This window comes from Apodemus sylvaticus, chromosome 17 (assembly GCF_947179515.1).
Source record: "Apodemus sylvaticus chromosome 17, mApoSyl1.1, whole genome shotgun sequence".
In the NCBI taxonomy this organism is placed as follows: Eukaryota; Metazoa; Chordata; class Mammalia; order Rodentia; family Muridae; genus Apodemus; species Apodemus sylvaticus.
Window position 1 is genome coordinate 50096781 of NC_067488.1, and position 143610 is coordinate 50240390.

General features: G+C 42.8%; 4 protein-coding genes and 2 pseudogenes across 7 annotated transcripts; 3 read left to right on the forward strand and 3 right to left on the reverse strand.

Annotated features, from left to right (window-relative positions):
• Positions 1-3915: 3915 nt before the first annotated feature.
• Positions 3916-34468, reverse strand: St13 (ST13 Hsp70 interacting protein). The gene is made up of 12 exons (XM_052161261.1): positions 34181-34468; positions 27001-27058; positions 25956-26028; positions 24825-24895; positions 19121-19187; positions 16178-16262; positions 15929-16039; positions 13308-13410; positions 11671-11787; positions 9461-9509; positions 6114-6247; positions 3916-4678 (listed from the first exon to the last, which is right to left on the reverse strand). The coding sequence occupies exons 1-12, from the start codon at positions 34288-34290 to the stop codon at positions 4550-4552; spliced, it is 1107 nt and encodes a 368-aa protein (XP_052017221.1). The 5' UTR covers positions 34291-34468; the 3' UTR covers positions 3916-4549.
• A 385-nt stretch (positions 34469-34853) lies between these two features.
• Xpnpep3 (X-prolyl aminopeptidase 3) lies at positions 34854-89396 on the forward strand. 3 transcript variants are annotated; one of them, XM_052161256.1, is made up of 10 exons: positions 34854-34992; positions 49836-49952; positions 62436-62843; positions 65829-66031; positions 72828-72890; positions 74344-74457; positions 78423-78508; positions 81885-82062; positions 84089-84209; positions 86281-89396. In XM_052161256.1, exons 1-10 carry the CDS (start codon positions 34929-34931, stop codon positions 86445-86447), a joined length of 1521 nt encoding a protein of 506 aa, XP_052017216.1. In that variant the 5' UTR covers positions 34854-34928; the 3' UTR covers positions 86448-89396. The 3 variants fall into 3 exon arrangements, with proteins under 3 accessions (XP_052017216.1, XP_052017218.1, XP_052017217.1); XM_052161257.1 differs by lacking the exon at positions 34854-34992 and adding an exon at positions 50922-51069 and having other exon boundaries at positions 49855-49952; XM_052161258.1 differs by lacking the exons at positions 81885-82062; positions 86281-89396 and having other exon boundaries at positions 84089-84194.
• Dnajb7 (DnaJ heat shock protein family (Hsp40) member B7) lies at positions 42598-43570 on the reverse strand. Of its 2 annotated transcripts, XM_052161268.1 has the most exons (2): positions 42892-43570; positions 42598-42714 (listed from the first exon to the last, which is right to left on the reverse strand). In XM_052161268.1, the coding sequence occupies exons 1-2, from the start codon at positions 43568-43570 to the stop codon at positions 42635-42637; spliced, it is 759 nt and encodes a 252-aa protein (XP_052017228.1). In that variant the 3' UTR covers positions 42598-42634. The 2 variants fall into 2 exon arrangements, with proteins under 2 accessions (XP_052017228.1, XP_052017226.1); XM_052161266.1 differs by having other exon boundaries at positions 42598-43570.
• Positions 89397-104769: 15373 nt separating the features above from the next.
• Positions 104770-115478, forward strand: Rbx1 (ring-box 1). The gene is made up of 5 exons (XM_052161270.1): positions 104770-104900; positions 106609-106687; positions 109558-109628; positions 113145-113230; positions 114230-115478. The coding sequence occupies exons 1-5, from the start codon at positions 104823-104825 to the stop codon at positions 114240-114242; spliced, it is 327 nt and encodes a 108-aa protein (XP_052017230.1). The 5' UTR covers positions 104770-104822; the 3' UTR covers positions 114243-115478.
• A 2820-nt stretch (positions 115479-118298) lies between these two features.
• LOC127667889 (host cell factor C1 regulator 1-like) lies at positions 118299-118515 on the forward strand (annotated as a pseudogene).
• Positions 118516-127767: 9252 nt separating this feature from the next.
• On the reverse strand, positions 127768-130445 carry LOC127667356 (40S ribosomal protein S12-like; annotated as a pseudogene).
• Positions 130446-143610: the final 13165 nt, after the last annotated feature.

Below are 143610 nucleotides of genomic sequence, written 5' to 3' on the forward strand. Positions count from 1 at the left end.
TATTTTGTTTAAAGAATCATTAGCTCAGAGCCACCCCCAGCTACATGGAGAGCTTGAGATTACCCTGGGCTGAGACCCGTATCAAAACAAAAACCAAAACAAATGACTGCCTGCCTAAACCCTAAAACATAGCCTGTAATCCCAGTACCATGGATACTGAGAAGTGGAGTTGGCTAGCAGAACTACAGAAACCGCGTCAAAAGCAACCCTCCAGGATAAGCTGATGGCCACAGATAAGGGGGTGGGTATCTCTGGCCTACCTTTCTCCATTCAGCCATCCCGACACCCCACCCCAGGCCCGTCTTGAGATACAGAATCAAGGCACTGAGGCCCGGAAGTCAAAACATGGTTTGTTGGGTTTGGTTTGTTTAAACACAATTTGGGGGTTGGAGAGATGGCTCAGTGGGTAAGAGCACCGACTGCTCTTCTGAAGGTCATGTTCAAATCCGAGCAACCACATGGTTGCTCACACCCATCGGTAAAGAGATCTGACGCCCTCTTCTGGTGTCTGAAGACAGCTACAGTGTACTTACAAAATCTAAAAAAAAAACAAAAAAACAAAAAACAAAAAACCACAATTTGGGGCCTTATAGATGGCTCAGCAGCTAAGAACGCCCGCTCCTCTTGCAGAGGATGTGTTCAGTTGCTATCACACAACCCTCTATGTTCCAGGGGACAGACCCCACAGCTGTCCTCTGGGGGAATTGAGGACTGCTTACATAAATGCAATGCACATAAAAATCTAAAAGCAAAGTCAGTATTTTACCCTTCGACTGTGATACACAGTCTTAGTCGGGGTTTCTATTCCTGCACAAACATCATGACCAAGAAGCAAGTTGGGGAGAAGGGGTTTATTCCGCTTACACTTCCACACTGCTGTTCATCACCAAAGCAAGTCAGGACTGGAACTCAAGCAGGTCAGGAAGCAGGAGCTGATGCAGAGGCAGGCCATGGAGGGATGTTCCTTACTGGCTTGCTTCCCCTGGCTTGCTCAGCTTGCTTGCTTACAGAACCCAAGACTACCAGCCCAGGGATGGCACCACCCACAAGGTGCCCTCCCACACTTGATCACTAATTGAGAAGATACAACAGCTGGCTATCATGGCAGTATTTCCTCAATGGAAGCTTTCTCTATGTCAAGTTGATACACAAAACCAGCCAGTAGTTTCACAGAAATGTTCAAACTTTCACAACTTGATAATGCTGTATTTGCTTAACTCTTCAATCCACAAGCTACATTCTTATTTTTAAAAGTATGTGTAGCCAGGTGGTAGAGGCACACACTTTAATCCCAGCACTTGGTAGGCAAAGGCAGGCAGATTTCTGAGTTCCAGGCCAGCCTGGTCCAGAGTTCCAAGACAGCCAGAGCTACACAGAGAAACTGTTTCAAAAAAAGCAAAGTAAAACAAAACAAAGTATGTGTCTATGCAAGTTAGTGACTGCTTTCAGAAGCTGAGAGAGCTACAACCATCTAGAGCTGGAATTACATACAGTTGTTGTCTGGCAAACATGGGTGAGTGCTTGAGGACTACAGGTCCTTGGCCACACGTGCTCTCAACACTGAACCATGGCTCAGCCCCAGCCATAGTTTTATTAGTTGCATTATCCACTCGCTGAATTACCTTAAATTGAGTGGTCAACCGTCAACCAGGCTGTCCTTCGCTTCTCTGACAAAGGCATGGATATTCCTGCACACACACCTGATGTTCTTTAACCACTATCATAAAAATGTGCACTTTGGCTTTCAATTTCTTACAGCAGCAGCCTGGCTATCTGATACAACTATAGTCTAATACTAGTTAGTAGTTGAACTACTGAAGGAGAAAGATGGGGATTTAAGCCAGCCTCTGTGACATAGCAAATTCCAAGTCAACAAAACCTTAACAAAAAACCCAGCAACCTTAAGTTTCTGTTAAAGCGGGCATGATGATGCATGCCTTTGATCCCAGCACCTGAGAAAGCAGTCTTTGTGGACAATAAATTTGTTTCAAGCCAGTCAGCTAACAGTTAACTCCTGTCTTCTCCACCCAACAAAAAAGAGGGCACACACAAAGCTTCTGCAATCGAGATTAGGGGATTTACAAAAGGCTGGAGTCACACGCCTGCGTCTATAAAATCCTAGCTCTACAAAGGTTAACACAGAGCAACTACCGAAGTGCTTCAGTTTCTTCATCTATAAGATGGCAAAGCAATAAAGGTACTCAAGTTGTGGTATTTAGAGTTCAGAGATTACTGGAGAAACTAATGACAACAGTGCCTGGAACCATACCTAGTTGATGTGTTCGACTCGGGGTCCATTAAAGACAGAAACCATCCCCTTTTCTTATCCACTAGTTCATCCATATAACACAAGCTTTGTGCTGTGCATGTTGTCTTTCCTCAGCTAAAAGCTCACCAATGGAATATGAAGATAGTTGTTAATGCCACATATGACCAGAGTATCCCTGACACCTACCTCCTGCTTCTTCAGGTTGTAAAACACGCACCAGAGCAACTTCCCTGGATCCACAAAGATGTTACTTACTTCAATACGGCCGAACTTCCAAGGTACTCAAAGTCTTTTTGGCGTCCTGCTATGCAGTTCAGACTGGCCTCAAATTCAGAATCCTTCCCTGTTATACATGTAAACTGCTATACTCACCTCCAGGGATCTCTGCTAACAATTAGTAACCAACAGCCCACTATGCCCATCACATAACTTCAGCTAAACACTTCAGCAAAGAAAATAAAGTGTAACAGGCTAACAAATAGGGGAAGGTCAAGATCCAGTTTGAAACAGTATTTTATTTCAGCATACTTAGGAATATTAACCACATCTTTAAGCAGAAAGCCCCTTTACCTTAGATTATTTTTCTTATATTGTCTTTAGTGGGGAAAAAAAAAAACCAGTATTTTTGGTGTAGAAATGATACTAATTGTCTATTAAAAAAAAAAGTGAAGATTATATTTTTTTACTATCTGTGAACTCAGAAGTCTAAAAGCACAGAACACAGTTTTCAGAAGAGCAGTTTCACCCATTTATGGTAATATTTTCATATTAGAATATAATTAGGTCATGTGTAGTCAGAGAACAAAAAAAACTTCAGTAAAGCACACACAGCAAGGAAACTGTATGAAGGGAGAACACACTTGGACTAAGGACCGTGCAAAGTTCCAATTTAAGAACATGTGATGAATATTTGTTAAGGACTTTAAACGCATGCTCTTTTCAAATACAGCTTTTTCTTACATGTAACAACAAGATGCATCTGTGCTTGCTGTATGAAGCAGTTAAAATCTGCAGACATATAATTTCAGATATATTATGCTATTTTAAATATGTACTCTGTGGATTTATCATTTTTTTATCCTTGCAGCAGGAAAGAAAACAAGGCATAAAATACATCGCAACATTTAAGAGCTAAATGGGACAAATGAATCTTTCACCAAATATAAACAACTTAGACTCTTCCAAGTACAAAGATGTACATTTCACATAAAATCTAATATTGCAACTGTTTCTCAATTTTATAAGCATACCTAAAGCCAAAGGGAACCATCCTTCCTTCCAATGACTTTTGTTATGACAGGAGTTCACAAGAGTTTAATATTTAAACAAGCAACCCCACAGCCAAGTCAGATACCAGCTATTAGAGGTATGACCCTACAATTACCATATATACTATATATGAACTACCAGTGAGTTTGCTTCCACAATTTTGCTGTGAATGACAAAAGTGATGATGCTACTGAAAAAACTACTTTTAGCTCAAGAAGATTCAGAGGATGACAAGCAGACAGGGGATTTTCTAATAGAAAAGATCATTTTTGACAAAAACAGAAAGCACTTTTTTTCTCTATGTGGGAATGCTATGGAACATTTATTTGAAACAAAGGACAAGAGCAGAGCTATGTAATCTAATTCCCCGGTAACACTTTAAAAAAAAAAATTGACACCAAAACAGTTTTAAAGATTTAAATGCAGCCTACACGGGTCAAACAAAACCTAGGACTGCTGCTGCTCTGCCCAGCACTTCAGTCCTGCCAAGGTCAGATACAAATACTGGTGGTCCCAAGAGACTTACTGAAATAGATCATTTTGAAATCAAACGTTACAAAACAAAAGAAATCAAGATGCTTTAGTAACCATATGTCCAACTCAATCAACTTAAATGTGTTTTATTTGCTTCCCACTAACAAATCTTTATTTCATTAATGAAAGCAGTAAATCATCTACATTCACCTTCCTTGCCCAGTAATTCAAAAGGAAAAACCCAAAAAGATTAGTAAAGAAAAATGTAGGAACTGACATCCCCTAAATTTTTACAAAATATGTTTAAGGTTGAAAAATGTTTAAGTTTATAATTCCTAGTAGGCAAACATTATCTGGATGAACACTCTAACAGCAAACCACTGTAAAACGCCTCAGCCAGCCGCATTCGATGCAGAGGGTAGGGATTATCTTCGAAGCGCCCAGCTCTCCGGGTGAGGTCAGAGGTACACTGGTTTGTATGATTGCAACCCCCAGTAAGTGAGCTAAGCTGTTCTTCACTCAGCAAGGGCTCTGAGATTATGATTGACCTCCAAACTTGGCTGACAATTTACTGATGAGACTCATAACCTTTGGGTTGCTCTGATATTTTGACATATTTGCTGGGTTCTGGGCCACATCCTGGAAAGCAACCATGACTTCTGGGTCCTAAAGAAGAAAAGAAGAGAGGTTTGAATTTTTAGCTTCATCTGGGTTTTATACCTTATTTTTAAAAAGTGGCCAGTGGATGAACTTTAGGATTTAGAATACTAAATACTCGAATGACAAATCACTGTAAAGTGCTTCAGCCAAAATTTGATTTACCAGGGTAGGGTTGGGTTATCTTTGAAGCACCCCAATTCATCAAGCTTAATTCTGTAACATGAACTAAAGATAATAAAAAAGAAAGCACATATAACATGGATACAAAGAAGTACAAACTACTATTTCCTAAAATGAAATTCTAAAGTCCAGGGCATCTGGGAGCACAAATGGGCACCTGCACATATTTCATACATGTAAATGCAAGCCCATGCACATGTACTACAGTAAGATAGGAGCCAGAGAGGTGGTTGTCCCTGAGAAGAAGCTGGCTTGGGTTCCCAGCGAACACAAAAGGATCCAACTCCAGTTTCAGGAAGTCTGATACCTTCTTATCTCCAAGGGAACAAGGGAACTCACTGCTTGCATGACATGCACACACACACACATATATCACACACACATGTGTATGAACTTTATATATGCATATAAATGTTCATACACATAAACTAAACAAATCTTTAAAAAACTAAATCTCAAGTCAGAAAGAAAATGTCACACCGCAAAATTAGTTAACTGAAATTAGCTAAGAGGAAAAAATAGCAAAGTGTGCTGCCCTTACACCAAAGTAGAAAAGGCGTGGAACACTGCTCCACTGCTGGTGGGATTGTAAGACAGTACAACCACTCTGGAAATCAGTCTGGTGATTCCTCAGAAAACTGGGCATGACACTTCCGGAGGACCCTGCTATACCACTCCTGGGCATATACCCAGAGGATTCCCCTGCATGCAATAAGGACACATGCTCCACTATGTTCATTGTAGCCTTATTTATAATAGCCAGAAGCTGGAAACAACCTAGATGTCCCTCAATGGAGGAATGGATACAGAAAATGTGGTATATTTACACAATGGAACACTACTCAGCAATTAAAAACAATGAATTCATGAAATTTTTATGCAAATGGTTGAAACTGGAAAATATCCTAAGTGAGGTAACCCAATCACAAAAGAATACACATGGAATGCATTCACTGATAAGTGGATATTAATTAGTCCAGAAGCCCTGAATACCCAAGACACAATTAGCATATCAAATGACTCCCATGAAGAAGTAAGGAGAGGGCCCTGATCCTGGAAAGGCTTGATCCAGCATGGTAGGGGAGTACCAGGACAGAGAAAAGGGAGGGGGGTGATTGGAGAATAGGTGGAGAGAAGAAGGCTTATGGGACATATGGGGAGGGGGAAACCGGGAAAGGGGAAAGCATTTGAAATGTAAACAAAGAATTTAGAAAAGAAAAAAGAAAAGAAAGGCGTGGATGGAGTTCCTTCCAAATCTTACCTGCATGGCTGCGAGAACCTCTGGATCACTGAGGATTTCGTTGAGTCCAGGCATTCCTGCCATTCCTGGCATAGCCCCTCCCATTCCAGGCATCCCTCCAGGAAAATTACCAGGCATTCCCCCAGGAAAACCACCTATAAGAATAAACAAAATGATTATGGACACCAACAAGTTTCTATTAGCCCTCTCCAATAGTCAAGTGCACATATAAACAATAAGGACACCACCAGGCAGTCTGTAGGCATTCCTGAGCACAGCAGCTGTGGAACTGTAACTTCTAATTCTTCCTTAAAAGTCAAAGCTGTAAAATCAGATTTCACTACATACTGGATTTTTTTTTCGTTACTTAGAACTGCTCAACAAATTAATCATGCCCCAAAAATAAAGAATCACTAGGTGTGACAGCACACCCCTTTAATCCCAGCATTCAGTAAACAATGGCAGGATGGTATCTGTGTGTTCAAGGCCAGTCTGGTCTACAGAATGAGTTCCAGGACAGCCACACAGAGAAACTGTCTCAAAAAAGAAACAATAAATAAATAATGAATCAACACATGCTGGTCCTCCCAAACATTAATGCCAGATGTGTCTATCACTGGTATTTTCCTTTTAGGGAGGAGAGAGGGATGAGGTGTTTGATTCAGGGTGGCTGTCCTGGAACTTGCAATGCTATACACAGCCCAGGCTGGCCTGGGAATCTTCATTTCTGGCCTCTGCATCCGCAATGCTAGAATTATAGGTACTCATCATCATGCTGGAATCACCTTTGGGTTTCTCATTCTTATTAGTCTGTTTCAATTTAAAGTTGATTTCTATCAACCTAGGTTTGTGGTTTTTTTTTTTTTTTAAAAAAGTGTGGCATGTATCTGGAACAGTTATTCCTCAAGCCTTACCTAAATTAGGGATGTCAAATGTATTGATTTCTTTCTTTTCAGGCTGTTCCAGTAGCCTTACAGAGCCACAGTTGGCTTAGAACTGGCTTAGGAACCCTGAGCTTCCTGCCTCTATTTCCTGAAGTCTGTGTCCTAGTCGGGGTTTCTATTGCTGTGATGAAACTCCAGGACCAAAAGCAAGCTGGAGAGGGAAGAGACAGCATATTTGGCTTACATTGCTGAACAGGACCTCGAGGCAGAACTTGGAGGCAGAGGCTGATATACAGGCCATGGAAGGGTGCTCCTCATGGCTTAATCAGCTTGCTTTCTTACAAGACCCAGGACCACCAGCCCAGGGATGGCATCCAACCACAATGGACTGGGCCTTCCCCATCAGTCACTAATTTAAAAATGCTCTATATCACAATCTTTATGGAGGTGTTTTCTCAGTTGAGGCTCCTTTCAGATGACTCTAGCTTATTGTCAGGTTGCCATAAAACTAGCCATGACAGTCTGAGACTGACAGGTGTGACTGGTGTGCTTTACCCGGCCTGATGAATCTATGTATTTGAGTACCATTCTAAACAATCAAAATCTCTAAAACGAATAATATACAATTATTTAAAACAAAAACAAACAAACAAACAAACAAAAAACTTGGGGTGTTTGTTGTGTTTAGCTGAAATCTCACCTATGTAGTCCAGACTAGCCTGAAATTCACGGCAGTCCTCTTAATCTCTAAGGTAGGATTAAAGGCACTTATCACTACATTTAGCAGAATTTGCACATCTAGTAAGTATTCCTAGAGATTCTTTCTAGAGTGATTCTCTAGAAAAAAAATTACTTCATTCATTCTTCTAAGCGCACTATTAGATTATAAACCCACACTATTTTGTGCATGCTGTATGTAAATGAGTGTGTGGGTATGCATGCCTGCACATGGACACCAGAGGAGGGCATCAGACCCCTTGGAACTGCAGTTGTGGGTATCAGGGCCAGGCTTGCTATCTGAGTGAATGAGCAAGGACCACTAAATTAGGTAACAAACTGCAAAGAGAAGAGCTCTATCTAGTATCAGTTCACATTAGTGAAGCTGCCTCAGGGACAAGGAAACTGACAAACAGATTTATATTTAAGCTAGCTAAGCTGTAAGCTCGAATTTTTCTCTCTTCTTAAAGCTGATGAACTCAAAACATTTTCTAGCTTTTATCTAAATGGTTCTACCCAATAGCACATATACACTAACAGGTGCCCAAATTCTTAAGAAAAACTACCACAAAGTAGAAGACAGCTATTAAAACAAAATTTAAAAAAACTAAAAAAAAAATAAATCTTTTAATTAAAAAAACAAAATTTAAAAAAAAAATTAAAAAAAAAATCCCAAACCTCTCTTTTAGAAGTGTATTTCTAGAAGCTTCACAGTGCCTCTTTCAGGCAGCAAAACTTATTTTCTCAGTGTCTCTGCATCCTCACCTTGCTTAACACCAGGTATTTGTGAACTCTCAAAAACTTTGCTTTGCTAATAATTTCTCATTATAAAACATTTTCCAGAAGGAAAAGATGGCCTAGAAAGAAGGCTAAGGGTTAAGCTTCAAAAAGCTTAACTTTGTCTGGGAACCAGAATTCAGTTCCCATTATCCAATTTGCAAGGCTCAGAACTGCCTATTAACTCTTAACTCCAGTTCTCCACTCATACTGGACTCAAAATATTTTTTCTTTTTTTTTCTTTTTCTTTTTGACACAGGGTTTCTCTGTGTAGTCCCTAGCTGTCCTGGAGCTCCAGGCTGGCCTCCAACTCAGAAATCAGCCTGCCTCTGCCTTCCAAGTGCCAGGATTACAGGCGTGTGCCGCCACCACCTGGCCTCAAAATATTTTTATGCACAGTAATAATCTGACTATTTTAGTATTTTTGCTTTTAATGAGTAGCAATATTTTGCCTGCATGTATGTCTACATATCATATCCATTCCTAATGCCTGTGGAAGCCACAAGATGACAATGGCTTCCCCTGGAACTAGAGTTACAGCTAGCTGTGAGCTACTACGTGGGTGCTGGGAACTGAACCCTGGTCCTCTGGAAGAGCAGCCCATGCTCTTAACCACTGAGCCATCTTTCCAGCCCTAATGCTTTTAGCCAGTAACTTCATGAATATAAACATTATCACATGTATTGGGATATAATCTTACTTTGGCAATTTAGAAACAGGTCACATTATAATAAGTTACTTGAATTATAATGCTCAGTCCTCAACGACTATTAATTTTTCTTAGTTATAACTCAAACTATTTACAGGAGAGAAATAAAGCTGTTTTTCGGTAACAAAAAAATGTTAATGAGATTGAACTTTATTCTTTGGAGTTCTAAGAACTCTCCCCCCCACCCCCAATTATACACACACACCCCAGTTCTCAAACATATCGTTATATATCTTAATTATTTATCCCCCTGACAGATTTTCCTTAGAAAAAAGAAATACCTGGAAAAGAGCCATACTGAGATCCAGATTGTCTTCTGGCTTCTTCTTCCTTGAAAACAAAATGAAAACAAGTAATTTAACAGAAGAAGACAAACCGGAGCAGCAGCAACAAAAAGCTCCGCGCATTCCCAACCGGTGCAAGGGGACCAAGAAGTCAGAGAGGACAGAGTGACAAGGTTCAACATGAGGCCACTTCTCATCAAAATCCATTTCCAACCTTCACATGAGATCACTAGTGATTTCTAGCAGTTCTATCTCTCTGGATAGTTAAAGCACAAATAAAATTTGCAGTATTCATTGCTTCTACTTATACAAGCTAAAATTCTCAACTGTTTCAAAACTTCAAAATGAAAGGGCATACTTAAATTATTTCATATGTTCAACTCCTCTACATTCTCCCAGAAATGTAAGATAGTACAGAAGAAGGCTTCCTGAGCTGGTTTTAAAAATAAAGGCCAGGAGGGCGGTGGTGGCACACGCCTATAATCCCAGCACTCTGGGAGGCAGAGGCAGGCGGATTTCTGAGTTTGAGGCCAGCCTGGTCTACAGAATGAGTTCCAGGACAGCCAGAGCTACACAGAGAAACCCTGTCTTGGGGGGGGCGGGAAAGGAAGGCCAATTAGAACTTTCTTTCATAGCATTAGAAACAATCACGGAAATGGACTGTGTCCCAGTAAACAGCACTTACATAGTATGTGAGGCCCCAGTCCAATCTCAGAAAACAAAAGGGAGGAAACCAAAGAAAGCATACATGCACATTTTATAACTAGTAATAAGGCAAATCTATATAATATATATTATGAAGCTTATTAAATAACACCCAAAGTATGACTTATTAATGTAAATTATATAGCTGTATGTCCTTTCTTTCAACAAAGGTTGGAAACAAAAAGGTTCCAATGGATAAAACCAATTGTGTAATAGCTTCCTCCAAAATTGAAACAGTCCAACCTGCAGGAAAATGCTCTCAAGAAGGTAAACAACTAAAAATTGTTTTAAGAAGTCCCTGAAACTGAGCAGGTTAGCTTGGTCCCCTCCTCAAGAGCCAAGCTGCAAAGACTCTGAGACCAGTGGTGCTGCCTAGAAGCAGCAGAAATCAGCTAAACTGCCCGGAAGAGGTCACTTGGAAAGGTTGCTCTAACCTGTGGAGCTGCCAGCAGACAGTGTACTGTAGTGAGCGAGCTCCAGGATCCCAGTTTCATGAGCTGCATGTGATCCATGTGCAGTGGGCTTTGGGGATACATCTGCCTGGGTCATTTCTGCTCCTATAAATAATCCCTCACCCATATTCCTGTAAATAACCCTGACAAAACTCACGGTTTGCCAAGATGAGTTTTGTATACTGTTAATATGGGGTGAGTAAATGTGTACAGTATCTCCCCAGAAAAAGTTTTATCATACAACACAAATATACAGGCTAGAGAGATGGCTCAGATCTAAGAACACGGACTGCTCTTCCAGAGGTCCTGAGTTCAATTCCCAGCAACCACGTGGCAGCTCACAACCATCTGCAATGAGATCTGATGCCCTCTTCTGGTGTGTCTGAAGACAGTTACAGTGTACTCATATACATAAAATAATTAAATCTTAAAATATATAGATATCTAGATACATACACAATTGGAGTTTTGTTTTTTTAACTTTTTACTTTACGGTGAAAGTCCTCCTACTTCAGCCTCCTGAATGCAGGGATTACAGATGAATCCACAGTGCACAGCTAGACTTTTTTTCTGTTTTTTTTTTTTTTTTTTTTTTTTTTGGTTTTTTTTGAGACAGGGTTTCTCTGTATAGCCCTGGCTGTCCCGGAACTCACTCTGTAGACCAGGCTGGCCTCGAACTCAGAAATCCACCTACCTCTGCTTCCCAGAGTGCTGGGATTACAGGCGTGCGCCACCACTTAATAGTCATGAATTTGCTGTTAGAAAGAAGAATCCTACAGGGAGGAACTAATACACAAAATAATACTATCAAGTTTTAATAAGCCTGGCCAGAAAATTCAGTTTGGATGGGAGAGGAGTTTCACTGCTGGAGAAGTGCTCTATAAGTTATACTCTTGGCCCAAATTTGCAAATTTTAAATGAACAAACATGTAAATTAGTACAATATAAGCTCACTTAAGATGAAAAACAAAAAGAACAGAATAAAAGTAAAGATTCCCTGCAGTCATTAGGCAAAGAAACCGCCCTAAAAGCCAAGTGCGAGGAGCGTACCCTCTGGGCTCTCTCGTGCTCCTCTCGTGCCTTCTTCACCCTTTCCATCCGTTCCTTGATCTCTCGCTCTTCACGTTTTCGTTCATACTTTCTCCGATGTTCAGCAATTTTTTGAGCCTGAAAAAAAAAAGCATAGGAAGTTAGTTTACCCGAGGTGTTTGATAAAGCAAATTAAGAGTTACTTCACGGCCTTCATGGTGGTGCCACGCCTTTAGTCCCAGCACTCAAGCAGAGGCTGGGAAGTCTTGAGTTCCAGGACATCCTGGTCTACACAGTGAGTTCCAGGACAGCCAGGGCTACACAGAGAAACCCTGCCTCAAACAAACACACACACAAAAGATGACTTATTTAATATATAGTTTTAAGAAATGACAGATTCATCTTACCAGACATATAAACACTAAGGTGGTCCTACTCTACTCTGTGGAGCTATAAGCAACTGACCACTGACAGTGGAGTGGTGGGTTTACACACTGTATAAAGACTGTCTCTGTATTATACAAATGTGATTTCTGAATCAGCAGATCTGATTACAGACCAGACTTTGGTACTGCCAAGCATTATCTCTCTCTGTTTTATAAACGCTTCCTCTCTCACCTTCTGATTGGTAAAATAAAAAGCTGAGGGACTACAGTAAAGGCAGGAAGTCAACGGTGGAACTTCCAGAAGGAACTCTGGGACAAAAGAGTGGGAGGATTGATGAAGGCAGAAACAGGCAGGTACTAAAGAGAAGAGGTAACTAACAAGCCAGGTGGCAGAATTTAGAATAAAATAAATGGATTAATAAGTTACGAGCTAGCTGAGAACAAGCCTGGCTATGTAAAGCCTGGGCATTCAAAGTAAGTCTCCATGTCATTATCTGGTAGCTGGCAGTCTCAAATGAAGGTCCAGTTACAATAGAGGAAGAGGCATTCTCTTTAGTTGTGTGGCCACTAGTAAGGCGCCCATCCATTTTAAGGATCCTGAAAATATCCTCATCCACACTCCCTAAAGGAAACTCTAGTAAAACTCAATGGGTCAAAAAAAAAAAAAAAAAAAAAAAAAAGGTAATGGAAAGTAAGAATGAATAAAATATATTATGTGCATGTAAATGAAAACCATCATTACATGTAAGCATAAATTAATGAACTCATTAAAAACGACCTAACATCAGGCGGATTTCTGAGTTCCAGGACAGCCTGGTCTACAGAGTGAGTTCCAGGACAGCCAGGGCTACACAGAGAAACCCTGTCTCAAAAAAAACAAAAAACAAAAAACAAAAAACAAAAAACCCGACCTAACATAAACCCAGGCTTCAAGAGCAATGTCAAATACATTAGACACCGTGGACGGAGAAGAGTCTAGGACACGCAGCTCAAGTGAAATCGTCTAATCTCAAACAGAAAACAAAGCTCAAGGATAAATACATGACAAGTTTTAGTACAATTCTTGCTTCCTGGCCTCTATTTACTACATATAGATTCACAAGTCAGATCAGTTCAGCAGAAAGACTATCACCAAAGATGTGTGTCACAGGAAGGCAGACGTTCCACACACATACCAAGTGCCATAGTCGGCCTAGACTTAAATGGGGGACAAGGTGGTGCTGGGGAGGGCTGGCTCAGCAAGGCCAGAGTCTTAGGAGGTGAGCAGTATACCCGCGGCTGGACTTCTTTCAGCATTGCGCTGGCGTCCTCGTCATAATCCAGTTTACAGGCAAGGGCAAGATCGTGAGCTGCTTCTTCCCAGTGACCCAGGAGTCTGAAATAGACGTAAATGTTCACACAATGTATAGCATCAGGTAAGTTTTCAGCTAATTATTAACTGTAAGTTTTTATCAACCAATTCAAGAACTCTGTAAGAGTGAGGCAGTGGTGGTTCATACCTTTGATCCCAGCACTTGAAAGGCAGAGGCAGGCAGATCTTAGAGGCTACCCTGGTCTACAGAGCAAATTCCAGGACAGCTGGAGCTACACAGAGAAACCCTAACTCAAAAAGAAGAAGAAGAAGAAAAAAAAAAAAGAACTATGCTACAGTAATGCCTAACTTTCTAAAAACTTGAAGAAACTGAAATTCTCACAATGGTAACTCCTAAGCCTGCTCAACCACTATTCTTAATTGAGAGTACTGAAGGTAAAGAATACTTCATGATATTTTCTATGTAGGACTAAAGGAAATGCATGCCTAGGACTAAAGGACTAAAGCCATGCAACATGGGCCTGCTTTACTGAGAAAACAAAACATAACAGAATCTAATACTCAGAACTAACAGACTAGGGTGGGGGTGGGGGTGGGGATGGCAGTATAAGCAGTTAATTCCAGCACTCAGAGGCAGAGGAAGGCAAAGGTGAGTTGGAAGCCACCCTGGTCTACAAAGTGAGTTCCAGTACAGCTGGAGCTACACAGAGAAACCCTGTCTTGGAAGCCCTCCCCCCCCAACCCCTCCCAAAACAAAAGAAAATGGGGTGGAGAACACTTACACCATGACATAGAATCCACCCAAGGTTAAGTGTAATAAAAATGGTAACACAATCCCTAAACCTAAATATAAAGAAAAATGAGACTATCACACATTCACAACATACACAAAAATTGAAATTATATTTCTAATATTTTGTTTTAGCCCCAAATTCTAAATGGGATATATTCTTAAGGACAATCCTAACAGTCAAGAAAACCTTCACAGTTTACTTGGAGAATATGCTGTGCTAACTGAAACACTATCACTTATATACAAAATTAAATATGGATACAGATTTAAAAAGCAAACTTCTTTTTCTTTTTTTCTTTTTTTTGTTTTTTTTGGATTTGGTTTTTTCAAGACAGGGCTGTCCTGGAACTCACTCTGTAGAGCACGCTGGCCTCGAACTCAGAAATCCACCTGCCTCTGCCTCCCAGAGTGCTGGGATTACAGGCATGCACCACCACCGCCCAGCCAAACTTTTTTTTTTTAATTGAAAATCTCGGCATAAACTCAACTTATATTTGTTCATTCAAATTATGAATTTATAAAGGCACTGTTTCTTATGTTCACTGATGTGACAGTAAAGACAGTAACAGAAGCAGTAAGTATACCCAACCACACAAATTTTAGTGTCCACAAAATGAACTATGGTTTTTTAGAAAAATAGCATACTTGAAATCTGTAACCAGAAAGTAAAATGCCATTTTGAGGACTAGTGACTGACTTCAAAGCAACAGCAGTGTGTTAGTATTCCCTATACCACACAACAACACATTTGATTTGAACCTTTTTTTTTGGTTTTTCGAGACAGGGTTTCTCTGTATAGCCCTGGCTGTCCTGAAACTCATTCTGTAGACCAGGCTGGCCTCGAACTCAGAGATCCGCCTGCCTCTGCCTCCTGAGTGCTGGGATTACAGGCGTGCCACCACGCCCGGCTGATTTGAACCTTTCGCCTTCTCTTTCCCATGCCTTCATAAAAATTACTACTGTGAGTCACCATATATACAGTTTTGTCAAGAACACCCACCCATTCTTATTTCTACTCAAACTTTACCTACACCAACTTCTCAATCTAATTCAGTCACTGGATTTCTCTACAACAAACATGAAACAGTAAGTTCCAACACTATAAATGATTATTAGACTGGGCGAAATTGACTCTTTATCCAGATTTTTTTAAACGTCCCAGTAATGAAGTTTCAGGCTAGGGTACTCAACAGCTCTTCTCGTGTTCTTGTCAGTAAAGGAAACCAGGTCACCTTGTATGTGTCTATGTGACTTGATGATGTTGAATGATTTTACGTGGAAGGAGTGAAATCTTTTCTCATTCCTTTTAATTCTTCATACTGAACACATTACTTTAAAACAAAAGCATTTAGGCAAAATTTGAACAAAGCATATTAAAACAGATTTAAAATAAGTCTTGAAAATTGCTTAAACTTGACTACTTTGTGCCTGTGTGAATGTATGTATACAGTCTGAAGAACTATTCCTCAGGTTCAGTCAACTTCTGGTTCTGAATGCTACCCTATAATTCACCATGTATACTAGGCTGCCAGCAGGGAATCCTGGAGACCCACTGACCTGTCTCCAGCCTCCATAGCCCGACACACAGCTATGGAGGGTTGGGGGTTAGGGGTTGGGCTCTCTAGACTCCAGGCTGGTCTCAAACTCACAGAGATGTACCTGCCTCTGCCTGTCTAGTGCTGCTGGGATTAAAGGTGTGTGCCACCACTATCTGACCACACCTACCTTTTTTAGCTCATGAGTTCTACCAGTCAAACTCAGCTCTCTAAGCAGTATTTGCTTATTTACCTGTGTGCTTTCCCTCGCCATTTGTATGGCTGAGCTGAATCAGGGTTTATTTCAATAGCTCTGTCACAGTCTCGGATGGCAGCATTTGGCTTCTGTAATTTGACAAAGACACTAAAAAAGCAAAGATATTATTAAGAAAAACTTCATTCCAAACAATAAAACCTTTGAGATTTCTACAAAATCAAAATTACTTTAACAAATGACTTTAAGAAGTCTACAAAAGGTCCTTTTGTACCTCAGTGTTCTTACCTGGCTCTCTTGGCATACAGAATAGCCAAGCGAGGATTTAGCTTGATGGCGTCTGTGAACAAGTCAATGGCTTTCTGGAGCTCACCTGAAGTGAAATTAAACTTACTAAGAAAATGTTCAAAAGACAAAGATGCTAACAAAATATTTTGACTTCTTATCTAAAATTATACATCATTTCTCAGTCTACTTTAAAAAAAAAACAACAGAGTAGTATAGAGATTGGAGACATGGCTCAATAACCGTACTTTCCACTAAGCATGTTTAGTAGCCAGCACTTAACATTTTTAAAATAAGGGGCTAGAGAGATACCTCAATGGTTAAGAGCACTAATTGTTATTCCCAGGTCCCAGGTCCAATTTCCAGCACCCATATATTGGCTTATGACTAACCATCTATAGCCCAAGTTCCAGGAGATCTGACACCTTCTCACCTCCATGGTACTAGGCATACAACTAGTACACGTTAGCAAAACACCCATACACATAAAAATTTTAAAAAGTATTTAGAAGAAAAAAAGACAAAGCAAGATGATGCACATCTGTAAACCCTAGCACTCAAGCAGCAGAAAACAGAATTGAAAATCAGAAGCAAGCCTAGGCTACATACACAACTAGTCCCATGAAACCTGGACAGAGAGTGAACTTGTGAAAGCTGTCCACGGACCTCTAACATGCACTGTGCGTGTGGTGTGGACCCTGCTACCAAGCAAAAAGTGGAAACAGAGCTGCAACGATGGCTAGGAAGCTGATTACTCTTGCAGAAGACCCAGGTTTGGTTTCCAGCACCCACAAGGTATCTTACAACAATGTGTAACTTCAGTTCCAGGGGATCTGATGTTCTGTTCTAACATCAAAAGATCATGGATGCATGCAGGCAAAAACACTCACACACTTAAAAGTAAATCTTTTTAAAATCTACAACATAGCTGGGAGTGGAGGCACACGGTGTTATCCCTAGCACTTAACAGGCAGGGGCAGGTGGATCTCTGAAGTTTAAGGCCAGCCTGGTCTAGTCTACAGAGCGAGTTCCAGGACAATGAGAGTACCCAGAGAAACCCTGTCTCAAAAAAACAAAAAAAGAAAAGAAAAGAAAAGAAAAAGAAGAAAAAGGAGAAGAAAAAGGAGAAGAAAAAGAAAAAGAAAAAGAAAAAGAAAAAGAAAAAAAAAGGTATCCAGGGCGACCTGGCAAGATGGTAAAAGCAGTGTAACATGGGAAAGAGAGAACCTGCTACACAAGCTGGCCTAGGCGTTCGTGTAAAAAGCTTGGGCTCAATCACACAGTCGTCCCCTTAAGCAGCAGAAGACTGACCTCCACCCCACTACAGCGAGTGGGTGAGTACACATGTGGGTGACTACGCATGTGGAGGGAACAAGACGGCAACAGAACTGTGTATGGCGGGACACACCATATACAACATTACAATCCCAGTAACGAAGACACTGAGGGGCAACAGGATCACAATTGGAGGTTTGCCTAAATTATATCTAAAAGACAAAAACAAAATCTAAAATAGAGATAGTCAGAGAGTCTGCCACAATAGGTAGTAGGAACATCATGATAAATATTCAAATGTTATATAAAGAAAACAGTAGTAACCAGAGTTCTTGGGCATGAAGGTAGTACATGACTTTAATACCAGCACTTAGGAGGCAGAGGAAGGTGGATCTCTGTAAGTTCTAGGACAGCACGGTCTACATAGTGAGTTCCAGTACATCTAGACCATAGTAAGACCCTGTCTCAAAAAAAAAATCAAATAAAAAGGATATCTTAATAAATAAAAGCAATCAAACCTTCAAAGAATGAAGGCAACCATAGAATACAAAGAATAAGCAGGCACACATAAAAGGTACAATGAGCTAGGAGAGGTGCCAAAGCCTAAAAACAGAGCACTGCAGGGCCTGCAGGGGAAGACCCTGAGTTCAAGTCCACAGAGCCTTGGTTCCAGAGTGGAAGTTCTAAGGCAGCTTCACTACATACAGACTACGGATTTCCACCCCCACTACACCCACACCAACCGAAAGTCAAGTAGCCAATACGGAACAACACTGCAAAACACATCCTCAAATAAAACTTTAGTCATCTTCTCAATCAAGGCAAATATGCATCGGCATATGACACATTAGGGACTTGATGGTTGGCTCAGTGGTTATAAGCGCTTGTTGCTTTAAAAAACAACAACCACCACCACCAAGTTTCATTCTCAGCACCCACACAGCAGCTCATATCACCTGTAACTCCAATTCCAGGCAATCAGACACCCTCTCTTCTGGCTTCTACATGCACCAGGCACACACATGGTACATATGCAGTATATATGCAGACACAATACTCAAACATAAAAATATTTAATTAAATTTTTGGCAAGGACAGGAGGGAGCAGGCCAGGAACAGACAAGGGTCAGGGGACAACCTTTAGAAGTTGGTTTTCTTCTTCCACCACGGGGGATCAATCTTAGGCCAACTAGACTTGGTGTGAGACCTTTTTTACGTGCTAATCGACTTTCTGCAGCCCGAAGACACAGGGACCCCATTCCCATTCTAACAAGTGTTTGGCCTACAAACACCACTCATCAAAGGTATCACTATGTCAAAAGTTATTAGGGCTTACCAGGATACTTCTTTTCTTAAAAACATCTTTCATCTTTTTAAGGGTGCTTCCAAGCAGAGAAAGGCCATGACAGATGCAGGAAGAGGCAAGTCAGACTTGTCCATGCTAAGGCCACATCACTGATGCTGAATGATTTTAGCCTCTCTGCCCTGAGGAAGGTGGTGGCTGTACTATGGCACTAGTATCTTCAGTGTGGTAAGATAACAAACTCAATCCTTGATGCTGCACTGCTAACAGGGGGGACAGCATGTACGATGAGATCCAGCACAGACCTGACAGGGACTGCAGTGGGGACAGCACGTATGATGAGACCCAGAACAGGGACCCCCACTCACCGTCACTCAGGGCTTCAATGGCTGCCCCCTTTTTCTCATTCGCTTCATCCATCATCTCCTCGGTTATCTAACAGGAAATGAAAGGTTAGCTCAGCAGTAGTGACCCAAGCATGACAACAAAGCATGTGGACTATCTTACTGGGCAGTCACTGTCCATAAACTCACACACTTACCTCTCTAGTAGTGAAAACCTACAGAGAATGGTTTGCTTCCTTCCAAGCATCTTTCCTGTTCATGGAACTACCCATAAAAATTAAATCCAGTCTCTTCATAAAAAGCAAACTAGTGCCTTTCATATTTCAATCATAGAAGATTGAGGTCTTATTCCTTTATTCCCACAAAAATCTTGTGAGTACCTATCCTAGTTATAAGCACAAATACCAAGAACAATGCTGACAGAACAAAGATTAACAAGAATATAGGCTAAAGATTCTATCTGAAGTTATATGTTTGGTGGTAACCTTAACCACATCCATTTTAACACCTCTACTATGTGAAGTAATACCTGCAGGTGCTGATTAAGAAAATGATCTCTGTCAACATTAAAGCACACCTTTCATCCCAGTACTCAGAAGGCAGAAGCAGAATATTTGAGTTCAGTGCCTACGTGGTCTACACAATATACAATGAGCTCCAGGACTAATAGAGCTATAAATAATAAGACTGTATTGGTGGCAGTGGTGGAGCAGGAGGGGGTGGTGGAAATTATTTGCTACATCTAAGAACAGAAAGAAAAGCTAGTTATCCTTATATCTAACTAGAAAACTCAAAGAACTGACAAGTTTCTCAATCTGTAAAACAAGAATACAAAATCACTAAGCAAACCTGTTAGGGCAGCACACACCTTAATACCAGTATTTGGGAGGTAGAGGCAAAAGAACTGTTCAACATCCAAGGCCAGCCTGGTTTACTGAGTGAGACCCATATGATAAAAAAACAAGCAGAGCCAATTCTGGCACACCACAAAAAACTGCATGAAACAGAAACCGAGCCTATAACACAATCTCTAAGACCACACAAGACTTCCACAAACTTAAAAAGGCTTCCAAGAAAATTTTATGTCACATATATAAAAATGGCTATGTATGTCTATACCACACTGGACACACAAATCAAAGTAAATGTGTTATTTGTCTCTGAGTTTGGTATATTTCACTTACTAGAATTTTCAAGTAGAACTATTTTCCAGCAAACAATATAATTTCATGCTTCTTTTTAGTTTAATAAAATCCACTGTGTAAATACACGGTTTCTTTTATCTACATGACGGTTGCCTCCATGATGAGCATGACTCCAGAGGCTCATTTATGAGCATGCCTAGGCGAAGTTCACACACCGGGAAGGCTGAGGAGGCACGTCCATGTTGGAGTTGATGAACCCTTTGGAGGTGTGTTGCTGGGGGGGGTGGCCTTTCAAATTTCAAAAGCAGCAGGTCCCAGCCATGATGATAATGAACTGAACCTCTAAAACTAGAAGCAACCCCCCAATTAAATGCTTTCTCTTCTAAGAGCTGACTTGGTCATGGTGTCTCCTCATATCAACATAACATTCATCTGCTGACAGGCAACTTGTAAGCTGTCCCTAACCTGTCTACTGTGAACAGCACTGCACGAGACAACGCAATCCAAGTGTGCCTGTCCCATGCTGACCTACATTTGTATTCAACAGGGGAGTGGAGAAGGGAGTCAAACAACATGACATATGTCCATCTGCCTTTACTAGGAAATAAATGAAAAAGGACAAATACTGATTTGATCAGCACACAGTGTACATATGTATTCAAATTAGCAAGATTAAGAAAGCTTTATATTAAATAGAAAAATAAAATTGTTAGATCTGTATCATGTTAACTGTATTCACTGCAATATTCCTATACACTTCTAAGTTATCAACTAATTCAAAGCCAGCAAACATTGGCAAATTAAAAAAATGTTTTAAATTTTTAAAAAAGCACATTTTTAAAGACAAAGTCAGAAGCTGTTCAAATAACAGCAGGCCCTACACGAGGCCAAGGTAATTGTTAAATATTAACAAAAATGTAAAAACTAAGCTGGAAGGTGGTGATACACACTTTTAATCCCAGCACTCAGGAATCAGAGAGAGGCAGGTAGATCTCTCTGAGTTCCAGGCCAGCCTGGTCTACAGAGTGAGTTCCAGGACAGCCAGGGCTACACGGAGAAACCCTGTCTCAGAAAAAACGAAACAAAAACCACAAAAACAAGAGTAAATGAAGGCTGCAAGGCCAGCCAAGTACTCAATCTACATTCACTTTTGTAGCAAAGGTCAAACCTGATATCCTAGTTTTTTGGTTTTATTTTGTTTTGTTTTTTGGTTTTTGGAGACAGGGTTTCTCTATGTAGCCCTGGCTGTCCTCAAACTCAGGACATCCTGAGTTCCACCTCCTCTGCCTCCCAAGTGCTAGGACTAAAGGCATGTGCCACCACTGCCCAGCAGTATTTTGTTTTTGAAAGCAATGCAGACCACCACCCACAAAGGACACATTCAGAGGAAGACAATGCAGATGGGTTAACAAGACACAACTTCAAATGAATTTCAAACTTGAAATGTCTACAACTGGCAAGACCAAAGTAAGCAAAACCTAAATCTCCTTCACACAAGGGAAAGTCAAGTAGAGACGGAAAGCACTCCCAAAATTCTACAACTGGGCTGGTGATGTCTCAGCAGGAAAAAGTACCATCTAGCCAGATACGAGTCTAACCTACAGGACACATGTGGAAAAGGGCTCACACAAGTCTGACCTCCAAGTACACACATACCAAGTAAACTTAAGTATTAAAAAGAATGTTTTAAAAAGAAAAAATAGAGCTGGGCGTGGTGGCGCACGCCTGTAAGCCCAGCACTCTGGGAGGCAGAGGCAGGTGGATTTCTGAGTTCGAGGCCAGCCTGGTCTACAGAGTGAGCTCCAGGACAGCCAGAACTATACAGAGATACCCTGTCTCGAAAAACCAAAAAACCAAAAACCAAAAACCAAAAACCAAAACAAAACCTAAAACCATAAAGCCATTGTTCACTTAATAATTCCATTATTACCAATGTCAACAGAAGCTATCCTGAGAATTAATTGACAGCCTCAACGTAAAGCTTTGATGGAAGCAAATACATTCCTTCTGGGAAAAACACATCATCTCCTCAGACCTTGAAAATTGTCCACAGGAAAAATTCCAATGAACTTGTGGTTAAAATACTACATAGAAACAAGGCACATCGTGCTCTTTGGTAATCCTAACACCCCAGGAGGTTTTCCTGAGTTTTGGATCCACCATGGATCAAAAAGAAAGAACTTACCGAGCAAAAATAAATTTTAAAAATAACTTATGTTTTAAGACATAAATAACCAAGGAACCCTGAAAAAAAAATCAACATGAAAGTGTAGTCAGCTCACAACTTTCTATAATTCCAGTTCCAGGGAATCCAATACCTTCACACAGATATACATGCAACAAAACACCAATGCACATAAATAGATAAACAAATCATTAAAAAGTTTTGGTTTTTTTTTAAAGAAAGCTATTTGAGGGGGCTGAAGAGATTGGTCAGAGGTTAAGAGCGCTGGCTACTCTCCCAGAGGTCCTGAATTCCCAGCAACCGCATAGTAGCTTATAACCATCTAAACTGAGATTTGGTGCCCTCTTCTGGTCTGCAGGCATACCTGCAACCAGAACACTGTGTGTATATATGTGTGTGTGTACACATGTGTACATATATATATTAAAATATTATATATACACACATATATAAATCTTAAAAAAAGATTGAAAGGCATATTAAAAGCCTAAAATTGCATGCCATATTCATGAATGACCTCAATAACAGGAGGCATTCTTTCTACAATTTACTTTTACATTTAATGTAACTCTAATCAAATCTCCCTACCCCATCCCTTTCTCATCCCCAAACCCCTGTGAGGGAGATGGAGGGGGAGAGGGAAAGCAACTGAATGAGAATAACTATGCTGGGACCCTGACAATCTAATTCTAAAACTTATTTGAAGAACAAAACATCAAGAACAGCTAAAATATTCATCGTTTTATGGGTCCTTATCCTGGCAGATAACAAGACTTAGTACACAGCTTCCTAAGGAAATGAGGCATTAGTACAAAGAAGGCAATCAAGATACACAAAACAACAGAGTTCCCATAGGGACAAACACAGCACTGATGGAACAAAACTTCAATAAAGGTTATGCTGAGTAAATTAACAAAAAGCAAATAAAGCTTTGGAGTCAGACACAGTGGCACACGCCATAACACCAGCTCTTGGGAGACTGAAGCTATAGGGTCACCTATATATAGCGTGGGCTATATGAGACGCACACAATCAGAAGGAAGGGGTTCAGACACAGGTGGTCTGAGTATAACTAAGCCCTGGATTTCATCCTATAAAACTGGACACAGTGGCAAGACTTGTCTGTATTTGCAGCATTTGGAGAGCTAAGGCAGAAATTTTCAAGTCAGCCCGAGCTAAGAAGACCCTATCATAAAAAAGGTGGAGAAAGGGTAGAGACATAAAAAAGGAAAAGCCAAATTAAGAAAAAGTTGAGAAAAGGTCTGAACAGGATTGATGCCCACTGATGACCAAAACAGATCAGAATGTATTCAACTATATTAGAAGTTAGAACAGGGCTGGTGAGATGGCTCAGCGGGTAAGAGCACTGACTGCTCTTCCTAAGGTCCTGAGTTCAAATCCCAGCAACCACATGGTGGCTCACAACCATCTGTACAGCTTCAGTGTACTCATATTCAAAAAATAAATAAATAAATAAATATTAAAAAAAAAAAAGTTAGGAACATACAAGCTCAAAGCCTCAAGACCAGACTACCTCACACAAGACCAGACTACCTCACACAAGACCACCAAAGGTGCCAAAGGCCAGAGTTAAGCTGCAGTCATTACATTACTGTTTATAAACAGCTTTCCTTAGCAGACACCATGAGACATTTTAAGACACACTGTGACCCTCTGGAAGGCCACTACTCATTGCTAAGTGAAACTGTACACTACACTTCTTCCCAAGTGCCAGCTTTCAACCCTCTGAGGAGAGGCTCCTTGTGATAAAAGCATATGGAAAATGTGCCACTAGATATTCCATGGAAAGACAATTCTAAACTGGGTACAGTGGCACACTCCTTTAGTCTCAGCACTTGGAAAGCAAAGGCAAGGCGGATCTGATTTCAAGAACAGTCTTGAAAAAAAAAAAAAAACAAAATCATCTCAGAAACAAAAGACAATTCTAATTGTAGGTCTATATTTTAGAGGAACAATTTTATAGGTTAGTCAAAGTGAAGTAAATTTAAAGAACAAGTAAAACAAAAATACAAGACTTCAGAGATTATAATTAAAAATAACATGGGGAGCTGGAGAGATGGCTCAGCGGTTAAGAGAACTGACTACTCTTCCAGAGGTCCTGAGTTCAATTCCCAGCAACCACATGGTAGCTCACAGCCATCTATAATGGGGTCTGATGCCCTCTTCTGGGGTGTCTGAAGAGAGCAATGGTGTACTCATATACATAAAAATAAATAAATCATTAAAAAAAAACATGATAATTTGCAAATATTTTAGTGAGATTATAAAATGTTCCATCAGTCAAAGGAAGATTTATCATGCACATCTTGGAGTTATATTATAAAATACTCCCAACACTGGGGAACTTCACTTTTCCTAAAATAAGTCACTAACTTACCTCTGCATTTTCATCTCCCATTTCCTGAGGGGCATCAGTGTCTGGTTCAATTACACCTTCACTGTCAATTTCTGCAAAAGTTGAAAACTATGAGATTAAAACCTAAATTACGAGTATGGTATAGTTAGTAGCCACTGGTTTGAAACTAACTATAAAGTGAGATGAACTGTTCTTCATGGAGCTCAGAGCTGAGTACTACCCAATAGGATGGAAGTTATAGGTATATCCCAAAAAGAAAATCAACTACTTGCTAGTTTAACTATAAGCTAGCTTCACCTAAACTACGTTATAAATAATAATACATTATAAACTACTTCCCTGCTAAAAATAACTACTAATAGCTATTAGTAGGTAAGCTAGAGAGATGATAACTCCAGTTCCAGGGGATCTGATCTCTTCTGGTTTCTAATAGCACCACATACACATACATGTGGTGTATAGGTGCACATCATATACCTGTACACATCAAATAAAAATAAAAAAAACAAAACTACTACTTAAAACTGTTGGTCAAAATCAGATAGCTACTGTAGTGATAATGATGGTTATGTGCACAACATTTGACATAAAACACACCACTGATTCGGTCAGTCTTCAAAGTTCACTTGGGAAAGATTTGGAGGTCAGAAAGATGACTCAGTGGATAGAACTTGCTCCAAAGCCTAAACTTGAGTTCCTGCCCTGAAATTCCACAAAGTAGGAGAAAATTAACTCCCAAGAGTTGTCCTTTTGACCTCCACAAAACCTTCCCCATAAACTTCTCTAATAATTTTTCTAGATATATCACAACAGTAAAAATTTTAGAGAGTAAATGTAATTGACAAAACACTATTTCATTTTAATATAATTAACTTTAAAAATCAGGAATAGACAAATTGTATAAAACACAGGCATACATACCACTGATACAGGAAAAAGTCTGTAGCTCAGTATTATAACCAAATCAGTAAACAAAACCAGACACCTGGCGTTCAGGAGGCTGAGGCAGGAGGACTGCCTCAAATTCAAGGCTACCTGTGCCACAGTTTCAGGCCATGCTTGGCTACAAACTGAGACACCATATCAAATCAAACTGCTAAACAAAAATCCCCAACCACCCAGGACTGAGTCACTGTACCACCACGCGCTCACCTAGATCGCTCTCCTCACTCGATGGCTCCTCTGTCTTTATGTTTTCCTCTGTCGTCTTGTCTCTTTTTTCTTCCTAGAAGACAAAAATTAGATAGTGTTGTCAGTACTTAAATATGTTATACATTTGTATGTGTTTGTGTCTGTACACACAACATACACAATGTACACCTTACTCGAATACACTAAATTTCAGTTTTTAATTGTAGCATGAAATATAAAGAAAGGCACCATGTTCACATTATCGCTGGCTACTCTCTGGCCCCGGCGGTCTTACCGCCTGGGGGTTTACAGGAAATACACCCCAAAAGAACTTAGAAAATTTAAAGTTCTGGGCTGGCGTAGTAACGACCCACTAGTTTCCAAGGGTTGCTCAGTTTGAGAATTGTAAAGAAAGCGTCTGTGTACATATGCAAATTTTTGATACGTTAGCATATGCTTTTAGAATGTACCCCCATAGTCTCACATATTCGAATGCTTAGGCACCAGAATGGCACTATTTGAAAGGATTGGGGGGCTATTTGAAAGCCTTGGGGGCTGGAGAGATGGCTCAGTGGGTAAGAGTATTGACTGCTCTTCCAGAGGTCCTGAGTTCAATTCCCAGCAACCACACCGTGGCTCATAACCATCTGTATCTGGATTGAGTGCCCTCTTCTGGTGTGTCTGAAGACAGCGACAACATACTCACATTCATATGATAAATAATCTTTAAGAAAAAGAAGAAAAAAAGAGTACAGGCTTGTTGGAGGAATGTGTCACTGTGAGTTAGCTGGCTTTGAGGTTTCAAAAGTCCAATCCAAGTCCAGTGTCTCTATCTACACATCAGGATGTAGCTACTGTTTATGCCTACCACCATGCTTCCCACCACAGTAATAAAGGACTAAACCTCTGAAACTGAAAGCAAGCCCTCAATTAAATGCTCTAAGAGTTGCCTAGGTAATGGTACCCCTTCACAGCAACACAACAGTGACTGACAGTCTCAGTATGTCGCCCACACTGGTCTCAAAAATACAGTACCTTATCTTAAACAAAAGAAATTTGAACTTACCTTGGTATTTTCTTCTGACTTAGCTTTATGAGTAGCAGGTGGTACTTTACCCCCCATGCTTAAAATAAGAAAAGAGATAGTTGTTTAGAATAGTCACTAAAAGTCCACTAAAAAGCAATGAACCTAAAAAGGCTGTTTCCAATAAGCTGTCCTTTCAAAGCTTAGAAGAGTAAATTCTCAGTATGAATACTTTGTTATAAGTTTTCTGTCAACTTCAAATTGTTTTTAGCACACTAGTAAATAAAACCTTTCTCCTGCCTCTTATAAGCCTAATAAACTTGTATTATAGCTCTTCCTAAAGGCAAAACAAAAGGCAGAGAAACCAATGAATAACAAAATGATAAGTCATTCTCTAAGTCACTAGTTTAGAAAATAGGGGGATAGGACTTATCTGAAAGGAAGACTTTGGAGTTGACATTTAGCAAGAAAGAGCATGTCAGGAGCCTAGTGGTAAAGCGACTCTAGGACGCAGAAGCCGCTGGGCCATCTTTGGAAAGCCCTGCTTCCCAAGTAGTCCAAGACAACATGAAAAAAACAAAATTTAAAGGGGAGAAGTCTACAAAAAGAATAAATTTACATGCCAATAGCAGAGTGCCCAAGTAGCTGGTGGGCAAAAACAAACTAGAAAAACAAGTGCTTTAAGGAAAAGTGCCTTAAACTTCAATCTTTTATTGCTGCTGTTATTTGTGGTGTAAAAGTGCAAGAGCCCACAGGGAGGTGGGAGGACTACTCAGTTCTGAAACCCCAACCCTGAACCCAGGTTCTGTCAGCAAGCCGTCCTCTTCTACCCACATTTCCATTGGTGTACATCTAAGTTGAGTTTAGATGGACATCAGTTTCCAAGTTCTTTTGACCAATTTATGCTCGCTATCTCACTGTATAATTATTCCATCCTAGACTTCCAGCCTTCCTGGATCTGTGGTGACACTTCATTGTATTGAGTCCCTTTTCATACAGCCTTGGCCATCTAAAGAGCAGCTTTGGAATGTTTAACTCTCATCCAGGTTCTCGTCACATTGTCTTATTCCTGGGTCTGCCCATGAACCAGTGTCAGTTTCATGTGTTGTAATTATTTTCTCATCTGTGGCATCCTTCAAAAAACTCAAAATGGAACAAATGTTCAAATGCAAAATAGTAAGTAGAAAAACACAAAAACCAAAATGTCTTTTGCCTTTGTGGAGATTCAGGGTGGTGGATTGCTTTCAGAGGCTGGAAAAATGATTCAGCAGTAAAGACCATTCACTGTCCTTATAAAGGCTCTGGGTTCAGCTCTAAGCACAGACATAGTAGCTCCCAACAACTGTCTGTAAGTAGCGAAAAGGATTTATTTTTATTTTGTGTGTGTGTGTGTGTGTTTGTGTGTGTGTATGTGTGTGTAGACCAAGTGCATGCTTGGTACCCCTGGAAGCCAGAAGAGGGTGTCAGATCCCTCGGGACTAGAATGACACACGCTTTTGCCCACCACCAAGGATGTTGGAAATTAAACCTTGGAAAGCAGCCAACCTTCCAAGCTCTTAAGTCCCTGGTTTTACTTAAGACAGTCTGACTAAAAGCCCAAGATGACGTTCAAGTTTTGATATTCCTACATCCTCTAACATTACAAGTGTGCATGTCACCAATTCAACCAAATTTGACGTTTCTTCTTAAAGGACTATTCATTCAAGAAAAACTGAGCAGTTTGTTCTAATACACACACACACACACACACACACAATCTATTAACAGATAATGGTCTCTACATGACAAAAAACTATATAATCCAAAATGTCTTAGTTTTTAATTCAGTAAAACAGAATGATTTAAAAAAAGAACAAGCATATAAACACCACAAACATTTCTACACTTTCAAAAAAAAGGGGGGGAGGGCGGGCAGTCGTGGAGCACGCCTGTAATCCCAGCACTTGGGAGGCAGAGGCAGGTGGATTTCTGAGTTCGAGGCCAGCCAGGACTATACAGAGAAACCCTGTCTCAAAAAGAACCAAAAAAAAATTAAAAAATAAAAAATAAAGAAGGGGAGGGGACAAGAGACGGCCCAGCAGTTAACACTGGCTGCTCTTTCAGAGGTCAGGGTTCATCCAGCACCCACATGGCAGCATGGCAGCACACCACTGTCTACTCCAGTTTCAGTTTTGACATCTTCACAGACACACATGCAGGTGAAATGCCAGTGCACATTTCAAAAAAGAAAAAAAAAAGGTTGTTTTTTTAAAAAGAAAGAAAGAAAAGAAACACCTTTCAAAGGTACCCAGTAACTAAACACTGGCTCATAAGTTAAAGTTTAATGAAGAGCTTCTTAAGCTGTGTTTTTCCTAAGTTTCAAACTGCAGTGTCAGGAATGTAGGGTGACATCCAAACACAGTTACAACAGTTTAGCTCTGTGAAGTGACAGCCCTGCCAAGAAATGTAATCCTAAGAAAAGCTCAGACAAATTCAAATGGAGGGAATTGCTAAAATAACTGGCTTGTAATACTAAAATCATCAAAATCATGAAAACTAAGGTAAAACTGACAACTTTTAGAAAGAAGACGAGAGCTGGCAACAGGATACAAGCTGTACTTCTAAGGGCTGGCCAGTGTTACCTCATCCGTGTAGCTGCCTGCCGTGCACGGCCGCACTGCAGAGCCTGGCCTTACTAGGAGACACACTCAGTGGAATTGAGCATGTTGGCAGCCTACTATCAGCAATCAATTTTGAACCAAAAATTGTTCCAAAATAAAAAAATTAAACATAGAACAATGTTTTCATAAGCTCTACCTCTTGTCTCTCACATTCTAAATTGCAGTTCACTCTCCCAGGTCCAGACCAATTTTAAATGTAGATTATTTTGACCTAAGTTCTCTCTCAATGTTCCAAAAAAAACAAACAAACAAACAAACAAAAAAAAAACCAAAAAAAAAAAACAAACTAGCTTCCTGCAAAAAATCACCAGACTTTTTCAGCACTTTTTTTTTTTAAATCACCACCTAGGCAGGCTAGAAAAGAAACCATCCTCAAATATAATCACACAAAGCTTCATTCATAATTCCCTTGAGAGTTAAAATCTCAATCTTCTTTGTACTACTGTTATTTAAGCAAATGTACAAATGCTGACATGTAACAGTCTAAATTCTGTCCGGAGGGAGGAATGCACCCTACTCACTTCAGACATCTCCTCAGAGCCATGCTCCATCAACTACTGCAACACCTGTTAGCTCAAAGGACAGCTTACCTGGACTCACATCACTACTGTGAGTTCAGCTCTGGCTCTATTTCTTTAATTTTTTCTTCTTTTTTTGGAGGGTAACAGGGTCTCACTAGCCTTGGCTGGCCTGGAACTCACTATGTAAACTACCCTATTGTTACTTCTAACACTGGGCTATCTTTATTTCTGTTTATCACTTTTGGGTAGGCACGTGGCATAACTGGTAGAGCACCTGCCTACCATGGTCTAGGATCAAGTCCCCAGCACTGAAAACTTTAATTTTTTTTTTTTTTTTGATTTTGTTTTTTTCGAGACAGGGTTTCTCTGTATAGCCCTGGCTGTCCTGGAACTCACTCTGTTAGACCAGGCTGCCTCTGTCTCCCTGAGTGTTGGGATTATAGGCGTGCACCACCACCGCCCAGCTGAAAACTTTGATTTTTATATGTGATTATTTTAATTAAGTTTGTATCAATAGCTTTCTCCTCTGTATCTTTTGTCAGTCACTGCAGATAGAGCTAATAGACTTCTAGATCTAGGAATACTCATGCTATTAACATTCCTAGAGATGAAACCCTGAGTTCTCTTTTTTTCTTATAGTCACACTGTCCACCCAAGGTTAAAATATTGACAACAGTTTGCTCTAAATGCTGCCACTGTTCATAGACTAACTTTATATTTGATCTATGTTTTAAGATTGCAAAAAGAGCCAAGGATGGTGGCATATACCTTTAACCCTAGCAACCCCAATGTGGAAATAAGACAGATCTCTGAAGTGAGGCTAGCCTGGTCTACACAGTAAGTTCCAGGCCAGCCAGGGCTACAAAGTAAAACCCTATCTTAAAGAGAAAACGAAGACAAAACAGCTTATTTATATTAACATCTCAATGTCAGGGTTGAAGGCATTAAGCATCCCAGGATTCTTCACCTTATACTGAAGTAGGCCACACCAAACAGTACTTGGATTAGCCATGAGAAGTAACACAAGAAGCTATTTTGGGAAATAGTAATGCCTAACAAGAATTCTACTGAATGTAATTTGGAATTTGCTACATAGGCACAACTTCTCCAGGATAAATTTTAACATCCTAAGGATGTTTTTAACTCTTCCTTTGGTCTACTACAGGAAAAAAAATTTTTTTTCTTTTGTTTTGGCTTTTTGGAATAGGGTTTCTCTGTGTAGACTAGGGGCTAGACAATATGCAATATCCTGGCTAAAATATTTTGCATTTTCAGTAATAATCACCAGGTCCTCGAACTCAGAAATCCACCTGCCTCTGCCTCCCAGAGTGCTGGGATTACAGGCGAGCACCACTACCGTCCGGCCCCACTGTTCCTTCTTAACAATCCCGGCTAGCAAGCTGTTTAGCCTCCCCTTTAAAAGGTGGACTTTTTCTTCTTTTTCAAGACAGGGTTTCTCTGTGTGGCTTTGACTGTCTTGGAACTAACTCCCTGGCCTTGAACTCAGAGATCCTCCTGAGTTCCCCTCTGCCTCCAAAGTGTTGGGATTAAAGGCATGACGACACTACCACCACCACCACCACCACCACCACCACCACCACCACCCCACCCACCCACACACACACACACACTAGAAGTACTTTCCTAAAAAAGATTCCCTTCCCAGGCAACATTTGTGGCCCTCCTTTAAAAAAAATTATTTATTTATAATATTTGAGTACACCGTAGCTGTCTTTAGACACACCAAAAAAGGGCATCCAATCTCATTACAGATGGTTGTGAGCCACCATGTGATGGCTGGGAATTGAACTCAGGACCTCCAGAAGAGCAGTCAGTGCTCTTAACTGCTGAGCCTTCTCTCCAGCCCCCGTGGCACTCCTTTTACCAGCTGAGATGCCTCTCCTCCAAACTGTTAAACTATGGGCACCTATATGGTGGTTCACAACTGTTTCTGACAACAGTTCCAAAGGATCAGAGACCCTACTCTATACCCTACATATAAAAGCATCCTTCCTAGGTGAAGAGTATCAGGGATTTGTTGAGGTTCATTAAAGTTAAGCCACTTTCTCCTTTCCCTGCAAAGACTAGATTCTACACCACCCAAAACACTACATACTGGGGCTGGTGAGACCACTCAGTGATTAAGAATAATTGTTGCTCCTACAGGAGACCCAGGGTACCATTCCCAGCATCCACAATAGTGGCTTACACCCACCCAAGGGACCCAATGCCCTCTTATTTCCCTGGACATCAGGCATACATATACATGCAAAACACTCACTACACATAAAATAGCTCTAAAAAATGAAATAAGTGATGTGTTGGAAAATATCTTTAATCCCAATAGTTGGCGGAGACAGGGGGAATCTCTGTGAATTTGAGGCCAATCTGGGCTACATAGCAAGTTCTCAGCCAGGAGGAAAAAAAAAAAAAGTTTTAAAAAGAAAAAAAAAATTACATGTTATTTATTGGATCCTCCCTCAAAGTTAATCCAACTGGACATGCCAACCACCTGGCCAGAAAACAACCTCTTAGAAAAGCTGATTCATCTGAAGATATGCAAAAAGTATGAAATAATTATCTTTAAAATGTAAAGTACTGGGGCTGGAGAGATGGCTCAGTAGTTAAGAACACCAACTGCTCTTCCTAAGGTCCTGAGTTCAAATCCCAGCACCCACATGGTGGCTCACAACCATCTGTCACGGGATCTGCTGCCACTTCCGGTGTTGGAAGACAGCTATAGTGTACTTACATATGAGAATCCCAGATGGAGGGAAAGGGTGGCTACCTGTTGGGTAAGCAAGTGACTCACTGCAAGTCCTCAAGTAAAATGTAAAGTACTTATCCTGCTCACGAGCCTTCATTCCACACAGCTGCTTTCAGAAATGGCTAAGCCAGCTGGCCGTGGTGGCGCACACCTGTAATCCCAGCACTTGGTAGACAGAGGCAGGCAGATTTATGAGTTTGAGGCCAGCCTGGTCTACAGAGTGAGTTCCAGGACAGCCAGGGCTACAAAGAGAAACCCTGTCTCGAAAAACAAAAAAGAAAAAAAAACAAAAACAGAAAGGGCTAAGTATGCTTGTTTTTTTCTGGATTCTAATTGAAAAAAATCTAACTTTACCTTGCCCCATCTCTTTTTTGATATTAACCAAAGTCCCTAACCATGCTTGGCAAGACACTCTGTATTCGAAAACTTCTCTGAAGACCCTCCTCCATTTCTACAAGTGCTTGTAAACTTCCATTGCTGACCCTAATTCAGAAAGCATGACTTAATATCTTTTTATCCCTCCTCTCGGAGGCTGTGGAGATTTACAACTTGTCTGCACTGTTGGTTTTTCACCCTAGGATTCTAAGCTTCCTTCTAATTATGTCTTTAAAAACCTTTTATCAGCGAGACTAAAACAACAAAAAGAAAAACCAATTCCCCAGTAATCCTGTTTCCCAGCAGCTGACACAGTATCTATTCACGGAATTCTAGTGTTAGAGGCGAAATACTCTCCAGTTAGTCCTGCAAGCACACTGGTCTTTGAAAAAAATCATTTTCCTAAAGTATCCGAAGTGTCAGCGCTACAACTAACGTGGGTATAAATAATTCCCAACACAATTCCATGCAATTAAAATCGCTGTAAAGAACATATAACTGAAGTTACAGAATAAAGAAGTTACCACTATTAATATTTAAAACGATACGTGGGTCAATGCGACTTAAGCAAGACGCCAGATTCAAGAAAAGCACTCCCTCTGTAAAAGCTTTGTTTTAGTTCGCGCATTATTTCCACTGCTCAAATATTCACAACCCTCCACATTTATTCCCCTCCCCAACATACCCCCTGGAGAGACTTCACTGGGGGGAAACCAGCTCTACCCTCTGCTTTTCCACCCCTAAATTGCCCAACGCTCCAGATCCCTCCGATAACCTCTCGAAGCCACTAAGGACCGAACCACTTAGGGGCCTAGACCCGCTACCCTGCTCCCCACGCCAGCTCGGGGCCGGCTCCCCCCTCTTCCCGTCCCCAACGGTCCACGGGGCCCAGGGCTCACCTCTCCACCCACTCCCTTAGGAAGCGCATTTCCTCGGTGTGCAGGACGCTCGGGTCCTGCCTACACATCTTCACGAAGGCCCGAAGCTCGCTCACTTTGCGAGGATCCATAGTGGGGAGACTGGAAGCTGCAGGCGGTGGGCGGCTGCGGAGGCCCGATGCCAGGTGCGGGAGCGGCCCAACGTGATCAAGGAGAAGGGGGCGGCTGCCGCGAGGCAGAACAGACTAGAACCTCCCCGGCCGCTGGCTCCTCCCCCCCAATGGCCTCGTGACCCCGGTCCTTCGCTCGCTCATTCCTACTCCTACCTCTGAACTTGCTCCGCCTAGAACCTTCTAGAAGTGTAGCTGCCCGTGATAATGCCTGCTTCGATAGGCGAACCGTCTTAACTCGTATTCGTTCCTCTGACCTAGTTCCTGGAATAAACGAATGACCTTGTGTGTGTGTGCTATCAAGCGGGACTCAGAGAGGCATTTGGAATAGGATATTTTTTTCTGTGAAGATGGGTATTACGCAGAACAAGACGCGGCAGTGACGGGGGAGGGAGGGGAGGCGGGGGCATGCCCGCGGGGCCGGCGCGCCAAAAACCCAATCGGGTGACGTCACTGCTCTGCGCCGCCCGGGAAGAAAGCCCGCGAGCCGCGCCTGCCGGAAGGGGCCGGGCAGTTGACTGGTTTCCTGGCGACGCGGGTGTGCTAGTGGCTTTCTGCACGATTTGTACTTTCTCTTCCTGACCAGTGGGGTGCTGGCAATGCCGTCTCTGCTCTCAACCCCCAAGCTGGTTCCCGTAATAGCAAGGCTCCGCGGCCTCTCAGGTTAGAGTCTTTCTGCCGGCGTCCCTTCCAGTTCTTCCCATGGAAAAGCCTAAAGCAGCCCAAAGAGCTACAAGTTCATGATCCGTAGTTGTGGACCAGTCGTCTCCTGGGGTCCCCACGGATTTTTTCTTTTGACCGGTTGCTCTGGGAAAGAGTGGGCTTTAGGTTCTGTTATTCTGGAAAGCTAGAATGACTGAAGAGAAGGGAATTCCAAGGGACTGTCTTCAAAGTTACTAGAATTTTAAATTTGTAACTTATCACACTTGGCTAAATTGTTGCGTGTCAAGTAGCTTTGTGTGTGTGTGTGTGTGTTAGGTCAGGGTAAATCTTTCGCCTTTTCATAAATTTCATCGGAGAGCTAGCACAAAAGTTAGAAGAAACACGTTTAGAACTTTGTGTAATTCAGATTTTTAAAGTACTAGATGAGGAACGTGCCTAAAAGTCTTACATAAACAGTCAAGGTGATCAAGCACTGAGAATATGAACTCTCCGTGTACAATATGGTGAGCAATTAATCTAACATAAAATTTTATACTGAAAAGTGAGTCATCTACTTTGTAAGGGGACCTAGTATTGAATTATACTTCAGATGAGGTTTGCAAAACATGAACCAGAAAATAGGGTGTTTGACATTAAAATTGGTCTTGATGTTTGCATGTGATACCCGGATGCACTGAAAATGACATTATATTGCACGGAGCCTATTCTGTAATCCTGGTAGTTAAGAAGTGCCTTTAATGGGAATGAATGAAAATGTGTGAGGCCACAGACTGACTAGACTAAAACCAACTTTTTGTTTCGGATGGTTGACTATCTTGAAGTTTCGTGAAAATTCTGACTTGATCCAGCTTTAGGACTAGATACTAGACTAAAACACATATAAATCTAGTAAGTATAGTTTGTTTCTAAGGAAAGTAAGTTCAACATCTTGTTATATTACCACTAAATGTTTTTTAGCTTCAATGAAGGAGTAACATTGAATCTTCAGTTTACCACTGAGGAACTGAAACACAATTAAGCCAGGTGTTTGTTACATGATTGTGTCCAGTCTTTTATACCAATTCTTCCTAATTATGCTTGGTAGAATGCATTTGCAACTTTGCATTTCATAAGCCAGAAAGCGCAGTTTCCTCCAGTAACTTTTTGAGTTAGTTCTTGAGGGTGCATCTACTTCACCACAGTTGCTCACGGTCAAAGGGGAGGTAGACAAGCAACCAGTGACATTACAGCTTAGTCATTATAGTCTTGACCCAGCTGATATAGGAACACAGCAAAGAAGAGAGGAATGCAATTTTTGCATTTTACTTATTGTTATCCTTGGAGTTTAGGTTTAGAGTCTCATAAATAGGACTTGAAATATATCATGTTCTTGGTTACTCCTTTTTTTAAAAAAAAATATATTTTTATTGAAACTACTGTACAATGTAATCATTCCCTCCTCCCAGAACTTACCTCGCCAACTACATGTTTCTTTAGAAAGGCTCAGTCGGCATGGTGGCACACGCCTTTAGTCCCAGCACTTGGGAAGCAGAGGCAGACAGATTTCTGAGTTTGAGGCCAGCCTGGTCTACAGTGTGAGTTCCAGGACAAGCAGGGCTACACAGAGAAACTCTTGTCTCGGGGGAAAAACAAAAACAAAAAACAAAAAAGAAAAGAAAGAAAAGAAGCAAGCAGGGGAAGCAGTCCAGTAAGCAGTACCCCTCCGTGGTGCGCAAAACCAGCCATTGTGTGGCCCCACCCACAATAGGTCCAGCTTGATCACTGAGAAAATACCTTACAGCTGGATCTCATAGAGACATTTCCTCAAGGGAGGCTCCTTTCTCTCTGGTAACTCCAGCTTGTGTCAAGTTGACACAAAACCAGCCATTGTGGAGGCAAGTGGATCTCTGAGTTTGAGCCCAACTCAAATGAGTTCCAGCATAGTCAGAGCTACATAATTGAGACCCTGTCTCAAAAAGAAAAAGAAATTTTCACAGGTGAGGAAGGCATGTAGATCTGAAGTGTGAAAGAAAGTAAGAAAGAAAGAAAGAAAGAAGGCTCTAGAGCAGTAGTTCTCAACTTTCCCAATGCTGCAGCCCCTTAATACAGCTCGTATTGTGGTGACCCCAACAATAAAATTATTTTTCTACTTTATAATTTTGTTACTGGGGCTGGAGAGATAGCTCAGAGGTTAAGAGCATTGACTTTTCTTCCAAATGTCCTGAGTTCAGATCCCAGCAACCACATGGTGGCTCACAACCATCCTTAATGAGATCTGCTGCCCTCTTCTGGTGTGTCTGAAGACAGCTACAAGTGTACTTACATATAATTTTGTTACTGTTGTGAATTGTAATATAGCCAATGTGCAGGATTTGATGGTACTGGCCTACTGTGAAAGGGCTGTTTGACCCCCACGGGGGTTGTGACCCACAGGTTCGATATGCTGCTCTAGCTACCATAAGAAACCAGGTATGGTGGTGAACACTTTTAATCCCAACACTAGGGAGGTGTTTTAGGATTTGTATTCCTGCACAAAACATAACCAAGAAGCAAGTTGGGGAGGAAAGGGTTTAGTCAGCATACACTTCCACATTGCTGTCACCAAAGACAGGGCAGGAACGTGGAGGCAGGAGCTGATGCAGAGACCATGGAGGGGTGCTGCTTACTGGATTGCTTCCCCCCTGGCTTGCTCAGCTTGCTTTCAGATAGAACCCTAAACTATCAGCCCAGGGATGGCACTGCCCACAATGAGCCCAGCTTGATCACTGAGAAAATACCTTACAGCTGGATCTCATAGAAACATTTCCTCAAGGGAGGCTCCTTTCTCTCTGGTAACTCCAGCTTGTGTCAAGTTGACACACAAAACCAGCCATTGTGGAGGCAAGTGGATCTCTGAGTTTGAGCCCAACTCAAATGAGTTCCAGGACAGCCAGAGCTACATAATTGAGACCCTGTCTCAAAAAGAAAAAGCAGGTACAGAAGGTAGTTGATTGTAGGTGATAGGGATCAAACCTGGAGTTGTCACAAGGTTTAACACTGACTTATACATCCCCCCAGCTCTGCAAATGTTGCTAATTTAAGGTCCATTTAGTTCAGAAATTTTTTTAGATGGAATATGCTGCTAGTCATCTGAGGAGAAGCAAAATAAACTACTAATTGTACATTAAAAAGTTGCATTTTCAACAATCACTACTTGGGATTTCAGCACTTGGGAGGCAGAGGCAGGGGATCTCTGTGAGTTCCAGAAGAGTTAAGGCTGTCATACAGAGAACCCTGGTCTCTAAAGAAAGTTGCATTTTCAAATTAAGGCATTTAAGACACATATTAACTCTGACATAGGAAAGGAAGTTAACTTCATTCAACAAAACTGGGGCACCAAATTTGAACACTAAAAAGTTTCTCTCCTTTTGATAGGCAGATAAAAAGGTAAACGTTACTGTGATGTAGCATAGTGAATATGAAGCATACTGAAATGAAGGTTCCATGTAGCGGCAAGGCAGGAGGTGGTAAACAGAGACAGACAGGAAATGTACACCATTAGTGATTTGATTTTAAGACTTGAGGGTCTAACCCAGAAGATTGTAAGAGTTGTCCTGACAACAGATGTCATCAGGACCACAGAACAGTAACAGCGGTGGTACTAAACATTTTCATTTGAGATGGATGGGGACTTTTTTTTAAAAAAAAAATTATGTTCATGAACATTTTATGGTATTATACCAAAATGATTGTTTGGGCAGATGCATAAAATGCAATCCACACACTCCTGATGAGACTTAAATTCTCAGAAAGAGAGAATTTATTTCACAGTGACTGGTGAAATGTATTTGCCCATTGAGCTCTCCTTCCCGGGGTCAGCCTTGGACTGGTATTCTTGAGCTTGCTTTGGAAAAGCTGAGCTTTGGCTCAGTGAAAACAATGAGAGATTCATGGGGCTGGGGGAGCAAGAAAAGAGTTTTTCTTCTAGATAGTGGAAGGGTTTTTTTGTTTTGTTTTAAGTTTAAGCTATTGGAAAAATTAAAACTGAACTTTCAGTTAAAAGTGGATAACTGGCCAAATATTCCTGTAATCCCAGCACTTCAGTAGGTAGCAGTTCGTGTTCATCCTTGGCTAACACAGCAAGTTCAAGGCCAGCCTGGGTTAGATGAAACCCAAAGAAGAATGGAGAGATGAATTGAGGGACATATTAAATTCTTACTGTTTTTGAGATGTTGGGGTTTGATTCTGGAAGGAGTTTTGTTTTCAACTTTAATCCTGCATGGAGACAGGTAAACCCTACTAAATGACACATTTTATGTAAATATTACTTAAAATACCCTAAGCTTTCTGAGTTTATTTTCTGAAAATAACTTTGTATACTGAGTATCCCATTTCTCCTAAAGAATAAATTACCTTTCCTCCCCACATACCTACCCACTGAGACAATACAAAACAACAGCTCACATTTGCTATTTAAAAATAGTAGGCACTGTAATTGTTTCTTTCAATTTTAGTATTTGTTTGGACAAAAGTGACAGGTTTCAGTGCTGTTGGGTGATTTGCTTGCACCTTTTTTTGTTGTTTTTGGATTTTTTTTTGTTGTTGTTGTTGTTGTTTTCAAGACAGGGTTTCTCTATGTAGCCCTGGCTGTCCTGGAACTCACACTGTAGACCAGGCTGGCCTTGAACTCAGAAATCTGCCTGCCTCTGCCTCCCAAGTGCTGGGATTACAGGCATGTGCCACCACCACCTGGCTGCTCCCACTTTTCTTTCTTTTTTTTTTTTCTTTTTTTTTTTTTTTTTTTTTTTTGGTTTTTCAAGACAGGGTTTTTCTGTGTAGTCCTGGCTGTCCTGAACTCACTCTGTAGACCAGGCTGGCCTCGAACTCAGAAATCCCCTCTGCCTCCCAAGTGCTGGAATTAAAGGCGTACACCACCACGCCCGGCTTGCTCGCACTTTTCAATATAGTAATTTACAAGAATTTGAGACTAGCAACTTAATGCCTAGAGTGAAGCCTAGAATTTACAATAATTACATACATATATATGAATGACCAGTAGATTGAATGACACTGTATAAGCACAAATCATGCTGCAAATTGTTTTCAGTGTTTAATAAAGTCACACATCTCTCATGTAGCATATCCAAAATTTAGCACTCCTTTCCCTCTTAAGACAGTCCCATTCTTCTACTCCCTGTGTTTCAAAACCTGCTGGCTTTAACTCCTGTCACACCGTCAGCATACCCTAGGACAGTGTATCCTACGGCCACCACTTTTAATCACACACCCCATTGCCAACACCTTGGACCACATGACTATAATCTTTTAAGTGAATTATGGCAATAGTGTGATTTCCCTTTTTCTAACCTTGCTTGAGTCTTTTGGCGACAACAGAAGAGCTCAATTTCAATATGTGATTCCTCCTCGAAACCTATATCTTAGTCTCTCCCGTTTAACAGTTAACAGGCATGTAGCGATCACTCAGTCCCTGCAGAATCCTTTCAATGTTTGGTTTAATCCATTTGCTTGCCCTAATCTGTGGCACTGATCTCTGTCCTCCTCAGACTCCTCTCATGCAGCCTATATCTCAGTGCTCCTCAGACTCCTCCTATGCAACCTACATCAGGAATGTCCTTCCTACCTTGCTAGTTCGAATATCTGGATATCTTACCAAATATCCACTTGACCTATCTTTTTAATCAAGCAACTACAAAAACTAGCAGATCCTGTTTTACTTCATTTAATATGTGTCTCCAGATTGTAGGCTCTCTGGCTTTAGTTTAGTGCTGTGTACACCTCCAATACCACTGAGTGGTGGCATATGCATTTTGGGAGAGAGGGAAGCAGATCTCTGAGTTTGAAGCCAGCCAGGGCTACACAGAGAAACCCTGTCTTCACCCCCTATCACTCCCAAAAAACAGAACACCTAATACTGCTCAGCAAGTAGTAGGCCCTCAAATAGTAATGTTAAATGAATGAAGGGATGAATAAAAGGTTGAGAAGCAGTGTATAATGAAGTTGAAAGCAGTATAGAAAACTAAGAAGTAACAGTTAAAAGTTTATTTTTAAAAAAGGAAATTAATAAAGTATTTTAACCAGCTGTTTGATATCTAATGTATTTGTAACTCGCTGTATTTTCTCCCAACATGATCCTTAAATAAAATATTTATGCTATTTTACAATCATGAATTTTTAGATCCTCCACATAGATGAGACTAGAAAGTTTCATATATGGAGAGAGTGACTAGTTCCCTGCAGCACATAATATAGCCAGGTTGTTCCAAGGATTCTTGGCTAATACTGGCTTTTAAAAAAAAAAAAAAATGTGGTATAATATACACTAAACTTAGTTTATCCTAAATTTAGTTTATATTAGACATTTTTTAATGTGTAGTTCAATGGTATTAGTATATTCACGTTGTTGAGAAGTGGGGTTCCAGAAAATGTTTTTGTTTTGTAGATCTGAAATTCTTTGCCTGTAAAACAACCTCTTTTCTACTCCTATCTCTCACTTTGAATTGCTTTAGATACCATGTTACCATTAATCATTCAGTATTGGTCTATGAGTGACTGACTTACTTCACTTAGCAGCTTAAGGTTTTAGTAATCCAAGTTTTCCAAGAGCTCATCCACGGTGAAGCAAATGACAAGATTGTTCAGTTAAAACTGCCTTCAGCAAACGACTGAGACGCAGAGGCAGACAGGATGGCAGGATTTGTTTTTTCTGAGACTGAATTCATGAGTGTGTGTGTCTCTCTCTCGCATGCTCATGGAGTCATGTGCATGCAACTGTGGCTACTCACCAATTTTTGTTGATATTGTGTGGTCTCTTGATTGTTTGGGTTGCTTCTACCTCTTAGATGCAGTGACCAGACCTGCTGGTGAACATCTGCAAGTGTCTGGCTCCTTCAAACTTAAAATACTTGTTACAGTCTGAACCTGTGTTTCTTAATAGATTCTTATCTCCTAATGCTATATATATTTACAAGAAATTTGTGATAGTATTAATTAAAGGATTAAATAGGTCATAAACTCCACAGGGAGCAGTGGGGATTCTATGCTCAAACTACTTAGAAAAAAAAAAAACATTGCTGTTTGCATAGTTTTAAAATCACAGTCACCACAAATTTATCTTTTTCTAACATAACTTATCTATACACTGCTAACCAAATGTCTACAAGCTTATTAAAAATGTTTTAAAAAGCCGGGCGGTGGTGGCTCACGCCTGTAATCCCAGCACTCTGGGAGGCAGAGGCAGGCAGATCTCTGAGTTCGAGGCCAGCCTGGTCTACAGAGTGAGTTCCAGGACAGCCAGGGCTACACAGGAAACCCTGTCTTGAAAAAAAAAAAAAAAATCCAAAAAACAAAACAACAACAACAAAAAAAAATGTTTAAAAAAAATAAAAAAGCCAGGCATGGTAGTGTACACCTTCAACCCCAGCAACTGAGAGGTAGAGATAAGCAGATTTTTGTGAGTTCGAGGGTCAACCCTGTCTTCTTATCAAGATCCAGTCCAGCTAGGGCTACAGAGTTGAAACCATATTTCAAAAACAAAGAAACAAAAAACCCCACATACTCTTACTTAGTGTTAAACAAATGTCGTCTATAAAACTCTGTGATTAACCAAAACACACGAAAGAGTGGTGTTCAAATGTTATATGATCATAATGTATCTAAACAGTCATTAGCGATTCCTTTTGTTGGACTTCTTCTTTTGCCCCTCTTTGTGTTTCTTCTTTTTCCGCCTACCACCTTCTTTGAATCCTGCTGAGAAAATGGAAGGTTCCTTCTTGTTGGTGACCCAAGGCGTTCCTTGTTCATTGTTGTCCACAAGAGTATATTGAGTTGTATTTGAGGGGGTATAGGAATTTGGTGAATAATTGTTGAATGACTGTCTTCTCCAGTTACATTTGTCTGCAAAGCCCTCTTCGTTTGCCACACTATTCACAAGAAAGGAGCTCCACTCTCTGTCATCTTCAGCTTCTCTTTCTTGACGGGTCTCAAAAGTTTTCTTTGTATTACTATTTCTTCCACTAATAACTTTGCCTGAAGGTGTGATGGGTATATAGTTGCCCATCCCAGTATCATCAAATGCCAGGGAAGAGAATGAAGCAAGGCCCTCATGCCCCAATGAAACGTAAGATGAATATCCCGTGTCATAAGAAGAGAGCCTGGCAAACACTGGGTGGTCGTAGGACCGGGAGAAAAGGGATCCTGGGCCTCTGCTTCTGCTCCCACTTGAGCTTCTTGAACTGCTTAAAAGATCCTCAAGTGAGTCTTCAAAGAAGTGAAATGAAAAGGGATCTCTCTCACCAAAAATTTCTTTAAAGACATCATCTGCCTTACGGAATGTGAAACTGTACTCAGATTCATCATCAAGATGACTTCCACCTCCACCGTTTAATCCTTCCTTGCCGTATTTGTCATAAATGTCCCGTTTTTCACCATTTGATAACACTTCATATGCCTCGGCGACTTCTTTGAATTTCCGCTCTGCTTCCTCTTTATTTTCTGGATTTTTATCAGGATGCCATTTAAGTGCTACTTTACGGTAAGCTCTTTTAATATCTTCCGGTGACGCATATCTCTGCACTCCTAGAACTTCATAGTAGTCCACCATAGTTTGACAGTTTTAAAAACAAATACCCTTGATGGTGAGCACTGTGTTTTCGTTGCAGCTCAGGCTCTGTTGCTGGTGGAGGTGGCAGAAGTGACTGCATATAGGCATATTTTTACATTGAAGGTAATGTTAGTACTGTGGGTGGGCCACTGCTGAGAGACTTGAGGGTTCTGATTATGTGGCAAGCAGAGGGACAAGCATATGTCAGAGCTGCATTATGGTGTCATACTGGGCTAGAGATGGGGATTGGATCTTCTAAATGCAACTTCGTTCAAGTCACTCTGTGCGGATCTGTAGCTAATGTCCACAACATTTCTTTTATATATTCTGACCCCCAGATTACTGAGCCTTAATTACTGCATAGTTCTATAGTTTTGGTTGGTTGGTTGGTTTGGTTTTCAAGATAGGGTTTCACTGTGTAGCCCTGGCTATCCCAGAACTTGCTTTGTAGACCAGGATGCCCTCAAACTCAGAGATCTGCCAGCCTCTGCCTCCTGAGTACTGGGATTAAAGGTGTGCACCACTGTCTAAAAACTAGCTCCTATGTTTTTATTTAGAAGAATAAAACTTAGAAAACTTTGTTGGGTGGCTGGAGAGATATCTCAGAGGTTAAGAGCACTGGCTGTTCTTCTAGAGGTCCTGAGTTCAATTCCCAGCCACCACATGGTGGCTCGCAACCATCTGTAATGAGATCTGATGCCCTCTTTTGACCTGCAGTGATATATATGCAGGCAGAATGCTGTATACATAATAAGTCCTTTTTTAAGGGGGGGTGGAGGCTGGAGAGATGGCTCAGTGGTTAAGAGCACTAACTGCTCTGCCAGAAGTCATAATTTCAATTCCCAGCAACCACATGGTGGCTCACAACCATCTATAATGGGATCCCATGCCCTCTTCTAGATTTGTCTGAAGACAACTACAATGTATTCATAGAAAATAAATCTTAAAGAAGGAAAGAAAACTTGGGATGAAAACGTATTCAAGCAGTTGAAGTTTTTCCTTATTCTTGTCAGAAGACATACATTCTATAGAAGATATGAATAAGTAATTATTGTAAGAACTATGGTGGAAAAGCCACCCGATGGATAGACTGGTTGTATGAGAGGCACCTTGGTCTGTGGTCTCAAGGAAGACTTCCTGGAGTCAGTGGCCTGCTATTCAAGCTTTCTGCTGGCAATGAGTCATTACATGCTTCAAATGTAATGGGAGACAAAATGGGTAAGTGGTTCATGCCTGTAATGCCAACATAGAAGGCCAAGATAGGAGGATTAAGGAGGGTTCCAGGCCAGCCTAAACTACAGAGGAAGAACCTGTCTCAAACCCTAATAAGAGTATAAGATACTGGTGTCATGCTCTGGTGACCCATGCCTTTAGTGTCAGTAATGGGGGTAGGGGGTGGCGCAGGTGGATCTCTGTGAGTTTTGAGACCAGCCTAGTCTACAGAATGAGTTCCAAGACAACTAGGACTACGTAGAGAGAGACCCTGTCTTTAAAAAAAAAAAAAAAAAAAAAAATCAACAACAAAAATGCCCATGATAACTTCAGAAAATGTAGTATCTCAAATTATTACCTTTATGTTCTGAAAAACAAATGAGAGTAGTGTAGTGGACTGGACAGAAGCTACTTCACAGTGGTTATGAGAGACTTGTGAGGACATGGCCTTCAGTCATGGAAGAGCAGTTGTTTCCAGAATAATTAAGCTCATGTCCTGAGGTCAGTGTCTACCACAACCTTCTGCAGAATAGCTATGCTGGCTTGGTGATCTGTTTTCCTTTTCATTGGGCTAATGACCGTAATATAGAAAATCAGTTGTATTTGGAAAAGTAGAAAATAAGAAAGTTCAAATAGAAGCAGTTAAGACCAAGACTGTAGTGCCGCAGAGGTGGTTACTGTCCTGGGCAACGGCCAGGTGTCAGTTCCCAGTACCCACAAGTCTGCTGCCTCCAGAGACACTAGTCTCTCCTCTCTCTCTCCTCTTTCTCTCTCTCTCTCACTCTTACTCTCTCTCTCTCACTCTCACTCTCTCTCTCACACACACACACACTTTTTTTTTTTTTTTTTGGTTTTAGTTTTCTGTCCTGGAACTAGCTCTGTAGACCAGGTTGGCCTTGAACTCAGATTTTCTTCCCTCTGCCTCTGCCCCTACCTCCCAAGTTCTGAGATTAAAGGCATAAGCCACCATGGCTAATAAAAATAGATCTTTTTTTTTTTTAAGTTTACTTTCCAGGTAAATTATCCATAAGTTAAAAAGATTAATTGTTCCATTCCTGTTTTTTTTGTTTTTCCAGACAATCTTCTTTGCTCCTCGTCCCTCCCTGTTCATATCTGTTTGCTTTCTGTCACATGTCAGTTAAATTATTTCCAGTTTGATAGTAAATGTAGCATGTGGTTTAAGCTTTTTGCCAGGTCTGAACAAATTTTGCTTAGTGTTGGTTTGGTTTTAAGAGACTGGAGGGACTATGAAACAGTTAAAACTCAATATGAGTTCTCCGTAGAATAAGTACTTCCATACACTGAAGAGACACATGTATCTATTGGTTATATCCTGAGTCACACTCCCTGGTATGTTTATTTCTACTTTGTTATTTAATTGGCACAGCTTTCCACCAAAATATTTTGTGTTCATAATGAAACTGGGTGGTCTACCCAGCAAGATCTAGGCCAGCCAAGGCTACATAGTCCTAAATACGCACACATACACATGTATATATACATGTATATATGTGGCTGAGCTCATTGAGACAATCCCTGCTAGCCTGGATTACATTGCAAGTTACAGGGCAGAGAGGACTATAGTGAAACCATACCTCAAACAACAACAACAAAAAAAACAAAACAAAAAAACCCTTACCTAATTAAGTCATATAACTTAAATAAATTGACCCACAGAATAGTTGGCCAAATACAATTTGTAAGCATCAAGTATAGTTAGTGTGCTTCTTCCTGTTGTAGAAAGGGAAAGTACAACTATGCTGTTTTATATGAATTGTACTTGAGACAGATATTGCTCACCAGTAAAGAAGTAAGATAAGTCTAATAAATTCATTTCTTTTATACTTCAGTACTGGGCTTTGATATGCTAAGAAAATGTTTCACCCCTGAACTAATACTCCCAACTCTTTAGAGTTTTGTCTGTTTTTCAGTACCAGGGGTTGTCCCAGAGCCCAGCATGTGAAAGTTAAATTATAGAGCCTGGCCTCAGGCCTCTTAACTCTGTTCTTCTTCTTCATACCATTACACTCCATTCACCTATTAGTGTGCTCTTACATATGCCCGGCCACTATCACAGCTCTCTTGTTCTGGAAACACATGTAGAGAGGCAACTAAAAAATATAAGGGGCAAAGATTGCTATGTTCTGGAGAAAGTTATTTCTCTAGAGGGGTAAATGTTTTAAAAATATTTAAGTTGCAAGTTCTAATGTAAAGTTGTTTTTCTGGATCTGACTCTGGGTTTTTTATTTTTGGTAGTGAGAACATAAAGGTGTATTTGGTAATCAAAGTATGAGATGCAATTCGACGCTCCAAAGCTTCCAATGTCAAATGGCTGCTAACTGTAGAAGTTCACAGACATTGAAACTTTGGGTTTAATTGATTTGGGAATGTGATCGTTTAATTTTAGAAGTTCTCTATAATAAAGGTTTTTGGGTTTTTGTTGTTGGTAACAGTTGTGGAAGTTTTTTGGTTTGTTTGGGTTTTTTTTTTTTGGTTTTGGGGGGTTGAGGAGGTTTGGGGGGTTGTCTTTGCGCCTGAATCCTGGAATTAAAAGTAAGTGCCACCACTGCCTGGCTAATAAAGTTTAATTTTTTTAAATCTTAAAGATTAGTCAACACCTGCTCTATTTCTATCTGGGCCTGATTAAAGAGCAGACAAAGACTTGTAGTAAGTGCAGCCAGTTATCAGCCGGTGCCTTGAAAGCTCAGCAAGTCGTTGTATTAGTCCCCAAGGCTGCCACAACAAATACCATAACACCACCATACACTTGGCAGAATCCAAGATTAGGAGTGTGCAAGTCTACACATCTGGGTGTGGTAGTGTACATCTGTAATCCCAGCCTGGACTCAGGGGTTGAGGACCCTTGAAGTTTGCTGGCCAGCCAGTCTAGCCAGAGTGGTGAATTCCAGGGTTAGTGAGTCTCTGTCTCTAAAAATGCAGTGAAGTGCCACTGAAGTAAAGAAGACACGTGTTGTAAACCTCTAGCTTCCATGCATGTGTGTACACTCGAATGCACATATGTACTCACAAACTTACATATATCCCACACAACTCCTAACTACCAAATACATGCCATCAGTCATGCTTCAGGGGCTCTAGAGAAATCTTTATCTTTTTTTTTTTTTTTTTTTTTTTTTTTTTTTTTGAGACAGGGTTTCTCTGTATAGCTCTGGCTGTCCTGGAACTCACTCTGTAGACCAGGCTGGCCTTGAACTCAGAAATCCACCTGCCTCTGCCTCCCAGTGCGAGTGCTGGGATTACCGGAGTCAAGCGCCACCACGCCCGGCTATCTTTTTTTTTTTTTTTTTATTTATATGAGTACACTGTAGCTGTTTTCAGACATACCAGAAGAGGGCATCAGATCCCATTACAAATGGTTGTGAGCCACCATGTGGTTGTTGAGAATTAAATTCAGGACCTCTGGTAGAAACAAATTGTTTCTCTATGTCTGATCCTATAACTCATTTGTTTGGAGGTTTTTGAGATAGGGTCTCACTGTGTAGCCATGGCTGTCATAGACCTCACTATGTAGACCAGTCTGGCCTCAAACTTACAGAGATATACTAAACCATACAAGGCTTTTTAAGGTCTGCTAGCACAGTAACCTACTATTGCACTGGTGCATTCTCGTGTGTTCTCTCTGCCTCCTGCCTTTTCTCTATATTCAAGCACCTGTGCCTATAGTATAAATTAAAGTGCCTGTAGGTATAAATTTTTCTCAAACTACTTTAATAAAGGTTTAACCTTCCCTCTAGCCAACAACCCACCAGAGGTAGTGGAAAGAAAGGTAATTAGGATATGGGGGAAGTGTGCCTGTTAGAAATAGTTCTTTGGGGCAGTTCCAATCTTCATTGTTCTCAGTCCAGTCCACTAGCAAGCACCACACATGAATCAGCAAGGGCAGTTCAATCCAGAAAAAATGGCGAGGCTCACCAATCTCCCAAGTCCACAGAAGGAGCAAAAAACCACAGGAACCTCACTAGAAGTTCTTTAGCGAGTTTCTCTCAATGAAGTCACCACAAGCAGCGCTCAGCAGTAATGTAAGGTGGAGCAAGGCAAGCCAGTGATCTCATTCCCACTGTCTGTGGGGTCCTATTTTCTTTCCAAACATCACACGTTCTTTCACGTGTCTGCTAGAGCAAAACATCCTTTCATCTATGTCTGCTTCAGTGAAGCATTCTTTCACTTGTGTGCCCCAACAAAAACATTTGGCATAACTGACTTTACAAAGAAACCAGAGGTTTTCACTTGAGATGCCTGCTACAGGGATGTGCATTGTGCTTCTTTTCACTTCTCTCCTCAAGGGGAAGTAACCTGGGTGGTTTCTGTTCAGAACATCTGATCACCATCTTCTGCAGTCCCATATAAATGTCTTTATGAATGCCCTCGCCCATCTTGTAACAGTTGTTGTATATATGAATCTATCACCTTATTACGTAATACTGTGATGATGTGTTTTGTCTCAGCTCCACCATACTTCATTTTGTGTACTAGGGCAAACAGTCTTACTCTTTCATCTCGCTTAGCATGTGATCCAGTGATATCCTCCATAAAGTTCTGTTAAATAATGCTAATATGTCAACTATGATTAAGCATTTTCTCATACATTATATTATCAGACTATAATATTGCAGGATTACATGAGATAGAAGGTACTTGTTTCCTTATAGCTAAAATAGTCTCAATAAAAAGGTTAACTCTAGTTTTCCAAATTTTAGAACACAGGCTCAGGCTACCCTTGAACTCCTTTCTGACCCGACTTTGTTTTTCTTTGTTCCTCTTCCTCCTCATAGCTCCTTATTCTGTGTTGTGTGTTTGTGTTCATTATACTGTAGTAAACTAAAATCTGTGAGGGTAAAGACCTTATTTCTGTTTCTTAGGGTCTAATACAAGCTCTGGCACAGAGAAAGAGCCATGTGCATATTGGAAGGAGGGGGAAAGAAATGCCAGTGTGTATTTTGTAAGGGTCCAAACTGCTGGGACTAGATAAAAGTATGCATGCTATGAAGATGGTCATATCCGCTGTTTCATTTCATCCTTTGTTTTCCCTCAGGATGCATGTCCTGTTCACAGCGAAGGTACTCCCCCCAGCCTGTGCCGGTGAAGAAGATCCCAAACCGGTACTTAGGCCAGCCCAGCCCGGTTACACATCCACACCTCCTCAGACCAGGTAAGGCCTGGGATGGTGATAACCCTCGCTCTGGTTTAGATATTCTTTCTAGAATATTACTAAGCATTAAAATTTTTCTCACTAGCTGTGTGTTATGATTATATATTAGTAGTACTGTAAATGTGACTGAGGAGTTGGAGTTTTTATTTTAATTAAATTTAAATGTACCCATGTAACTACCAGTGTTCTACTGACATCCAGTTTAAAATAATAAATGCAATAAACTGTGATTCCGAATAGCCCATAAAAAGTTGATATTTCAGGAATTTTGGGGGGTATGGGAGTTTTGCCTATATATCTGTGTACCACATATGTGCCTCCTGCCCTTGGGGGCCATCATGTCCTCTGGAACTGGAGTTAGAGATGGTTGTCAGCTGCCATATTGGTCCTTGGGACTGAACTCGGTCCTCTAGAAAAGCAGCCTGTACTTTTAACCATCCAGCCATCTCCAGCCTCAGATTTCAGTATTTTTTAAAGAAAAATCCTATTTTATAGTTTCTAGAGATATTTTCTGTAAATCCTCTGTTTCTAAAATGTTAAATGTTTATTTGAAAATTGTAATGACTTCACTGTAGGTTGAAAAGAATTTCCAGATGTTTATTGCTATGAGAAGTGACCTATTCCCACTGATTAGAAGTCATGAAAAGGACTGGGAAGGTTTCTTTCTCACCACCAACCCCAAGCCCCCCACCAAGAGCTACTGCTAGAATCTGTGCTGTCACAATTGCTCAGGTTTTGTTTTATGTTTAGGAAGATAGTGATGCAGTTATGAATAGCATCCCAGAGATGGGACAGCAGAGTAAGACAGAAAAAAACTGTAGAGACAAAGCTAGGGCTTTGAGAAAAATAACTTATTCTTTCCACCATGGAAAGATAAAAGTTTATTTATGTAAGTTGCTACAAAAGCACATGTATTAATAATGTAAATTCCCTTTAGAAATATGTTACTCTTTCACTGTTTCCACTCAGTGAATGATACCAGTGTGTCTCTCAGTGAGGACTTCCTTTGGCTGATTCTTCATCAGACTGGAATTCCTGCTGGGATGTCTGCTGACATTCAGGAAATGCAGCTCACCACTGAAATACACAAGAAATCAGAGTTTTTCAAAGCTGTAAGGTAAGCATAATAGTAGTCCAGTTGATACTACATTTTTTTTACCCTACCAACCTACTTGTAGTTTCTATTTAAAGGAAGAAGAAAAAGTTGAATTGATACTTAAGTTTTACCAGCTTTGAAATGATTGATTTCTTGTGGTGAAATACTTTGTGGTAAGCTGCATTTCCCAGGCCTTGACCATCACAATCATACAAAGATGAATGACTTCATGTCTAAATCACTGCTTTCTACATTCTGTACATGATTTTTATTTTTGCCTCTGTCACAAATCTGAATATTGCTCTGCGAAAAAGTATTAAAACCAACTTGAAACAAAACATCAATATTCAGTCTTGGTGCTGAGCACATAGAACATGAAAATTTCCTTTAAAGGGAGAAAAATAATACTTGGAGTCAGTTTTTGGGTTTTTGGGGTTTTTTTGTTTTTTGTTTTGTTTTGTTTTGTTTGATTTTTGGATTTTGGTTTTTTGGAGACAGGGTTTCTCTGTATAGCCCTGGCTGTCCTAGAACTCACTCTGTAGACCAGGCTGGCCTCGAACTCAGAAATCCACCTGCCTCTGCCTCCCAGAGTGCTGGGATTACAGGTGTGTGCCACCACCGCCCAGCTGGAGTCAGTTTTTGTGAGTGAAGGTCACACTTTTTATATTCTTTCCTCCTCCTAATACATGCGGGAGCCAGAAAGTTAGCTTTTTTTTTTTCCACAATAGTATGAGCTCTGTGCTTGAAAAGATGTGGGTGCTCTTTAGGGCTGTGCCAGCACCTGGTCAGAGTATTGTGTTAGGAGCAAAAATCAGTGGTGTAGGCGAGTACATTCATGAATGTATACATTACTTACATACATACATACATACATACATACATACATACATACATACATACATAAAATATTTTCACAGAACAGAATCATCAATGTCTTAAAGTTTAAAGGTATGACATGCCACTAAGTATATGAACTTTACAGGGAAATAGTATTTAAGCATGAATCCTGTACACTTATCCATAAGCAAACATGTATATGTTCTTTTAATCTATTTTAGCCAGTAGTGATGACACATGCCTTAATCCTAGTACTCAGAGTCAGAGGGAGGAGGATCTCTGTGAGTCTGAGGCCACCCTGGTCTACATAACAAGCTCCAGCATGGCCAGAGCTACATCGTGAGATGCTGTAAGAACTTATATAACTGAAATCAACTTAAGGAATAAAATTTGCTCCCAAAAAACCCCTCACATTTAGCATAATTACAGGAATGCCTATAACTTACAACTTTGGCAAAATATGTGAATCTCTGTTAAATGAGTCCTACCATGAGACAAAGAATACCAAATGTAGAAAAGTATACTTTAGTTACTTATAATTCCACTACTCATAAAAATACTGTTGAGTTATAGATTCACATTCCCAAGGTGCCTCCCCTTAAATGTTTCTAAGTCACTTACAAACTCATCTTTCATGTAATTTAGGTAAGTTCTCCCTTAAAAAAAAAGTGGATTTTGTTTGTTTGTTCATTCGCTTGTTTGTTTGAGACAGGGTTTCTCTGTGTAGCCTTGGCTGTCCTGGAACTCACTCTGTAAACCAGGCTGACCTCAAACTTACAGAGATCTGCCTGCCTCTGCCTCCTGAGTGCTGGGATTAAAGGTGTGCACTACCACCGCCTGGCTTAAGAAGTCCATCTTACAAAAGTTAATTTGACTTTAATATCTGAAGTGTTGGGCTGCAGAGATGGTTCAGCAATCTTCCAGACAACCTGCATTTGATACTCAGCATCCACATGGTGGCTCATAACTGCTCATAACTCAAGTCCCAGAGGATCTGATGCCTGCTTGTGTATCAAAATTATTGGGTGAACTTTTATCAAAGAAAATGTGCATGCCACGACCCCACAGACCTACTTCATTAAATTTAGCAAATCAGGAGATAGGACAGGACAGAAAAGGAAAGGAAAGGAAAAAGGAAAGGAAGAAGGAAAGCAAAGGAAAAGGAAAGGAAAAGACAATCCTTTATTGTAGCCCTCTCTGATCTGGAACTCATTAGTGACTTCATTACTTGACCTCCCCAAGGACATTAGCATCATGTCCACCTCAACCTGTTTTGTTGTTGTTAGATTTATTTTACATTATGTACATGAGTGCTTTGCCTGTATATGTATGTGTGTGTTTGTGTGTACACACACTCCATATGCATGCCTGATGTCTGTGGATGTTAGAAGAAGGCATCAGATATCAGATCCCCTGGAATTGGAGTTTTTCTAGAAAGCAGACCCAGAACTTCATAAAGCCTATACATGTGTTCTCCACTGAGCACTTCATCTCTGAATACTAAACAAAGGCCATTTGCTGTATATGTTCTTTTATAGCTTTTTACCTCTATGTCTAATTCATGTTGACTATCAGTTTTAGATGACTTTTATATTATAACTATCATCTGGAATTTTGTGCACTGCCAACTAGAACTGAGTTGTAAAAATTTTCTATTTTTTAATCATGTATTTGTTTATTTACTTGTGTGGTCCTGAAACTGGAGTTACAAATACAAGCTGCTATGTAGGTGCTAGGGATTAGACCTGGACCCTCTGAAGGAGCAACAAATGCTCTCTCTCAATTGCTGAGTCAACTCTCCAGCCCTATACATCAATCTTATGGAGGCATTTTCTCAATTGAAGTTCTCTCTTTCCAGATGATTGTGACTTCTATTAAGGTGGGGGGAGGAGGGAAGAGGGGGGAACCTGGCCAGCACACTCCTGAATGGTCACTTCTGACTGTTGCTGTTCAACGAGAAAACCAAAGACCTAAGACTTCTATGCACATAATTACTTGGATGTGAATAATAATTATCCATGTCAATCATCCTCTTCCAAAGCCCTACCAGCCATTGCATTACCACGATGACAACCTCTCAAGTGTAGTATTTTTTGGTTTGGTTTGGTTTGGGTTTTAGATAGGCTAAAATGGCTTTGAACTTGCTATATAGCATAAGGATGACCTTGTTCTCTAAGTTCTGGAAATACAGAACCACACATGCCTGACTCTACTCTCATTTTTGAGTTTAAGACAGGTGTTCATTGTGTGGCCCAGGTTGACCTCAAAAGGTTTCTCCTTTCTCAACCTTCTAGGTGCTAGTATCACTTGGATGCTATACCACACAGCTAGCAATTGCAAATTCTTAATTTATGGTAATAATTACAGCTTGTACTTATATTGTGTTTCTTGTTGTATTTTGGCAGCTTTATTTTTCTCCTGACAATTTTGTGAAGTGCATACTATTTATTATTTGGTTTTGTTTGGTTTTGTTTTTTAAAAGATTTATTTATGTATGCACATCAGAAGACATCAAATTCCATTAGATAGTTGTGCGCCACCATGTGGTTGCTGGGAATTGAAGTCAGAACCTCTGGAAGAGCACCCAGTGCTCTTAATCACTGAGCCATCTCTCCAGCCCCTATATTTTGTTTTATAGATGAGGAAACTGAGGCTCTTCCCAAGTCACTGAATGATTTGCTAAACAAAGATTTCAACATACCAAAATTTGCCTCTTCTTTTCTTTTCCTTTCATGGTAGAACTGAAGAATTGGCTAGGGGCATCATGCATGCTAACACTAGCCGAGTGCTCTACCACTGAGCTATATCCCCAGCCCATATTAACTATGCCTTAAACCTAACACTTAAGGCAAATACTAATCTAGTAATACTTTCATTCTCTCTTGCTACATAAAAAGAAATACAATTGAGTTTGGGGGTGTTGGGTTTTGTTTGTTTGTTTGTTTAAGATTTATTTATTTATTATATGTAAGCATACTGTAGCTATCTTCAGAAATTCCAGAAGAGGGCATCAGATCTCATTATAGATGGTTGTGAGCCACCATGTGGTTGCTGGGATTTTGAACTCAGGACCTTCAGAAAAGTAGTCAGTGCTCTGACCCGCTGAGCCATCTCTCCAGCCCTGGTTTTGTTTTGTTTTGTTTTGATGTGTTTTTGTTGTTGCTGTTTTGGGGATGGTGTACTGTGGTTTAACAGTATACCTTAGCTCATGTTAAGAAGCATTCTATGCTGAACTCTATCCCCAGCCCTGAAAGATATCTCCCTTAATATAAAAGTTTAGAGGGCAATGTATGTTTTTAGTCAGATAAAATATATTTCCACTGAGTTTTACAGATCTACAATTAAGTACGTTCTGGCAAAGAAAACCACAATTGTAACCTAGAATTTGATCAACATATAGAACATTGTATTATTTTTTTAAATTTTATTCAGAAGGATCAGAAGTTCAAGGTCTTCAACTACACAATAAGTTTGAGGCCAACATGGCTATTCGAGGCTTATTTAAAAAATAAAAAGGAGCTGGAGAGATAGCTCAGCGGGTAAGAGTGCTGACTGCTCTTCCGAAGGTCATGAGTTCAAATCCCAGCACCCACATGGTGGCTTACAACCATCCGTAACAGCTACAGTGTACTTACATATAATAAATAAATCTTGAAACAAAATTAAAAGGGACGGGGGAAGGGAGATGGCTCAATGGGTAAGTGCTTGCTGCACAATGGAAGGTCCTAAGTTTGAATGCCCAGAACATATGTAACCAGCCAGAGGCAGTACTGTGTATGTGTTGCCACAGCTCATGGGCCAGCTAGCCCAGTAATAACAAACAGAAGACCCTGTCTCAAATAAGGTGGCAGGTAAAGACAGAAACCCAGAGGCCTCTGACCTCCACATATGCAGTGTGGCAGAGAGACATACTCATTCAGTATTCTAGACAGTTCCCTCATGCCCTGCTGTGGTGATCCCCCACTTCCATAGGAAACCATCCCTCTGGTTTCAAGATCAGAGTGCCTGTTTATGATGCCCTATACATGAATTGTATGGTATGCTCCATTTCTGTCTCTTGTTTTGCTCAATACATGAAAATGAAGCCTACTTGTGTATTATTTCATTTTTCAGAAGTCCATGTCTCATATTACAAAGGAAAAAAAATAATTTCTCTTTCCTGTCTGTGAATTAGTTCATGAACTACTTTGTATACAGTAAAAACTACAATAAACAATTCTTTTCGGAATAGACCACCTTAAAATATCAGTCTAGTTAGTTTGGGGAAATAATTAAACTACATACCCAGAGTGCAGGAAAAATCCGCATCTCTCCAGCCCTTTTTCAGTCTTATTGCTCTTTTCTCTTTGGGTTTTCTGCTTGGCTAACAAAACATGGAGAACAAGCTTCTTGCTCTCTTCACAGGCCCAGCCCTAAAGGTCTTGATGGAACCTCCTGGACTGCAGTCTTAGAATGGATTGTGAGACTTCTAGTCTTTTGATTGGTTCAGCAAAGTTGTTAGAAGAGCCCCTCTGTCTTTAATTGATCCTACAAGATCAAATGCCAACTTTAATCCTTAATCGTTTACAGTTTCACAAAGTACCAGAATGCCTACTCAGACATAACAGTTTTTTTTTTTAAGATTTATTTATTTATTATATGTAAATACACTGTAGCTGTCTTCAGACACACCAGAAGAGGGCGTCAGATCTCATTATGGATGGTTGTAAGCCACCATGTGGTTGCTGGGACTTGAACTCAGGACCTCTGGAAGAGCAGTCAGTGCTCTTAATCGCTGAGCCATCTCTCCAGCCCCCAGACATAACAGTTTTATCAGAAGAAATCCAGGCCAGATAAACTGTTGGTTCTGTGATCAAAGGCCTCTGCAACTGCCAAGCTTACTAATAAAGTACAGAGTTCATTCCTTTACATGCTTTCCACTTTCCCCACCAGATGAAAAGAAAAGGTAGCCGGGCGGTGGTGGCGCACGCCTGTAACCCTAGCACTCTGGGAGGCAGAGGCAGGCGGATTTCTGAGTTCGAGGCCAGCCTGGTCTACAGAGTGAGCTCCAGGACAGCCAGGGCTACACAGAGAAACCCTGTCTCGAAAAAACCAAATCCAAAAAACCAAAAAAAAAAAAAAAAGAAAAGAAAAAGTACCTTTCCTGTGGAAGCTTTCTCTTATGATTTATTACTTTACTGCTTTGAAATTTTGGAAGTTTGAAAGCATTTAGCTAATCATCATTCCAAACTGTTGATAGTTATTAGACTTGGGAAAATATAGCCAATATTTTAAAGACTAAAGCAATCATTCTCATGAAACTAGATTTCATAAACAAATGCTTTAAATGAGGCTGGGGCTATAGCTCAGTGGGTAGAGTACTTGCCTAGCATGCCTAAAACTTGGTTTCAGTCCCTGGAACCCTGAAAACTGAGTATGGTGACACATGCTTGTAATTGCAGCTCTTAGAGATGAAGGCAGCAGAATTAGGAGTTAAAGTTATAACCAGCCTCTCTTACGGGAGTAGATCAGCAGGCCAGCCTGTTCCCAGACCTCCCTGCTGCAGTGAGCTGTCACTCTGCTCCTCAAGCCTTGCTTGCCCTCCATACACATGCACACACACGTGCATGTGCGCCCACATACATTTGCTGCTTGGATGACTAGGAGGTTTCCAATGTAGAGTAACAATAGCAAACTTAACATGAATAGTTATTAAAGAGTTAAGCTGTGCTTTAGCTCTAGTACAAAGTTCAGATTTCTGTCCGGTACTTCTAGGAGACTTGGAGGCCCCATTCAGAAGGGAAAAAAGTGGGGATAGGTTCTTTGTTAATCCAGCTGAAAGAGAGGAAAGAACAAATACTTTGGCCAAATTAAGCAAATTTTATTTTCTGTCAGACAGGGCTCTGGGGGGTTGAGAAAAATAGCATTGAACATAGGAAAAAGTGGGGCTTATATAGCCCAAAAAAAACAGTGCAAGGCCTAGGGGGTTTCAAGGGTTTCTGGTTATGTAGGAACTTGGAAGAACATTTCAAAATTATTTGGCAAAACATCTATTAAGGGTGGAGGTTAGGGTATAGGGTGTAGAGCATTTCAAATTCCAGAAAATTCGTCAAAACCTAGTCAAATCCAAGTTTCACAGAAAATAATAATGAAATCATTTTGACTTTGTATCAGGGTGGCTTTTGATCTTCAATAAAAGTAGACAGAATTTTTATTATACATATTTTTAACTTAAAAAGAATTTGTTAATGTTTTGTTTTTTGAGACAGAGTCTCACTATGGCACCTGACTACATAAACCAGGCTACCCTTGAACCACAGTTGTCTGTGCATCTGCCTCCCGAGTGCTGGATCAAAGACATGGGTCACACCTGCATGATCTAAACATATTTATTAATAGAATGCCTACTACAGGATTTGCTGTACTTAGTTCTACACAAGAAAGTAAAATTAGACAGTTTCAAAGTAAAGCACAAACAATTGAGTTACATATGCTGAACATAGTTACAAAGAGAAGTCCTAGGGTCCTCCTCTGATTGCTAGAGTCACTCTGGGAGCTATGACAAAGGCAGGGATAAAATAGTGGTACACAGGACATAAAACTACCAGAATACAAATGCAGTGATGTTTATCACAGCAGCAAAAAGCTAAATCTATAAATGCTTATGAGTGTGGGCATTGTCCAGACGTATGAGTCCATTTATGCCAGTGATGCCATAGACCATACACATGCACACACACACACAGAGTCAGGGATGCTTATAGAGGCCAGAGGACAGCTTTAGTACTCACCACCGTATGTTTGGAGAGAGAGATTTCACTGGACCTGGAGCTGGTCAGTTCAGCTAGACTGGATGGCCAGCAAGCCTCCAGGATATTCTGTCTTCCTTTCCAACAACTGGGATGATGTGTGTACCAACTTGCTCATCTTTACATGGACACTGAAGATCCAAGGTCAGGTCCTCTAGCTTAAGACGTCTCCCTGGCTTAATGTCTTTCTTTTATTTTTATCTTTTCTAATACAATCTCACAGTGGGCTGGACTGACCTAGAACTCATAAAGATCAGATCTTCTGCCTACCACGTCCTTATAAAGGTATGCACCACCATGCCTAGCCCAAAGCTTCCCTGTTTTGCTTTATTTTTCTCTCTATGAAATTAATTATCAAAGCATATACTCCGTAGAATTCAAGTAGTTTTTGAAGAGCAGGTTAAACAGATTTTGTGTTCTAATCTCGCTCCCAGTAGAGTGCTGTAGAGAAGCTTGCTGCTTTTCTAAAATTGTGCTCCGTACCTTTTCTCATAGCACTGATCCATACTTGTCTTCCGCACACTTACACCTGGAGGTTGGCCACTACTGGGAAAATTAACAGTGACATAGTCATCGTATAGACTAAATGAGTTGATACAGGGTGGTTAGTGTTGTACATGTAGTGGGCACTCAGAAAACATCAGGTGTTTCAAATTATTGGAAAGTTGCCACAGATAGCAGAGCTCAGTCTCTGAGCTCTGGTTGGAAGTCTGCAATGTGAATTTCACAGGGAGCACTGGGGGGCCAAAAAGTATACAAGATCTCCAAAGACACAGAGCCTCTTGCAGTGTGCTTTTAGCCATGTTCACAAGCAGTAGACATCTGTTTAATAGATCACCAGGGAAGACAGAAAAGAAGTTTGGATAAGAACATACAGGAACATAACAAGCCCACACCTCTTCTGAAGGAGTAGATTCCATTTCCCTTGAGGTGAAAATGTCAGTAGTACAGATCTCTTTCCTCTGTCCTTGGTGTGCCGCGGGTCAGAGTGATCTTGAACATGGAATAGTTTTCTTTCTCTGGAGAGGCTGTTGGCAACAGCAAGTGAAGGCTGAAGGGATATGCTTTGGTAAATTTCTCTCTCTTAATTTTTAAATTTTTATTTTTTAGTTGTGTGGATATGTGTCTGTGAGTCCATACTGGATGCCACAGGGCATTGGAGCCCCGTGAGCTAGAGTTATAGGCAATTGTCAGCCATGTCATAGGGAGCTGGGAACCTAACTTAAGTCTCTACAAGAGAGTGTCCACTCGTGACCACTGAGGCATCTCACTCTTCAGCCCCTAAATGATTGTTTCATTGGTTCTTTTGCTTTGGAATATAGAATGAAAGTAGGCAATTTCTATTTCCTAAAGGTTCACCTAGGCATCAATACACAACCCTTTCCAACAGCTTTTAGTTGAGTTCAGAGAGACAGAGAAGGAAATCTAGCCCTTTGAACATTTATGTCCGAAGTTTGTATGAACCCATGTGCAGTTTAGAGACGAGAAAGAGTTCATAGCTTTCAAGAGATTCCTTGGGGTTTTATCCTTAAGACCCATATGTATGGGGGTTGGGGGTGGGGGCTGGCTCAGCATTTTAGAGCACATCTTGCTTCTTCAGAGAATCTGGATGGAGGCTTAACTACAGTTCCAGAAGATCTGACGCCCTCTGGCCTTTTTGAGCACCAGACACAGACATGGTGTACATACAAACATGCAAAAGAAAAACCACTCATACAAAAGAAATAAAATAAGCCTGACAGTGGTGGCACAACACTTGTAATCCCAGCACTCAGAGATGGATCTCTTGAGTTTGAGGCCACCCTGCTCTACAGAGGGAGTTCCCAGACAGCCAGGGATGCACAGAGAAACCCTGTCTCAAAGTAAAATAAAATAAATGATAAAAATCTAAAAGGGGAAAAGGGCCAAGCCTTGAAAGGCAAACAGTCTCTGGAAGCTGCATGGTAGGAGAGACCTGATCCTGCAGATTGTCCTCTGAACTTTCCATGCTCACTGTGTCGTGTTAATGTCCACCCTCCCACAGTAAGTTAATGAATGAATAGTGAATGTAATTCCAAATGTAAAGGAGAGAAAAAGGAAGCTACATGCTGTATATGATTTTCACAACAGCCTCAACAAATGGGTAGTATTACTGTGGCTTTTACTGGATATGCCTGGCTTGCCATAAATACAAGATATAGTATGCCTTAGGAGTTCAGAAATATTCTTGGTTGGTTTGTTTGGATTTGTTTTGGTTTAGTTGGTTTGGCTTAATTTTAGTTGTTTTATTTTGTTTTTTGTAAAGATTTATTTATTTATTTATTTATTTCATGCATGTGAGTACACTGGAGCTGTTTTCAGACACACCAGAAGAAGGCATTAGATGCCATTACAGATGGTTGTGAACCACCATGTGGTTGCTGGGAAATTGAACTCAGGACCTTAGGAAGAGCAGTCAGTGCTCTTAACCACTGAGCCATCTCTCCAGCTCTTAGTTTTAGTTTTTAAAACAGGGTTTCAATATGAAAGTCCTGGAACTCACTTTGTATACCAGATTGGACTCAAACTTAGAGATCTACCAGTCTCTGCCTCCTGAGTGCTGGGATTAAAGGTGGTCACCACTACCACTTGGCTGAGATTATTTTTGAAAGAGATCATGAAATTGAAGAAAAAATTTTTACCAACTATATAACAAAACCTATAGACTATCAGTAAACATTTATCAAGTCTACTATAATTCCAGTTATTCTGTACCTTGGTAATATGTTGAACAGACAAAAATCTATATCCTTGTGGAAGTTGCATTCTTTTTACAGGAAAGTCATATAGAAATAATGTATCAAAATGTATTTAATATATTGAAATTACAGGGAAATTTTGACTATATGCCTAGTAGTTCCTACCACATAACAATGCTCTATAAGAAGCTGAGAGGGGGCTGGAGAGATGACTCAGCGGTTAAAAGCACTGACTGCTCTTCCAGAGACCCTGAGTTAAATTCCCAGAAACCACATGGTGCCTCACAACCATCTGTAATGGGATCTGATGCCCTCTTCTGGTGTGGCTGAAGACAGCTACAATCAATCAATCAATAAATAAATCTTTAAAAGAAAAAAAAGGAGGCTGAAGAGATAGTTGAGCAGCTGAGAATCTGAGAACCCTGACTGCTCCCGCAGAGAACCAGGTTTAGTTCCCACCGCCGCATGGTGGCGTATAGTCATGTGTAATAAGAACTCTAGGGGACCTGATAGTTTCTAGCCTCTGAGAGCTCAGCATACATGGTACACAGATACACATGCATGCAAGCGCCCATACAGGAAGAATAAATTCAATACATAGTTTTAAGATAATACTTGATTAGGGCTGGAGAGATGGCTCAGCGGTTAAGAGCACTGACTGCTCTTCCAAAGGTCCTGAGTTCAAATCCCAGCAACCACATGGTGGCACACAACCATCCGTAATGAGATCTGATGCCCTCTTCTGGAGTGTCTGAAGACAGCTACAGTGTGCTTATACTAAATAAATAAATATTTTTAAAAAAAAAAAAGATAATACTTGATTAGATGAATGAAAGGAACCAAAGATCTATACTAAATCTTGCAAGGTCATAATCACAATTTTCCCAATATAATCACATTTGACTACAATATTGCAGTGAAATAAAAACCTGGATTACCTTAATTCCCTGTGAATATATCTCCATCTAACAGTAGCAACTTTTGATACTCAGCAGTAGGGACACTCAGAGCACCAGTTGACCTTTTCTTTTCTTGCCATTTTTAGGAGAGGTGACACCAGGACTATCTCAGGTGGAATATGCACTTCGAAGACATAAACTTATGGCTCTGGTCCACAAAGAAGCAGAAGGGCACAGTGGGACAGACCACACCGTGGTGGTACTCTCTAACCCTACTTACTATATGAGCAATGACATCCCCTACACATTCCATCAGGACAACAACTTCCTTTATCTCTGCGGATTCCAAGAGCCTGATAGCATTCTGGTCCTTCAGAGCTTCTCTGGGAAGCAGTTACCATCCCATAAGGCCATGCTTTTTGTGCCTCGGAGAGATCCTGGCCGAGAATTGTGGGATGGCCCTCGATCTGGCACAGATGGAGCAATAGCCTTAACTGGAGTGGATGAAGCCTACCCACTGGAGGAATTCCAACACCTGCTCCCGAAACTGAGAGGTAAAGCCAGAGCACAGGCCAAGTCCAGCCTTCCCTGTCCTACAGTAGTTCACTTTTAAAATAATTCTCCTATAGCATTTCTTTGGGCATCATGGAGAGACATGTCCATTGTAGAAAGCAAAACTATTGCTAAATGTGGTGGTACATGTTAGGTCCCAGCACTCAGGGAGACTGAGGCATGAACTTCTATAAAAGTTGAAGATCAGCCTGGGTTAGATGATGAGGCCTATCTTGGGGCTGTGGCTGAGGGAATCCACATAAGTTTTGAACTCAAAAGCATTTTCTTTCTGGCCTTTCGATTTCTTACATAAGTTGCTACCTTTATTCTCTTTGGCAATCAAAATTAAAGTGAGACTGGAGAAATGACTCAGTGATTACAATCACTGGTAGGTCTTCCAGGGGAACCAGGTTTGCTTTCCACCCAGAGATAAAAGCTGTGAGTAGCATGTTTGTAATCCACAAAGTTGTCCTCATGGTGACTCACAACATCCTAACTCCAGTCCCTGGGGATCTAACACCCTCTCCTAGCCTCTACAGGCACAAACATGGTACACACATACATAATATAGTCAAAATATTTCTATTTGTAGTTAAAATCTCACAATACATGTGGTTCTTAAAAGGGGTTTTCTTATTCACTGTCTTTTCACACACACACACACACACACACACACACACACACCATTTCTTTAAAGTTTGTTTTTAAGTGTTTGTGCATGTGATGTGGAGGAGACAGATATGCCACAGCATGTGTGGATGTTAGAGGGCAACTTTATGGAGTCAGTTCTCTTCTTCCACTGTTATGTGGTTCCAGAGGTCTAACTACAGTTAGCAGCCAAGCACCTTCAGTGTTCTGTGTGTTTGCTTGGGTTTTTCGCTAGCTCCCTTGTTTTGAGACAGTCTCACTGTAGCTCTAGCTAGCTTGGAATTCAGAGATATGGTTTTCTCTGCTCCCCATGTGCTGACACTAAAGGTGTGCCAAGCCCAGCTTATATCTACTTTTTTTCTTTCCAAGACAGGGTTCTACATAGCCCCAGCTGTCCTGAAACTCACTGAGACCCAACCCCCCTGCCCCTGTGATTAAAGGTGCTATCCAAGTGCTCCAATGCCTGACTCATTATTCTAAATGTTAGTAGTTTGATAGGTAAAAGTACTAGATACTGGAAATTATTAGTGAATCTAATAAATGTGTTTACAAATTTTTTTTTAACCTGCATTGGAGTTGTATCTCATAGTATATCATTTGCCTGGCACATACCAGGCCTCAGGACCCCAGCACTGTCATATAAAACCAACCCAATAAGTGTTGAATTTTCCTACACTGAATAAAATACAGATTGTCTAATCTTCAAATAATTAAGGCATACACTATTATAATTATTTCCCATGTACTATACATTTAATGACATTTTAAAAATCTTTTTTAAACTTTTTTTATTTGCTTCCTATCTCTTTTTTCTTTTTTTTTTAAATTAGATATTTTCTTTATTTACCTTTCAAATGTTATCCCCTTTCCACGTTTCACCTCTGAGAACCCCCTATCCTATCCTCCCTCCTCCTGCTCACTAACCCACCCTCTTCCCTGACCTGGCATTTCCCTATACTGGGGCAATGATCTCATTGATGTCTGACCAGGCCATTCTCTGCTACCCATGTGTCTGGAGCCATGGGTTCCTCCATGTATACTCTTTGATTGGTGGTTAAGTGGTTGGTTCATATTGTAGTTCCTCCTATGGGGCTGCAAACCCCTTGAGCTCCTTTAAATCTTTTTGTTTTTTTAAAGATGTATTTATTTTATTTATATGAGAACACTGTTGCTGTCTTCAGACACACCAGAAGAGGGCATCAGGTCCCATTACAGATGGTTGCTGAGAACGGAACTCAGAACCTCTGGAAGAGCAGTCAGTGCTCTTAACTGCCGAGTCATCTCTCCAGCCCTGACATTATGATTTTAAATATATTTGGCTTGTAGCATCATAATGCTCTGTGTATACAGAGGTTCCTCAATTCTTCCCCTATTGTATCCCAATATACTTTTTAATCATACAACCCTACAGATTTAGTGAAGAATGTCATTTTTGGGCCACTGTTAGCAAAAAGATGGATTATATTTCAGCTGCTGAGTGGTATACATCATTTTCATTAGGAGCCCTTAGAGCAGCAGTTCTCAGCCTGTGGGTCCTAACCCCTTTGCTGGTTACACATTGCATATCCTGCATATCAGATGTTTACATAATGATTCATTACTAGCAAAATTATGCTTTTGAAGTAGCTATGAAAATAATTTTATAATTGAGATGCCCATGGGTGGCAGCATTAAGAAGATTGAAAAACGCTGCCTTAGAGTACAACCTTGGGGACAAATGCACCTCCTTTTTAGATCTTACAGCAAAACAAATGACAGATACAATGAATAACTGTTCAGACTGGAAGCACTGTGCTAGCTTGTCTCTAGACCATTTTATACAAGTAATTGAGCAGATAGATCACTCTCATTTTTATGCCCAGTAATTCAGAAGGGCATAAATCAGCTGTGGAAGTAAAGAACAACTGTTGTGTTTATTCTTTAAAAGTTAAAAAATATATAACATAATTCTAACTATAATAAAGCTTTAGGCCCATCTGTCATTTTCATAAGAACATTGAGATTTTGTGGTAGAAAGCTATCTATATTCCAGAATGTCACATCACATTCAAAGATTGACCTTTCCAATCATTTATGTCAGACCTTCAGATACTTCTGTCTTGAGAAAGTGTCACTCAGACTTTTAGATTCTACACAGCAGAATTTTTAGTTTTGTCTTGCTCAGTTTATTTCTTTTTACTACACTGTTTGCTTGTGTTTCACTTTCGAAGGAATTAGGGCCTCGCGTACTAGGCAAGTGCTGCACCACTGAGCTGTTCCCTATTCCAGTGCATTCTACCAGTTCAGTAGGCCTTGAGCCTCTGTTGCTTTTAAACTTATTTTTGGCTTCCCATTTTAAGCTGAGACGAACATGGTTTGGTATGACTGGATGAAGCCTTCTCATGCGCAGCTTCACTCTGACTACATGCAGCCTCTAACTGAAGCCAAAGCCAGGGGCAAGAACAAGGTCCGGAGTGTCCAGCAGCTGATCCAGCGCCTCCGGCTGGTTAAGTCTCCTGCAGAAATCAAGAGAATGCAAATTGCTGGGAAGCTGACATCAGAGGTATGGCTGCTATCGAAAATGCTTCTTTGTCAGATCATAAAACTCAAAACTCTTTATGTTCAGAGGCCTCTACCTCTGCCTCCCGCGTGCTGTGGGATTAAAGGCACACACCACCACTGGCCAGCTCATTTCCTCTATTTTTGACTACACTTACCTATGGACATTATGGTTGCATATGAGGAGATCAGAGGACAACTAGTGAGATCCAGGTTTGTCTTTCCCCCATGTGGATTGTGAGGATGAAACTCAGGTCCTTAGTTTTAGTGGCAAGCCTTTTTACTGCCCTTTGTTGTCTGTATTTAACCTGTACAGAAGGCTGATGACATATTCGTCGGCCTCAGTAACAGCCTCCAAAGGGTAGTGTTATTATTTGAGAATAACATAGAGCACAGATGTGCAAGCTGTGAGTATATCCAAAGTATATGACAAGGGAAAAACTTTCAAGGCAAAAGGGAAGATTGCAAAACATTTTGAAACAATAATACTTGTCCAAAGATTGAATAACAAGGCTGGTTCCAATCTGAGGTTAGATAGACAAGTTTTTTTGTTGTTGTTTTTGGGTTTGGTTTGGTTTGGTTATTGGTTTTTTGGATTTGGTTTTTTCGAGACAGGGTTTCTCTGTATAGCCCTGGCTGTCCTGGAACTCACTCTATAGACCAGGCTGGCCTCAAACTCAGAAATCTGCCTGCCTTTGCTTCCCAGAGTGCTGGGATTACAGGCGTGCGCCACCACCACCACCACCACCACCGCCCGACTGATAGACAAGTTTTATAGGACTATTTTTTGCATAGAGTTGTAGTGAGCTTTTGAAAGTTTGTGGTTCTGGTATCTTTCTGATAGTTATTATCCAGCAATCATGCATGAGACCCTTTATTTTTTTATTATTGTGTGCACATGCTGCAGTGTACTTGTGGGGATCATAAGACAGTTTATGACGGGCTGGAGAGATGGCTCAAGTTATGACATTCATTCTCTCTCCCTTTACATGGGAGGTTGCATGGCAGGCACCTTTACCTACAGTCATCTCGCTGGTCCTTGTCTTATTTTTTAGTTAGAATTGAATGAGCAACTTCATTTGATTCTGATGACTTTAACAGTGTGTGTAGTGAAATGGTTATTACAATCAAACATATCATCAATTTTAACCCATATTTTCCCACTGAAGTTTTATCATCAACCTACCCCATTGATACCATAATACAGAAAAAATAGGACTCTGCTATTGGCAAGTTTTATTTACACTTTGTGCTCTGGTGAGACCCAGTGCAAGATATCAGATCAGCACAGTGCTGATCTCTTTCTTTCATTGATTCCATAACCCTGATTGCCATGTCAAGAGATCAGTCAAGCCATATCCTTGTTGCTTCCAGTCTCCTTGAGTTCCTTGACAGGTTTCTTTCGTGAATTTCCGCGCCCTCTGAACTGCCGTGGGGGTTTCTCAAAAGCAGTTACGTATATAGAAGGGCCCTTTCCTTCCTTCCTTCCTTCCTCCCTCCCTTCCCTCCTTTGTCCCTTCCTTCCCATGTTTTCTTTTTTATACAAACAACTGTTATTGATTACAACAACAGTAAACGCCAAGAAGGGACATGTTTACCCTCACTCCTGGGCAGCACACCCAAAACATCACTATTGGATGGGGCCCTTGTCAAGTTATTTGTGGTTCATTTCTGCTTATTAAACCACTTGCATGTCTGTTGACAGTGACCCGAGTGAGCATTCACCCAAGTGGTTAGGACCCTTACTCTTTAGGGCCCTTACTAGTTCCTTTATCAGCTACAAAGGCAACCTGTGTTTTAGCTCAGTGCTCACATTGTTCTTCCTTTGAGATCTCTGAACTCCAGGCGTGGTCAGGAGGCAGAAGGAACAAGAAGAAAGTATATTCAGGTGGGAAAAGCAGACTTAGGATTAGAGTATGAATAATTTTGGTGGGCTTTAGCCTGCAGATAAGGCCTCTGGTCTTCTGATATCTTTGCCTGGGGTAATTTAGGATAAGGTACCGTGTTCTGAACTGCAGATGTTTGGTAAAAAGACTCAAATTGAGGGTGGATATGAGGAAGGATAGAAGACTGGTTTGTTTCCATGATAAAGGAGTGCTCATAGGCACGAGGGTTGCTCTATCTAAGATGTCTAAGCACTAGTATAACCCTGGGAACAGCAGTCCCTCACAGACAGACACAGATGCCAGAGCATTACAAAAATTAAGAAAGATACTTTTAAGACACCAGTTGTGCTAAATCTAGGACCTCTCTCTGTGGCAATACAGAGAAAATATTTATTCTTTAAATATTCCCTGAAAAGATGATTGCTAGGAATTGAACCCAAGACTTCATGGATTTGCTAAGTACATCTACCAGTGAGATGCACCTCCACTACCCTATATATTCTTGAGGTGATTCTATAAATATGTTTGGAAATTGTACTGGCTGGTTTTGTGTGTCAACTTGACACAGCCTGGAGTTATCACAGAGAAAGGAGCTTCTGTTGAGGAAATGCGTCCATGAGATCCAGCTGTGGGGCATTTTCTCAATTAGTGATCAAGGGGGGAGGGCCCATTGTGGGTGGTGCCATTCCTGGGCTAGTGGTCCTGGGTTCTATAAAAAAGCAAGCTGAGCAAGCCAGGGGAAGCAAGCCAGTAAATAATATCCCTGCATAGCCTCTGCATCAGCAACTGCTTCCAAACCTGTTTGAGTTCCAGTCCTGAATTCCTTTGGTCATGAACAACAGTGTGGAAGTGTAAGCTGAATAAACCCTTTCCTCCCCAACTTGTTTCTTGATCATGATGTTCTGTGCAGGAATAGAAACCCTGACTAAAACAGAAAATAAATTGGTTTTGTTATTATTTTTGTTGTAATTTTTGTTAGTAGTGGATTTTATTTTTTTGAGACAGAGTTTCTCTGTGTAGTCCTGGCTATCCTGGAATGACCAGTTTGGCCTTGAACTCAGAGATCTGACTGCCTCTGCCTCCCAAGTACTGGGATTAAAAGCATGTGCTGCCACCACCTAGATAAGGAATATAAATTGTTATTGACTCTTCCTGATGGGTCATAATGAGAAAAATGTACTAGGCAAGAGTCATATAGAATGCCAGCCACCATCAACTTACTCTCTGTTAGACAGTCTGCAGGTACTGCAGAGGCTCTTGGATATTTTGTTTTGGAGCCTTGTATATTGTACTCTTAGTCTCCTGAATTGTAAGCCTTCCACATTGGTATTGCCAGTGAGTTCTGACTGCTGTGTGAGTTGTTTCCTATTTGCTGGTTGGGTTGGCTTAGTTAATCCCAGTGAGTACTGGAAGAAGGGAGAGTCTGTAAGTTTTGCATTTTTTTTTAAATAGAGAGGTGAATTTTAGATGTTACATGCTTATCACCCATGTATTCAGAAAAGAAATACACCACCATTCATTTCAATCTTTAACCTAACTTGAATTTTTATTCCTTTCACAGCAATATGTCCACAGTCCTAACTGAGTTTTGTCATTCCTAAGAGACTCATTAGCAGCCTAGACAGTACTGTGTTCCTGTGTCTTCTAGACCTAAAGAGCTCCTTCTCTACGGCCGGGCCTTTTCACGGTCATGTTTGTAAGAGGTCTTGAGCTCTTTGCCAGAGTTTGAGTCAAGAAGTCCTAGACTTCACAGTTTTCTTCTCCCATTTCCACATTAATGTTCAGAGCCAGTATTTTAGCATCTGGTGATAAATACTAATTGAGTCTTTCTCTTTGTAAATCCCTTTAAGTTCAAATAATATTGAGTATATCTGCCTTGGGATTTTTATAACCTGAAGAGTTTGATGAGAGGCAAATGACAGGTATCCTATACCTTCCTATAAACATCAAGTTTTGTGTTGTTTTTGTATCATTGTTAGTTAACTGAATAAAAGCTGAATTGGTTTAGAAATCTAATTATTGTCCTTATTGTTTCCAATTGCATGAGTACGTATGTTGGGGGGGGGGGTGTACAGTTCAGTGGTTTGAGATCATCACCCAGACTTACCATCTCAAGTAAAAACTCTGTACCCAATGGGCAACTTCCCCCTCCTCCCACACATAGACTCCTGCAACGTCCTTTTCACAGTCTGTGAGACAGAACAATTTGTCTGTTCTAGCTGCTACTTACAAGTAGAATCATGGAGCATTTGCCTTTTTATGGGTAGTTTATTTCACCTAGCATAATGTTTTCAGAATATCAAATTTTTTTATATCAAAAATTTATTTCTTAAGTATTATTGTGTGATATGTGTGTGTATTTATATAATATTTTATGTTTCTATATTTGTCTATTTGGTGATGAACACATAGATTTGTTGTTGTTGTTGTTGTTTGTTTTGTTTTATGTTGGCTATTGTGAATAATGAGGGTAGGAACATAATTATTTAGCCAGAAGTGGAATTGTTAGATCATATAATAATTCTGTGATTTATATTGTTGTTTCATTTTTGTAGTAGGGTCTTACTCTGTAGCGTATACTAACCTTGAACTCATAATGATACTCCTGCCTCGGCTTCCCAAGGTTTGCAGGTATGAGCCAACATCATTTTTTCCCCCCAAATTGCCATACTGTTTTTTACAGTGACTGGGTTTTTTGTTTTTTGTTTTTTGTTTTTTGTTTTGTTTTATTTTTGGATTTGGTTTTTTCGAGACAGGGTTTCTCTGTATAGCCCTGGCTGTCCTGGAACTCACTCTGTAGACCAGGCTGGCCTCGAACTCAGAAATCCGCCTGCCTCTGCCTCCCAGAGTGCTGGGATTACAGGCGTGTGCCACCACCGCCCAGCTGACTGGGTTATTTTTAATGTGGCTGAGCTGCTCACAGACCTTACACACTCTAGTTTCTAACCTCAGATCTGTAGATATAGTTTCAGAGGACCAACCGACTCTTTCTCCGTTGATAGTATCCTTTTCTATTATTTATTTATTACTGTGTGTGGGCCCATAACCCTCCAGAGCCTGTGCATGCTTTGTGACACAGTTTCTCCCTACCTGTCCATGGGCTCCAGGGATGGATTCATCTGACTTCACTGTAAGCACCTTGCTAGGCTGCCTTATCTGCCGGATGCACAGATTTTTTCTAATTTTTATGAGGTCGGCTTGTCTTTTTGTTGTTCCTATCTGCACTTTTGATGTCATATCAGGAGGAAAAATTACTGGTCAAGTCACTATTAATAAACACTTGCTAGCGATGGTGGCTCACGCCTATAATCCCAGCACTCTGGGAGGCAGAGGCAGGTGATTTCTGAGTTCAAGGCCAGCCCGGTCTACAGAGTGAGTTCCAGGACAGCCAGGGCTGTACAGAGAAACCCTGTCTCGGAAAAAAACAAAACAAAACAAAAAAACCCAAAAAAGTAAAAAAATAAATAAATACTTGCTAAGATTTTGTACTTTTAACTAATATGTTTAAGTTAGTCGTCCATTTTAAGTACATTTTTGTATATGGTAAGGATCTACCTAATTTTTTGCATGTCCCTTGTTGGTTTTGTATCTTTTGTAAAGTATTGAACTGTAGTTTGTGAAAGGGTCTCAGTAAATAGCGTGGGCTAACTTCAAGCTTTCTCAGTGTGGGGGTTGCAGATATGTACCACCATGCCTGCTAATGGAGAAGATCTTAATCTTTTTGTTACATCTTTCTGTGGTCCTACAGCCTACTCCTGTAGTCTACTAGAGGTGCCTTTTTTGGTCATCCCTACATGAGAAACATACTAGTGTCCTGTAGTGTCACACAGGCAAGCATCCGTAGATAGCATTTCTGCACCCTCAGTGCACATTGATTTGACCAAGGAGGGGCATGATTATCTCATTTCAAGGCATTAGAGGGGATGGACATTTGTTTTCATGCTTGATTTTTTTTTTGAGGTAGAGTTTCACTGTATAGACCAAACTAACCCTGAACTCAAAATCCTACTCAGACTTCCAAATGCTGGTCTTCAAAGGTATGCATCGCCATTCCTGATTTATCTGTGGGTATATATGGTCGGATGCTCTCCTAATTAATTTTGATAAATATGGCACTTCTCTGTCAACACACTTTTAGCCTGATCAGGCCATTACTTGTTAAAGCAAAGGATCTCCTCATTGCAGAGCATGTTGGGACACACCGTTCACCCCTGCACTTATGAAACAAAGGCAAGCAGATGTCTGTGAGTTCAAAGCCAGCCTGATCCCCACACCAGGTTCTAGGCTATCTAGAGCTACTTGGTGAGATCATGTCTACAAAGAGAGAAAGAAATGTCACTCCTTTAAAATTAAACCTCCCAGGAAACACTTTTTACAGAGGCTTCTAAGGGTGTTGTAGACAGTGATCCAGAGAGTGGCTCATTTCCTTTACTGACAACTCTTTGTTCCATGATCTCTCACCCTGTGTCAGCACCAGCTTGTCACTTAGTCACTTATTAATTTCAGTTGTAATCTCACAGTTATGGTCCAAATGATTTTGGTTAGCACTCCACCCATTGACCAATGAAGGAAGCTCATCTGTAGGCATCCTTAGCCTAGTCTGTGCCATTGCTGAAGGTGGTAACTGCACCCTGAATGTCATCACTCTTCATTGTCCTTCAGATCCACTTTGCCAGCTCCTTAAGGTTTTCAGATACCACTGATTTCAGTGTATCTGGTAATTCAGACCAATCATGATCTTTTTCACTGGGGGGGGGGGGACTTTTTTTTTTTTTTTTTGAGACAGGATTTCTCTGTGTGGTCCTTGCATGCGTCACCACACCAGCTATGAAAGGTGCTTCTTATTTGAACTCCAACCTTTTGAGTGACAGATAAAATGACACTGCATTCATTTTCCCCACCCTCTCTTTGCAGGCTTTCATAGAGACCATGTTTGCCAGTAAAGCCCCGGTTGACGAAGCCTTTCTGTATGCAAAGGTGAGCCTCCGGTAAGGGCAAAGGTCCCCCCGGGCAGACATAGCGAATTGGTGGGCTTACGATTGCATGCGCTGCATGCGCTGGCTTGCGCAGGCACAGAAGTGATAGCATATCCTTCTCAAATGTTAATTTAACTTATTGCACATGTAAAGTGTGTAGTGTTACATTGAAGAGAAGTGCAGAGCAGAGCCAGTGAAGAAATACTTAACCCTGTGAAAGGAGACCAACGCTGAGTGTGTGTACCGGGGAGAGTCAATGAGTCAGTCTTCAGAGTACCAAAGATGACAGGGCCTAATTTCCCAGCATCCTTTTCCATCTACCCAGAGCATTTCAGTTGGTGAGACTATTTGCAAGACTAAAATTAGCCATTTAGAAGTATTGTTAAAAAGTAAGCTGTAGGGGCTGGAGAGATGGCTCAGTGGGTAAGAGCACCGACTGTTCTTCCAAAGGTCATGAGTTCAAATCCCAGCACCCATATGGTGGCTCACAACCATCCGTAAAGAGATCTGATGCCCTCTTCTGGTGCTGTCTGAAGACTTACATATAATAAAGACTTACATATAATAAATAAATCTTAAAAAAAAAAAGTAAGCTGTATTTTGTTGTTTAGCTGATAACAATAGCCTTATGTGAGTTTTTGGACTCAGCCTTCTTTACAGATTTTCTCTGTCATCTTCTAGGCTTACTTTGAAAAGCTGGAGAGATGGCTCAGTGGTTAAGAGCACTGACTGCTCTTCTAAAGGTCTTGAGTTCAAATCCCAGCAACCACATGGTGGCTCACAACATCCTTAATGATGCCTGATGCCCTCTTCTTATAGACAAATAACTCTTTTAAAAAAAGAAAATTTAAATTACAAGGAAGTTTAAATTACAGGAGATTAAATAATAAGGTTGGGGGTGGGGGCTGGAGAAATGGCTCAACAGTTAAGACAACTGACTGTTCTAGAAGTCTTGAGTTCAATTCCCAGCAACCACATGGTGGCTCATAACCATCTGCAGTGAGATTAGATGTCCTCTTCTGGTGTGTCTGAAGACAGCTACAGTACTCACATACATAAAATAAATCTTTTTTAAAAAAGGGTTGAAGCCAGATGTATTGGTATATGTCAAATTGCAGCACTTAAGGAGTATATACATGCTGATCAAGGAGTTCAGTGTCATCCTTAGCTATAGTGTGGAACTATAAGTTTGAGGTCAACCTGGGCAACATGAGCTACTGTCTCAAAATATACATTTATGTAATAAAGTTGGATAACAGGATTGACACAAGTGGGTATATATAGACTAGAATATAGTACAGCAGGGAAGAATCAAAGCAATGTGAGGGTTGATGCTATAAACCATTTGGTTAGGTATTGCCGTGGTTCCAATGATGACTTACAGTAGTGCTTGAAAACAGCCTAGACTGGGAATATCCACAGAAATTGTGAGTCATACTTTGTTGTCTTCACAGTTTGAATTTGAGTGCCGTGCCCGAGGTGCTGACATCTTAGCCTACCCACCTGTGGTTGCAGGCGGTAATCGCTCCAACACTTTGCACTATGTGAAGAATAATCAGCTCATCAAGGTAATCACCTGAGCACCCCTGCGTTCTGCTCCTGGGGAGGTCCCGATCCCCAGCAGAGAACTCCATACCTTTCCCTTCTCAAATGGAGAGTCATTAAGAAAGTACTTTATTACTTCTAAAATGGCCTTATGGATATTATTTCACTGGTCCTTGGAGCAGCCCTGTTAGGTAAGAACAATTACTAGCATGCATGCTTAGTGAATGAAAATGTTATGTGCTAAACATTAGCAAGCCACAGTGCACAGTCAGGGTCTGAGCAGCACCTGGTGGAGCCAGGCAGTTCATGTCCAGAATGTGCATGTAAGCTTACCTGGGGAGACATTAAAGCTGGTATCTTCCTTTGTGGGTTTACACAGCCTACTAATTCAGGATCTTCTTTCTCCATGTGTTTGTTTATCATGGTGGTGACCATGTCTTTGTCTTTTTTTGTTTGATGGTGAGAATGGTGGTAGTGGCACTTTAGAAACAGGTCTACCGTAGTCCTTCCTGACTAGTTTTAAACTCATTATGTAGGCGAGACTGACCCTGAACCTTCCTGTGTGCCTCTCCCTCCCTAGTGCTAGGATTACGGATTACAGGAGGAGAGGAGTCCATCATGTCCTGTTCTGTATAGTGCTGGAGATGGAGCCCAAGGCTCTGTGCATCCTAGGCATGCATTCTGCAAGCTACATTCCAGTCCACAACATAGTTTCTCTTTTTATTTTACCACTAATATACACTTACATAATTTGATTTTGTTTACTTTTGAACTTTATATACTTCAGAATGTTTGGGAGTAGGATTGTAGTGTTGGCTCAGTAGCCCAGGGTAGCTTAGAATTCTCATGTGTAGCCTAAGCTGTCCTCAGACTTGGAGGAATCCTCTTGCCTCAGTTTCTTAGGTGATCCCACTATAGCATGTACCACATGCCTGGCTTGAAACCATTTACCTTTTGGACAGCATTGTAAACCATCACCTTTTGTACAACAGTCCTAGTGACACAAAGCTGCAACTTGTCATTTTAGTTTCAGTGATGTAGAAAAAGCCATGGTCTAAAGTGTTAAATAAAATTTTTTAAAGACAACTAAGATGTGATGTGTCTTTTCACTCTGTCCTGTCACAAGTGTACAGTGGAGTAACCTAGAGACTCTGTGACATGATCGTCAATAGCTTGAACGCAAGGCTGTCATAAGGTTAGCCAACTTTCCTACTCCCATCTTGGCCTCCTGAGACTAGCCGGACTACAGGGCATATGCAGTGTTTGGGGTTTTATATAGTTGTTTGTGGTGCTAGGGATGAAACCTGGGGTTCCACAGGTGCTTTAACACTGCGCTATTACTACACAAACATAATTGTTATTTTTAAGTGACTTTAATGCTATGAACTTTTTGCTTTGATTTATGTGATAATAGACATTTACACGTTGTTTCCAAAATCACAATGTTATAAATGCTGTTCTTTGGAAATTATTGTCTTTGTCCTGGCATATATGATTTATATTATGTTTATCTTAGAGACACTTAATAGTGGAATTTCTGGGCTGAAAGACACACATACATTCATCTTTGATAATATGAAAAACTTAAGAAGTGATTATATCAATTAAATTTCTTTTTTTTTTTTTTTTTTTGGTTTTTTGGATTTGTTTTTTTCGAGACAGGGTTTCTCTGTGTAGCCCTGGCTGTCCTGGAACTTACTCTGTAGACCAGGCTGGCCTCGAACTCAGAAATTCGCCTGCCTCTGCCTCTAATACATCTTTTCTCAAAAATAGATTTCACTGGACAATTTTTATTTTGTTGTTTTTTTTTTTTTTTTTTCAAGGCAGGGTTTCACTGTGTAGCCCTTGCTGTCCTAGAACTTCCTCTATAGACCACTCTGGCCTTAAACTCACAGAGATCTACCTGCCTCTGCTGGGACTAAACACTTGTTTACCACACTCTGGCCACTTTAAGAAATAAACAGACCAGCTGAACTTGTATGGCATTTTATAAAATGTTTATACAGAGCCAATGTTCATTACTTAGAAATGCGGTCATTTTTATGCCAGAGTTTGTTTTATTTACGTGTGACAAAAATATGCCCTATCCCTTTAAGTGTATGAATAGATCAGGACAAATACAAAGTTTTCTTCTTTCCCACATGTATTACAGCAGCAGAAAAGAGATGCTAAAATTAAGAGGCTAAGAGTAGTGAATCTGTGTTAGTCCTTAGCCCACCTTGTCTACATGGCAAGTTCCAGACTAGCCAGAGCATTACACTGAGACCATGAGGAAAAGAAGCTAAGAATAATTGGGCTTAAGCAAGGAGGTGGATACTAACTAACATACATAATTTTCTTAATATTTGTAGTAGTAATAGCTCCGGGGTTAGAGGGATGTCCCAGCAGTTAAGATCACTTCCTAATCTTTTTTTTTTTTTTTAAATGGGGAGGGCAGTATGGTGTGTGTGTGTCTGCATGTATGTGTAGTGTGATTTATCTTGTGTACCTGGCCTTTTAAAGGATCCTCAGTTGCTAGTTAACTGACCCTTTAAGAATTCTTAGCTGAGCTGGGCGGTGGTGGTGCACACCTGTAATCCCAGCACTTGGGATTTCTGAGTTCAAGGCCAGCCTGATCTACGGAGTGAGTTCCAGGACATCAGGAGCTACACAGAGAAACCCTGTCTCAAAAAACCAAAAAAAAAGGAATTCTTAGCTGTTAGGACTGCTAGCACACCACCCTCCCCACTTCTTTCTCTGCCTCAGCTGGCTTTTTAAATAAATTATCCTGTTCCCAGAAATTTAAGAGGCAACCAGCACTGAAGGTCATAGGGTCAAGCAGTTCTAATTGCTAAGAATTCTTAAAGGGACAGTTGACTAGCAACTAGTAATTCCTTAAACAGCAAGGGGTACAAGATAAATCACTACATGTATGTATATGTATGCTCTGTGCCTGGAGTCCCCCAGAAGCCAGAAGAGGGCATCGGATCCCCTGGAACTGGAGTTACAGATGGTCGTGAGCCACCACATGAATGCTGGAAGTCAGACCTGGGTCTTCTGCAAGGGCATAGAGTACTTTAACCACTGAGTTCTCGCTCCAGGTCCTAAATAATGTCTCTTTTGAGAGAAGAAATTTCAGATTAGTCTTCCCTAAAAGATTGGGGTTGGTTGGTTGGTTGGTTGGTTGGTTTTAATAAAACAATGGAGAGTGGTGTCACATATCCTTAAAGGTAGCATTCAAGAAGCAAGTGGGTCTCTCTGAGGTCAAGGTCAGCCTGTCTGACATAGCAAGTTCCAGGCAAACCAAGACTACAGAAAAATTATCTCCAAAAACAAAATATAAACTAGGAGGCCTTTTGGATGTTGTTATTTGTGTTGTGTACATGTGTGGAGGTCAGAGAACAACTTTGTGCAGTCAGTTGTCTCCTTTCATCTGTCTGTGGGTCCCAGGGGACTTGTGATTCTCAGGCTTCTACAGTAAGTATCCTTACTCACGGAACCCCCCTACTGGCCCCAGAGACTCTGTGTGTGTGTGTGTGTGTGTGTGTGTGTGTGTGTGTGTGTGTCAGGCTTCTACAGTAAGTATCCTTACTCACAGAACCCCCCTACTGGCCCCAGAGACTCTGTGTGTGTGTGTGTGTGTGTGTGTGTGTGTGTGTGTGTGTGTGTGTGTGTCAGGCTTCTACAGTAAGTATCCTTACTCACGGAACCCCCCTACTGGCCCCAGAGACTCGTGTGTGTGTGTGTGTGTGTGTGTGTGTGTGTGTGTGTGTGTGTGTGTGTACGTGCATGTGAGAGTGTTTTGCCTGCATGGACCCATGGAGGTTACAAGAGATCTTCAGATCCCCTAGAACTGGATATAAGGATGATTGTGAGCCACCTGCAAGGAGTGAGTGTTAAATGCTCATAACTACCAGCCATCTCTCTGGTGCCCCAAAGACATTTAGATAAGCAGAAACATCTGGCCTTGTGAGATTGCTACCTCCTCCCCTGTTTTTCTTTGTTCCAGGATGGTGAAATGGTGCTTCTTGATGGAGGTTGTGAGTCTTCCTGCTATGTGAGTGACATCACTAGGACATGGCCTGTCAATGGCAGGTAGGGACTCTACACAATAACATGCCCTATGGCATCTTGTTGCTGCCAGCAGCCACATGTAAACCGGGTTACCTGTTGAGAGAATCTTGGGGTTATAGGGAAGAGGGGCGAAAAGAAAGTGCGGCTAAGTCAATGTTCACTGATCAAAGCCGTAAACTTTAATGGCGCCAGACCTTTTAACAGTTTGGGCAAACCCTTCCCCCCAGACTCCAGGCTGAGTTCCGGTGGAAGTTGTCTAGCTTCTCTTGGAGGTCCTCGTCTTGACTGCTCCGGCAGCTGGGTGGGTCACCTGCTTAATTCAGGAATTCCTAGACCTGGAGGAACAATGAACTTAACCTTTACTACGAGCACTCCACCCTGGGTGGAGAAGGATCCTGGCTAACTGGGAGAAGTTAACCTTGACCAAAGTCAAACTCTGACCAAGTGCAAGACTGCCCCAATATGGCTCTGTACAGCATCTTGGGATTTGAGTTGGTGTATGGATGTATCTAGAATAAATGGCTCTTATAGGTCAAGTTTCCTGTCTTTACAAAGCTCTTTTACTGATTTTTTTTTGGGGGGGGGGGTTGTTTTGTTTGGGAGGGGTGAGCTGTTTGTTCATTTCATAGCATAGTAAAGCACATAGAAAGACTTAACACATGAACCATATTCACTTTGTTTTCATATATGTAGTTGTGGGGGGTTTTTTCTTTCTTTTTTTAAGACACTTTCACCTTTAAGATTGATTGATTGATTGATTGATTGATGTATATGGGTACACCATAGCTGTCTTCAGGCACACTAGAAGAGGTCATCAGATCCCATTACAGATGGTTGTGAGCCACCATGTGGTTGCTAGAAATTGAACTCAGAATGTCCAGAAGAGAAGTCAGTGTTCTTAACCACTGAGCCACCTCTGCAACCCCTAGTTGTGTTTTCTTTGTTGTTTAAAAAACAACAATAAATAGAATAATTAAAATTATTATTATTAAATATTTATTTATTTAATAATAACTTAATAATTTATTAAAATTATTATCAAATAAATAAAAGCAGAAATAGTAGAGTAGCATTAATACAAACCAAACAGACATCAGGACAAGAGTGCTGTTGGAGGTAAAGCAGATACTGACTCACTGCCCCACAGGCTCATCAGAGAAACACAACACCTCAGCCTTTTGAAATGCATTGAGACTAGTTTTACAGCTGGGGAAAATGTTCACATGTGTTTAAAGGAATGCATAGCCTGAAGAAACTCAGCACATCACTTTACAGGGAGATCTCACAATCCCTGAGCCCTTGTCCTATAAATTAACAAACTGTAACAGACTGACTGTAAGTGATTGTTCATCTTTCCAGTTTCCCTTGGTGTGTTTTGCAGCTGGCTTTGGAATTTAGCCCTCATAACCACTGTCATTACCGTCAGTCTCCTGCCTTACTGCTGACAGCACTCTGGTGTCTGTTTCATTTGTATTAATGTTACTGTCTCAATTCTCTACACATGATCTTAGCCAAAAAAAAAAAAAAAAAATCAAGAAGCCATATTATCATTTTAGCTTCTTTATGACTGATGTTTTCATGGTAATATCTTTCTCCATCTTTATATTTTCATGAGCTTAAGGGTTTTCGTTTAAAGTGACTTTTGTGCTGGATGGCTGTGGTGCATGCCTTTAATCTCAGCACGCCAGAGCAGAGGCAGGTAGATCTCTGAGTTTGAGACCATCCCAGTCTACACAGTGGGTTCCAGGCCAACTCTCCCTAGCTCCTTTTCTTCAAGAATTCCCCCCATATTTATGGTTTGTTTGCCAGGACCGAAGTCTGCTTTTAAGACAGGGTTTCTCTGTGTAGCTCTGGCTTTCCTAGAACTTACTTTGTAGACCAGGCTGTACTCGAACTCAAAGGTTCTGTGACTACCTCTGACTCTGGACTGCTGTGATTAAAGGCATGAGCCATCATGCCCACTGACAAAATACATTTTAAAATCTCCAAATAGAGCTAGAGAGATGTCTCAGTGATTAAGGGTTCTTGCTTTTCTTCCAGAGAAGACCCCTGTTGTGCAATTTGCAACTTTAAAATCTTTTTTTTTTAATCACCAGATTGTTAGAAAACCATAAATATGAGACAGGTGTGGTAGTATACTTCTATAAGCCCGAGACTTGGGAGCTGAGGCAAGAGGATACAGAGTTAAAGCCCAGAGGCTGGAACAATGGCCCTGCAGTTACTACACTTACTGCTCTGTCATAGAACTGCCCTTTGGATCTCAGCAATCACATCAAACTATACTTTTTTTTTTTAAAGAGTTCAAGGCCAGCCTGGGCTACATTCTGAGGTTCTAATTAAAAATTATCAGAAACCAGTAATTGCATTCTGTATAACCTATGGTACAAAGAAACACCAGCAGCCAGACAATAGTGATGTATCCCTTTAATCCTAGCTCTTGGGAGGCAGAGGCAAACTAATCTCTGAATTAGAGGTCAGCCTGGTCTACATAGTGAGTTCTAGGACAGTCTGGGCTACACAGAGAAACCTTGTCTTGGAAAAAAAGTGACAAAATGACAAAAAGGCATTGGCACAATAAATTACAGTGTATTTCCGATGGAATAGTAATGGGAATCCTATGTGTAAATATTAGGGAAATGAAGCTGAGGCAAAAAACGTGGGACTTTTCTTTGAGGCAGGATCTCACTAAGTAACCCAAGCTATTGCAAACATACTGTGTAGGCCAGGCTGGACTCAAAGATACAGTCCTGCCTCAGCCTACTGAGTATTGGGATTACTGGGTCCTGTACCACTATGCCCAATTTAGAAGTTCCTAAACCAGCCAGGTGGTGGTGGCGGCGGCGCATGCCTGTAATCCCAGCACTCTGGGAGGCAGAGGCAGGCAGATTTCTGAGTTCAAAGCCAGCCTGGTCTACAGAGTAAGCTCCAGGACAGCCAAGGCTATACAGAGAAACCCTGTCTGGAAAAAACCAAATCCAAAAAACAAAAACAAAACAAACAACAACAAAAAAAAAGTTCCTAAACCTTAAGTGTTTAAACTGGAAAGGAAAATGCTAAGTACTTGCATAGTATAAATAAGGCTTTGGGTTTAAACCACAGCACCGGGAAGAAATAAAAAGGAAAAATCAGTAATGTCTACACTTACTCCATAAGAAACTATTGAAGAGACAGGATGTAGAGCGCATGCCTTTAATCGTAGAACATGGGAGGCAGAGGCAGGCAGATTTCTGAGTTGGAGACTAGCCTGGTCTACAAAGTGAGTTCCAGGACACCCAGGGCTACACAGAGAAACCCTGTCTCAAAAAAGAAACAAACAAACAAACTATTGAAGGTCCAGTGAGATGGCTGACTGTTGGACACATACGTAGCTCACACTCCTTGCTTTTCCTGTGCTTAGGTTCACCGCACCTCAGGCAGAGCTCTATGAAGCTGTTCTAGAAATCCAAAGAGCTTGTTTGACGCTGTGCTCCCCTGGGATGAGCTTGGAGAACATCTACAGCATGATGCTGACACTAATGGGACAGAAGCTCAAGGATCTGGGAATCACAAAGACCAGCAAGGAAAGCGCCTTCAAGGTACCGCCCTCTTTACCCCAGTCCTTCAGAAGAGCCAGCAACATGCTGCTCAAGTTTTGCCCTGCTTAGTAAAAATTAGTTTGGACACTGTCTTGCAGTTCTTTGTAAAATGGAGTTAGCTTTTAACATGGATTAAAACAACGGGAGTCAGTACTTACTTTTGCCAGAAGATGGCAGCACAATCTGATTCATTGCCTGCTGTCGAGCCAGTGCAGTACTCAGAAACAAGATGAAGTCTGTACAGGCAGAGTGGGAAGAACACAAAAAAGGAGAGAAGGTTAATTCCTAATCCTTTCCTGGGGACTCTGGAGGTCAGAGGGGACACCGTTTATTGGTTCAGTTACACTACTGAGACTTAGCAAAATGCCCAAGGGCTATATCTTTAAAGTTTTGTCTACAGCTAACTGTAGGGTATCCATTGTAGTTGCAGACCCTGAGCCACACAAGCATTAGGCATCCACCATTAGACTTTCAGGACTCCTATTAGCAACAAAAAGAAGTTATAAATTCCCTGAACCAAGCCAACAAAGTTTTAATTAGCAGAAGAACTGTCCACACCAGTAAACACAGAATCATGCCGACTCTACAATTTGACATGCAATATTTAGAGTGTCTAGAGTAAGCTGTCCAAAAGAGATGTACGTCTTCTTTGATTTCACTTATGATGAGGACAAGTTCTCATGTACCCCGGGCTTGCCTTGAACTTAGCAGCTGAGGATGGCTCTGAACTCCTGATTCTCCACAGACCAAGAGTTAGGGTTCCAAGTGTGTGTTCATATTTTCTGTCTTCCTTTTTAAGACATATAAGGCCGGGCAGTAGTGGCGCACGCCTGTAATCCCAGCACTCTGGGAGGCACAGGCAGGTAGATTTCTGAGTTCGAGGCCAGCCTGGTCTACAGAGTGAGTTCCAGGACAGCCAGGGCTATACAAAGAAACCCTGTCTCAAAAAATCCAAATCCAAAAATCCAAAAAAGAAAAAAGAAAAAGACATAAATTGTAAGGATAATAATAGAACATTGCTGTCCGTCCTTTTGCCACAAAGGCGCCCTCCCCACCCCTTTGTTAGGGGTCAAATAGAAGACCTTGTGTGGTACCACTGAGCAATACTTTGGCCCAAAAATTTTCTTTTGTCAGTTATTACTAGAATTCCTTAGCCTGTGTATAATACATTTGACAGTGAGGTGGAAGGCAGTTTAGTAAGTGTGCATTGGGGAAGTAACCGTTTGTCAGGCATGGACATGATTAGGTGGGTGAAGCTAGGTACAGAGGCGGCTAGAGAGCTGGCCCAGAGTTTGGGAGCACTGGCTGTTCTTCCAGAGGACTCAGATTCCTAGCGCACACAGAGGCTAAAAACCATCTGTGACTACAGTACCAAGGATCTGATGCCTTCTGCAGGCCTCTGACGTCACGAGGTAAATACAAAGTACACATAGACACATGAGAAGACTGAGCACAACACCCTGTGCTCATAGTGTGAGCACTGGGAGCTGGAGACCAGAGGAACCTCTGCAGACTTGCCAACCCCCAGTTAGTCAGCCAGTGAGCTTCAAGCTCATTAAGAAGTCTTAAAAAGACACAGCTTGGAGTCACATGCCACCAAGCCTGATGGCCCCAGTTCAATCCCAAAAACCTACATGGGAGGAGGAGAGAACAGGTTGTGCTCTCATCTCCACACACATTAGGCATGTACACCCACATGAGAACACAAGAACACCGGCAGCCAACCAACCAGTCAATCAAGAGTCAATGGAAGTTGTAGAGGAAGACATCTACCATCGACTTCTACCTCCACAGGCACATTCATGGGCCTGTACACATGCACACACAGGCATACCACACACCACACACCCCACACCCCAAAAAGTTGCAGTTTGTCAGGTCTCTTGAGCATTAGTCCAAGGATAGGCGAAATATAAATCGTAGAAACTGACAGTTAACATCACATGTCATTGGTTTATACATGCCCATTTTCCCTGTAAGAGCTCATTCATTGCACTGATGATATTATGGTAATTATCTTTTCCAGGCTGCTCGAAAATACTGCCCTCATCATGTTGGCCATTACCTCGGGATGGATGTCCATGACACTCCAGACATGCCTCGTTCACTCCCTCTGCAGCCTGGTATGGTGATCACAGTTGAACCAGGTAAGGGATGGGTTAGCCCTTAAATATACATTGTTTATTTTTATTTACGTAACAAAATGTTTAGGTTTGTCTAGAGCTTTCTTATTTAACATCACAGTTTGTTAAATTTGACTCCTCCGATAAACAACAGATGGCAAATACTTTGTGTATGTTGATATTAAGAAATCTTTTTCTGCAGGGCAGTGGTGGCACATGCCTATAATCCCAGCTCTCTGGGAGGCAGAGGCAGGTGGATTTCTGAGTTCGAGGCCAGCCTGATCTACAGAGTGAGTTCCAGGACAGCCAGGGCTATACAGAGAAACCCTGTCTTGAAAAAACCAAATCCAAAAAACCAAAAAAAAAAAAAAAGAAAAGAAATCTTTTTCTAATCCTGCCTTTGCCAGAGCCAACTCTGACAGTCTCACAGTTAGTAGTGGATTGCAGCATCCTGCCACCTACTGTGAACTACCCACCATCCCCTAAGGACAGGTGCCTGATTCAAGGGAGTGCCTGGTGGGCAGAGTGGAAAAGTGCAGTGTGGCCTCAGTGGGAGCGAAGGTGCCTAGCAGAGCTGACTATTAAAATGATGCTGCTTGCACTGTGAGAACAGAACCCACGGTCCGAATTAGGTGCATGATGACTGAGAAATGCCTTCTACTGTCCTGTGAAGGAGCAGGCAGTCATGTTGCTCTGTGGCACTTAGTAATGGCCACTACAGTTGCCAGGCTTTTTGTTGTTTTGTTTTTGTTTTTGTTTTTTTGTTTTTTGGATTTGGTTTTTTTTCGAGACAAGGTTTCTCTGTGTAGCCCTGGCTGTCCTGGAACTCACTCTGTAGACCAGGCTGGCCTCGAACTCAGAAATCCACCTGCCCCTGCCTCCCAGAGTGCTGGGATTACAGGCGTGCGCCACCACTGCCCAGCCAGCCAGGCTTTTTATAGAAGAGCATCTGGGGATATTTGCAGGTTCTTTCTTTTGGTTGGCTGTTTGGTTGGTTGGTTTTGGTTTTTTTGCTTTGACTTTTCTGGAACTCAGTCTGTAGACCAGGCTGGCCTCAAACTCAGATCTGCCTGCCTCTGCCTCCAGAGTGCTAGGATTAAAACTGTGAGCTGCTATGACCAGATACTTTGGAGGTTTTTTACTGTGCAGTCATGAAATCTGTTTGACTTGAGATTTAGGAAGAGTGTGTGGAAACCAGGCATAGTGGTGCATGCCTGTAATCCAGCACAAAAGAAGATAAAAAAAGGTCAAAGCCAGCCTCAGCTACATGAGACTGTTATAAAACGTTCCTGGGATGTCTAGACTTCCCCAAATGTACATTAATCTTTTTTTAATCCTTATTTTTTATTTTATGTGTATGGGTGTTCTGCCTTGGTGAATGTCTGTGCACTACATGCCAGAGGAAGATGTTGGATCCCGTAGAACTGGAGTTACAGACAGTTTTGTGTGGTGGCTGGATATTGACCCCAGTCCTCTGGAAGCGCAGTCAGTGCCCTTAACTGCTCAGCCGTCTCCCCAGCCCCTTATGTCTTAGCCATACATTTAGACCTTTTTTCTTATAGCTTATTCGAGGGAAAAGAACTTTATAGTGACAGTTTTAAATGCATTATCTAGCCCAGACTGACACTCCCTCCTAAGCCTTCTAAGTACAGGTACATGCCATTGCAGCTGACTTCATACTTTATTTTAGCTAAATAACTGTTCTGCATAGGACTTTTAGGCAAAGAAAAACACACATTTATATAATCTGCTGCTTCCTTTGTATATAACATATTTATAAATTAATGGCTCCCTGAACCACTAGACTATGACAGAATTATGATTAGTATTGTAGTTGAATGCAGTCTGTAGTCCACTGAACAAAATGGCTACAGCAGTAGTAATCCTAGCTAATGAGAGTCACCTGACAGAGCTTCCCGTACACAGCCCTACTGTGTGCAGTAGTTCATCTAATTCTCAGAGCTCCGAGGTACACACAGTGAAGAACCATCAAGCACAGATGAGGAACTTATAACACGTGAACTTGTATAACAGGTGAACTTGCTTCTGATCCACTGGTTACATCACTGATCACAGCCCTCCTCTCTGTTCTCAGGCATTTATATTCCAGAGGATGACAGAGATGCCCCAGAGAAGTTTCGGGGTCTCGGAGTTCGGATTGAGGATGATGTAGTGGTGACTCAGGACTCACCTCTTATCCTTTCTGCAGATTGTCCCAAAGAGATGAATGACATTGAACAGATCTGCAGCAGGACCTCTTGACCACCACTCTGGCACACATGCAGCACAGGTCCAAGACTGGCATCCCTGCCTATGCAACCAGTCAGTGTCTGTCGGGGACTAGATACAGCTTCTATGAGAACTGCACAGCCAAATGAACAGGGACATTTTCATGTTAGTAGATGCAAATCTGGAACCGTGGACTCTGGAATAATCTGTTACTAGGACTTTAATGACAATTCTGAGAAGTTAATGGTCAGAAAGTTTAACATGTGAATGTAAAGTAAGGGCTTGGTTCTATGTGCCCCTGCACACCAGCTAACACATTTCAACAGAAAACTCTTCATCCCTTTCTGCACTCTGAGATCCACTTCACATCCTAAGATGCTTGTGTGGGGCCTGCATGTTTGCTAAAGGCTACCTGTTAGTGTTTGAGGTGGCCAATACTTAACTTGCCGTGCCCTCGGCCTCCTGGTCCAGGTTCTCCACACCCACTGGAATCTCTCGGGCCTCAGGGAACACAGGTGTCCTGCTGGGTTCTATTCAGCCGGAATACAGCCACACAACCAGCCAACAGGAAGGAGTCTTGCATTGGATCATTCTTGCCATTTGATGGCACAGGACATGGAAGTGTCTAGGTTCTTCTAGTGAAGAAAATGAAAGAAAAAAGTATCTGTGTGTCTCCACAGATCCAGACCTTGAGCTCTGTTTTCTTCAATTTAAAGGAGATTGTTCAAATGTTCACCTTCCTCTCTTTCATAGGTTCTTTTCTTAGGCAAAATTGTCACTATGTGCCTCAGGTCCTTCATAGGTTGCTGTGATTTATGACAGGATCCTGTATAGCCCAGGCTGGCCTCAAACTCAATACACAGTTATTGCTGGCCTCAGATTATTGGTCTCCCTGCCCGTGCCCAGCTCACCTTTACAGGTGTGTGTGTTTGGTTGGTTGGCATCTCTGTAGCCCTGACTGTCCTGGAACTCAATCTGTTGACCAGATTGGCTTCAAACTCAGAGATCTGCCTCCATCTGCCTCCCTAAAGGTTGGGATTAAAAGCATTATCTACCACCATTCAGTTCTTCATAGGTTCTTTTTTTTTTTCTTTTTTCTTTTTTTTCCCCTGAGACAGGGTTTCTCTGTGTAGCCCAGGCTGTCCTAGAACTCACCCTGTAGACCAGGCTAGCCTCAAACTCAGAAATCTGCCTGCCTCTGCCTCCCAAATGCTGGGATTAAAGGCCTCAATCCTTGGGGACCAGTGAAATTACCTGAGAGCAACTTCCCAGTAAACCTCCCTTTAATTTAAAAAAAAAAAAAAAGAGCATGATGAACTCAGTATGGGCATAGTGGCTAGTGCCTGTAATTCCGCATTCTGACTGCAGTGACAGGAATATGGTCATAAGGTCAAGACCCAGACCAGTCTGGTCTACATAACAAGTCACAAGCCACCCATGGCTATGTGATGACCATATCTAAAAATTAAAACAAAACAGAAAGTACTACAACTTTGTGTTAGATATCTGTCCTACCAATAAAGTTAAATATATGGAATGCACTCAGTAGTTGTGACTACCCTCTGGTCCACCTCTTACTCTAATACTAGGGATGGCATGGCCAGGCAGTGGCAGAGTCATGATCCTTTCCTTAAACGCGGCTTCAGGTTCGGTTGTACAACCCAGATTGCAAGGTGAACAAGTCGTGCCAGATTAATACAAACGGTTCAGTCACCAGCTTGGCTGAGCCGGGCACAGTCCTTAGCACTTGAAGCAGGCAGATCTCTAAGTTCAAAGCCAGCCTGATCTACAGATCGAGGTCCAGAACAGCCAGGGCTACACAGAGAAACCCTGTCTCAAAAATAAAATAAGCTTATGTGATAGAGGGAAGCCCTAATTAAGAGCTAGTGTACTGACTCCTTTTAAATCTGAGTATGTGTAGGCCCATGATAAAACATGTCAATTGTTACAGCATAAACTCAAGGATTTTGTGGGATCCACCCCTACCTCTCATATTTCTGTTAGGGAAGTGCAAGCTAGACCATTAGCAAGCAGTCCCTGCAGTGCAGGTGACTGACACATCCTAAGAAAATTCTTCACAGTACCCCTAGAAACCAGCAGGGGACAAAGGTAGTGTGAGAACTAAACATTAGGACACAAATGGCCCTCTGACTACTCATCCACAAGGCCTTATCAATCTCTCCTGAGGGCAGTAGCACTGGAGGCTGCCCACCCAGTCTGTCCTTTCTACCTACCATCCATCTTCTGGGTCTCAGACCTAACCTACTTTCTAAAGGAAGAGTAAATCCATTACCATGGCCTCTCACTTAGCCTGCTTCTGTGCTCAAACAGCCTTCCCTTGCAGTGACTTTCCTTTCTTTCTGTAAGTTGTCATCTGTAGCTCTCACCTTTCTTGCTGAAAGTCTCGGTTGCTTTTATGCATAGCAGAGTTGGAGAGGAAACTGACTTCTGCTTACATTACAGTCAAGTTCTGGAGATGATACTGATGGTTAGGGTGGCTTTGATGGAATTCTGGTGAATTTGGTCTATGGTCCAACCTGCTACCCATTGAGTCCTGGATTAACCTTGGCAGCCAAGCATTTCAGTTTGACTGTTAGAACCATTCAGAAAACAATGGAGATGCCTCAACTGCATCAGATGTGTGGCCAGGCTGGTCTTGCTGGGACCAGCACTAGCACATACTCACTGAGCAAGTAGTCACACAGAGTAACTTACTATACATCCTGTCTCTACAGTTAGTGTTTTGTGCATGTGTGCTTCAGTCTTTCCTCTTAAAGTCTTTTTACCTTCTATCTTGCCATTTGGTGTTGGTATTGGTTTGGTTTGGTTTGGCTTATGAGACAGGGTCTCTCCTGGAACTCACTGTATAGACCAGGCTAATATACTGAAAGAGACCCACCTGCCTCTGCCTCCCAAGTACTGAAGTTAAAGGCCTGTACCACCACTACCACCACAGCCAGCAACTTTTTTTTTTTTAAATGATGCTGGACTTGAATACAGGAATGCTTTAGACATGCTAAATAAGCTCTGCACCTCTGAACTACATCCTCAGCTCAATTTTCTTCCCTGGATTGGAAAGAGATGGTTGTTTCATTAATGTAAGCATATAAATGAAGGATACCCTATCTGGGTAACCAGTCTCACATGGTTTTATGTCATTATTTCAGAATCTGGTATTATGTTTCCTGTAACAACGAGACTGCACCCAGGCATTGTAGTTCACACCTGTGACTATGGCACTTACAAGACTGAAGCAAGAGGATTGTTATGAGTTCAAGACTAGCCTGGGCTACAGATTAAGACCTGATTCAAAAATGAAAATAATAATAATAAAGAGATCACAATAGAAAGTTTTATAACAGTGTTCAGTAATCCCTGCCAACTCAACAGTTGGAACTGAGTTGGAACCATCTACCATCACTGACTAGAAGATAAGAGATGAAAGTACCACTTACTGGGGCTGGAGAGATGGCTCAGGCTCAGAGGTTAAGAGCACTGGCTGTTCTTCCAGAGGTCCTGAGTTCAATTCCCAGCAACCACATGGTGGCTCACAACTTTTTTTTTTTTTTTTGGTTTTTTCAAGACAGGGTTACTCTGTATAGCCCTGGCTGTCCTGGAACTCACTCTGTAGACCAGGCTGGCCTTGAACTCAGAAATCTGCCTGCCTCTGCCTCCCAGAGTGCTGGGATTACAGGCATGCGCTGCCACTACAACTATTTGTAGCAGGATCTGAGCCCCTCTTCTGAAGACAGCAACAGTGGATTCATATACATATAAATAAATAAGTCTAGAGAGAGAGAGAGAGAGAGAGAGAGAGAGAGAGAGAGAGAGAGAGAGAGAACCATTTACTAAGCCAGGAGGCGATGGCATACCCCTTTATCCCCAGTGCTCACAAAGCAGAGTTCAGAGTCTGAGATCTACAGCCTGGTTTACCTGGAAAGACTGTTTCCAAGGTAGACCAGGATTTAAGTGGATGCCCGAGCTAGTGGTGTCATAAAGAACTCTGTATAGAAGAGGGCTTTACTGGTTAGCTAATGTTTTTATTCTTAATTTCCTGAAGTGGCATCTAAGGCCCCAAACTGAGCAAATTATCTAAGTTTCAGACCGTGGCAGACCCTCTTTATACTGAAGTGTTTTCAGATGTTCCGGGTGATGAAAAGGTGATGATGTCATCATGAATATTGGCAAGACTGCAGCAGAATCCACGTGGGAAATGGGCTTCTGTGGCCACCGAGGAGCTTTGACTATCAGTATTGTATGGGTCTGGGGTCACCCCTGGACTTCAGGCCCCACAGGACGTGCACCCACCAGAACCCAGAAACTACAATCTTGGTCCACATTTCTTAGTGCTTTGTATGACTTGTGCAATTATATAAGTTCTGTTTGGACAAAATGCTGTTACTTTTTAAGGCCCCATTCAATGAAAATGGATATCTCATTCCCAAATAAGAGGAATTTTTTTTTTTGTCATTTTTGAAATATACTATAAAACAATAGAGTGGTATGGTGTGCCTGTTTATTTTAGCCTTGTGGTGGTTTAAGTGAAAATTGTCACCATAGACTCAAGTATTTGGACTCTCTCTCTCCAGCTAATGGCGCTGTTTGGAAGGTTACGGAACCTTTAGGAAGGGGAATCTTGCTGGGGGAAGTGTGTCCCTGGCAGTGGCTGTGAGGGTTACAGCCCCAGCCCGCTTCCTGTTCTCCCTGCTGCCCGTGTGTAGACAAATGTGATCAACCAGCAGCTTCCTGCTACCCTGCCTTCTCTGCCATTTGGACCCTTGTGAGACAGGGTTTCTCTGTGTAGCCCTGGCTGTCCTGGAACTCACTCTGTAGACCAGGCTGGCCTTGAACTCAGAAATCCGCCTGCCTCTGCCTCCCAGAGTGCTGGGATTACAGGCGTGCGCCACCACTGCCAGGCCAAAATAAACTTTTCTATAAGTTGCTTTCAGTAATAATATTTCACCACAGCAATAAAAAATGATTAAGGCGGTAAAGTTTTCAGATTAAAATGTAAGACCATTCTGCTTTACAAAATATTAACTGGTATACAGCAGGATGATGGTAAATCCAGTAAGGTCATTGTCTGAAGGGAGGAGAAAACAATGGGTTTGATCCAGTCTGTTAAAAGATTGGCTACTGGGACTGGAGAGATGGCTCAACAGTTATGAGCTCTTCTGAAGGTCCCGCGTTCAAATCCCAGCAACTACATGTGGCTCACAACCAACCATAATGAGCTCTGACACCCTCTTCTGGCGTGTCTGAAGACAGCTACAGTGTACTTAGATATAATAAATAAATATTTAAAAAAAAAAAAAGAATCTAGTCCTCTAAGTTCTTCCAGGCAGTGGCCTTTAAGTCATGAGGGTTTAGGCTTACAAGGCTCTTGACTCTCCTGCAGAGTCAGGATCTTGTTATGTAGTCTGCATGACCTGGAACTCAAAACTAGTGATCCTCCTGCCTCAGTTCTCCCCTAGCTGGGTTTGCAGTTGTGTGACGCCATGCTAGGCCTGACAAGAACTGCCAGGAGCCTCATGGGTCAATTTTGTAGCCAATCTTTTTTTTTTTTTAATATTTATTTTATCTAAATGAGTACAAGATAGCTGTCTTCAGACATCAGAAGAGGGCATCTGATCCCATCACAGATGGTTGGGAGCCACCATGTCCTTACTGGGAATTGAACTCAGGACCTCTGGAAGAGCAGTCAGTGCTCCTGTTGGGCCATCTCTCCAGCCCCAGTAGCCAATCTTTTAACAGCTCCGAGGACTAGATTCTTGTGAGGAAGTATGATCAATTTGCAGAATTGTGAATATTCAAACCTTTAAAGATCTGAGACTCAGGGCTGGGAGGTGGCTCCGGATCCCTACAACACATAGGATAGCAGTCACATGTGCCTCCAGGAGATCCTGACACCTCTGACCTCTGGGCACACAGACACACACACACACACACACACACACACACACACGGGAGGCAGAGACAGGAGCATCTCTGTGAGTTTGAGGACAGCCTGGTGTACATAGCAAGTTCTAGGACAGGACTATATAGAGAGACCCTGTTTCAAAAATAAATAAATAAATAAAAATAAATCAGACACATTCTAGAGATTCACAATAACATTTTCTTTCTTTTTTCTCTTCTTGATTTATTTATTTTATATGAGTACACACCAGAAATGGGCATCAGATTCCATTACAGATGGTTGTGAGCCACCATGTTGTTGCTGGGAATTGAACCCGGCACCTCTGGAAGAGCAGTCGGTGCTCTTAACTGCTGAGCCATCTCTCCAGCCCTCATGATAACATTTTCATATTCTTCATGTCCTGACGCAAAAAAAGACACCGTTTTTCTTTCTGAGACATTTTCAAGCATGGATCCATGCTAGCCTCAGACTGCCCTACTTCAGCTTTCCAAATGCTGCGTGCGACTTCAGCTTGTCACCGTGTCCATGCCCTACAGAAGATGTGTGTATGCCCCAGTGGAGCAATCTTAAGGAGACTTAGGGTTAGTACACGGGACTTGTAGAGAGAATGTGTTATGTGAGTTAAAATAGGAAAGGGAACAAAACTTTACAGACTTTTTTTTTTTTTAGGTTTTTGAGACAGGACTACACATAGAAACTAGCTCTTAAAAAAATTGGTCTGCCGGGCGTGGTGGCGCACGCCTGTAATCCCAGCACTTGGGAGGCAGAGGCAGGCAGATCTCTGAGTTGGAGGCCAACCTGGTCTACAGAGTGAGTTCCAGGACAGCCAGGGCAACACAGAGAAACCCTGTCTGGAGGAAAAAAACAAAAAGTCTGTAACTTTAATTTTTTTAAGGATCTTTTTTTTTTAATGATGGTTCTTAAAACACTTTATCCTCTCTTATAGCCCACCACCTACCAGAAGCAGTAGGAAAGAACAGGTACAGGGAAGTGTACCTGTTTAGAAAGGCTTTTTTGGAGCAAATCCTGTCTGTGTTGTCTGGAAACTGCCAGTTTAGTTCACAGGTCAGCAGCAGCGGCTCCATTCCCTTGTAAACACTTCACCGATACACCAGCACTTCACCATACACCAACACTTCACCGATACACCAGCACTTCACCATACACCAACACTTCACCGATACACCAACACTTCACCGATACACCAACACTTCACCTTACACCAACACTTCACCGATACACCAACACTTCACCGATACACCAACACTTCACCATACACCAACACTTCACCGATACACCAACACTTCACCTTACACCAACACTTCACCGATACACCAACACTTCACCGATACACCAACACTTCACCATACACCAACACTTCACCGATACACCAGCACTTCACCATACACCAACACTTCACCGATACACCAACACTTCACCATACACCAACACTTCACCGATACACCAACACTTCACCGACACCAACACTTCACCGACACCAACACTTCACCAATACACCAACACTTCACCGATACACCAACACTTCACCGATACACCAACACTTCACCTTACACCAACACTTCACCGATACACCAGCACTTCACCGATACACCAACACTTCACCGATACACCAACACTTCACCGATACACCAGCACTTCACTGATACACCAACACTTCACCGATACACCAACACTTCACCGATACACCAACGCTTCACCATACACCAACACTTCACCGATACACCAACACTTCACCGATACACCAACAGTCTGGTTTGGTAGAGTCAGGATAGCAAACAAATCAGCAGCCATGGTACTACCTAGCACAGGCAGCCAGGCCTCAGCCTCTGCAGGAATCAGTAAGAGAGACCAGGAGGAACACCAGGAGAAGTTCTAGGCTGTGTCTCTCTCAGGGAAGCAAAGATCAGTGAAGAAGCAAGCCAGGCTCAGCCTCCGTCACCGTCCACTGAGTCCTATTTATATCCCTCCAGATCTCACGAGTTCTCCACGGGTCTCATCTCAGGCTGTGCCTCTGTCTCAGCTGACTTCACCCTGCCACTCAGTCCAAGTCCAAAGAGGCAGCAAGAAACTGCAGCACACCCTACAAGTTTTTGGGTGTGTTTCTCTCTGTGAAATCTCAACAAATGTAACTCAACTATGTAAAGTAGACCAATACGTGCAGTGTCATTATCAAAGAATCTTTCATGGCGTGGCCTTTCACATGCTTGTTGCAGTAGAGCATCCTTTCACTTGTGTCCACTTCAGCTAAACGTTCTCCATGTTTGCCCCAGCAGAACATCCAACCAACTTTCCAAAGAACCCTTACGTTTCTACTTCATAGGTCTTATATTGTTTTTAAGAATTTTTTTAGATTTATTTTTCATTCATTTTATATATTTCTATATATGTATACTCTTTCTGCATGAATGCCTACATGCCAGAAGAGGACATTGGATCCCATGTGAGATTCCACGTAGTTGCTAGAATTAAAATCAGGACCTCTGAAAGAGCAGCCAGTGCTCTTAACTGCTGAGCTATCCCTCCAGTCCCGAGATTTATTTATTTTTATTCTATGTGTGTGAGTATTTGCCTGCATGTATTGCATGGGAGGTACATGTGTGTCTTGTGTCCAGGAAGGTCACAGAGGATGTTGGGTCCTCTCAAATTGGTGTTAGATGGTTGGAAGCTGCCTTGCAGACCCTGGGAACCAATCAGAATCAGCTGAGCCATTTCTCCAGCCACTTATATGTACAAATGTCTATTTTTGCAGACGATAAAGATTTCATTGCCCCATGTCTGGCCATGCTTCTTGGCATGCTACGTGCATTAAGTGTAGGCCCATCTTTTGGGCCACTAGATGACTAGAACTAGTCTTTCTTACTAAGTGATTCTGCTACTCAGTCAGGACCACAGTGTATAGTGACTAGGACTGGTGGCTGCCAGAAGTGGCCACTGCAGGGGTCCTAACAGATTCCACTCCCACAGACTGTGTGTAGAGATGCATGTCTAGTCCCACCTCTTGGGAGCTAAAGAGAAGATCAGGAGTTCAAGATCAGCTCCAGCTATATGAAAGCTAGTCTTAGGAGAAAAAAAAAAAAATAAAAGTCTGCTGTTTACAAAAAGTCTGGTTGTCAGTTTCTCAGAAGAGTAAATAACATACCCAGCAACTCCAGTTCTGAATGCACAAAGAAAATAACTGAAGATCTGAACATACTTACTCAAATCCACAGCTACATTGTTCACAATACCCCAAAATTTGGGAAAACCCAAATGTCCATTGGCAGATGAAAAGGTAACAAAACGGGGTAGCTCCACGATGGAATGTTAGTCAAATGTAAGAGCAAATGGAGCGGTTGAGATAGCTCGGCAGCAGATAGCACAGACCACACAGACTGAGGGACCTCAGGCTGAAACTCAGAGCCCACATGGTGAGGGGAATGAAGCGACCTCTGCGTGTTCTCCTCTGCAATCCACACACAAGCCATGACGTGCAGCCCCATTCATACACATCATACCTACACACAAATAACTACCTTAGCCAGCGAGGTGGCTCCTGGACTCTAATCCCAGCCACTTCAAAGGCCAAATTCAAGGATCCAGTTCAAGGCCAACCTGGGAAAAAGACCTCAGCTCTAAAAGAGAAGGGCAGCCAACCGGAGATCCGGCTTGGCTCAGCAGTAAGGAGCAGGTATTGATTGCTGTTGCAGAAGACCTGAGGTGAATTCCCAGTACTCACACTGGGTGGCTTACAGCAACTTTCCGGAAGTCACTCCAGCTACAGAGAATCTGATAATCTCTCCTGGGTTCCATGACACCTGCATCTGGGCAGAATAAAAAACATTTAATCTTTAAAAGGCTGAATATAGTGGCACACATCTTTAAAGATTTATTTCCATTTTATTTCATATTCATACAGATATATTTATATTGTACATGTCTGGGTGTTTTGCCTGCATCTGTGTGCCATATTCATTCCCGGCACCCAGTGGCCAGTAGCCAGATGGAGTCCAGTAGGGTTTCTCCCATCTCCTAGGTGCAGCTCAGAGTGGACATAAACGTACACCTTTTAAAGTTCCAGCTTCAGGAGTTCAGCCTCGGAAAGGGGGAGGGGTGCAGGCAGTGGCAGGGCACACTTTTAATCCCAGCAGTCAAGGCCAGCCTGGTCCACAGAGTGAGTACCAGGACAGCCAAGACCACACAGAGAAACCCTGTCTTGGCAAAGGCCATCGGTTGTTCTTAGTGTTAAGACTCAAACCCTGAGACAAAGAGCTGAGGTGCCTGTGTATTGTATCTCACACTGGCACAGGGTGTGTGGCTGGCACACCCCACCCTCTACCCCACTGCCCAGCCGAGCTGCCATTCCCACTGCAGTCATGGCCTCCCCCCCCCTTTTTTTTTTCATTCACTTAGAAAGATAATCAGAATTTTTATTCAAGTTCTTCAACTGGAATCTTTTACCTAAAACTCCTAATAAGGCTAGAGCAGGAACTGGGGGGGGGGGGGGTTAGAACAAAGTGCAAAGGGAAGGAGGCAGAGCTTTAAAAAAAAGAATTCTGGGTGCTGGAGAGATGGCTCAGGGGTTAAGAGCACTGACTGCTCTTCCAAAGGTTCTGAGTTCAATTCCCAGCAACCACATGGTGGCTCACAACCATCTGTCATGGGATCTGATGCCCTCTTCTTGTGTGTCTGAAGACAGTTACAGTATACTCATCATATAAATAAAAAATAAAATTAAAAAAAAAAAGAATTCTGTCCACAACAACTAGAAAAAGTTGTAAGAAAAATAAGCACAAGCACTGGGAAGTAGAGGCACGTGCCTTTAATCCCAGCACTCTGGAGGCAGAAGCAAGTGGATCTCTGTGACTTCGAAGATAACCAGGGAACAGAAAAAGAAACCCTGTCTCAAAAACCAAACAAATGAAAGATAAGCAAAAACATCCCCGAAGCTGCACCCTGACTGCTGTGCACAGTGGGATTCATGAGGACTTAGTATAACCAAGGGGGCTGGTGGGCCAGAGTCAACTGAATGGCAGCCAGGTTTGAAATGTTCCTTCACGCAACACAGTGCACAACCCAAAGCACAGAGTTGAAACTTTGTCTCGTGTCTAATAAACTCATAGGCAAAGCATATTAACTGTGAAAGCCCAGAGTATCAGTTAGAAGCACAAATGGCTCGAGTATTGTTCACAGCCAAAAAAATAAATACTTATTTAAAAAAAAAAAAAAAAACACATGTTCCACGCCTTTAATCCCAGCACTTGGGAGGCAGAGGCAGGCATATTTCTGAGTTCGAGGCCAGCCTGGTCTACAGAGTAAGTTCCAGGACAACCAAGGCTACACAGAAAAACCCTGTCTCAAACAAAACAAAAATTCTGTTTCCCATCTTTATGCAAAGCCCTGCCTAAATGTTCAACTATTTAAAATAGCACGATGTCGTTGCTTAAGTTTGATGTTAGCCACGTCTCAGAAAATGAACATAACCACTTACCAACTCTCTGATTTTTTGTATTATTTTGAAACCAGATATTGCTATGTAGTTTAGACTGGCAGGAAGCTTCCTGAATGCTGAATTACATACATAATTCGCCATGCCCAGGGTAACTCTATAATCTTTTTTTCAAAGTACTTTATTTTGAGACAGGGTCTCTCTATACAGCCCTGGCTATTCCAGAATTGTCTGTGTAGACCAGGCTGACCTTGAACTCACAGAAATCCACCTGCCTCTGCTCTACCTCTCAGTGCTAGGATTAAGGTTGTGGGTAACCACACCCCTCCCCCATGTGTTCTTAAGCATCTGAGCTATCTTTCCAGCCCTATTGTAAGTTTTTTATTAGCATATATTATGTATTGTAATAATATGAACAACATAATTATACATGATAGTCTTATTTTGATACATGCATATGCATTTTTTTTTGAAAACTGTGTATTCGGGGGTTTTGCCAGAATGTTTGTGCACCACCTGTATGTCCAGTACCTGTGCAGGCCAGAAGAGGGCGGAAGAGCCCCTAGAACTGGAGTTACAGACAGTTACAAGCCACTGTGTGAGTGCAGAGAATAGAACCCTAGTATCTGGAAGAGCAGCCATTGTCATTGTCGTTGCGCCATCTCTTCTGCCTGAATTAATGAAGTGTGACTCACCACCAGTTAAGCTCCTCTGTCTTCCTCCTCTCACTGGCCTTCCAGCTGATCCCCTTTCTGCTTCCACGGGGCTATATTTAAGGGGAGATGTCTGTGTGTGTGCTAATAAGTTGGAAAGTGCTACTTCACAGAAACATGAGCAACCAGTGGCAAGATCACAGGAGAAAGGTCTCTCCCTTATCCAGCTGCCGTGAGCTCCCTGTAGATCCTTGGAGGGCAGCCCCCATGAAGGAACGCTGATTGACACACATTTTTTTTTTTTTTTCGAGACAGGGTTTCTCTGTGTAGCCCTGGCTGTCCTGGAACTCACACTGTAGACCAGGCTGGCCTTGAACACAGAAATCCTCCTGTGCTGGGATCCCTGCCTCCCAAGTGCTGGGATTACAGGCGTGCGCCACCACGCCCGGCTTCGACACACATTTCTACAAGCCTTGTGCAGGTCATCAGAGCTGCTGAAGCCGGCATGGGTGTCGTGGCCAGGTCCTATCTGGAAGACTGCACTCCACAGCACTCCACCCTTTCATCTGGCTCTTACAGTCTCTCCACTCCCTTTACCCGTATTCCATGAGCATGTGATATCCCATTCAGCAATGAACATTCAGCAATCACTTATTCTGAATTAACCAGTTCCACGTCCCAACATCAACCATCACCTACTGTGGAAAAGAAGCTTTTCTCCAAAGCTGACAGCAGTGCTAGTCTCCAAACAAAAATCAGACTTAGAAGGCAACTACTTGACAGATACATGGTCTCCATTTTAGTGAAACAGAAGTAGTGTCCCTACTAGGGTTAATAGCCTCTTCAGCCACAGTCTTTTGACCTGGTTTGCAGTATCTGATATGAATTCCCTCTTGTGGAACAGGCCTCAAATCCAACTAAAAAAAAAGAATGGTTGGCTACCACTGTAACAGTTATACCACCATTGCATCGGTGGGTATATCTTGCCTGTTCAGTTGAGTATCAGGATATCCTGGTCTACATAGATAGTAGGGCTACTTAGTGAGACCCTGTCTTAAAGCAAAACAAAAATAATAATAATAATCCTTGTGATCATTCCAGTCCCATTCTAGTGCTATCGAAGCAAAGGACTTACTGATTAATAGTTTCCCTTCTGAGCTGGAGAGATGGCTCAGTGGTTAAGAGCACTGACTGCTCTCCCAAAGGTCCTGAGTTCAATTCCCAGCAACCTCATGGTGACTCATAACCATCCGTAATGAGATCTGACGCCCTCTTCTGGTGTGTGTAAAGACAGTCTACTTAAATATAATAATAAGTAAAATCTTTGGGCAGAGCAAGCAGGGTGAGCAAGATTAACCAAAGTGAGTGGTGACAACCAGAGCGAGAGGGCAGGGTTCACCAGAGCGAGCAGAGGTGCTAAATCCAATCCCCAGCAACCACATGAAGGCTCTCAACCATCTGTACAGCTGCATATACATAAATAAATAAATAAATCTTTAAAAATAGTTTCCCTTCTTATATTTCTATAATCCATCCCTCACACTTTACAAACTAAAAATTTAAAGCTGGGTGTGGTAGTGCCTGCCTATAATCCCATTACTAATTAGGCTGAGACAGGAAGATAGTGACTTACAGGCCAGCATAGACTACACAGCAAGACCCAGTCTTCTTTAATCCCAGCACTTGGGAGACAGAAGCAGACAGATCTCTTGTGAGCTAGCCTGGATTACATGGCAAGTTCCAGGACAGCCAGGGCTACACGCAATACAAGGGCACTTGGGCATCGACAGGCCACTGGACGCATGTTCCCATGAGTGAGTATGCCTGTGGCCTGGTTAATATATAGTAGGGCACAAAACTCTGGACAAGGATGTATAGGGCAAGGACCTAAAAGTAATGATCTAATAATCAAATAAACCTAAAAGGAAAAACAATAATCAACAGGCTGGTTCCTGACAACGACTTTTGTGGTTCAGACGACAGACAGAGATTGAAGTTTTAAAGATTCTTTGGTTTGGGAAAAATTTTGGAAGAGGTCAACGGGATGACAGCGTGGTACCTTCGGTGCGCACAGAGCCTGCGTTCAGTCCCTAGCACTGCAGAACTGGGCATAGTGGCACACGCCTGTAGGCCTGTAGCTGTAGCACAGGGCAGGTGGAAGAACATGGATTAGAAGCTCAAGGTCTGGGCTGGAGAGGTGGCTCAGCAGTTAAGATCACTGGCTGTTCTTCCAGAGGTCCTGAGTTCAATTCCCAGCAACCACAGGGTGGCTCACAACCCTCTGTAATGGGATCTGATGCCCTCTTCTGGTGTGTCTGAAGAGAGCAATAGCGTACTCATATACATGAAATAAATCTTTAAAAAAAAAAAAAAAAAGAAGGAGAAGGAGAAGACAGAAAGAAGTTGCTCAAGTTGTTCAAGTTCCATTTCATCTCCATAAGAGGAGTTCCAAGCAACTTTGGATACCTGAGACTCTGTCTCACAAACAGTCTAATGAAAGTCAGCCAGCCTGGCAGCTCTGAAAGACTTTCAGAGAAGACGACACTCTGGTTGCTTATCACTCCAGCCCTGACTCACCTGACCCCCAGTCTTGCAGACTTCTCTTATGAAAAATCTCCTGTACCTGTCTTCTTAATTCATTTAAAAAGCTGTCTTGCCAGTCAGTGGTGGCGCACACCTTTAATCCCAGCACGTGGCCAGAACTCAGATTTGAAGCTTTATTTATTTATTTATTTATTTATTTATTTATTCATTTAGGTTTTTCAAAACAAGGTTTCTCTGTGTAGCTCTGGCTGTCCTGGAACTCACTCTGTAGACCAGGCTGGCCTTGAACTCAGAAATCTACCTGCCTCTGCCTCCCAAGTGCTGGGATTAAAGGCATGTGCCACCAATGCCTGGCTCATTTTTTTAATTTCTTTTTTGAGAGATGGTCTTGCTAAGTAGCCCTCGCTGGTCTTGTACTCTGTGTAAAAGTGGCTGGCTTCAGATCTGGCATGATGTACTGCCATCTGGCCCTTGAGAGCTGATATTAAAGGGGTACCCCACACACCTGGCTTTTTTTATTATTATTATTTATATGTCTGTGTATGTCACTGGGTGTGTGTGTGCCATATGTATGTGGGTGCTTGGAAGGCAGAAGCAGGTGTCAGATCCTTCCGAGCTCGAGTTGCTTGTGGTTGTGAGCTATGTAACATGGGTGCCAGTAGTCAAACTCAGAAGAGTAGTAAAGGGCACTCAACCACTGGACCCTCTCCTCAGCCCTCATGATATTTATGTGTGTGTGAAATGCCCTGTGTATGACATATGTGTCCCTCAGCACACATGTGGGGTTCAGAGAACAATGTGCTGGAACCAGTTCTTTCCTTCCACCCTGTGGATCCTGAGTACTGAACTCAGGCCCCGAACTTAGCACCTAGCAACTTAGCAAAAATGCTTTTACCTGCTGAGCCATCTTGCCATCTTGCCGGCTTCTCTGTCTCTATCTCTCTCTTCCATAGACCAAGCTTTGATTTTTATTTCTTTTTTGTTTTGTTTTTTTGCTTTTTTGGATTTGTTTTGTTTTTGGTTTTTTTGTTGTTTGTTTGTTTGTTTGTTTTGAGACAGGGTTTCTCTGTATAGCCCTGGCTGTCCTGGAACTCACTCTGTAGACCAGCCTGGCCTCGAACTCAGAAATCCGCCTGCCTCTGCCTCCCAGGGTGCTGGGATTAGAGGCGTGTGCCACTACCACCCGGCTGATTTTATTTCTTAAAATAGCTGCACATTTCTTTTGCCTTCTGACTCCATGCTTGTGCCTTCAACACTCTCAGCGATTTTCTGCTCCTCAATAAGGAACGCCCACTTGGTCCTGTCACGGACACACTTGGCACACATGGAGCCACCACTGTCCCTGCTGACCTGCTTCTTTGTCCTAGACAATCTCATGAGGACTTTGGGTCTCACAGCGGGAACCCTCACAGTCTGCCTGGGCACACACTGCATGCAGATTTAGGAGCTTTCCCAGCCTTCTTGTTATAAAAGGTAAACAATCTGGTTGCCAGGGGCCCGAGGCAGCCTAGTTTTGTTAGAGGTAGGTCAAAACTGGACCATTCTGAGTGCCTCTAAGCACCATCCCTGGAAGAGGAAAAGGAAAAAATGTTTCTCTCTTTTAAGATCTGTTTTTATGCCGAGTGGTGATGACGCACGCCTGTAATCCCCGCACTCTGGGAGGCAGAGGCAGGAGGATTTCTGAGTTCGAGGCCATGTGTATGAAGTTTGGCATACATGCATGTATATGTGCCATGTGGCCAGTTGTGGGTGCCACTTTCATGCCTGCAGAGGCCAGAAGAGGGCACTGGATTCCCTGAAACAGAATTACAGTTAGTTGTATGCCAGCACACAGGTGCTAGGAACCAAATCTGGCTCTGCAAAAGCAGTGCTTCTAACCACCGAACCATCTGTCCAGTCCCACCTGGTTTCATGTTTTACACCTGTTTGTTGCAGTGCTGGAGATATAATGCAGAGCCTTGTGAGCACTACAACTGAGTTATATCCCAGAATTTTTATAGCGTATTTTTAATGTATATTTGCTGTGTTTAGATCTACAAATTCCATTGAGTTAAGCTTGCATATCATGACGTGTGCAGGTTTGGAAACTAGGAGAAGTAAGCTAATCATAGCCTAGGTGTGTAACAGGCTACCTCATCTAGGTTTGCGTAAGGACTTTATAGAACGTTCACACAATAACAAAATTGCCCAATACCTTTATTCAAACATACGTGTATTAATCAAGATATTGCTGCCTCCTCCCCTCAATCTCATCTTCTTGTTTTCTATAGCATGTATTGCTACCTGAGGCACCCTGATATAGTTTTTGATTTGTGTTTTATTTCCTTACTGAGAGTTGACTTCATTGTGGTTTTCCTGTTTAAAACAGGACCCAGTGTAGCATGGTGACTCTCCTCCCTCTGTCCCTAGCACTTGGGAGGTACAGGTAACAGAATTGCTCAGATTTCAAGGCCAGCCTAGGCTACAAAGTGAGGCCCTGTTTCAATAATAATAATAAATAATAAAAATAATAATAATATAAACCAAAAATTAAAAGACCAAGTAATGTACTCAGGATAGTTGTTGAAGAATAGATAAATATGTCCTCAGTATCGTAATTAACTGTGGGTTTCTAGCACCCCTTAGGGGGTCTGTTGACACATAAATCGATGACAGTTTTAGTGTGGGAGGTAGAACTTGGGCAAACACACACATACCCTGCAGGGCTTTCACAAGTCTTCTTTGTGCAAGTTAAAACTGTGGTGTTGTTTCAGGATGTAGCGCCCTGCTCAGCAAGGGCATCAACTACACACTGCATTACATGCCAGTAAGTATCTCTTTTATGAAGAAATTTCAGATAAAACATCTTTGTTATCCTTTTGAGGGAACTGGAACACATAGGAAATCCGAAGGGTGATGTATTCTAGGCATATACCTCTGCAAATTTAGGAGATAAAACAGCGGAGGGCTGGACGAATCGTGGAAACTTACAAAAAGTACATGTTGTTTAGTTCAATGGTAATGACTGTAAGAAAATCAGAATGCCTCACCTAAATTCGAGTTCAGCCACTACAAATGTACTAATTTAACCGGAGCACAGTAGCAAAACTCGGATAGGAAATGGGGAGAAGGGAGGACCACTTAGAGCTGGCTGGTTATGGGAGTTATTATGGCATCTCCCAGGCTCCTAAGTGTTCCCCATCACCTTTCTGGTGAGAAGGTGAAGGCAGAGTTTCAGAATGCCCGCTCTGTTTTGCCCAGGCAGGACATTCCGGCCTCTTCTCTCCCTATCAAATAATTTCCCAAACTGAAATTATTAATGCAGATGGTGCCCGGGCCTTGGAAAGCCCGACCACAGGCCTCCAGAGAGACTGCCACACCGCCTGGCTCCGAAGCCGGCCACAGTCAGCAGAAGGCCGGTTTGGAGTTTTGGGTTTCCACAGACCAGCCCATGCCCCTTGCAGCGCGGACTCGGGGGCAGCGCTGTGGATCTGGACCAAGTATAAGTCCTGGGGCAGAAGAAGGAAGCAGCCGCCGCCCCAAAAGGAGTCAGGCCACAGGGCTTCCCAGAATGCGTGCAGCATTGAGACTTCACGGACATTCCCCACCGCTTGGCTCCCTTCTCCCGGCCCCGCCCGGCCCCGCCCGACCCCGCCTCAATCACTCCAGCCTCCTCCCCAGCTGGGAGCGATGGGGGACCTCCGCCTGCGCCTTTAAGGGGCGTGACAGCAGCCTCCGCCCCTTCTACCCGCGCGTGCCAATAAGAGGAGGGGTGCGGGAGGAGGAGCCTGGTGTGCGGGGCAGGCGGCGGAAAGTGAGACGACGCGCAGGCGCAGTAGTCGCACGACAGGCAGTGTGTTTCCAAAATGGCGGCGGCGATGGATGTGGATACCCCCAGCGGCACCAACAGCGGCGCGGGCAAGAAGCGCTTTGAAGTTAAAAAGGTTGGGTCTCGCCAGCGCCTTCCTCAAGGAAGCTAGGGAGGCGCGGATATGGCTGGCAGGCCCGAGGAAGAGCTAGGCGCGGGGGAAAGGGCTTCATTTCAGGGCGTTCCTGGGACCGGGTACCACGAAAGGAAGCCGGGGGGGCGGTCCTAGGGTTGATCGGCATGATGGTGGCCCACTGTCTGGTGCCATATTAGTCTCTCTGGGGGAAGCTGTGAGGCCAATCGCAGAGCTGCTTACTGAAATACGCGAGGTTGACTTCGATGCGGGAGCCAAGCGCTTGAGCTGTCACTGAAGTGACTGAGAGGTGGGGGAAGGATAGGGTGGGGTGGATGTGATGGAGACTGGTGAAGAGACTGCGGCGGCTGGAGGATGGGGCAGTGCGGAGAAACCCGGGAACGTGCGATGACACCGCAGAGGCGCTCTGCCGGTGTTCTTGCTCCTCCCCTTCCTGAATCCTAGAATCTATTGACTCCGAGGGAACCTGGTGTGGGCCCTCGAACTGTGGCGGCCTCCATTGGCCTCTAACCACAGTCAAGTGTAAAGCTTGGTTCTTCTGAGACGTCTGCTAGTTGTCACATAGCTTCTGCCACTCCAGTGATTCTCTAATATCCGTGTACACTTCTAACACAAAATGGTAATTAAAAAGCCTGGTGGGCTTTGTTTTAAAAGCAAGCCCGGAACGTGTGCCGTTTAAGAAGGTGGAGTACTAATTGCTAATGACCTGGGAACAGAAAAAATAATATGAAACGCCCTTTTGTATACTATTCCCCTTCATAGTTTTCTAGCACTTTAAAAGTATCAGTTCCTACTTAAGAGTACATAAATCGGCTCAAAATGAAGATCTTGAGTGGGGAAGTTGTTTTCTTTTTATGTATTTTTGGAATGTGTCGCTGTGAACACCCCTCACCCCACCCCCTTTTTTGTCATCTCATTGTGGCCAGTGCTGCTCAGTTAACAGGCCGCAGCCATATTGAAGAATAAGAGAAGTAATGTAGAATTTACTAAACTCTTATGCTTGGATTTGAAAAGTCAAAGTAGTCCTTGAAAGGGGTGCCCTGTCTAACATAAGTCAACTTACTAGAACTAACAAAGTAATAGTTTGGACATAAACGAACGTTGAGAACATCAGTTTACTTGGTAAGAGGAAAAGAAAATTGCACTGGATTCTACTTAGCTTGCAGTGCTCTGGTAAGGTTTAAATGATGACCTTCTGTGTGGTGACACTGGGTAGGTAACTTGCTATCCAGCTTATCCCACGATTATCCACTTAGTGATCCACTTATTAGTTCAGTCTGTTCACTTCCCAGTCTCCAAGTCCAAAACTGCGTGGAGAGCAAATACTTAGGCAGATCTTCCACCACTGTCAGGAAAAGCTGCTCAATAGTTCAAGGTTGTACTTATTTAAAGCTAAACAGATGTTCAAAAAATAGTTCTAATATTCTCATGTTGGTCTGGCTAACTAAATTATTTTATATTATAGACAAAAAAAGATACCCATGTTCATATATTCCATCTTTGAAGGAATGAGGACGTGTACTTGTGATCTACTGTTATCCTCTGATGTAGTACAAATAGTATAATGCAAAACATTCTTCCTTTGGTAGGCCCGATGGCAGGGCGTTGGTAACTGAAGCTGCAAGCTGAAATCCTAATGAGCCTGTTATGTTACAAGAAAAATGCATTGTTTCCCCTCTTCTCCTTGCAGTGGAATGCAGTGGCCCTCTGGGCCTGGGATATTGTGGTTGATAACTGTGCCATCTGCAGGAACCACATTATGGATCTTTGTAAGTAACTTGGGGGGCAGATGGGAAGAAGTTGAGAAGGTTACAGAAATGGTGGTCATCCTGGCGCGCCCAATTGTCTTCTTCACCAGTGAATTCAGAGCAGGCTCAGAACCCTTAGGCACTGTGTATCTCACCCATTGGCGTGTTTGAAGTAGATTGTTTTGTGGTTGTTTTGGAGACAGGGTTTTGTTTTTTTGTTTTTGTTTTTTGTGTGTGTGTAGCCCTAACCCTATTGGAACTCACTATGTAGACCAGGCTGGCCTTGAACTAGAGATCTACCTGTCTCTGCCTCCTGAGTTAAATAGTTTCTTCTTTTTTTTTATTTTATTTTATTTTATTTTATTTATTTATTTATTTATTTATTTATTTATTTATTTATTTATTTATTGTGGTTTTTCAAGACAGGGTTTCTCTGTGTAGCCCTGGCTGTCCTGGAACTCACTCTGTAGACCAGGCTGGCCTCAAACTCAAATCCACCTGCCTCTGCCTCCCAAGTGCTGGGATTAAAGGCGTGCGCCAACACTGTCTTGGAGGCATACCAAACTCTCAGAATGAATTACTCATTGTAAATCAGGCAAGATCCCATTTAGAATGAGGTGTCGATAGTTGCCTTTTATTTCCATCTTAGACCACCTTAAAGGCAAAAGTAGTGAAAGAAAATGACCTTTGAAGGTAGATATAGTGGTACATGCCTGTAATCCCACCATTTGGGAGGCAGTGGCAGATGTGTTGTGGCAAATTACAGGCCCAGCAGGGCTAAGATTTAAACTACAATATTCTTTTTTTTTTTTTTTTTTTTTTTTTGGTTTTTTGAGACAGGATTCCACTGTGTAGTCCTGACTGTCCTGGAATTCACTCTGTAGACCAGTCTGGCCTTGAACTCCTAAATCCGCCTGCCTCTGCCTCCCAAGTGCTGGGATTACAGGTGTGTGCCACCACACCCAACAACTACAATACTCTTATCTAAGCTAGTTTTTGTTGGGCAAGAATACACAGATTGGAGAGATCAGGTGTTAAGAGCATTGGCTGCCCTTCCAGAGGGCTTCCCAGCAACCACATGCTGTTTTACCATGCATGGTCTATCACTTTAGTCCAAGGGAATTCAGTGTTCTCTTCTGACTTCCAAGGGCACCACACAGACTCCAATGTAGGCAAAACACCATACATATTAAATAAATAAGTGAATAAGTTATGAAGTAAATTTGCAGCCAGCTCTATAAATTCTAAAGTTTTACATTTTCAGGTTCAAATGTCTTAGTGTCCATGGTTGTGTGTGTGCATGCATGCCTGTTATAAATGTGTATATTCCCCCATTTACTCCCATTCTTACAAATGCACCCATGGGCTGTCAACAGATCTCCCAGATACTCTCAGAACTTAACTATAGTATCCCTTTATTTCATTTAATCGTGGTTCTCACTACGATTTATCCACATTATTTGCTACCCTGGCGTGTTGTCTAGTACAGAGTAAAATTGCACTCGGTATTCGCAAGATGAATAACAAAGCCAAGGAGTGGAGGAACATCTGATCACTGCTGCTTGGAAAGCTGGAGTCGGGTCTTGTGTGAGAAAGCACTTGTGGCGTTTGCTGGTTGTCCATTGTGCCTCAGGGTTTCTTTGAACTTTGACCTTTTCTTTGTGCTACTGTGAGAACAGTTCAGCAGCTGCCATGTTTAACATAGATGGGAGGAGCCATCACTGAAACACAGCTGTCTAAACCGGGCTGGAGTCTCTGATACATGTGTGCCCGTCTCTGTCCCTTGTGTCTTCACAAGTTGTGCCCAGAGAACATCTTTCTTCCTTGGAGCTTTCATCTGAAAATAGTGGAGACCTCACAGTGCTCAGGGTCCTTCTTACCTACTTCCTTACCACCGCGTGTCTCGGGTGGAGAGAACTTACTTCCTGGGAGAAACAAAGTGTGTTTCTTACTAGATACTTTTATGTCGTAAATATGGTACAGTTTGGGTTTTTTGGGTTTTCGGGTTTTGGGTTTTTGTTTTGGTTTTTTTTGTTTGTTTGTTTGTTTGTTTGTTGTTTTTGTTTCGTTTGGTTTGGTTTGCTTTTTTTGTTTTGTTTGAGAGGGCCTAGTTCTAGGCTGGCCTAGAACTCTGTTGTCCAGAGTGACTGCAAATTCATGATTTTCCTGCCTCTGCTTCCCTCATAATACGTTCAAAATGTCACATGGTATAAAACATTGAACTTGTATAACAAAAACTTATGACAGATCTGAGTATAATGGTTTACACTTTGAATCTCAGTCCTTGAGAGTTAAGAGGCCGGAGGATCAGGAATTCAATATCATCCTTGGATACATAGCAAATTCAAGGCAGCCTGACCCTGCCTCAGCACAAACAAAGCAATCAAGCCAGTGCCAGTGAGATGGTTCCGTCTGCCCCCGCCTCTGAGGTGCTGGGGAAACCAGCTTGTGCCACTGCACGAATCTTGATTTGGGTACTTGAGTTTGGGGGTGGTCATTTTCTTGGTTTCCTTTGAGACAAGGTCTCACTGTACATACAGTCCAGACTGGCCTGGAAGTCTTTCCAAAACTTGTTTTTCAGAAGGGACTTATCTGGTTGCCATTTTCAGTAATACTTTGTAAATTCATTGCCAATTTTCCTGCTCTGCACATCTTGAAACTTGATGAAAACTATTAGGGGGAGCACATGAGTAGCCCTGGCTGGCCTCAGAGATTCTCCTGCCTCTGCCCACTAAATGCTGCAATTACAGGTTTGACTCACCACACAGCTGTCTTCATCTTTTCCCATCCACTTGAAACAACTAACAGCCAGTTAACTACTTGAGGATGTGGCTGGCCAGGTTGGAAGCTGCTACCCCAGGTCAGTGATGTTTTTACCCTTGTTCCCACAGGTATTGAATGTCAGGCCAACCAGGCGTCAGCTACTTCCGAAGAGTGTACGGTTGCCTGGGGAGTCTGTAACGTAAGGAACCATCTTTACCTGCTTTTCCTGCTTTTCCTGCTTTGCCCGTCTTGAGAATTATTAGGGGGAAACAAGTAGCCCACCTTTCCCCCAAGAGGTGTACAGACAGTAAAAGCAGATTCAAGTCCTTATAGTAGTTACCCTTTAACTGGATGAACAGTCATCATTAAAAGAAAGACTAGTTTGTCTAAATTACTAAGTGGACCTTTCCTAAGCAATGTTTGCAGTATTCAGCCACTCTCGGGTTGTCTTCAAAGCCTAAAACAGTCTTGAGAGCCTCTGCATCTTTCCAACAGACCATTTAAGGACGAGTCTGTGGGAAGAGGTTTGGTGAATACGTTGATTATTAAGTTCTCAGTTCTATGTGTTTTAAGTTAGATTTAGTACAGGGTTGGTGTGAGTGTGTGTGCGCGCCTGACAGAAATATTTAGCACAGCGCTGTTAGACTGAATGTGCAGCATTGCAGGGTGTGACAGCTATGGAGATGAGACAAAAAACATATTATTTCTAACATGTTAAAAATCCATGTATAGAGCAACTATAGTCTTAGTTACATGAACTAAAATTGCTCTGACCAGTTGGGACCAGGATGCACAGCTTCTATCTTGACACAGGGAATCTCAGGTTCTGGGGTCAGCTGTCTGTTGTTGTCTTACTTGCTAGTAAGACAACATCTCTAGTCCTGGGTTCCCTTAGGTAAAAGATGACTAATAGTGAAAGCATAAACAGGGTTAAATGATTTAACTCGAGCCAGGCGGTGGTGGCATACACCTTTAATCCCAGCACTCTGGGAGGCAGAGGCAGGTGGATTTCTGAGTTGGAGGCCAGCCTGGTCTACAGAGTGAGTTCCAGGACAGCCAGGGCTAGACAGAGAAACCCTGTCTTGGGGGAAAAAAATGATTTAACTCTTAAAGAGTGTTTAGAGGCCCAGTGGGATGTTTCAGTGGGTGAAGGGCCTTGCTTATAAGCCTTAGGTCCTGAGCTTGAGTTCTACAGCCCACATGGTAAATGGAGAGAACTGACTTCCTCCCACGGGTTGTCCTACCTAACAAACATGTACATACCCAAAGTCAATAGATGTTTTAGAAGTACCTAGAGTGGCTCCCACAAATATTTGTTAAGAAAGCTAAATGAGGCCGGGCAGTGGTGGCTCACGCCTGTAATCCTAGCACTCTGGAGGCAGAGGCAGGCAGATCTCTGAGTTCGAGGCTAGCCTGGTCTATAGAGTGAGTTCCAGGACAGCCAGGGCTATACAGAGAAACCCTGTCTCGAAAAAAACCAAATCCAAAAAACCAAAAAAAAAAAAAAGAAAGAAAGAAAGAAAGAAAGAAAGCTAAATGAGTAAAGTGAATAAGTAAAACATTTTTGAATTTTTGAAAGAAAAATGGAAGAAAAGCTAAATGGGCAGGAGAGATGGCTCAGCAGTTAAGAGCACTGACTGTTCTTCCAGAAAACATGGGGTCGATTCCCAGAAACCACATGGCAGCTCACAACTGTCTGTAACTCCAAGATCTGACACCCTCACATAGACATACATGCAGGCAAAATACCAATGCACATAAATAAAAATAGTTATTTAAGAGAAAAAAAAGAAAGCTAAATGGGGGGGTCAGCAGTTGCAGGCATGCTCTGCTCTTCCAAAGGACCCACATCCAGTTCCTGGAAACCATAGCACAGCGAGCCACTCAGAACCACCTGTGACTCAAGTTCCATGACCCTTCTTTCCTTGTGGCTGTCCTCCTGCCCACTCTTCTCCAGCTGACCCTTTGGCCACTTCATGGCCCACATAAGCCAAAGAAGGATGTTAAACATTGATGGGCATAGAAGAAAAAACACCAGGTGGTTTGCCCTCGCTGCCTTGAGACAAAAGGTAACGTTCTTCTGTGTGAAGGGAAAGGGGGTGAGCCTGCAAAGGGGCTTCACTGGGCACAGGAGCTCAGTCTCTGGAAGCCCCACTGTAGAAGGAGAGACCAGGTTCCACAAGTGTCCTGTGAGTGCCCTACATACTTGTGCCCACAAACAGAAACACAAATAAATGTAACTTAAAATTTTTATTTATTTAGACACTCACTTTGTAGCTCTCTGCCTGGTCTGGAACATAGCTCTGCTTTTATCTGCCTCCAGGCCCTAGGATTAAAGGCATATGCCACTGCTCCTGGCTTTTATCTAAATTTAAGAATTTTTGAACCAGGTATGGTAAAGCTGCCTCCAGCTTTCTGGAGGCAGAAATGGGTAGATTCCCAAATTCAAGGCCAACCTGCTCTACAGAGCAAGTTTCAGGTCAGCCAGAGCTTACACAAAGAAACCCTGTCTTGAAAAAAATTTTTTTTCTTTTTTAGTGAAAAGTATAGATGAAGATAAATTATTCCAATAGTTTGCCATAAAGGAGAGCCTGAGCCTATGTTCCAGAAACCTGTATGCTAGGTTAGGGTGCTCTGTGCTAGGCTAGGTTGTGCTGTGCTAGGCTGGGGTGCTCTATGCTAGGCTAGGATGCGCTGTGCTAGGCTAGGGTGCTCTGTGCTAGGCTAGGGTGCATTATGCTAGGCTAGGTTGCTCTATGCTAGGCTGGGGTGCTCATTTGAGTCTTGTATGAGCCAGCTCTGTGAATTAGACAAGTCATTTGTCCGGGGTTCCATTTCCTGTCTGTAAAGGACAGATAGTAATATCTGTTTTGCCTGCTTGCCAGGGTTGCAGTGGACTTGCATGAGGTAATAGGTGTCAACATTTTCTATATGCTTGGGCACTGTAAATGTGCCTATGGTAAATTATACCATCTGGTTAAATACACTCTTTTCTGCTTTTTTTTTTTTTTTGGTTTTTTGGATTTGGTTTTTTGTTGAGACAGGGTTTCTCTGTATAGTCCTGGCTGTCCTGGAACTCACTCTCTAGACCAGGCTGGCCTCAAACTCAGAAATCCACCTGCCTCTGCCTCCCAGAGTGCTGGGATTACAGGCGTGCGCCACCACCGCCCGGCCTCTTTTCTGCATTTTAAATTAAGAGGAAGAAAGATGGTGTCCACCCGCACCAAAACCTCTTACAAGGGCACCTTGCCCTTGAGCACGTGTTCCTCTGAGGTTACCCCTGGGTTCTGTCAGATGCTTGGCAGAGAGATGAGAGCCAAAGACAGAGGGGTTTGTTGCCTAGTTTCTTAAAAACAGTCTTAAGTTTGAAGGGACAGAATCGTCTAGAAAGTTGTTGAGAAAGGATAGTTGTCTTTTCTCACATTTCAGGACCTCCTTTCTCAGGGCAGTAGAAGCATCTTGTTAACAGCTGAATCACACCGGGATCCACATTCCCTTAAAGAGGCAGTATCTCTGTGAGAATGTAGTCCTGTGCTCCCTGAGTCAGTTCTTAGCAGTAAAGGCAGTAAAGTCCATCAGGGTTCCAAGTGTCATGGGGCACGCTGCCCTCTCTCACCCAAGGCTGCTCTTTAACCTGTTGTTCCACTGCACAGTGCATGATGGTGTTGGCAGTTGGTGGCTTCAGTGACATGTAACTCTGTGTCTTCTCTTTCAGCATGCTTTTCATTTCCACTGCATCTCTCGATGGCTCAAAACGAGGCAGGTGTGTCCCTTGGACAACAGAGAGTGGGAATTCCAAAAGTAGGTGTTTCTTCTCTGTGTGGGGTTCTAAGTCTGGATCTCCTCCTTCTCCTTCTCCTCCTCCTCCTCCTCCTCCTCCTCCTCCTCCTCCTTCTTCTCCTCTCTCTTTTCTTTTCTTTTTTTTCTCTCCTTCCATACTAGACAGAATCTCTCTCTGTAACCCTGGCTGTCTTGGAACTTGATCTGTAGACTAGACTGGCCTCAACAGATCTGCCTGCCTCTGCCTCCCAGGTACTGGGATTAAAGGTGTTTGCCACCATGCCTTATTTTTAAAAAGATAAGCAAAGATTAGCTAGCATTTCACAGGCTGAGTTTTTTCAACCTGCTCAGTCTATCAAAGTGGGAAATATGGGAGTCAGAAATGATTGGTCAATTATTTCCAGGGCTAGAGGATGTAGCTCAGTGGTAGAATACTTGCCTGGCCTGTGTAAAGACCTGTATTTAGTCCTAGTAGCACCAAAATAAATCAGTGAATGTCCATAACACAACCGTGACAAGTCCCAGGCTGCACATTTATTTCATTGTCCACATGTTACCTTCTTTGGGTGTGGAAGGATGATCTCATGGTGTTGGGGTATCTTGGTATAGGGATGACTGCCCTAGGACTTTGGGGTTCCTCCTGCCTGTGCTTTCACAGAGCAGTGGTCACTCTTTTTGTTTGTTTGGTTGTTTTTTCCGTTGAAATAGCAAATTGATTATGACCCTCCTGCTTCAGCATTCAGAGCCAGGTGACTAAAGTGCCAAATGCCTTTGGCTTAGCTCAGCTAACTGTGATATCAAATTTACAGCTAATCAATTGCATTTTTATTATTAAGCAAAGCTCGGTAATGTATGCCTTTGATCTTACAACTGAGTTTGAGGTCAGCCTGGTCTACAAAGTTCCAGGATAGCCGGGATACACAGAGAAACCCTGTCTAAAAATCAAAAAATGTGTGTTTAACAGTTTTTATGGTTTTACTTTCCAGCATTCCTAATGAGGTGAATTGTTTTGTCTTTCAGGTATGGGCATTAGGAAAGACTCCCATAAAGCATACCCATTTGTTATTCGTTTAGTGACTTCCTGTTAATTACAAATTAGATAGAACCGTGGTTCTTTTCCTTTGTCTTTGGAGTTTGGTGTTCCTGCAGCCATATTGTATTTTGTGTCAAATAAAGCCTTTAAGTTGGAGGTGGTTGCTGTCTCGTGTATGGAAAGAGTGATCTGAGAAGGAGCCTCTTCAGAGCCAGAAAGCCAGCCTCAAAAAGTGCACTGTTCTTGAGGAGAACACATGTGTTCTGTGGGCTCATCTTCCCAAGGCTACGAGGAACCTGTTAAAGTCTGGAAGCGCGGGTCCCTGGCACCTGGAAACCTCAGGCTCTGTCTTCCTTCTGTAGTAGCAGCAGCAGGAATGAGGAAGAACATGGCAACCTTGGGCCAGCGAGGTCTGCTCTGGGCTTTCATCTCATGATGGGGGGTCTAAGGACAGTGGATGGCATCAAGTGGGCACAGAAAGGCTTTGTAAACTCTAAACACTACAGGGTTAGTACTCATTGTGAATGACATGTGGCAATCTCTAGAACAAAACTTGACCAAAAAAAAAAAAAAATCATACTATGTAATCTTCGCTGGCAATAGAGTGATCTTAAAGTCAACTTGAAAACTGATGTTTGTTTCTGAGTTCGAGGCCAGCCTGGTCTACAGAGTGAATTCCAGGACAGCCAGGGCTACACAGAAAAACTCTCAAAAAACCAAAAAAAAAAAAAAAAAGACTGATGTTTGGACAGTTTGAGTATATATATATATATATATATATATATATATATATATATATATGCAAAACAAATTCTAGCTTGGGGTCTAGGGGGCGCTGTAGCTCAGCTGTAAGCTCTTGTGTTCAATTGCTGGCATAAATTTTTAAAAATTAAAGGTTGAAATTGAATTAACAAGAGCTCAAGTTTCCTTTAAACATGCCGGCCAGGGAAGGAGTGGCCATCCTGATGCTGATTCTACTGAGACACCTTTTCTGTGGCTGTGGTTTTCGTGTAGTTAACAGATCCTACAAAGGTCCTGAAATCCTGAGGAGTGGGGGGGAGTTTTCCTTTCTCCCGTGCCACTCCAGGTGAAAGCTATGCCCAGCTAAAGCAGGTCTGAGACTCCAACTGTCTTATGTTGTCAATCAGGAAAAGATGGCAAAAATGTGAAACAATGCTGTCATTATTCTTGTTTTCAAAGTTAATTTTAATAAAAATATTTATGTTAACTTCTTTATATCATTTTTCAAGATTGCATTTCTGCCTCTTAGGAAATACTTTTGTTCTTTTTTTTGGGTGGTGCAGATGCTTTGGATGAGCGTGTATGTGTACGTTTTCTATACAAGGTCTCTTCACTGAACACTGAGCTTGCTAGGTGGTTAGACTGCCTGGGATCCTCCTGCCTCTGCCCCCTACCACTACACCTGACTCGGTGCGAGAGATGAAGCTCTGGTTTGGAAGGGAAACTTACTGACCACTATCTCCGCGGCTTCAGCCTCCTCCATTCAATAGAGTTGTCTGTTGAATGTCTGTACTGTAGAATTCTGTCCCCTGAGCAAAGTGGCCACCATTTCCCTCAGGTCACTAGTGCCTGCCTGCCAGAGGCCTGGTTACATTTCCCTCAGAGAAGTTGGTGGGAAAGGGCCAGTGCGATTGCAGCCGTGCCTGCCAGCCAGCCTACACAGCTCACTAACTGCCTGTGGCCCCTGCATCTTTGGAACTTCTCTACAGATGCCTGACTGAGAGCTGGAAGCAGACATCCTTGTAGGGTGGAGAGCTTTGAGTTTGGGGGCACCCACGCTTCTGCCAGTAAACCATAGTCCATAAGGAGGCCCCAGTCATGAGCTCACCAGTTCCCCAGACTGAGTCTGGGTGAAACTGCACTTTGATCTGTCATTAGGACCTTGAGAGTGTTGGGGTAGATGTTTGTTTCCCCAGGAAAGAATTCTCCCAACAGAGATAACTTAATTGTTTGGGCTCTCCATTTTTTAGGATCTATTGTTTGGTTTTTTTGTCGTTACTTGTTTTTTTAACCGTCTCGACTATGTAGCCTAGGCCGGCCTGGAACTTACAATATAGCCCTTGCTGGTCTCAAACTCACAGATTTGTTTTGTTTTTTACCTTTTAGGATCCTAAAAGTAATAATGGATACTAGGAGTTGTGCAAACCTCTAGTAATGAATAAGGACTGCCACCTTCACCATAGATCTATTCCATACCTTTCCAGCCGGCATCCACACTGCATAAATAGTTTCCTGGGTAAACATGTTGGTTGCTAGCCCCCAAGTCGTACACTCGGAGCATGCTCTTATCTCAAAAAAACAACAACAAAAAACAGCTGGAGAGATGACCAAACAAATTACAATTAAAGGGGTTTGTTTGTTTGTTGTTTTTTTTAATCCCAGCCCTTGGGATTAAGAGGCAGGAAGATCAGGTCTTGGAGGTCATTTTTTACTACATACTAAATTAAAGCTGAGCTACATGTGACTGTGTGTTAAAAAACAAGAAATTTGGGCCTGGAGAGATAGCTTTAGCAGGTTAAGAGCACTGGCTCCTCTTCCAGAGGTCCTGAGTTCAATTCCCAGCAACTACATGGTAACTCACAACCATCTGTAATGGGATCCAGTGATCTCTTCCTTTGTGCCTGAACGCAGGAGTGTTAAAAGTGTGTGCCTCCACTGCCCGACCAAAATAAATCATTTAAAATTAAAAAAAAAAAAAAAGCCAGGCGGTGGTGGTGCACGCCTGTAATCCCAGCACTCTGGGAGGCAGAGGCAGGTGGATTTCTGAGTTCAAGGCCAGCCTGGTCTACAGAGTGAGTTCCAGAACAGCCAGAGCTATACAGAGAAACCCTGTCTTGAAAAACAAACAAAAAATCCAAAAGAAAAAAATAATTACAGACTGCTTATTTGGTCAACCATGGAGACCTAGAACTAAATAAGTCCCTGGTCACAGGTCTACTAGGGGACCTTGCTACAAAGATGAATATACTGGATATACTGGTTCTGTAGGTATACACAGGGCCTGGGTCTGAACTTGATCTCAAGGTACCCAGCCTTCCCTGTCTCCTGACAGTGCTGCCCAGAGACTCGTCTGCACCTGCTTTCTGCCAGGAGGGTAGATGCTGCTGCTCATTTCCGTATGGGCCTGGGAGACCTGGCCGTTCCTGCAGCCACAGCAGTGTCCTGGATCACACGGGCCTCTCCATCTCTCAAATGCTGGAATTATAGGCACCGTCCAAGACAGTTGGCTCCTGCCCTTTGGTGATTCTAAACTATGTGAAGGTTAGGCAAGCACCCAGCCACTGAGTTTGTAGTCCCAGTAAACCCACCTACCCCTTTAAAGTTTCACCTATGCTGAGACAGAGTCTGAGGTTACCCAGGTCAGCCTTGAATTTGTTACCATCCTTCCTCAGCCTGCATGAGTGCTGGGCTCATATTACCTGTACCATCGTAGCCAGCCGCCCAGCCTCTCAGTATTCTGCAGACAGAGGCAGATGGATCTCTGTGAAGCCAAAGCCTAGTCTACTTGATGGCTCTCAAAACTATAAATAAATGAGCAAAAATAACAGGGACTGAAGAAATGTCTTGGTAGTTAAAAGTGCAAATACATTCAGAGGACACGGGTTTGATGGCTAGCAGCCACACAATGGCTCACGATCATGTCTATCTCCAGTTCCTGGGGATCTATCTGAAGCCCTATGCTAGTTTCCATGGACACGTGATGCACATAAATACTGCAAGCCAAACATAAAATAATAATAACAATAATGATGATGATGAACAACATTCAACTCTGAACAGAACTAAAAAGAAAATGAGCTGATTATAATCCGGAGGCAGGAGGACCAGAAGTTGAAGATTTCACTTGCAAAAAGTTTGATGAAGGGCTAGAGAGATGGCTCAGCGGTTAAGATCACTGACTACTCTTCCAGATGTCCTGAGTTCTAATCCCAGCAATCACAACCATCTGTAATGGGATCTGATGCCCTCTTCTGGTGTGTCTGAAAACAGCGACAGCAACAGTGTGCTCACATATATAAAATAAATAAATCCACCCATTTCTCCCAACTCAGCCTACACCATGACCACCCCTACTGCAGCCCTCCTGTGACTTTTCCAGAAGCCCTAACACGACTCAGGAGCCCTTGCCCAGAGCTGCTTCTTTGGCACTATCCTGGGAGCCTGATTCCTGAGACCCTCAGGCTTCTGAGGCTGGGGATATCCCCAGTCCCTACTACCCTGCATCCCCGCTGGGGACATCACGGAGCTGTGAGTGTTAATGGCCTGTGTCCCTCCCCATCTTCTTCCTAACAACAAAGACCAGCAACTCCCAGAGAGGGGTGAAGTCCTTCTCCAAACCAGGTGCCTGGCCACCAGGACCTTCCCCCTGACTGGAGGGCCCTGAGCTGGGTGGGACCCTCGATAAGGGGCAGCCTGGAAAAGGGAAAGTGTCAACCCATTAGTGAATAAAGGCCTGTGAGCAGTTAATAAATAAATAAATAAATAAATAAAATCTTTTTAAAAAGTTTGATGAAAATATGAAAATTATGCTACATGAGACTTGCCCTGACCCCCCAAAAAAATGAAAGAAAGAGAGAGGAAGGAAGGAAGGAAGAAGGGAAGAAAGAAAAGGAAAAAATGAGGATTGCAAGACGTCTGAGCTTAAATTAAGGACATCTGCCCCACACCCTAGACAACCTGAGCTGGACGGTCATGGGGACCTGCTAGTCGTCCTTTGACCTCATGTGGGCTGTGGCATAGTGCTCCCCCTCAATAAAACTGCAATTAAAAAAATTTAATTAAAAACAAACAAACAAACCTAAGTATCAACGAGGAACTGGGGTCAAGTGACCTACCTACAGCCACACAAAGGTCAAGTGACCTACCTAGGGCCACACAATCCTCCATGGTAGGCCTGGATTTTAGACCGAGATTTATCGAATGCCAAGACTGCCCATTTTCACCAGCTGTGGTAGCTAGCGCGAATCACAGGGGATGACTGTGGTAAAGCCCTCTGCAAACAGTTACAAGCTACACAAAGGTCAGGCCTCCTTATTAATCAAGAGCTTGGCCAATCCTCCAACCCCCATTTTAACGAAGCGCCTTATTATTGTTGACTTGGACACTCAACTCTGACCTTCCCTATATTAAGAACCGGAGTTCTAAAAACCAAAGCCCAGATAGAACAAGCTAGAAACAACAGCAGGCGGCCATGGTCGACACTGCTTCACTCAAAAGCGTCTCCCCTAAGGAAACGGAAAGGGAGTGTCTGGCTACAGCGGATCTAAAATCTACTCTGGATTATAGATGACATCACTTCATGGGTAAAGCGTGAGGTGAGGAGGAGTCAGAACACCAAAGACTTGGGGAGGAGAGGAGTTTGGTGTCAGTTGGAAGACCGTACCTGAGCATATCAGCTTTGGAGTCAGGCAGACACTGCCTCCTGTGGCCCAAGCCTGTGACCGCAGCCCTTGGGAGGTGGAGGCAGGAGGATTGCTGTTCAAGGTCACCGTCATCCTCAGCTGCATAGTAATTTGAGACTAAATTGAGCTACTTGAGACCAGTCTCTTAAAAAAATAAAAAGTGGGAGAGGACCACAGGGGATGGAGTTGCCTAAACCATTAAAAGCAGTGGCTGCAGCTGGAGCGCGGTGGCGAGCCCTCCGGTCCCAGCCCTCCAGAGGCGGAGGGGCAGGCGAGGCCAGCCTGGTCTGCAGATCAAGTTCTGGGTCAGAGCTACACAGAAACCCTGTCTTGGGAAAAACAACAATAACAACAAAAGAAATGGCTGTTCTTGTCAAAACCTAGGTTTGATTCCTAGCACATGCGCAGTGTGGCTCAAAACCAGCCTGGAACCCGTTTCAGGGAACACTTAAGCAGGAGAACCTCTTCTTCCTTCCTTCTTTCCTTCCTTCCTTCCTTCTTTCCTTCCTTCCTTCCTTCCTTCCTTCCTTTCTCTCTTTCTCTCCCTCTCTTTCTTTCCTTTTTTTCCCCCAAGACATGCTTATAGCCAGGCAGTGGTGGCCCATGTCTCTAATCCCAGCACTTGGGAGGCAGAGGCAGGCAGATTTCTAAATTTGAGGGCAGCCTGGTCTACAGCCTGAGTTCCAGGACAGCCAGGGCTATACATGGAAACCCTGTCTCCTGAAAAGAAAAGAAAAGAAGAGAAGAGAAAAGAAAAGACAAAAGAAAAGACAAAAGAAAAGACAAAAGAAAAGAAAAGAAAAAGACATGCTTGTCTCGTAAATATTTTTTTAATTATTGTGCATGTGAATGCAGGGGCTCCGGAACCACAGCATGAATGTGGAGGTCAGAGGACAGCTTTGAGGAGTCAGTTCACACCTCCTCACCTTTTTGAGGTCGGTCTCTCTTGTTTCTCACACTCACACAAACAAACAAATATATAAAAATAAAATCTGAGCTGGGCGGTGGTGGCACACACCTGTAATCCCAGCACTCTGGAAGGCAGAGTCAGGCGGATTTCTGAGTTCAAGGCCAGCCTGGTCTACAGCGTGAGTTCTAGGACAGCCAGGGCTATACAGAGAAACCCTGTCTTGAAAAAACCAAAATAAATAAATAAATAAATAAATAAAATAATAAAACAAAAAAAAATAAAATCTGAGCCAGGCAGTGGTGCCACACGCCTTTCATCCCAGCACTTGGGAGGCAGAGGCAGGCAGATTTCTGATTTCGAGGCCAGCCTGGTCTACAGAGTGAGTTCCAGGTCAGTCAGAGCTACACAGAGAGACCCTGTCTGGAAAAACAAAAACAAACAAAAAAAAATCTGAGCAGGTCTTTTTTGTTTCATTACTGCTAAGAATAGAATTCATAACCTCTCATATATATATACATATATATATATATTTGGTTTTTCAAGACAGGGTTTCTCTGTGTAGCCCTGGCTGTCCTGGAACTCACTCTGTAGACCAGGCTGGTCTCCAACTCAGAAATCCGCCTGCCTCTGCCTCCCAGAGTGCTGGGATTACAGGCGTGCACCACCACTGCCTGGCTATTATTTATATTATTAATAAAAGAATCTAACAGGATCTCACTATGTAGACCAGTCTGGCCTCCGTCTCACAGATGTCTGCCTGCTTCCGCAGGGGCTGAAGGTATGAACCAGAGCTCAGAGATGGCTCTGTGTTAAGGATACACAGTGCTCTTCCAGAGAGCAGGGATTAAGTGCCCGGCTCCTACATCAGGTGGCTCTCATCTTCAGCAACCCGCATCCAGGCACACGTACACATAATTAAAGCTAATCTTTAAAAAGAAAATAAAGGCCGGGCGGCGGTGGCGCACGCCTGTAATCTCAGCACTCTAGGAGGCAGAGGCAGGCAGATTTCTGAGTTCGAGGTCAGCCTGGTCTACAGAGTGAGTTCCAGGACAGCCAGAGCTATACAGAGAAACCCTGTCTTGAAAAAACCAACTCCAAAAAAACCCTAAAAAAACAAAACAAACAAACAAAAGAAAATAAAGGCGCACACCATCATGACCTGTTTTCTATTTTTCATTTGTTTTGTTTGAGACAGGGTTTCTCTGTGTAGCCCTGGCTGTCCTGGAACTCACTCTGTACACCAGGCTGGCCTTGAACTCAGATCAGCCAGCTCCATATCTTTATTTTTTATTTAAAAAATTACACATATGTATTATGTATATGCCTCTCTCTCTCTCTCTCTCTCTCTCTCTCTCTCTCTCTGTGTGTGTGTGTGTGTGTGTGTGTGTGGTGTGTATCCTTGTACAAATGTCATGGTGTACATGCAGATGTCGGAGGACAACATAGAGGACTGAGTTCTGTTCCTCCACTATATCTGGTCAGAGGGATGGAGCTCAGGTCTCCATCCCTAGTTCCAGGTCATAAAGACAGTGTCCATTACTCCACCTAAAGTGTCTGGACAAGGTGAACGTTACACTTGATCAAGAGGGTGTTATTGGAAGAGCAAAAACAAGGAGGCAAGAAAGGGGTACCACCTGTGTGGGAACGAGACCAGAGATGGGGGTGCGGGAGAGGTCATGAAGTCAGGTGAGGAATCCTGGGAATCAGAATCCGGAGACAGCATCGGGGTGCAGTTTATCGCACAGCGCATAAACGTGTGTAACTGTCCAAGCCAATCCCAAGCCCTAAATCCAGGGCCAATCGTATCTCTCGCCGCACCATCACCAAGCCCCAGTGAAAGCCCCACCTGATGAAGTTACTCAGAAAAGCAGGGCGCAGGGGAGGGGTGGTGGTGTGAGGGGAATCATCACCGGTTAGGACTTCCGGGAAGACATGGAAACAGCTTCTACCCTGGCATGGTTTCTTTTTGTTGTCTCACGGGTGTTCCAGGAGCCACCTAAGATCGAATAAGGTGTACTGCACATCAGGAGTCGCAGGAGCCTGTAGCGCCTCTCTCTCCATCCGTGTTGTCTACTTGTCTTTTTTTTTTCTTTTTAATCCTTACTCCTGCTCTGGAGAACCTGTTAACTGACTGAGCTGGCTCGGTCAGTTTTGGGTTTGGGAGGGTTTTGTTTGTTTGGCTGGTTGGTTTTGGTGTTTCTCTGTAGCTCGGACTGTCCTGAAGTTCTTCTATGGGCCACACTGGCTTTAAACTCACAGAGACGAACCTGCCTCTGCCTCCTGGGACTTAAGGTCTGTGCCAGCACTGCCTGGCTGGATTTTATAGTATTTGATAGAAAGACCCATACTTAGTATTTCTTTTGTTTTGTTGTGTTTTGTTTTGTTTTTTTGAGACAGGTTTTCCCTGTGTAGCCCTGGCTGTCTGGAACTCACTCTGTAGACCAGGCTGGCCTCGAACTCAGAAATCCACCTGCCTCTGCCTCATACTTAGTATTTCTTAAAGTGGCAAGCACCTTTACCCAGGGAGCCAGTTCACTGGCCCAGAATCTACATTTTTTTTTTCTTTTTAATTCCATTCTCTTTTCTCCAGTGCAGATTTAAAAATAGTTTTTTATCAATTCACATTGCTTTGTTCATCGCTCTGGGTTTTTTCGTTAGTTTTTCTCTGCACGAGACCCGTGGGATCTCACTGTTTGGAGGCAGGCTTTGCTGGAACTCGGAGCAGCTAGACCATGGGCACTCACCAGGCACTGGCCAAGCTGAGCTGGTCTAGAATTCAAGGGCACTTTCTTGGCTTAGGAATCAAAATGTAAGTTCTCCAACTAGGTGTAACATAGTAAACATGTAAGCCTAGCATGTGGGAGGTGGAGACAGAGAATCAGGGGTCAGGAGTTCAAGGTCATCCTGGGCTACTAGAGACCCTGTCTCAGGGGAGCAAAAAACCATGCATGTTCCATGGTCCGGGAGGCTGCGCCTGATGTGGCATGCTCTCTGGTGCCCTCCCTGGTTCTCTAGTGGCAGGTCCTGTACAGCCCCTGCTCCTCACTTCTGAAAGCCCTTTTTACTTGTTCCCATTTCACAGCTTCAGAAATTTAATTTCTTTTTTTAAAAAATATTTATTTATTTATTTATTATGTGTAAGTACACTATAGCTGTCTTCAGACATACTAGAAGAGGGCGTTAGATCTCATTACAGATGGTTGTGAGCCACCATGTGGTTGCTGGGGTTTGGACTCAGGACCTTTGGGAGATCAGTCAGTGCTCTCAACCGCTGAGCCATCTCTTCAGCCCCTTATTTCTTTTTTTTGTGTGTGTTTTTGTTTGTTTTTGAGACAGCGGGATGTATTCTTTTCTTGACTGGTATTCTCCTTAGAGCTCAAATTCAGCTCCAGCCTCTCCCACTGACCACAGAGTTCAACCAAAGAAATGGTAATGTGCACCCAGCTCCTGGTTTCCAAAACCCACCATGGTACGGTGTCAGGTCTTGCTGAGCCAGGATGGGGCACAGCTTTAATCCTAGCACTCAAGAGGCAGACTCTGAGTTCAAGGCCAGCCTAGTTTAGAGAGTGAGTGCCAAGACAGCCAGGGCTACTACACAGAAACCCTGTCTGGAAAAACAAATAACCCCCCTCCCCCCCCAAAAAAAAGGAGGAGGAGGGAGAAAGAGGAAGAAGAGAAGAAGGAAGGAAGAAGAGAGAGAGAGAGAGAGAGAGAGAGAGAGAGAGAGAGAGAGAGTCAGTCAGGACAGGTCCCTAAGAAACCTGGGACAAGAATGCTCCCAGAGCTTCTCAGCTGACTCCCTACCCTAAACCTCTCCAGCCTAGAGGTTGGGCCTCCATGCCCCCTACCTTCTGATTCCTTATGTAGGCTATTTGGCCATGTGCTATCTTGCTTCCCACATGCTATCTTGGCCTCTTGGTCCACTCCTCTCTTGGACCTCTTGCAGCCTGACTTTGTTTTGTCCTTGTTTTTTTGTTTCTTTTTAAGAAAAAAAAATCTATTTATTGTATAATATATGTGAGTACACTGTCACTCTCTTCAGACACACAAGAAGAGGGCATCAGATGCCTTTACAGATGGTTGTGAGCCACCATGTGGTTGCTGGGAATTGAACTCAGGGCCTCTGGAAGAGCTGTCGGTGCTCTTAACCGTTGAGCCGTCTCTCCAGCCTGTTAGTTAAGGTTTTGTTGCTGTGAAGAGACTCATGACCCAGCAATTCTTATAAAGAAAAATATTCCCAGCACTTGGAAGGCAGAGGCAGGCGGATTTCTGAGTTCGAGGCCAGCCTGGTCTACAGAGTGAGCTCCAGGACAGCCAGAGCTATACAGAGAAACCCTGTCTCTAAAAGCCAAAAAAAAAAAAAAAAGAAAGAAAGAAAAAGAAAAACTCTTAATTACCGCTGGCTGACAATTTCAGAGGTCAGTCCATTATCATCATGTCGGGAGGCATGGCAGTGCTACCACAGATGAGAGTTCCGTGTCTTAATCCATAAGCAGCCAGGAAGGGGCGCTTCCTACAGGCAGCTATGAGAGACTATGTTCTGGGCGGAGCCTGCGCACCAGGAGCCTTAAAGTCCACCTACACAGGGCACGCCTCACCAACCAGGCCACACCTCCTGACAGGGCCGCTTTCCCTGGGCCAAGCATACTCAAACCACTACACCACCTGCTTCCTCTTCTTTTCCTCTCATTCTCCTCCTATCCCTCTGCTCTCCTGACTCAGTGTAGTCTGGACCCTTCCAGATGCCTCTAGCTGCACTCTCCTCGCGTCTACAATAAAACCCTCCTCCACAATCATAGCTTGAATGGGTCACGTGTTCATTTTCATTCAAAAGGGATATAGGTGTCCAATCCTGCTTCTTCCTGTTGAAAGCGGGAGAGAGCTTGTTTTGTTTGAGCCAGGGTCTCTTGTAGCTCAGGCTGGCTTTCAGTTACTTTGTTGTCCAGGGTAACCGTGAACTCCCAAGCTTCACGCTTCAGTCTTCCAAACGCTGGGATTACACGTGGGTACCATGTGCTAGGTAGGCTTCATTGGTGATAGACAAACACTCTACCAACTCTACATTCCCCCACCTCTTATTATTTATTTATGTATTCTTCCCCCCCCCCCCTTAATGGCTAATGGTATAAAAAGCAGAAACATGCTTTAAGAAAATAATGTCAGACAACCATTTTACCTCAGGCCTTTAAATCTTAGCACTCAGAGGTTGAGGCAGGACTCTATGAATTAGAGGCCAGTCTCGTCAGCATAGTGAGCTTCAGGATAGCCAGGGCTACTTAGAGAAACCCTGATTCAAAAAGTCAAAGAAAGGGGCTAGAGAGGTGGCTCTGCGGTTAAGAGCACCAACTGTTCTTCCAAAGGTCCTGCGTTCAAATCCCAGCAACCACATGGTGGCTCACAACCATCCCTAACGAGATCTGACGCCCTATTCTGGAGTGTCTGAAGACAGCTACAGTGTACTTACATATAATAAGTAAATAAATCTTTTTTTTTTTAAAGTGGCCAGGCGGGTGGTGACTCATGCCTTTGATCCCAGCACTTGGGAGGCAAAGGCAGGAGGATTTCTGAGTTCGAGGCCAGCCTGGTCTACAGAGTGAGTTCCAGGACAGCCAAGGCTACACAGAGAAACCCTGTCTCGAAAAAAACAAAAAGAAAAACAAACAAACAAGTCAAAAAAAAAAGGAAGGGAGGTTTGAAGGAAGGCAGAGAGGAAGGAAGGCAGAGAGAAAGGAAGGAAGGAAAGAAGGAAGGAAGGAAGGAAGGAAGGAAGGAAGGAAGGAAGGAAGGAAGGAAGGACGGAAGGAAGGAAGGCAGGCGGGCAGGCGGGCAGGCGGGCAGGCACATATCCAGCACAGTGCCAAGAAACACATGCTGCCTGCCTCACAAGCAGCATCCACAAGTTCCCTGGCACGCCTGTCTCCTCCCAACGCCTCTCTCCTCCCAAAGCCTCTCCTGAAGACCAATTGCCACAGGGAGAATTGGAATTACTGGAGCAAGAATACATAAATTCAGCTTTTGACTTTCAGAATGAGCTCTTGAGACCCATAAGGGAAGAAAACATAAATAAAACAAGCCTGAAGCAGATCCGTTTATTCAACAACCATTTGTGAAGCTGCCTCATGAGTTGGGAGCAGTTTGAAGGGTGGGACTCAATCTGTGTGAAGGTGGAGAACCTTGGACCTAGTTCACCATGGGGCCAGATCCAGGTGAGCAGCATCAAGTCAGTGGGTAAGAAAGCTAAGCAGAGGGGAGGGGGGAGCGGGGGAGGCGGGGGGGGGGGGGGGGGGAGCAGGGGGAGCCAGAAGGGATCAGGGGGAGGCAGAAGGGAGCAGGGGGAGGCAGAAGGGAGCAGGGGGAGGCAGAGGGGAGCAGGGGAGCAGAGGGGACCAGGGGGAGGCAGAGGGGAGCAGGGGGAGGCAGAGAGGAGGCAGAGGGGAGCAGGGGGAGGCAGAGGGGAGCAGGGGGAACAGGGGGAGGCACAGGGGAGCAGAGGGGACCAGGGGGAGGCACAGGGGAGCAGAGGGAACCAGGGGGAGGCACAGGGGAGGCAGAGAAGAGGCAGAGGGGAGCAGGGGAACAGGTAGAGCAGGGGGAACAGGGCTGAGTTTGGCAGGACCCTCAGAACAGGCCTGTTCCTGGAGAGGATGACAGTAGAACAGAGCTTTGAAGGCAGGCATGGCCTTATAGACCCAGGTCAGATGTTGGAGATGGAAGTGACACAGACAAGGGTCACAGTGAAACCTGAAACCTGTGAGCTGTTGGGCTCTATGTAGGCAGCTATTGCACCAGACATCTGCACATGGCGTGGGGTTGGTTCAAAATGGGAAAGAAAATAGAGGTTTCTTGGCGACTTTTTAAATGAGCCAAGTTTTTCTTTCTCTTTCTCTCTTTCTTTCTCTCTTTCTCTCTTTCTTTCTTTCTTCCTTCCTTTCTTTCCTTCTCTTTCTTTCTTTCTTCCTTTTTTCTTTCTTCTTTCTCTCCCTCCCTCCCCTCCCTCCCTCCCTCCTTTCTTTCTTTCTTTCTTTCTTTCTTTCTTTCTTCCTTCCTTCCTTCCTTCCTTCCTTCCTTCCTTCCTTCCTTCCTTCGAGACATTGGTTCTCTGTGTAGCCCTGGTTGTCCTGGAACTTACTTTGTAGACCAGGCTGGCCTCAAACTCAGAAATCCTCCTGCCTCTGCCTCCTGAGTTCTAGGATCAAGTTTTTCTTTTCTTGCACTTGAAGTACTCTTCATGACACCCTTGGCCTGGGCTTCTTTGCCGTAGTCCTTAGCTACCCGGCTCCAGGCACCGCTTCTCATGGCTCCCTCCTCGGTCAATGGCACAGAGGCCTGCTTGTTACCCTGGTTTCTTCCTGTGCCTTCATTAGGTTGATTTGGTGCTCAGCACAATGTCCTCACCCCCACCCCCATGAACTTGACATACAGAGGCTCATCACAATTGGATGCAAGCATACAAAGATGAGCTTGGCACTTATCTGTGGCTTTGGAAACTCCTTTGCCAAGTGCTAGGCTGTTGTGGATGAGGACAGTCTTTGTCACCTCTTGGAGAGCAGTATTGATGTCCTTTACACTTCCAGCCACAATGCCTCCCTTCCACAACCATGGAGGTGGGGCAGGTTACAGGTGAGGCTGTCCTGCACTTGCTTCCTAGACCAGGCTGGCCTCGAACTCACAGAGATCCAGCTGCCTCTGCCTCCCAACTGCTGGGGTTAAAGGTGTATACCACCACACCTGGCTGAGACTGAATCTTGAATGTACCTGAGCCCCTACCTCCAAGAACTCAGTAGCAGCAGGGGGAAAGCCAAGGGCAACTTTTTTTTTTTTTTTTTTGGTTTTTTGGATTTGGTTTTTTTGAGACAGGGTTTCTCTGTGTAGCCCTGGCTGTCCTGGAACTCATGTTGTAGACCAGGCTGGCCTTGAACTCAGAAATCCACCTGCCTCTGCCTCCCAGAGTGCTGGGATTACAGGCATGCGCCAACACCGCCCGGCCCAAGGGCGACAAGACAATGGTGGAGCAACGCGTTTGGAGACTGGCAGATTGTAGAGTTTTAGCACCTACTTGAATATGTCCACCGTGTATGGTCAGAGCCCTATGGGCTTGGGGTTACTACAGGTAAAATATTCCAAGCATGGGACCATGATGTGCCATCTGTAGATTGGCTGTCCATGCAGAAAGGTGTTCCTAGGGCCCCAACGGGACTGAAGCCCTTCCCACTCCAGGCCACCCCAAACCTACATTTTACAGATTACACTCTCCACTTACTTGCCTAGCCCTGTAGACTCTACTGAACTGGACTGCAGGTGTGTCCCTGAAGTGTTTGCAAGTAGATCGAGCTGCCTCTGCTGACCTATGAACTGAACTTCTGATTTCCAGACAACATAGATCGGAGTTACTCCAAAGAACCTTTCTAAACAGGTCCATTCTCCCCCACCCCACCCCACCCACCCCCACAGAAACCTCCCCCCTCCCCCATATCCTTTCTTTCCCACTATCTCTGGTAAGTGATGGGTTAAAAGGGAGGTTAAATTGTTTAAGAACCATCATTAAAAATAAGGTTTGGTGCCAGGCAGTGGTGGCTCACGCCTGTAATCCCAGCACTCTGGGAGGCAGAGGCAGGTGGATTTCTGAGTTCGAGGCCCGCCTGGTCTACAGAGTGAGCTCCAGGGCAGCCAGGGATATACATAGAAACCCTGTCTTGAAAAAAACCAAATTCAAAAAAACCACAAAAATAAGGTTTGGGGAGCTGGAGAGATGGTTCAGCGGTTAAGAGCACTGATTGCTGTTCCGAAGGTCCTGAGTTCAAATCCCAGCAACCACACGGTGGCTCACCATGTGTGATGGGATCTGACGCCCTCTTCTGGTGTGGCTGAAGACAGCAACAGTATATTCCTATAAATAAAATAAATAAATAATTTAAAAAAATAAGGTTTGAAAATTTGCAGTTACAGCTGACCTCTTATCTGCTGACTCAGCGCTCCTCGGGTTCCTCTCATCCGTCAGTGGGAACTCTGTGGAGCCAAGGCTTGGGGTTGGAAGGCTGTGTGGCCTCCGCTCCCCGTCACTGCCCTCGCATGGGCCCTTGGTGTGCCGACCTCCCTGCTTTCTCCCTGGATCTCACGGGCCTTGCCTTCATTTGCTGTCTTGCTCTTTACTTTCAGAATTTCTCTTATTTATCTTTGACAATTTCATACTTGTGCACAATGTATCCTGATCATACCCACCCTCTACTCCCTCCTCCCACTCCCCCAGACACCTTTAAAGATGTACCTACTCCTACCTTCATGTCACACACACACAGAGACACACACACAGATACAGTCACACACACACATATACACACAGACATACATATACACACATACACACAGACATACACACACACATACACACATACATACATACACACACACACATGCACACACACATACATGCACACACACACACACTCACACACACACACACATGCACACACACATACACACACAGAGAGACATACATATATATCCCAATGAAGTCTAATGTCTAATTAGTGTCCTTTGAGAACTATTTTTTATTGTTCACTATGTATATGTGTGTGGCGTGTACATGATGAGCTCAGGTGCCTCCAGCGGGCTATCTATGTGCAGGTCATTGTGCGCTACTCCATGTGGGTACTGGAGTTTACACTCAGGTTCTCTACAAAAAGCACTCTTAACCAAAGTCATCCCTGGGAGGAGGGGTGGATTTGATTGGGTTTTTTGTTTGTTTGGTTGGTTTTGGTGATAGTTTGTCTGTTTTGAAACAAGATCTTACTTCTCCGTTTGCCTCCAACTCACAGCAATCCTTCCTGTTTCAGCTTCTTGAGAGCTGGCCTTACAAGCTAGAGCCTCCATGCCCAACCTGTGTGCTTGCACTCTCTCTCTCTCTCTCTCTCTCTCTCTCTCTCTCTCTCTCTCTCTCCCTCCTTTCTCTTTACTTATTTATTTATATGAATACATTGTAGCTGTCTTCAGACACACACCAGAAGAGGGCATCAGATCACATTACAGATGGTTGTGAGCCACCATGTGGTTTGCTAGGATTTGAACTCAGGACCTTCTGAAGAGTAGTCAGTGCTCTTAACCGCTGAACCATCTCTCCAGCCTGCAGCCAGTGTTTTTAACTGGTGTGTGTGTATGTGTGTATGTTCATGTGTTTATTCGTTCTTTAAAGACTGTTTAAATGAGCTGGGCAGTGGTGGTGGACGCCTTTAATCCTAGCACTTGGGAGGCAGAGGCAGGCAGATCTCTGAGTTGAGGCCAGGCCTGGTCTACAGAGCGAGTTCCTGGATACACAGAGAAACCCTGTCTCAAAAACCAAAAAAAAAAAAAAAAAAAAAAGAAGAAGAAGAAGAAGAAGAAGGAAAAAAAAAAGAAGAAAACACAACAAAAGGTAAACAACAACAACAACAAACACTCTGGTACACACACGTGCTCACACATGTACACACATGGCCATCGCCATAAGAAAAACTCAGTAGGAACTCAGAGTGGCTTTACCAACTCAGGCTCCTGTGCCTGAAGGGGAAGCTGGCAGCAAGAGCCTGGTCTCTGGAGGGCGGCCTGTCTGAGCACTGCACTGCCCACACACCAGAAGGGGGTGCAAAGGCTGAGAGGCAGACACTGGATTCTTCCCCTCACCGGGCCTGCCTGTCCCTAGCTGGACACTCAGACTGGAATGTGGGGGACCAGATCTCTGCCTGCCAGCAACGCATGGGAAATAGTTAAAGTGTAGAAGAAGGGGATTAAGTGGTGGTGTGGAAGAGAGAACTTCTGCAAGAGTTTCCTCGGGCCTCCTAGATCCTGGAGGAGAACAGAAGTCAGAGCCCTACTGGGGTGAGCTGTCTGCAGGAGACCTGAACCATCAAAGGTCTGATCTGTGCATGTGTGCTCTGATCTGTGCATGTGTGCTCTGGTCTGTGCATGTGTGCTCTGTCTTTCAAGATGCCAGAGCTAGAGCCATGCTTCTTTCTGGTTTTGTTTGTTTGTTTTTAGATGTATTTATTGTATGTATGTGAGTACACTGTAGCTGTCTTCAGACACACCAGAAGAGGGCATCGGATCCCATTACAGATGGTTGTGAACTACCATGTGGTTTGCTAGGATTTGTCCCTCTGGGGACAGTCTGCGGCCTATCACAAGCTGGCTGACATCCTGCAGCACTGAAGTTCATTCAGATCATCCAAATGTTTTTTGGTTTTGTATGATTTTCTTTTAAGTGTCAGTGTGGCGGTCAGGCAATGAGCAGCACCCCAAGACCCACACAGGCACCCCCAACAGAAGGTCTCCACTTACCTGGGGTGTTCATTGTAAGGAGGGCAACATGCATTAAAAGGGACCTTTCCAGAACAAGCCGGAGATGTGTCCCCTCTGTGGTTCTTTTTTTTAAAGATTTACTTATTATTATAAATAAGTACACTGTAGCTATCTTCAGACACACCAGATCTCATTACAGATGATTGCGAGCCACCATATGGTTTCTGGGAATTGAACTCAGGACCTCTAGAAGAGTAGTCAGTGCTCTTAACCACTGAGCCATCTCTTCATCCCCCCCCCCCCCCAGTGGTTCTTGACACCCTCATTACTCTAGCATTATTTATCATCTGGAAAGACAAACACCAGGTCAATTCAAGCTCCAAGAAACCAGACAGCCTCTTCTGGCCTCTGCAGGCATCTGCACACAACTACCCAGTCACATACACATACATAAAAAAATTTCATAGAGCTGGGCTGTGGTGGTGCACTCCCAAGGCAGAGGCCGGCTGGTCTCTCTGAGTTTACAGAGAGGCCAGCCTGGTTTACAGAGCAGGTTCCAGGACAGCCAGAACTAGAGAGAGAAATCATGCCTCAAAAAATAAATTAATTAAATAAAAGAAAAAGAAAAAGAAATAAATCCTAAGACAAAAGAAAACCATACAAAAACAAAAAACAAGGCCAGGCAGTGGTGGTGCACACCTTTAATCCCAGCACTTGGGAGGAAGAGGCAGGTATATCTCTGAGTTTGAGGCCATTCTAATCTACATATCAACTTCCAGGATAGCAGGGGCTACACCAAGAAAACCCTGTCTTGGAAAAACAAAGCAACAAAAAATAAAATAAAACAAATAAAAATCATCTTACTGTGATAAAGAACAGGAAGCACCAGACAGACAGACATGTGTGTACCATGGGCCACATGGGTGTATAGAAAGCAGAAGACTCCTAAGGGAGGAAGGAAGGGCTCCCCAGATTCAGAAGGTCAGGAGAGATGCCAAAGTCCAACGTTTGGCTCTGGGCCTATAGGAAAGATGGAGGGATGTGAGGTGAGGGAGACGCCAAGCACAGAGCAGGCCCAAGGCCAGGTGGGAGTTGCATAGGTCACCTATGACAACAAAGGCACGAGGACACAGGCAGGTGTGGAGTGTGAAGAGAAGCTGGCCTACAGCTGCCTTGATGAAAAGCACCTGGCAGGTGGGCACTTGAATGGAGAGGAGGCTTTTAGGGCCAAGGGTGGGGTGGAGAGATGGCTTAGCGGTGAAGAGCACATTTTTTTTTTTTTTTTTTTTTGGTTTTTTGGATTTGGTTTTTTCGAGACAGGGTTTCTCTGTGTAGCCCTGGCTGTCCTGGAATTCACTTGGTAGACCAGGCTGACCTCGAACTCAGAAATCTGCCTGCCTCTACCTCCCAGAGTGCTGAGATTACAGGCGTGCGCCACCACCGCCCGGCTAGGGAAGAGCACATATTGATCTGTGCAGGACTGCAATTTGGTTCTCAGCACACACATTAAGTTACTTACAACCACCTGTAACTCTAGCTTCAGAGGGCTATTGAAGCATTGGCCACACAGGTGCACATAAAAAACAGATTAAAAAGCAGAGTACTTGCCAGGTATGGGGTCACAGGCCTTTGATGCCAGCACCGCAGAGGCAGAGGCAGGAGGGTCTCTGTGAATTCAAGGCCAACCTGATCTACACGGTGAGTTCTAGGTTACTTATAAAGCCCTGTTTCAGTGATCCAACCCACACCCACCTCTCACCCCTGAAAAAAAAGAAGAGTTAGCCAAGAAGAATGTTCCAGAAGAAACCTCAGGGTTGGCTGCAAGGGCAGGGAAAGAGGACCAATCTGATTCAGGGAGAAAAGCATGGGCTCCCACAAGGAGCCTTGTTAGAACAGGACCTAAACCGGTGGGTAAGAAGCCAACCCTAGCCGGGCAGTGGTGGCGCACACCTGTAATCCCAGCACTTGGGAGGCAGAGGCAGGCAGATTTCTGAGTTCAAAGCCAGCCTGGTCTACAGAATGAGTTCCAGGACAGCCAGGACTACACAGAGAAACCCTGTCTCGAAAAAACCAAAAAAAAAAAAAAAAAAAAAAAGAAGCCAACCCTAGTTTGTTTTTTGCCTTCTGAGAAATTAAGCCAGTATAAAGTTAAGCCTGTACTACCATACTTTTGATGTTTGTTGTTGTTGTTTTCATATAGCCCTGGCTGTCCCGGAACTCACCCTGTAGACCAGGCTATAATTTCACCAGCCTCTGCCTCCTGAGTGAGTGCTAGGACTAAAGACCTGACTTATAGTTACGTTTTGAGGAATGGTCAAGTTGTTGTCTCCACAGCACAGACCCTTTCACATTTCTACCTCAGGCTATAAGAATTATCTGAAGACCTGGCCACTCTGGATCTATACGCTCACATAGAGCAGCCATCCCGGAGTTGGGCGGCTGGACACCATCCCTTAGCGTGCCTGGTTTTCCAGGCTGGCCTTGAACATCATAAATCCGCCTGCCTTTGCCTCCTAAGTGCTGGGATTAAAGGCATGCGTCACCACTGCCCGGCTGTGTTTTTATTTTCTTGATTTCTGTTTGTTTGTTTGTTTTATATAAGTTTTAAGAGTCAAGGTAGAATCCTAGCCCAGGATGGCCTCCAGCTCAGACTAGCATCCTATCTCAGTCTCCTAGTGCTGGAGCTACAGGTATGAGCTATCCAATTCAGCTTTGATAAGTTTTCTTTTTCTTTTTTTGTTTTTTGTTTGTTTTGTTTTTTTTCAAGACAGGATTTCTTTATGTAGCCCTGGCCATTTTGGAACTAGCTCTGTAGACCAGGCTATGCTCAACGGAGATCTTTAGTGACATTTTTGAGACATTTGGAATTTTGGTTTCTTGTTTTAAAAAAACACAGGACTAATATAAGAATGTGCCTTTGTTTCAGTCCCAGGTGTGGGGATGCAGGGCTGCTTTAGGTTGTCTACAGCAGATGACTATGGTTTGCCTCCTGCTCTGGCAGAGGCATGATTTTGCCAACTACAGATAGTTTCTGTGATTGTGTGATGCTTGGAATCCTGGGAACTTTTCAGAGAGCCCAGTAGGTGAAATTGTTGGTGGTGGGGAGGGAAGGGGGATTGTTTGAGGTTTGTTAGTAGGTGCGCTCAAAGAAGAAACAAGAAAGAAATCAGATTCAGGGGATCTCTGTGTTGGTATTCTGTCTAAGCTCCACCCCACACCTACCAGGCAATAGCCAGGTATGTCCCGTCCCATAGACCTGGCCCACTATAAAGGGGACTACTTGCCCTCCTCTCCCTCTTTTTGCTCTCTCTCTCTGCTCTCCCACATACTCTCACCTCTCTTCCCTTGGGCTCTCCTCCCCCCTCTCTCCACATGGTCATGGCCGGTCTCCACTCCACTTCTCTACTCCCTCCACTATTCTCTCTCTCTCTCTCTCTCTCTCTCTCTCTCTCTCTCTCTCTTCTCTCTCTCTCTCTCTCTGCCTTTCTCTACCACTAACTCCCAATCTCTACCCTGAATAAACTCTATTCTATACCATGCCTGTGTGTGTGTGGTCCCTCAGGGAGAAGAGGTGCCTGGACAAGGGCCTGCCTGGGCACCCCCTTCCCCCACACCGCCGTGCCACACTCCCTTAACCCCCATCCTCTCTTTGTAAGCCCCTTCACTCTGTCTCTCTTTCCCCTCTGTTCTTTCCTATCTTATCTACTGATAGGAGATAAAAGGGGAGAGGGGATAAAGAGTGGGGAAAAAAAGGCCCACTAAATAGCTAAGTCTGCTGCAGAGATCCATCTGCCTCTGCCTTCCTAGTGCTGGGATTAAAGGTGTCCATCACCATCACCACCACCTGGCTGATCATTTTTTCTTTTTCTATTCTTTTCTTTTCCCGTTATTTATTCACGTCACATCTTGGTCCCACCCACACCCATCCTCTCCTTCCAGTCCCACCTTTACAAATCCCTTCCCCCACTACTCCCTTCTCTTCTCCTCAGAGAAGGGGAAGAGCCCTCCCAGGGTACCACCCCTGGGACTTCCAGTAAGCAGCAGACTAAGCATCTCCTCTCCCACTGAGACCCAGCTAATTTTCAGTTAGGGGAAGGGGATCCAATGGCAGGCAACAAAGCCAGGAACAGCCCCAACTCCAATTGCCAGGGGACCCACATGAAGACCAAGTTGCACATCCACCACAAAGATACAAGGGGCCTAGGTCCAGCCTCTTTGGTTGGTGGTCCAGTCTGAGAACCCCCATCGGACCAGGTTAGCTGTCTCTATTGGTCCTCTTCAACTCTCGAGCTCGCCAACTCTGTATCACCCACCCTTCCACAAAACTCCCGGAGCTCTGCCTGACTTTCCAGTGTGGGTCTCTGCAGCTGTTTCCATCAGCTGCTGGATGGAGTGTGTCAGGAGACAGTCCTGCTAGCTTTCTTGGAACATCAAGTTACTGCCAGACCAGTCATATCCTCCTATTGAAACCAGACAAGGCGGCCCTGTTAAGAGAACAGGATCCACAGGCGAGCAACAGAGTCAGGGACAGCCCAGGCTCCAGCTGCCAGGACCTGCATGAAGACCAAGTGACACCTCTACCACATGTGTAGGGGTGGAGGAGGACAGGGAGTGGGAGGTGGCTCGCTCTAGTGCATGTGTACTCCTCGGCTGGTGGTTCAGTCTCTGGAAGGCCTCAAGAGTCCAGGCCAATAGATTTTGTTGGTCCTCCTATCTCCCTATCTCCTCCAGCTCCCTCAGTCTATCCCCCAACTCCCCCTCAAGACTCCCTGAGCTCCATCCAATGTCCAGCTGTGGATCTTTGCATCTGCCTCAGTCAGTTGCTGGGTGTCCTCTCACAGGACAGCCATACCAGGCTCCTGTCTGCAAGCAAAACAGGGCACCACCAATGGTGTCAGAGACTGACTCCTCCTGCCCATGGGATAGGTCCTAAGCTGGGCCAGCCACTGGCCAGCCAGACCCTCAGTCCCTGCTCCATCCCTGACCCTGCACCTCCTGTAGGCCAGAAAAAAAAAAAAAAAAAAAACCCTTGTGGAAGGTTCCATGGGTGGGCCTGTGTCTCCATCTTGCCTCCTGGAGGCCAACCTAGGTACCTCAGTTTCACATCCCCCACTGCTAGGAGTTTCAGTTCTAGTCACCTCCACGGACTCCCTGGAGCCTTTGCCAGCCCAAGCCTCTGCCACATCCAGAGAGTACCCCAAAAATCCCCATCTCTTCACTCTCCTGACCTTCCCCACCCTGTTCCCCAGTTTCCGCCTTCCATCAACCTCCAAGGACCATTCTATTTCCCCTCCTGAATGAGACCCAAGCTGGGACTGTCCTTGTTATTTAGCTTCTTTGGGTCTATGGACTGTAGCTGGGGTATCCTATGTTTTATAGTTAATAGCCATTTTATAAGTATGTATGCCCTTTGAGATCTGGGTTATATCATTTAGGATGATATTTTCTTTTTTTTTTTTTTCTTTTTTCTTTTTTTGTTTTTTCAAGACAGGGTTTCTCTGTGTAGTCCTGGCTGTACTGGAACTCACTCTGTAGACCAGGTTGGCCTCGAACTCAGAAATCCACCTGCCTCTGCCTCCCAAGTGCTGGGATTATAGGCATGCGCCACCACGCCCGGCTAGGATGATATTTTCTAGCCCGTTTATCCTTTATATAAAGGAGGACTACTGACTTTTTTTTAAATTAATTTTGTATCCAGCCACACTGTAGAAGGTGTTTATCAGCTGTAGGAGTTTTCTGGTAGAGTTTTTGGGGTCACTTATGTATACTATTATATCATCTGCAAATACTGATATTTTGATTTCTTTTTCCCAATTTGTATCCCTTTGACCTCCTTTAGTTGTCTTATTAACCTAGCTAGAACTTCAAGTGCTATATTGAAGAGATACAGAAGGATGGACAGTCTTGTCTTGTCCCTGATTTTAATGGAATTGCTTTAAGCCTCTCTCCATTTAATTTGATGTTGGCTATTGACTTGCTTATATTACCTTTATTGTTTAGATATACCTTGTATACCTGATCTCTCCAAAGCCTTTAGTATGAAGGGGTGTTGAATTTTGTCAAAGGCTTTTTCAAGCCGGGCAGTGGTGGTGCACGCCTGTAATCCCAGCACTCTGGAAGGCAGAGGCAGGCAGATTTCTGAGTTCGAGGCCAGCCTCGTCTACAGAGCAAGTTCCAGGACAGCCACGGCTACACAGAGAAACCCTGTCTCGAAAAAACCAAATCCGAAAAACCAAACCAAAAAAAAAAGAAAAAAAAAGAAAAAAGAAAAAAGGCTTTTTCAGCATCTAGTGAGATAATCATGTGGGTTTTTTTCTTTGTTTGTTTATATGTTGGGTTACATTAATGGATTTTTATATATTGAATCACCCCTGTATCTCTGAGAAGATGCCTATTTGGTCATGGTGGATGATGTTTTTGATGTATTCTTGCATTCAATTTGTGAATATTCCATTGTGTATTTTTGTATCGATGTTTATAAGGGAAATTGGTCTGAAATTCTTTCTTTGTTGAGTCTTTGTGTGATTTCGGCAGCCGGTGACTGTGGTTTCATAGAATGAGTTTAGCAATGTTCCTTGTGTTTCTATTTTGTGGAATATTTGAGGAGTATTAGTATTACCTCTACTTTGAAAGTGTGGTAGAATTCTGCACTAAAATCATCTGGCCCTGTTTTTTTTGTTTTGTTTTGTTTTTTTGGTTTTTTTGTTTGTTTGTTTTGGTTGGGGGACTTTTAATGACTGCTTCTATTTCCTTAGAGGTTATAGGACTATGGAGGTTGTTTGCCTGCTCTTGATTTAACTTTGTTAAGAGGAATCTATCCAGAAAATCATCCATTTCATTTGGATTTTCCAATTTTGTGGAAGGCAGGATATAGAAGTAAGATCTAATGATTCTTTGAATTTCATCAGTGTTTGTTATGTCTCCCTTTTTCAATTCTGACTTTGTCAATTTGAATATTGTCTCTTTGCCTTCTAGTTAGTTTGACTAATTAATTGATCATGTTGATTTTCTCAAGGAACAGCTCTTGATCTAATTGATTCTCTGTATTGTTCTCCTTGTTTCCAATTTATTGATTTCAGCCCTGAGTTTTATTATTTTCTTTCATCTACTCCTTTTGGGTGTGTTTGCTTCTTTTTGTTCTAGAGCTTTCAGGTGTACTTGTAAATTGCTAGTATAAGAATACTCCAATTTCTTTCTGGAGGCACTTAGGGCTATGAACTTTGCTCTTAGCACTGTTTTCATTGTGTCGCATAAGATTGGGTATGTTGTGCCTTCATTTTCATTGAATTCTAGAAAGTCATTTCTTTCTTATTTTTATTTTGACGCAGTGGTCATTGAGTATGGAGTTGTTTGGTGGCCATGAGTTTGTAGGTTTTCTGTTGTTTCTATTGTTGTTAAGTCCAGCTTTAAGCCATTGTGATCTGATAAGATGTAAGGGGTTATTTCAATTTTCTTGTATCCGGTAAGTCTTGATTTGTGCCTGAGTATATGGTCAGTTTTGTAGAAGGTTCTGTGAAGTGCTGAAAAGAAAATATATTCTTATGTGTTTGGGTGAAGTGTTCTGTAGATATATGTTAGGTCTATTTGATTCATAATATCTGTAAATTTCATTATTTCTCTGTTTAGTTTCTGTTTCAAAGCCTATTCATTTGTGAGAGTGTGGTGTTGAAGTTTCCCACTATTAATGTGTAGGCTTTGATGTGTGACTTAAGCTTTGGTAATGTTTCTTTTACAAATGTGGGTGACCTTACATTCGGGACATAGACTTTCAGAATTGAGATGTCATCTTGATGGATTTTTTCATTTGACGAGTATGAGGTATCCTTCTCCATATCTTTTTATTACATTTGGTTGAAAGTCTGCTTTATTAGATATTAGAATGGCTAATCCAGATTGGATCTTGGGTCTTTTTGCTTGGAAAACCTTTTCCAACCCTTTATACTGAAATAATATCTATCTTTGTTGTTGAGATATGTTTCCTGAGATATGAGCAAAATGATGGATCCTGTTAGCCTGTGTCTTTTTATTGATGTTGAGAGATATTAATGACCAATGATTGCTAATACCTGTTATTTTAATGCTGTTGGTGGTACTCTGTGTGTGTATATGTGTGTGTGCAAGCACATGTGTTTGTGATTTTCTTCTTTGGTTTTGCTTGTGTGAAATTATGTCTCATGTTTTCTTGGATGTAGTTACCTTCCTTATGTAGGAGTTTTCATTCTATATTCTCTGGAGGGCTGGATTAATGGCAAGATATTGTTTAAATTTGGTTTTGTCATAGAATATCTTGTTTTCTCCATCTGTGTGATTGAAAGTTTTGCTGGATACAATAGTCTGGGCTGACATCTTTGATCTCTTAAGGTCTGCAAGATCCTTCTGGCTTTTAGAGTCTCTGTTGAGAAGTCAAGTGTAATTCTGATAGGTCTGCTTTTATACCTTTATGTTTGTTACTTAGCCTTTTTTCTTTGCAGCTTTTAATACTCTTTCTTTGTTCTGCATTTTTAGTGTTTTGATTATTATGTGGCAGGAGGATTTTCTTTGCTGGTCCAATCTATTTGGTATTCTGTAAGGTTCTTAATTTTCTTTTAATTATTTGTTTTTTTATTTTATGTATATGTGTATACCATTGCTGTCTTCAGACACACCAGAAGAGGGCATCAGACCCCATTGCAGATGGTTGTGAGCCACCATGTGGTTGCTGGGATTTGAATTCAGGACCTTTGGAAGAGCAGTCAGTGCTCTTAACCACTGAGTCATCTATCCAGCTGCGCCCCACCCCCACCCCATGTTTTGTTTGTTTGGTTGGTTGGTTGGTTTTTCTTTTTTCTTTTTTTTTGGGGGGGGGGTTGTTTTTTTTTCGAGACAGGGTTTCTCTGTGTAGTCCTGGCTGTCTTGGAACTCACTCTGTAGACCAGGCTGGCCTCGAACTCAGAAATCTGCCTGCCTCTGCCTCCCAAATGCTGGGATTACAGACATGTGCCACCATGCCTGGCTTTGTATTGCTTTTTTAAGATTTATTTATTTTATGTATGTGAGTTATACTATTGCTGTCTTCAGACACACTAGAAGAGAGAGGGCATCAGATCTCATTACAGATGGTCATGAACCACTATGTGGTGGCTGGGAATTGAACTCAGGACCTCTGGAAGAGCTCTTAACCCTTGAGCCATCTCTCCAGCCTGTTGGTTTAGTTTCATAAAGAAGAGTTATTTTATTTTAAAAGATCTTTAAGCTGGGCAGTGGTGGCACACACCTGTAATCCCAGCACTCTGGGAGGCAGAGGCAGGCAGATTTCTGAGTTTGAGGTCAGCCTGGTCTACAGAGTGAGTTCCAGGACAGCCAAGGCTATATAGAGAGACCCTGTCTCAAAAACACCAAAATAAAAAATAAATAAATAAATAAATAAATAAAAATCTTTAAAACTAGGGTGATGGTGGCCCACATCTTTAATCCCAGTACTCTAGATGCAGAAGCAGGTGGATCTCTGATTTCGAGGACAGCCTGGTCTACAGAGCAGGTTCCAGGACTGCCAGGGCTAAACAGAGAAACCTTTTCAGGAGGTGAAAATCAGTGACTTCAAAGACTTTATTTATTTGTGTGTAAGTCTGAGTACAAGCTCATAATCACATGTATGTGGTCAGAGGACCTTTCAGAAAGCAATTCTCCCTCCACCTTACTGAGGCTATTTTAATTTTTTATTTTTTTTTGTTTTGTTTTTTGTTTTTTGTTTTTTGTTTTTTGTTTTTTGTTTTTCTAGACAGGTTTCTCTGTGTAGCCCTGGCTGTCCTAGAACTTGCTGTGTAGACCAGGCTGGCCTCAAACTCAGAACTCTGCCTCAGGCTGACTCTCTTGTTTCTGTTGTATTCCGGGCTAGCTGGCCAGTAAGATTCCAGCCAATTCTCTTATCTACCAATTTCACCATAAGAGTGCCATGATTACAGACGCGCGCAGTTCAATCCAGCTTTTTAAAAATTATTATTATTAATCATTCCATTTGTTTATATCTCAACTGATATCCCACTTCCCAGTTACCCCTCTACAAGTCCCCCACCCTCTCCTCTCTCCCCTTTGCCTCTAGGAAGTGCTCCCCCACCCACTCAAACCCACTCCCCCTCCATCCCTCTAGCACTCCCTACACTGGGGCATCAAACCTCCAATAGCCTCCCTTCCCCTTGAAGGCAGACAAGGCCATTCTCTGACACCTTTGTATCTGGAGGCGTGGATCCCTCCCTCCCTGTACACTCCTTGGTTGGTGGTCTAGTCCCTGGGAGCACTGGGTCATCCAGCCAGTTGATATTGTTCTTCCTATGGGGTTGCAATCCCCCTCAGCTCCTCCAGCTCCCCCACCAGGGCCCCTGAGCTCTCAGCTAAAATCATCCCCATTGGGTCCTGGGAGCCTCTCGTTTCCCTGGCATCTGGGACCCTCCGGTGGCTGTCCCTAGTTCCTCAGCCCCCCTGCTACATATTTTTATTCTATTTCCTGACTCTCTGTACATTTCTCCTATCACCTCTAGTACCTGATACTGCCCCCTTACTTCCTCTCCCTCCTCTCTCCCTCCCAGTTCCCCCGTCCTTCCACCTCCCTCCATCATCCTGTTCCCCCCTCAATGCAGGACTGAAGCATCTACACCCTGGTCTTCCTTCCTCCTAAGCTCCATATGCTCTGTGGGTGGTATCATGGGCATTGTGAGTTTTGGGGCTAATATCCACTTATCAGTGAATAAATACCATGTGTGTTCTTTTATGTCTGGGTTACCTCACTCAGATGATATTTTCTAGTTCCATCCACTTGCCTGAGAATTTCATAAAGTCATTGTTTTTAATAGCTGAGTAGTAACTTCATTGTGTAAATATACCACATTTTCTGTATCCATTCTTCTGTTGAGGGACATCTGGGTTGTTTCCAGCTTCTGTCTATTTTAAATAAGGCTGCTATAAACATAGTGGAGCAAGTGTCCTTGTTATATGTTGGAGAATCTTTTGAGTATATGCCCAGTGGTGGTATAGCTGGGTCCTCAGGTAGAACTATTTCCAATTTTCTGAGGAACCTCCAGACTGATTTTCCAAGTGGTTATAACAGCTTGCAATCACACCAGCAATGGAGGAGTGTTCCTCTTTCTCCGCATCCTTGCCAGCATCTGCTGTCACCTGAGCTTTTGATCTTAGCCATTTTGACTGGTGTGAGGTTTTACAGGGGTTCTAGGAACTGAATGGAGGCCCTCAGGCTTGTAAACCAAAAGGCTTTACTTGCTGAGTGTCTGTTCTTCCTAAAAAAAATTATATTTTTAATTATATATATATGTATATGTATATATGTATATATATATGTATATATATATATATAAAGTTGTATTTTTATTTTGACTTTATTTTTATTTCATCGGGTTTCTTTAGTGTGTTTCCATGTTTGTCCATGTGAGCACACATAGCACAGCATTCAAATGTCAGTGAAAAGACAACCTGTGAGAGGCTGAAGAGATGGCTTAGAGGTTAGGAGCAATGACTAGGCTGCTTTTCCAGAGGTCTTGGGTTCAATACCCAGCATGCACCAACAGCTTACTCCAGTTCCAGGGGATCCATGCAAACCAGGCATTCATAGGATACACAGACATGCATGCAAGCAAAACAGCAATATGAATTAAATTCAAAATTTAAAAAACTGGGTCCAGAGAGATGACTCAGGGGTTAAGAGCACTGGCTACTCTTCCAGAGGTCCTGAGTTCAATTCCCAGCAACCACATGGTGGCTCATAACCATCTGTAAT

Excerpts from the sequence above, each read along its gene's own strand:
- St13 (XM_052161261.1), bottom strand. The coding sequence starts at position 34,290 with ATGGATCCTCGCAAAGTGAGCGAGCTTCGGGCCTTCGTGAAGATGTGT. Across the intron at positions 11,788-13,307 it reads TGAAAGAAGTCCAGCCGCGG|GCTCAAAAAATTGCTGAACA; the intron begins GTATACTGCTCA and ends TTTTTTTTTCAG. Across the intron at positions 9,510-11,670 it reads AGCACGAGAGAGCCCAGAGG|GAAGAAGAAGCCAGAAGACA; the intron begins GTACGCTCCTCG and ends TTTGTTTTCAAG.
- Xpnpep3 (XM_052161256.1), top strand. The coding sequence starts at position 34,929 with ATGCCGTCTCTGCTCTCAACCCCCAAGCTGGTTCCCGTAATAGCAAGG. Across the intron at positions 66,032-72,827 it reads CTGGGAAGCTGACATCAGAG|GCTTTCATAGAGACCATGTT; the intron begins GTATGGCTGCTA and ends CTCTCTTTGCAG. Across the intron at positions 72,891-74,343 it reads AAGCCTTTCTGTATGCAAAG|TTTGAATTTGAGTGCCGTGC; the intron begins GTGAGCCTCCGG and ends TTGTCTTCACAG.
- Dnajb7 (XM_052161266.1), bottom strand. The coding sequence starts at position 43,570 with ATGGTGGACTACTATGAAGTTCTAGGAGTGCAGAGATATGCGTCACCG.
- Rbx1 (XM_052161270.1), top strand. The coding sequence starts at position 104,823 with ATGGCGGCGGCGATGGATGTGGATACCCCCAGCGGCACCAACAGCGGC. Across the intron at positions 106,688-109,557 it reads GAACCACATTATGGATCTTT|GTATTGAATGTCAGGCCAAC; the intron begins GTAAGTAACTTG and ends TTGTTCCCACAG. Across the intron at positions 109,629-113,144 it reads TTGCCTGGGGAGTCTGTAAC|CATGCTTTTCATTTCCACTG; the intron begins GTAAGGAACCAT and ends CTTCTCTTTCAG.